The sequence below is a fragment of the Thamnophis sirtalis genome, unplaced genomic scaffold (assembly GCF_051295495.1).
Source record: "Thamnophis sirtalis isolate CommonGarterSnake01/CBP01778 unplaced genomic scaffold, rThaSir2_p1.2 scaffold_13, whole genome shotgun sequence".
Classification (NCBI taxonomy): domain Eukaryota; kingdom Metazoa; phylum Chordata; class Lepidosauria; order Squamata; family Natricidae; genus Thamnophis; species Thamnophis sirtalis.
In genome coordinates, this window is record NW_028261393.1 from 33,308,829 (window position 1) to 33,430,724 (window position 121,896).

General features: G+C 42.7%; 2 protein-coding genes and 1 pseudogene across 3 annotated transcripts; all 3 read left to right on the top strand.

The window, feature by feature from the left end:
• Positions 1-27,410: 27,410 nt before the first annotated feature.
• On the top strand, positions 27,411-113,534 carry AMER1 (APC membrane recruitment protein 1). 2 transcript variants are annotated; one of them, XM_087727247.1, is made up of 6 exons: positions 27,411-27,494; positions 45,473-49,198; positions 50,229-50,400; positions 52,351-52,584; positions 111,524-111,755; positions 112,286-113,534. In XM_087727247.1, the coding sequence occupies exon 2, from the start codon at positions 45,542-45,544 to the stop codon at positions 48,800-48,802; it is 3,261 nt and encodes a 1,086-aa protein (XP_087583373.1). In that variant the 5' UTR covers positions 27,411-27,494; positions 45,473-45,541; the 3' UTR covers positions 48,803-49,198; positions 50,229-50,400; positions 52,351-52,584; positions 111,524-111,755; positions 112,286-113,534. The 2 variants fall into 2 exon arrangements, with proteins under 2 accessions (XP_087583373.1, XP_087583372.1); XM_087727246.1 differs by having other exon boundaries at positions 45,473-50,400.
• Positions 78,577-79,660, top strand: LOC148043131 (uncharacterized protein F54H12.2-like). Its single transcript, XM_087728062.1, has 2 exons — positions 78,577-78,809; positions 78,934-79,660. Exons 1-2 carry the CDS (start codon positions 78,577-78,579, stop codon positions 79,658-79,660), a joined length of 960 nt encoding a protein of 319 aa, XP_087584188.1.
• LOC148043132 (uncharacterized) lies at positions 111,792-113,534 on the top strand (annotated as a pseudogene).
• Positions 113,535-121,896: the final 8,362 nt, after the last annotated feature.

A 121,896-nucleotide genomic window follows, 5' to 3' on the forward strand; every position in this document is an offset into this window, starting at 1 on the left:
CTTTTACTACTGACAGTTCCAGCTGCCTCTTCCAAAATGGCAAAAACTGACAGCTCTCCTTGAGGCCAACCCCTACCGATCCATTCAATAACTCGAAATAAAATAGGATCAGTTTTAGACTGGCCTGCTATATCAGAAGCGGAGAGTGGTAATTCTAGGTCCTCTATTAAAAACACTGCTCATGCAGTGGAGCCGGATCTTGAGCTTTCTGAGGCAATGGGCATCGACTTAAGGCATCAGCATGCCCTATGTGTTTTCCCGGTCTATATTCCAGCTGGCAACTGTATGCCGCAAGGAATTCAGTCCATCGAGACGTACAAGGTGAAAGAATTGTAGGAGTTGGATTATCTCCTGCAATTATGCCAAGCAACGGTTTATGGTCAGTTTGTAATATAAAAGAATGACCATATAGATAGTGGTGGAACCTTTTGATTCCAGCCACCACTGCCAGCACTTCTTTGTCCAATTGGCTGCAATTTCTTTCCGCCTTGGACAATGAATGAGAGAATTACGCTATTGGAGCCTCACTGCCATTTGGGCAGCGATGGCTGAGTACAGTCCCTATGCCATATGGAGAAGCATCCATAGCTAATATTAGAGGTAGTGCTTCATTGTATTGAATGAAGACAGCGGACGACATCAGGAGCTATTTTACAGCTGCAAACGCTTGTTCCCCGTGACTGCCCCATTTCCAGTTTGCTGACGCATCTAACAGTCAATGTAAAGGTTCTGTTATGGAAGTCTTATGGGGTAAAAACATAGCATAAAAATTTAATAGACCCCCCAAAAAGCTTGTAACTCCATCTTATTGTTTGGAGCTGGAGCTTTCTTAATAGCTTCTACTTTTGAAGGGGCTGGTGAAAACCTCAAGCATCAATATGAAACCTGAGGAAATCTACCAACTCCACACTAATATGACACTTAGTTTTCTTCCATTTCAGACCTGCCTTTCGGAAATGGAGGAAAACTGTTCTAAGTTTATTGAGTAGCTCCCCCTGACTGTGCTGCGATGAGCACATCGGCAAAATATGGTAACACTCCAGGTAACCCATGGAGCAGCCGTTCCATGATGCTCTGGAAAATGCCGGGAGCCAGGCAGACTCCCAATTGGAGTCTACGGCAATGGAATGCTCCCTGATGTGTGATGATCATTTTGGCATCTGCCGTTGCATCGTCCACTGGTAATTGTTGATAAGCTTGAGCTAGGTCAAGCTTAGCAAAGAGGCGTCCATGACCTAATGAGTGCAATAGGTGTTGCACTACAAGTACTGGATAAGGATGAGCTTGCAATCCTGTATTAATTGTTGATTTATAATCCGTGCAGATCCTTATGGATCCATCTCATTTAATTGATATTATGATAGGAGTCTCCCACTTCGCATAATCTACAGGTTCTAATGTTCCTTGCCTAATTAACTTATCTAGCTCTGCATCCACCTTTTCTTGGAGCGTGAAAGGGACTCTCCTAGCTTTAAGGCTAATGGGTGCTACATTGGGGCCTAAATTAAAAGAAATTGGTGTTCCATTATATTTACCCAATTCATTGCTAAAAACGTCCTCGAACTCCCATGTCAGATCTTCAAAACCGGCAGCAATTTCTATAGAGTGAATTCCTGAAATAGAGAACCCCAATGCCTCGAACCAATATAAACCCAATAATGAAGCCAGCGGTCCCTCTACAACTATTAACTGTAGTGTGCCCTTAAATTTGCCATGCTCAACTTGAAATTGCCCGCTACCCACAATTAGAATAGACCTTTTTTGATAATCTTTTAGAATGCAGCTAGTTGGGTCTAACTCTGCTCTAGAAATTGTGGGCAGGATTCTTTTGAGGCTGTCCCAGGAAATAATGGATCTCGCCGACCCCGTGTCGATCTTCATTTTACAAGGAGATCCCTCAATTAAAACAGTGGTAAACATCTTCTGGCTGCTGCCTTTTCCTTCAGAGGCTGTGTTGACAGTTTCTTCTTCCTCGCTGTCGCAGTAGATGGTGTTGCAGGTCTCCTTAGCGTGGGCTGATTGTCTTTGTGCCACTCTATTCACAGGATGACCAACATCTGTGGCAGGCAGGATGGCACGGCAGACATAGGCTAAGTGACCCACAACACTGGCAGATGGCTGATTTAAACCAGCAATTGGACCACAGATGCTTCCCTCCACAACTCAGGCAGCTTGCCTGAGAAGCATTCATGGCTGGCTTCCATCTGCCACCCGCTGCTAACTTGATACGTGCTACTTCATCAATTGTTTGAGGTTCATCGGCTTCCTCAGCAGATTGCTGATTAACTGTGGCTGCTGCTGAGATCAGCATGTGGGAAGCTTGATATTTTTGAATTATAGCAGCGGACTGGGCTGCTTGCTCAGCCGCTCAAGCGTCATCTAAAGCAATGGCTAAAGTTAGCTCTGTTTTAGCTAGCAGGCGGCGCTGAAGCCTTAAATCCCTGCTGCCATAAACCAGTTGCTCCAGTAACGCCTTATCAAGATCTGGGAACTCACATTAAATCACAGCTTGTCTGAGAGCTACCATGAATTGACTGATAGTCTCATTTTCTTTTTGAACACACCGGCAAAATGCAAAACATCTAGCGCAGTGTTTCCCAAACTTTTGACATATGTGTACCCCTTCTATAATTTTCGTAACGCTGAGTACCCCTCATAAAAAACGCTGAGTACCCCTCATAACTACATAAAAAAATTTAGTTAATGATTTTCACGCTTTCATCCAGAACTTTCTGTAGATCAGTGGGCATCTTATGTGTTGCCAAAGCCTCTCTGTGTATGCAACAATGTGTGGATATGACATTTGGAGCAACATTTTGAATTCTTGCAACGAGTCCTTTATTAATTCCGACCATACTTTTTGCTCCATCTGTGCTTATTCCAACACATCTATTCCAATCAATTTTGTTCTCTTGCATAAATGTATTCATAACATTAAAGATATATTCTCCTGTTGTGATATTCCCACGTAATCCCCACCAAACTCCGGTGTAATGTGTACCCCCACCAAACTCTTCCCGTACCCCTGGGGGTACGCGTACCACACTTTGGGAAACACTGGTCTAGCGAAACGGGATGGTGCTGGTGCGTAGTGTCCTTTTAGCTTGGCCACTAGGACTTCCCAAGGCACTGTACATATGGAGGCAGGAACTGCCAATGCCAGGGCCATTGAGAACATCTCTGGGCCACATAAATTCAAAAAATAACGTCTCTTTCCTTCTGTGGTTATCCCCGTCAAGCCATGGGCGATAAGGAAACATTTGAAATGCTGAATAAATGCCTCCCACAACTCTCTCTCGGGCATAAAAGCGGCAAATGGAGGTATAGCCGTCATGCTGCAGATTGTTATCAGACGTTATTTCTGTACTAGCAGTACTCTCGGAATCCCACCTCCTCGTCACCAGTGAAAAGTATTCTCCTGAAGTAATGCCAGGAGACAATGTAACTATAACCTTTTATTAATGTAGCTGACAATGAACAAAGCAACGAACTTAACTGACAGCCTTTTATATGCAAGCTGTCAAACTGTTAACCAATAGGAAGCCTGCACCTGCGCCAGAGTCAACGAATTACTTTTGCCCATTGATTTTCAAGTCTTTCTTGAGACCTCAGGATGTAGCAGAATATAAAGATGTAATATCATTGGATGATTTCAGGATGATGTAATAAAATGTCATAATATAAATTTGCTTCAAATTTAATATGCCTTATGTTGAAAGGATGTAATAATAGCTAGGCTTAATGGATGTTTAATAATTATAACAATTTGTATACATGTATATTAGATTGATGATACTAATAATGGGGAAAAACATGGAATTGAAAGTTATTAGAGAATGTTATCAATGCTAAAATGATAGAATGACTTACAATAGGAGGAAGCATAATAACAATGTATACAAAGATATCTTGATTGTCAATATGTGAATTTTGATAAAATTCAAGTGATGACTATGGAAAGGACACAGAAAGACCTTGTAACCAATCGACACACTGTGTGTAGTTGAAGAGGCTTTTATGTTATAAGTGTTGTGTGTTTGTGTTTGTCTGAAAATAACATATTTTTTTTTAAAAGAAAGAACTCAACCATTCAAACACAGCCTAGAAAGTTGCCCCTGCATGGCCCCATGGGAGTCTGACAACCAATCAGAATACATTTCTTACACAGGAACAGGAAAAAGGGAGGTGGGGCTGAACAGAGGACAAAAAGCCCAGCAAGGCCCTTTCTCAGCCCTCCTCTTCTTCCTCACCCAACATTGAAGCATGTGATCCCCCTTTTCTGTTCAGGAGCTCAAGCCATGTGATCCTGTCCACCATTAAACCATCTTCCCAAGCAGCCTCCACGTGTCCAGTGTCTTTTTCCCCACTTGGAGCTGAACCCAGAAGGACATTTCTTCCAACAATTGGCACCCAAAGATGGGACTCCAAGCTAACCTAACCAATGGATATGGCCCAGGTAAGCCTCCCATGCCGGCATTGACCCCATTGAGTCTGTGGGTGGGTTTTCCCAGACCTTAGCCATTTGGAACTAGCTTTTAAAGGGGTTTTGAGTTTGAGCTCAAAGGCTGCCTGGAAAGAAAGTGAGTACCTCTAAATTTTAATTCTCTAAAATTTCATTTTAAGCATGGCAAAGCATGGGAAATGTGTATATGCCTGCATATGTGTGATCCTTCTCCCAATCACGCTGGATCTTGGTTCCTCTGTGTGTTTTGCCAAGAGAGCCTGGAAAGTATCAGGGTCAGGCCAGAGCATAGGACCTTCTGTTAGGGAAAGGAGAGAGTGTGTGAAAATGGATAAAAGTGAATTATAATTTGTTGTTATTGTTTTTGCTTTTGTCCTGTGAAAGCAAAAAAAGCAAAGGCCCATTGTGGGTGGAAAAGAGTAGAGGTGCGTGGTACTAACTGCAGAGGGCAGAGGTCTTCATGGATTACCTTTTTGATCCGCAAAACCCAGGTGATTCCCTGAGAGGAGGGGCTGAATACTTTGTGGGGGGAATCAAAGTCCTTCCCAGAATCTTTTTTTTCTAAAACGTATGGTGGGTGGTCACCTGGTTAGGCCAAAGTGAGCCCTACATGTAAAGGGACATGGGAAGCATTAGCTCGTTGGTGGCCAGAAGTGCCCTCAGCGATTTCCTTAGATGCCAGGATTTTGGCTGACATGAGTAAAAAGAGAGCAAGGAAATTGTGTGGCAAATGGGCTTTGTTGAGGGATGATACAGGAAAACTAATTTGGCTACATAAAGGTACTTAAAGGAAAAGGGAAAATGTTGGGGTTTGTTTGTCTCTCTGTCTTCTATGCAACCACATAGTTTGTTTGTTAAGATTTGTGCCTTCCCTAATTTAACAGATTTGTGCTGGGAATGAGTAAGGTGTGTAAACCTGAAAGTTATCTTCCCCCACCTCTTATTTTCTCCTTTTCCTTGTGTATATGTATGTCTAAGTCTTTGTGCACCCTCGAGATAATTGTAACTATAAAATGTCTCCAATCCAAAAGACGAGAATTTTAAAGTGTTCAAAGAAATAAAAGAGTAAACTGGCAGAAATTGCCTTTGCCCCATTTGTCGGGCCCAGAAAACTAAGTGAAGGAGGAGGGGAGCCTTTACTTTGTGTTTGTTTGGCCAACAAAAACAGAGTAAAGAGAAGTATTCTTTCTTCCTTCCCTCTCTGTATCTTAAAGTAACAACCCAGGAAATGTTTTAAGTTCATTTACAAGAAAAGTCTCATCCTTGCATTTATTATGTGTTTAAATGATTTTACCTGTTCATATTTTTCCTGAAACATTTGAATCCAGACCCCATTTCTCATCTGTGATATCCCCATAATGTTACCAGTTTATCTGTTTAGTAACTGATGGTTTTTTTTCAAACACTGCCTGCAAGCTATCTACCCCCCATGACCCCCACACCTCTAATCCTCCAACAATGCCTTTTCTGTGGGGGAGGGGAACTTGTTCTCATGTCTTTCAGTCCTGCACAGATGAACAGAGCACATGGATCCAGATACCTCCAGAGGTGACCTTCCATAAGCCTCCATTTAAGTCTCATTATTGGCTCATTGTGACTTGGATGTGTTCTCAAACTTCTATGGGTCTCAATGTATTCTCAAACCTTCCATTCTCAAATGTGAATGGAACTTGAAGGCCCCATTTTCCCTCAAGGTAGCCACACCTGGCTTCCCATACAGCTGAACCCCTTTGAGGTTTGGCAGGCCTTCAACATGATGGACTGGAGAAACTGGTGTAGGCCACAGACGATGTCAAAGAGCGCTCCCAGTGAATTTGGACTGGTAACATGGGCTTGGCCGAATGCCAGCAGATCCTGAATCCATTCGGTCCTGAATGCCAAAGAGGCTTGAATTAGGTAGTGGGGAAGATTGTACTCTATGAGGTAAGTAGATAATTTTTTTTCTTTTTGGGGGGGGAGAAGGGGGAATGTTACCTTGTGTGTGCATGTATGAGACGAAGGAAATTCCTACTATTTGTAGGATTCCAGGGATGTGTAGTGACTAGAGGCAGGGGAGGCAGGGCCTCACCAGTCTCATAAGGAAAAGGAAAGAATTTTAAAGAACTTTTTAAAAATAATTAAAAAGGCCAAGGTAGTTGCTACCAGCCAGACTCCAAGTCGCAATGACTTTGAGTCTGCTTAGTGTTAACTGTAGGGGGAGGAGAACTATGGGCCTCCTTTGCATAAGGAATTTTTCGCCTTTTAAGAGTTAAGCAAGGGTTAAAAAGCGAAAAATTTCATATGCAAAGGAGGCATGTGATTCTCCCACCTCCTGATCTGGGAGCAGTGAATCATGCCTTGCAGTTGAGTACGCTTATGTTGGGCAGGAGGAGTCAGTTCTTTGAGCAAACTTCAGGCTCGAGGGACCGCCTTGCCTCCTGCCACTCGGTTAATTTTTTTGCAAAGGAGCCGGCGCTCCTGGAGGCTTCGGTCAGAGCAACAGCCGTGACTGCGGTGGGCTTTGACTCAGCTGGCTGGGTTTAGGATTCTACCACCCCGGACTGGGCGGAAGGGGAGAGAGACTCTAGGGGCTGAAAACACGGCATCCTTCCCACTGCCCGAGCGGAAGGTAAGTGGAGTGCTGGCCGGAGGGAACGGCGTGCTGCCTTTTGGCCCTCAGGCACGTATCAAGATAGACCTCGATCTCGACCAGGCAAACCGCAAGGGGCAGGGAGGGAGGGAGGAGCTGCCTGCCTGCCTGCATGGACTGCAAAAGCAAGAAACTGGTATGACTGAGGGCGGCCAAAGGTGCACGCCTAGGTTTTTTGGGTGCGCTCAGTGTGTGTGTGTGTGTGTGTGAGGGAATGAGTGGGTATGTAAGTGAGTGAGTGTGGGAGGAGAGCCCAGAGTGGAAGTCACCCACCTACCCTCCTCCCTGCCCCCGCCCCACGCAGCTGGAGGGCCATGCTAGGGAAGAGGCCACACTTCCCAAACTTCCTGCCCCTCTCGCTCGGCCAACGGGTGTAAAGAGCTGCTGCTGCAACCGCTGCCAAGTGAGGGCTTTCTCAGCCAGGGGACTGCAGGAGCCGCCGCAGCCGCTCCTCGGGGAGGACCTGAGTGCTCGCCCTCTTCTCCCTCACGGAGCATGTGCGCACTGGCCGGCGAGATGAGTGGGCCTCCACTTCAGGGCCCTGGTGGCAGGACTTTAAAGTCCTGACCCAGTCCCACTCTATGGCGGACACGGTGCTGGGGCTTCGGCGGGGCTTTCGTGCTTGCCTCACCAGCCATGAAGCTCACCGCACGTCTCTGTAGGATTCCATAGTATTTCTACTATGCTTTTTACCTGAGTAAAAACCCTCTGCACATCTATCTGGCCAACCTACTCTATTAGTCCTAAGGTAGAAACCTGGCCTCCAGGAGGCAGTTTTGATTTAGATTTTGTTAACAAATTTGCTGATTTTATGGCCACCATCACAGGAACTGAGGAGGAGCTCTACCTGAGTTACTTCTCCAATCTCCTTTGTTGCCCAGATATTCAGAAAGTGTGTGGGCTAACTCCCAGACCCTCTTCTAAAATTTGTCCCCTTGTCACTTTCAAAAAAGGGGAGGGGAAAGCTTCCCAAGGTGACTGAGGAGTCCATAGAGATCCATTAAAAAAGCTGTTGCAGCAGTAATAGTTCTCTTTAAAAAGAAAAGTAGAGCTCAAGAGCACCACCCAATGCAAACGATGTGTTAATGAAGGTCTCCATACATCTTGATCTTTAAAAATATGCCAGCACTTGCTAGGAGATCTAAGATAGATATAGAAAAGTTTGGATCTTTAAAAAATCAGCCAGCACCTGCTGGGAGATCAAAACTAGAAAGAGGAGACACTGAACATCCCAGAGCAGAGACCAGTATTAACAATCTAGTGCTTAAGGAGATAGAACAATGGGTGTAACTTTGAGCAAAAGAAAATTTAGCAGTAAAAAATAAAATAAAATAAAAAGGTAAAGCCTGACTGAATGAAAAGACCTAGGTAATTGGACTTGATTAATTTGATGTAATTTCTGTTAAAACTCTTAGATGTGCATCTACACTAATAGCATGTAGAATTGAATGGCATTGAATTGATTGTGATATGTTTGACCAGCTGGCAAAATAAGTAAGCTTCTCAGCTTGGGCTTGAAGCTGTCAGGAACGGGAGAGTAGTTAGGATTTAAACTGCTGAGTTTTCCCACTACTTTGAGAATGAGCCACAGGTTCCACAAGTAAAGAAAATTGAAGATTTTAAGGGACAGAATCTCCCCCAGGTCTGAAAATGTTCCATTGTGGTTGTGCATGTACATATATCTGTATAATCACTTCCAGACCTGGAGGGAAGTTGAGATCCTTTAATAATAGAAATTGGAGCTCATTGGCTTATGTACAGCTCCCTGAAATAATTGTAATAATTGTTTTACATGAAGAAAGAATGAAATGGGATTTTTGTATGTGAAATTAATTTATACAAGCAGTCTGATTGCAGTGCAAATGTTAGTATATTGATGGTAAACATTGGTGAGAATCAGTGTGGGTTGCAGGGAGTGCCCTGGTATGGGCGCCAGCCTGGAACACTGGATACTGTTCCGGTATGGTGCTCCGGAGGGCCCACCTGCCCGCCTGAGCTCCTTACCAATCTTTTAAGTCTTCTGCGCTTCCACGCATGTGCACGGAGCGTACAGCGCCTGTGCGACACTCCGCTGAGTAGCTGGAGTGTCAAGGAGGTGCTAATACGCATGCGTGCACTATGCGCATCCATATGGATGCCGCCGGGCCTGTTCCAACAGTACCAGTTGGAATGGGATCCGGAAACACCCCCCATCTCTCTCATTGTGTGTAATTTAAACAAAATACTAAATAGCATGGATTGCACACTGGCTAAACTCAATTTGGCCTCACTAAAATAAGAACTAGGGCAGGTTCAAGAACCATCCCTTGGAAATGGGCAGCCTGCAGTTATTTAAAAGATAAAATCATGGCTGTGAAGAATTTTGGGACTTCTGTGTGCTTGTAACCTGTCTGGAAGCTCACAGAAAGTGATATCAAACATCTGAAAATAATTGGCATGGAAAATTGGACACTATAAATTTCTTTCCAAAACTTTTGCCCTGCCTGCTAGACCTTCATGGTTGAAAGCTCTCCTTTTGGGAGCCACTTCTGCTTCCAGCCTTCTGCTGCCTCGCTCAATGCCTTCTGTTTGCATCAGGAAAAAAATTAAATCTCCTTGACCTGACCAATTTTAATTTTTTGCCAAGAACGTGGGTGTCCCACTCGCGTTTTTTTTTAAAGTAGAGATTGTAGAAAGCAGTAAGACTTATATACCGCTTCATAGGGCTTTCAGCCCTCTCTAAGCAGTTTACGGAGTCAGCATATCGCCCCCACAGTCTGGGTCCTCATTTTACCCACCTCGGAAGGATGGAAGGCTGAGTCAACCTTGAGCCGGTGAGATTTGAACAGCCGAACTGCAGAACTGCAGTCAGCTGAAGTAGCCTGCAGTGCTGCATTTAACCACTGCGCCACCTCTTAAAGGCTCTTAAAGTTATCACCCAGCCCTCTCCCAGAAAAATGAAATATCCTAGGAAATATTGAAAAGGCAGAATATATATTTCCCTGGATGTGAAAAGGGAGAAACATGTTTTAAAGACAGAGTAGCTCCCTGCAGCTTCCTGCTCCCCCCTTTGTCAATGAGCCATTAAAACCTGAGCTAGTGTAAGTGTAAAGGTAATATCAGCTTTTCACAGAAACTCACCACATGGCATTTGAGAACTAAAGCAAACTTGGGATTCAAAACACAGCCTAAAGAGTTGCCCCTGCACGGCCCAATGGGAGTCTGACAACCAAGCAGAATACATTTCTTACACAGGAACAGGAAACAGAGAGGTGGGGCTGAGCAGAGTATAAAAAGCCCAGCAAGCCCCTTCCTCGGCCCTCCTCTTCTTCCTCACCCAACATTAAAGCATGTGGTCCCCCTTTTCTGTTCAGGACTCAAGCCATGTGTTTCTGTCCACCATTAACCATCTTTCCCAGCAGCCTCCATGTCTCCAGTGTCTTTTTCCCCACTTGGAGCTGAACCCAGAAGGGTTCTTTCAACAATCTTATATTCTTCTTTTTTTCATTTTCATTTTTACAATATATACATCTATAAACAATCTTTCCATCTCTATTGCTTTCTAAATATATGCCATCTCTTTTCACTGTGTGTTCCTTATGCAATGATTTTACATCTCTTTTCGAGCCAGTTATACCATCTATTCCCTATCTTGTAGTACTCTGTTCCCTCTCTATCTCTTAGTTCCATCGTTAGTTTGTCCATTTCTGAGCATTCTAGGATTCTTTTTTTTTTTAATGATTTCTGCATTTGAGGGAATGGTTTTTTGTTTCCAACTTTGGGCAAATGAGATTCTGGCAGCAGTGATTATATGAAGCATTATATATTGTATATTCTTACTAATATATTTTTTTAATTATTCCTAGAAGAAATAGCTCAGGATTAATGTCAATTTTTTGTTCTATTATTTCTTCTAACCATTTTTGAATTTGTATTCAGAATTCTTTGACTTTCGGACACGTCCATCACATATGATAAAATGTCCTCTGTTGGTAGTTACATTTCCAACAGTTTGGAGATCTATTTGGGAACATTTTGGCCAATCTCACCGGGGGTAAATGCCACCTATAAAACATTTTGTAGATGTTTTCCTTATAGGATGCCGATATCGTTAATTTATTATTTTCCCCATAATTTTTCTCAGTGCTCCAATTCAATATTGTACCTGATGTTTTTAGCTCAAATTATTATTGTTTCCTTTATGGTTTCCTCCTCCATTTTGATTTTTAAGAGACAATTATATGTTTTTGTAATCATTTTTTCTTCTGTTCCTGTTACTATTTTGTTGTTAATTCTTGTTGTTCGTTTTGAAATCCATACTGTTCTAAATCCTTTTTGTATCTTGCTTGAATTTGTAGGTACAGCCACCAGTCTAATTCAATTCCCTATAATTTTAACTCCTGATTTGTTTTAAGTTTTCCTTGCCCATCCAATAACTCCTTATATGTCAATATCCTATTCAAATCTATTACATTGGGGTAGATAATTGCTTCCATGGTTGATATCCATCTGGGAATTTTTGTGTAGAAGTTTTTTTTTTTTCATCTATATTTCTAGTAAGGGCCGTTACCTGATGCCTCTGGAAATATTTACGGGCTTTACTCTTTCCCTCCCAGATAAAAATCACGCTAGCCCAGCTGTAAATCATGGCCCTCTATCATCAATATTCTTTTATTTTGAAGTACTATTCTTTGAGCCATGTTACTGCTGCTACCTGGTAGTAAAGCTCCCAATCTGGGAGGCCAAATCCTCCTTTGATTCTAGAATCTGGTAATAATTTTAATTTTATCCTAGCTTTTTTCCCAGCCAAATAAATTTTAAAATTATTTTATTTAGTTCCACAAAAAACAAAAAAAAAGACTTCCCTAATTTTACTGGTACAGTTTGGAATAGAAATAATTTTTTTGGTAGGATATTCATTTTTATGATCACAATTCTTCCAATCAGTAATAATTGTAATTTAGCCCAATTTTTCAAATCCTTTCATATTTGTTTTAATAATTTTGAATAATCTTCTTTTTAAAAATAATTTTTTAATTTTTAATTTAAAACAAATACAACATCCTTCTGTACATGCTATAGACAGTGTATCAGTTGGTTACAAAGACTTTTGTGCATCTCTTCCACAGTCAACAAACATAATTCATATTAACTTAAGTATTTTAACTCAACTATTCATACATGTCACCATCATCATATCTCCATTTTCATTTGACTATAATTGTTTAAGTGTCCTTCATCATAAAATATACCAAAATTTAATAGATAACCACATACTGGCGTTTCAATTACTATTTCTAAAATCCTCCACTAACACTACATCCTTATGTCCTATTCTAGTTAAACATCCATAATATTTAGTAACAAAGTTTTCTAATCCTCCTTTCCAAATCACTATTTAAAGTTTATATCCAGTTTCCTTATGATACCCATATCTATATATACGTTGTTATTCTTATCCCTCTTTTACTTGACTATAGCCTATATCATAACATTTCTCCCCTAACAATCCAAACTTTAACTGTATCTAACTTAGTTCTATTATTATTATTATTATTATTATTATTATTATTATTATTATACAATTGTATCACAGCGGCCAGTTGTTTCGCCGGATTTGGCATTGGTTACTAGTCGGGCCCCACCCAGGGGCCTGGGACGTCGTAACGTATTTTCGTAATATGCGTGCAGATCCAAGCAGTGCGGCTTTTTGCATTTGACTGACGGTGATTTTGTCAATTTTTAACTGTTTTAAATGTAATTCCAGTGCTTTTGGAATAGCACCCAGTGTGCCAATTACCACTGGAATTATCACTGCTGGTTTGTGCCATAGTCGTTGAATTTTGATTTTTAAGTCCTGGTATCTTGCGATTTTTTCATGTTCCTTCTCGGCGACCCTGCTATCACCTGGTATTGCGATGTCTATGATTGTGACCTTATTTTTCTCAACCAGTGTGATGTCTGGTGTATTATGCGCCAGTATTTTGTTGGTTTGTATACGGAAATCCCACAAGATCTTGACCATCTGATTTTCGGTGACTTTTTCAGGCTGATGTTCCCACCAGTTTGTTGCTGTTTTAATATTATAATTTTTGCACAAATTCCAATGGATCATTTGTGCTACTGAATTGTGCCGCAATTTATAATCAGTCTGCGCGATTTTTTTACAGCAGCTGAGTATGTGATCAACAGTTTCATCAGCTTCTTTGCAAAGTCTGCATTTGGCATCATCAGAGGATTTTTCGATTTTGGCCTTAATGGCATTTGTGCGGATAGCTTGTTCTTGGGCAGCCAGGATTAGTGACTCTGTTTCTTTAATGTACCTGTTGTTAACCATAACCAAGTTTGTTTACTGTCCACTTTATCTTTTATTTTTTCCAGAAATTGGCCATGCAGTGCTTTGTTCTGCCAACTCTCCATTCTTGATTTTATCACATATTTTCTGTATTCTTGTTTCGTCTGTTGGGCCTTCAGTAGATTTTTGTTCTTTACTTCGATTAATAGATGTTCTTGACTTTCTTTTAAATAATCAGCCAGTGCATGTTTTTCTTCTTCAACTGTTTGCTTCACTTGTAATAATCCTCTGCCACCTGATTTTCGGGGCAGATATAGTCTATCAGTATCACCACGTGGATGTAAACTGTAGTGCATTGTCATTAGTTTCCTGGTTTTTCGGTCCAAAATGTCCAAATCAGCTTGTGTCCAGTTAACTATACCAGCTGTGTATCTTATAACTGGTATTGCCCAGGTATTTATGCCCTTGATTGTATTTCCACCATTCAATTTAGATTTCAAAATTTTCCTAACTCTGTTGGTGTACTCTCGCCTGACAATAGCTTTTACTTCTCCATGCTTGATGTTATCCAACTGCAGAATGCCTAAGTATTTGTAGGCTTCATTTTCGTTGCATTTAATTAGTTGGCCATTGGGCATTTCAATTCCCTCACATGCAGTGATTTTGCCTCTTTTTATGGATACAGTGGCGCATTTTTCCATGCCAAACTGCATTGAAATATCGGTGCTGAATACTCGGACTGTGTTTGTCAATGATTGGATTTCTATTTCTGACTTTCCATAGAGTTTCAAATCATCCATATATAGTAAATGCGAAATTTTTTCAGCTTCTTTGGCTGTTTGGTAGCCTAATTTCATTTTTTTTAAGATTACTGATAGTGGGATCATTGCGATGATGAAGAGAAGAGGTGAAAGTGAATCACCCTGGAAAATTCCTCGCTTGATATTAACCATTCCGTAGATCTCATTCCCTACTGCCATCTCAGTTCTCCATTGTTTCATCGCCTTTTCAGTAAAGGATGTAATATTTTTGCTAATGCCAGTTGTTTCTAAGCATTTTATGATCCAACTATGTGGCAGTGAGTCAAATGCCTTTTTGTAATCAATCCAGACCATATTCAAGTTCGTTTTTCTGTTCTTACAATTTTCTAATATCATTTTATCAATTAGAAGCTGATCTTTTGTGCCCCTGCTCCTTCTTTTGTTGCCTTTTTGCTCTACTGGCAAGATGTTGTTTGTTTCCAAATAACCCATCATGTTATCTGCAATAATGCCTGTGAGTAATTTGAAGGTTGTTGGCAAGCATGTTATTGGTCTGTAGTTTTCAGGTGTTGTTCCTTTAATTGCATCTTTCTGAATCAAGTATGTTTTTCCAGTTGTCAACCATTCATCAATTTGGCCCTTTTGTAAAATTTCATTCAGTTGCCTGGCCAATATTGCATGTAAACTGGTCAGATATTTGAGCCAGAAACCATGTAATTGGTCCTTTCCAGGTGATGTCCAATTCTTTACCTTTTTAACTCGATTTTTGACCATCTCAGTTGTTATTTCTAATACTTGCATTTGTTTGTTGCCAATGCTTTTCTCAAAGTCATGTATCCACTTTGCTTCCTTGTTGTAGTCCTTTGCATTTTCCCACAATTCTTTCCAGAATTCAACTGTGGCCTGCTTTTCTGGTTTTTCACTTTTGGTGTCACCATTCACATTAAGACTTTGATAAAAACGCCGTTGGTCTGATCGAAATTGCTGATTTTGTTTATTATTATATTATTATTATTGTTGTTGTTGTTGTACAATTGTATCACAGCGGCCAGTTGTTTCGCCGGATTTGGCATTGGTTACTAGTCGGGCCCCACCCAGGGGCCTAGGACGTCGTAACGTATTTTCGTAATATGCGTGCAGATCCAAGCAGTGCGGCTTTTTGCATTTGACTGATGGTGATTTTGTCAATTTTTAACTGTTTTAAATGTAATTCCAGTGCTTTTGGAATAGCACCCAGTGTGCCAATTACCACTGGAATTACCACTGCTGGTTTGTGCCATAGTCGTTGAATTTCGATTTTTAAGTCCTGGTATCTTGCGATTTTTTCATGTTCCTTCTCGGCGACCCTGCTATCACCTGGTATTGCGATGTCTATGATTGTGACCTTATTTTTCTCAACCAGTGTGATGTCTGGTATATTATTATTATTATTATTATTATTATTATTATTATTATTATTATTATTATCTTCCTTTCATGGGTACGGTTCAATATTCATATCCAATTATACTCATTGTATACATTTTAAGATTATCAGTTATTTATTTAAGCTATATCTATTGTCAATAAATTTCACTAAGCTTAACTAGTTTTAAATTATATTCCTCCATCTATCAACCTGTATCTTTCTAATAGCAAGAGTCTGGTATCTTCTGCCATTTGTGGTGCCAGTACTCTAATCATCTTCTTGATCAACTTTGTATAGACTCCTCTTAGCAACTCCTTGCTTATAAGATCTCTCATATAATCTTGATGCCCTCTTTCTGTTTCCTTATTCATCTTATCTTGATTGTCAGCAGTGTTATGAATGCTTTTGCTAATAGAATTTCTCTCTTTAAATCCATAGATTCTTTGGTTTTTTTCTTTTTCTGTATCTTGCCCTCTGGACTAATTTCCTCTCCATTTATTTCCTCTTTCAGTATTCCATTCTTTCCATTTTCAGAGACAAGCCAATCACCATAAATATCAGCAGTTTAATCTCTTTATATTCATTTTCCACTTCATTTTTTTGAGTTTTAACCACCACATTTTGCATTTGATAGACATCCTCAATTTCTTCATCATATTTTGCTGTTATATGCTCTAAGTCTTCCAGTTTCTTCTCTATTCTTTCATATGTATTTGATAATTTCTGTATTTCTGAAACTATCTTTTGCAAACGAGATTTCTGTTTTCTTTTGAAATTGTGCCATTCTCTCAGCTAACAAACACAGCTGCTCTAGCTTGGAAGGTTAATAAAATTAAAACATATTCACTTTTTTCTGATTAAAGATATACTTCACTGTGTGCTTCCCTTCTTATCACTCTCTGTAGCCAAGCAATGAAACCTTGTAGTGCCAAGTCAAAACAATCAGTGGGAAAAAAGTGTTCCATTTTCAGTACACAAATTCCAATACACAAACCCTCCAGCCTCCGAGCAGCAGTTATACCATTGCAAATCTAATTTCCTTTTGTATCTTTTTTGTATTTCAAGTTAGAAAAAAGAGCCCAATCTTTAAATGATTTAGAAAAATACCCAGAGCAATGAAACAGGAAAACTTTAGTCCATAGGTTACAGAGAACAATAAAAGAAAAAATAGAAGAAAACGTAATCCATTCGTTTCAAAAGGCTTGCATAAATTCCTCCCATGAAGATAGCATTTAAAAAGTAAGATAACCACTGTCCAAAACCATTCCAAATTTAATTCTGCCACTTGATTCTTCTGTTCTCTCATTTAGATTAATTTTAAGTTTTTTATAGGCAGTCTCTTTTTAAAACAGTAAAAGTTCCTCACCAGCTGGAAACATTTTCTCTTTCTGTATCCTTCCGTTTTGGAGCCGCCCCGACTTTGTCAGCCTGGGCTGGATTTTTTGTCACTGGCTTGAAGAACTTCTCTTGCCTCTATCAGGGACTTTGCGATGTCCCTGAGGTTAGCAAGACGTATTCTTCCTGTTCACCGTCTCTTCAGGACGGTTTAGCTCCGATTGGACCACCCAGCAGCAAAAGTATTGGCTGAGGTCTCGGAGCATCGAGCATATCGTCGCGATATTGGATCCTCCTCAATAATTGTTTTCTTTTATGGTAGAACATTTAGCCATTAGCCAAGATATTAGCCAAGATTCCAAGATATTTTACCTTTTTAACTATTTGCATTCCCAACACTCCAATTCCTCATTTTGCCTTTGTGTTAAGATTTTTAGTAATTATCTTTGTTATATTTTTATTTATTTTTAAGCCTGCAACTTTACCAAATTCCTCTACTTCTTGAATTAATATTTTCCCTGTTTCAAGGGGGTCTTCTATTATAAAAACCATGTCATCCGCGAATGCTGAGTTTTGTATTCTTTTTTTAATTTTTAACCCTTTTATTTCCTCTTTTTCCCTAATCTGTGTTAGTGAAACCTCCAATGAGAGGATAAATAGGAGATAGTGGGCATCCTTGTCTGACCCCTTTATTTATAGTGACTTTGTCTATTAGATCTCCATTCACCATTATTTTAGCCGTCTGTTTTGAATATATTGCCTTAATTATTCTAATAAATCTTTCTCCAAATTTCATAATAGCTAATTGTGTAATAACAAACTGCCAATTTAAATTATCAAAAGCTTTTTGCGCGTATACCAATACTAATGCTAATTATTTTTCTGGATGTGCTTCCTAGTATTCTAATACATTCATTACGATTCTTGTATTATTTCTTAATTGTCTCTTGGGTAGGAATCCGTTTTGATCTGAATGAATAATTTTATTTAATATTTTTTAAGTCTTTCCGCAATGATCGTCATAAATATTTTATAGTCAACATTTAGCAGTGAGATTGGCCTATAGTAGCGATGGCGAAACTTTTTTGGCTCATGTGCCAAAAGTGGGGGGAAGTGACTTGCGGTTTGCTCATAGGGTCATTTTTCATCCTCCGGATCCTTCAGGGATGCCTCCAGAGGGCTTAAACCGGCTCTACGAGCAAACCGGAACAACTTCCGGTTGCTCATAGGACTGTTTTTTAATGCTCTGGAGGCTTCAGGGCAGCTCCTGAAGCCTCCAGAGGGCCTCCAGGGGGGCAGGAGAGACTGTTTTCGCCCTCCCCAGGCTTCTATAAAGCCTCTGGAGCCAGGGAGGGAGAAAAATGGCCTCAAAAAAAGGCTAAAATTAACTGGCCAGCGCACGCATGTGTGCTGGCCAGCTAACAGGGCAATGTCTCACATGTCCTAAGAAACGGCTCCGTGTGCAACCTGCGCCTATAGTTTTGTATCAATTGATCGTCTGTTTCTTCTTTCGGAATTAATGTTATAAATGCCTGTCCATGAACATGGCATTTTTGCTTGTTCTAATACTTCATTGTACAATTCTAACATGATTTCCTCAAAGGTTTCTTGAAATTTTTTATCCGCTGAGGGTTTCTTGCGTAGTTCTTGAGTGTCAGTATTATTTCCAGGATTCTGCCTATCTTGAAAGCAGCCAGATCATTCCTTGTAGGACTATCAGTTGGCTTAGTGCGTCTTCCATATGTCTTTCTCACACTCTTCCACTCCCTCTTAGGTCTCTTTCTTTATTTCTCTCTCTCTCTTTCTTTCTTTTCTTCCCCCCTCTCTTTCTCTCCTCTCCTCTCTTTTGTTTCCTGTGGAAATCAGATGAGTTTTATCAGGGATGAGAGCAATGCAAATGAAAACAGACTTGGGATTTGTTACCATGGCAAGCAGAAAAATTTATCAGTGGGAGAAGGGATGCGTGGGGTAGCTCAAGGAAAGTGGGAAAAGTGCCTTCCTTGTAACCTCAACCGGATGTCCTCCAGCTCTGCACTCTCCTTAAAGGATGAGCCTATTTCTGAACTGTCCCATCACAAGGCAGAGAATTTCAATGCACTAAAAACTATAGGTCTCTAAACTTAGCAACTTTTAAAATTGTGCTAATGTGCTATGTATAATTCTGGGAGTTGAAGTCCACAGGTCTTAAAGTCTTAACATTACAAAGTTTGGAGAGCCCTGCACTCTGCAAATAGTGATTGTGTAGCAAGGAAGAAATGCTGTAAAGGAAAACAGCAGAGAAATATTGTATTAATAGTCTCAGTGTGCTCCTAATCTGTAGTGTGAACCTGATTCTGAAGCCCCAGGAACACTAGCAACCTGAGTAGGTTTTGCATCAAAAACCAGTAACACTTTTCTTCTGCCTAGTGAAATCTTGCACATGAATGCCTCTCAACTCCATCTTGCCAACTCACAAACTTAAATTTACAACCAAGGGGAGAGTAAGAGAAATTGATGGGGTCATTGGTGCTAGCTTGTCAGTGCTCAATCCTGTCCAGACAGATTTATTTATCTTCTAAGGAAGTGGTGTCAATCCTGGCAATTCCAAGTCTTCTGGACTTGAAGTCCACACAACTTAGAATTGCCAAAGTTGAGAAACACTAAGTTAAGGCATTAAATAAATATTACAAAAATGCAATAATGATCTTCAAAGATGTTGTTCACTTTCCCTCTATTCAACCCTCCAAATTATCAAACCTGGCCAAATGTTGTGGAAGATTTTCATAAAATACTTGAGCAGTCAGCAAATGCTTTCTACTCTTACAAGATAGATCTCATTTTTGTGAGCTCATCTGCAAGTGTGTTGATCCTCACCTTGTCTGATCCACTCACTGTTTTTGAAGTTGGATGAAAACGCCAACTTTCATTAATGAGATTAGGAACCGAAGAATAACTACTTGAGATAAAAACGGTGGTATCTCCAGGGGCTTGACTAAGACGGCAACCACGATGATATGAGGGTTGACTCAGCCTTCCATCCTTTCGAGGTGGGTGAGCACCTGAATTTTTTTTAGCCATAATTGCCATCAGAGCAGATGTTGGGAGGGGGGCAAGGAGGAAAAGGGTCCCGAGGTGGCCGCAGTGGTTAAATGCAGCACTGCAGGCTACTTCAGCTGATTGCAGTTCTGCAGTTCGGCTGTTCAAATCTCACCAGCTCAAGGTTGACTCAGCCTTCCATCCTTCCGAGGTGGGTAAAATGAGGACCCGGATTGTTGTTGGGGGCAATATGCTGACTCTGTAAACCGCTTAGAGAGGGCTGAAAGCCCCATGAAGCGGTATATAAGTCTAACTGCTATTGCTATTGCTATGATATGATTAAAGCTCTACCCTTTTTTTGCTGCTGCATGCTCATCAACAAGCTACATCTAATCCTTGACATATGACCACAACTGAGCCCAAAATTTCCATGGCAAAGCAAGGCAGTTGTTAAGTGCCTCCTTTTACAACCTTTTCCCAGAGTTGTTATGTGAATCACTGCAGTTAAGTGAACAGTGAAGTTATTAAGCAAATCTGGCTTCCCCCATTGACTTTGCTCATCAAAAGCCAGCTGGGAAGGTTGCAAACAGTGATCACATGATCCCGGGATACTGCAACCCACATGAATATATTCCAGTTGCCAAGTGCCCAAAGTTTGATAATGACTCTGGGGATGCTGTAATGGCCATAAATGTGTTTACAAGTCACTTTTTTCAGTGCTGTTGTAACTTTGAAGGTCACTAAATGAATGGTAGTAAGTCGAGGATTATCTGTATTTTAAAAAATGATAAAGGAGACAAGGATCACCTAAGGAAAGAGAGCTATGAACCAAGTCTTCAAGATCAAATACAACTTCTCCATTTTGTTTTTCAGCAATAGCTGTCAGAGGAGATGCAAAGAAGAAACTGAAAAACTGGGACAGTATGCCGTATTCTGTGGTTTAGCAAGTTGTGTGAATGAACCTCCCCGTTAAAAATGTTATTCCTTGATACCTTTCTTATACATTGCTTGTACAATACTGTAACTAATGAAGGAGAAATTGTTTATGCTTCCAGGAATCAAAGGCCATTTCCTTGCTCTCGTGTGCTTTCCGATCAAATCAAAACTTATATTACAGATTAGTCTAAATAAGATTCATTGTCAAATCTACAAAATATAATACATAAAATGGAACAATTGCTGCACTACTTGGCTATTTTCAAGGTGCCAGTTTTACAAGCTGAGAAAAGAAACTTTGCAATTGTGTGAATTCCCTTAAGATCCTTAAAACTCATTTGATCGATGGCCTTAATCAAATTTCTATCTGTCTTAAATATTGAATAAAGCAGATCGATGTTGGGAATCGCAATTGATAAAGTTAGTAGGGATGATTATTTTGTTGTAAATCTTACTAGCAAAACTAGAAGCGTCTGGGTGGGTGGGCGGAGCCTCCCGCCCCCACCACTACCAGTTCGCCCAATCCGGAGCGAACAGGCAGAAACCCACCTCTGATTCATAGGTACAGATTTCAATTTAGTTATTCATTACTTAACTCGGGTTTGGAGCTGCTACACTTCCTGGGACAACCTGAAAAACAAAATACAAATACAGTAATCGAGATAAAAATAAACATTAAGAAAATACAAATAGTCAGATAAATAGAAACACAAAAAGAAAATATATAGTACACTAAGTAAAAATAAACATAAAAATACAGTAAGATAAACATAAAAATACAAATACAGTAACATAAATAAAAATACCAGAATGGCAATGCAGGTAGTCCTCATAACAGTTCATTTAGTCACCGTTTGAAATTATAGCAGCCCTGGAAAAAAGTGACTTGACTGTTTTTCACACTTAGGACAGTTGCAGCATCCCCATGGTCATGTATGTGGTCAAAATTCAGACTATTGTCAACTGGCTCGAATTTATGATGGTCATAGTGTCCTGGGGTCATGTGATCCCCTTTTGTGACTTCTGACAAAGTCAATGGGAGAGCCAGATTCACTTAACAACCGTTTTGTTTAGTGTTGAATACTGGCTTGCGGGCGGAGCCGGTTCAATGTCTTCCCTGATTGGCCGAGACACTCGACGCCCCATTGGCTCATTGCTCAAACCCGGGGGTATAAATGTTTGGCGCGAACCACGCCAGGTTAATCATAGTTTACTCTGCTAGAATAAAGGTTGCTGTTTTACTACCTTCTTGTCGCGTCCTCCTCCTTCCGCTCCAAGATGCAAAACTGGCGACGAGGATGGGATGAGATTCCCGTGACCACAGAGAAGAACAAACCAGCTTGCCTCCGCGTTTGAATCATACCTTTCAGGTTAGGAACGCCGGCAGCGAACAAAAATCTTCTCTGTTTCTTCTTTCCTTTCCCTGGCTTTTTGCATCAGAATGGCAACAGCGCTTCCTCCTTTCGCGCCGTTTGGGTCTGCGGGAGAATCCTGGGACGGCTTCATGGAGCGTTTTGAATGCTATTTAATCGCGTCAAAGAACAGGGCACAGACTGACGAGGAGAAGTGCAGCTTTTTCCTGTCTTGCTGCGAGCCCTCTATGTTTGCTTCTGCGAGAGCCCTGGCCGCTCCGAGGCCAGCTTACAAACTTGGGTGGGACGAGCTAATGTCCAGGTTGAGGGACCATTACGCCCCCTCACCTTCTTTGATTGCTCGTCGGTTTACTTTTCGCCGCCGAGTGCAGAAGCCCAGCGAATCTATTAGTCAGTTTCTCGAGGCATTGCGCACAGTGGCCGCCCAATGCGATTTTGCAGACCTAGAGGAGAATCTTGTGGAGCAGTTTGTATGCGGGGTCCGCGACGTACAATTGCGCAGCCGTATGTTCCGGAACCACAAGATTACTTTGGCGCAAGCTGTGGAGACTGCGCGAGCAGCAGAACTTTCTGAACAATCCACGGCCGACATGGAACGCCTTCAGTTGAAACCTTTCACGCAAACCGCTGCGGGGCCTTCCAATCAGACGAACCTCGTTGACGACCTCTCCCCCACGGAAGACGAGGAGGAGGAAACCGTCGGACAGATGAGGACGCAGCCGAAGCAGAGGCCACACCAGCAACCATCGACGTCCGTTCAGCCAGCTTCAAACATGCCTTGCCGTGGATGCGGCGGACGCCACAGCCGCGTATCTTGCCCGTTTCGTTCCGCTGTCTGCCGCCGTTGCCGAGGAGAAGGACACCTCGCCAAGGTTTGCCGGGCTCTCTTGCCAGCCCCATCGTTCATGCAGCCCAGCAACCAGCGTCAGACGTTGCGACGCCGCCAACAACCACGTCCAGCAAGGCGAGCTGAGGACTGCTATTCAACCCACCAGCTCCCTAGTGCTAAGCGTGTAGTCTATCAGGCTTCCCACGTCCCTGACGGCGGTCGCAAAATTAGCACCGTCGTTCGTCTTGAAGGTCAGCCTTGCCGAATGGAGGTGGACTCCGGGTCTTCCCGTTCCCTTTTATCTTGGGCTTTGTTTTCCCGCCTTTGCCCTAGGGTTCCTCAGAGTAAATTGCGCCCTGCCGGGGTCTCCCTCTTAGATTACCAGGGAAATGGGATTCCCACGGCAGGAATATTCCACATCCGGGTGGAATACGGAGATTTTAAAGGGAAACTTCCAGTTTTAATTGTTAAGGATAACCTGCCCGCTCTTCTGGGGTTAGATTGGTTCCCCGTTTTGGGCCTCACTATAGAAGGGGTGCATAGGGTAGTTCCCCGTGCCGTAGATAGCGTTTTGGATGAGTTCGCAGATGTGTTCGATGGGAAATTAGGTTGTTATAAGGGCACCCCCATTTCCCTTTGCCTCAATCCCCAGGTCGCGCCTATTAGGCTGAAGGCACGTAGGGTTCCTTTTGCATTGAGAGCAAAGGTAGATGCTGAATTGGATAAGCTTATAGAGCAGGGGGTAATAGAGCCCGTAGATCATGCCCTTTGGGAAACCCCTATAGTCCTCCCGGTCAAACCCGACGGATCGGTGAGGATATGTGCCGACTATAAGTCGACCATCAACTTGGCCCTGCAGGCAAATCCATATCCTGTTCCTGTAGTGCAACATCTACTTCACTCTTTGGGGCAAGGCCGCATTTTCGCCAAGCTGGATATGGCACAGGCCTATCAGCAGCTTCCCGTAGACGATGATGCGGCTACAGCCCAGACCATTGTTACCCATCGCGGGGCTTTCCGTTGCCGCCGCCTCCAATTCGGCGTTTCGGTTGCCCCAGGGATATTTCAGAGCCTCATGGAGCGGTTGCTCCATGGGATCCCAGGCGTCGTTCCTTATTTTGACGACGTCCTGGTTGCAGCCCCTAGCCACCTGGAACTCCTAAAAACACTGCGGGAGGTTCTTACACGTTTTAGGGAGGCTGGATTGAAGTTAAAGCGCAGCAAGTGCGAAATTGCTGTTCCCCAAGTAGAGTTTTTGGGATTCCTTATTGATGCACAGGGCATCCACCCCACTCCCTCGAAAGTTGCGGCCATAAAAAACGCTCCTGCACCCACCTCGAGGGCGGAATTGCAGGCGTTCCTGGGGCTTTTAAACTTTTATGCCCCTTTTATTCCCCACAAGGCGTCGTTAGCTGAACCGTTACATCGATTGCTTGACCGGTCAGCGGCCTGGAAATGGGGTAGCCGTGAAGCGCAGGCGTTCGCGGCTATAAAGGACATTTTAACCTCGTCAGCAGTCCTAATTCAATATAGCGACAGGATGCCCCTAGTTTTAACGTGTGACGCCTCTCCCTATGGCATAGGGGCGGTCCTGAGCCATGTCCTCCCGAACGGCTCAGAGGCTCCTATAGCTTTCTACTCCCGGACGCTCTCGTCAACGGAGCGAAATTATAGCCAAATTGACAAAGAAGCTCTAGCTGCAGTGTCCGGTATTAAGCGTTTTCATGACTACCTTTACGGTAGGAATTTCACCCTTGTTACGGATCACAAGCCGCTTTTAGGCCTATTGGCGGGCGATAAGCCAACCCCCCCCATTTTGTCTCCCCGCATGACACGTTGGACTGAGTTTTTAGCGGCGTATTCATATGCGCTGGTATACCGTCCGGGTAAGCAGCTAGGGCACGCAGACGCCCTGAGTCGTTGCCCTTTGCCACAGACGGACACAGCCCTCGTGCCTTCTCTCTCCATTTTGTCTATTGCTGAATCCGATCTCCCCGTTTCAGCCGCGGATGTTGCAGCTTGCACAAAGGCTGACCCCATTTTGTCCCAAGTAGCTTCATGGGTGTTGAGGGGGTGGCCCGAAAAAAAGGTAGCGGAAGAATTTCGACCGTTTAAGGCACGACAAGCCGAACTTGCCCTTCACGGGGGTTGCCTTGTTTGGGGGGATAGGGTAGTGATCCCTAAAGTTCTACGGGCACGAATCCTGCCCGCGCTCCATAAAAATCACCCAGGTATAGCGCGAATGAAAGCTTTAGCCCGTAGTTATGTGTGGTGGCCCTTGTTAGACTCGGAAATCGCAGATTATGTAGGTCGATGTAGAATATGCCAAAATTCTAGGCCGAATCCCCCCACAGCCGCCCCTCGTGAGTGGGAAATTCCTAGAGGCCCATGGTCCCGTTTACACATTGATTTTGCCGGTCCCTTTCACGGCCGAAATTTTATGATAGTGGTTGATGCTTACTCTAAGTGGGTGGAGTTGGTAATCATGACCTCCACTACGGCAGAGAGTACCGTGAGGGCTCTTCGTAAGATGTTCGCCACACACGGGCTACCAGATGTGATAGTTTCAGACAACGGGCCCCAGTTTACTTCCACGACGTTCCAAGAATTTTTGGCAGAGCAAGGGATTAGACACGCGGCCACAGCCCCGTATCATCCAGCTAGTAACGGTAGGGCGGAGCGCGCAGTTCGCTCAGCTAAAGAAGCTTTGGGCCGCATGGACCAGGGTGACTGGCAGGAGAGAGTGGCGGCCTATCTCTTGAGCCAGCACTCTACACCCTGTCCAACAACTAATAAAAGTCCTGCGGAGCTCTTGATGGGTAGGAGATTGCGAACTCCCCTAGATAGGCTCCATCCACTTTATGCAGGGGATTTACCGAGCAACTTGGGGGCCCTTCCGTCCCATACGTTTAAGTTAGGGGATCCCGTTTGGGCTCGTTCCTTTTCAGGGGATCCACGGTGGGTTCCCGCAACAATCACAGCTTTGACTGGCCCCTGTTCCTTCAGGGCCGGTCTGGCCGACGGAACGCAATGGAGGCGCCACCTGGACCAGTTAAGGCGCCGCCTCCCTGCGGAAATAGACGGCCCGGGCCCCCCAGACATTCGCCCTCAGCGCGAGCTACCCTTGATGACCTTATCCCCAACGGACTGCCTTTCCTCGGGGAACGGGGGACAAGCCGATACGAACTTTCCGGACAGACGTGCCTCATTTGGCCATTCTTTCCCTCAAAGCCTTTATCGAGACTCTGACCATATATTCCAACCAGATTGTACGGGTCCATCGTCGGATACTCCGGCTGTTGCGGAGATACCATCTCAGACAATTGGAGCGCCATCTCTCGGGGCCGCATCACAGGATCACCGTTCCGCCACAGACTCGCCTCTGTTGGCGATTCCCCCCCCGACGACAGCTGTCGGGGAGCTACGAAGGTCGGGACGAGAGCGGCACCGTCCCACCTATCTACAGGACTATGTTTGCCCTTCGTGAGGGTACTTGACTAGGGGGGGAGGGGTGTTGAATACTGGCTTGCGGGCGGAGCCGGTTCAATGTCTTCCCTGATTGGCCGAGACACTCGACGCCCCATTGGCTCATTGCTCAAACCCGGGGGTATAAATGTTTGGCGCGAACCACGCCAGGTTAATCATAGTTTACTCTGCTAGAATAAAGGTTGCTGTTTTACTACCTTCTTGTCGCGTCCTCCTCCTTCCGCTCCAAGATGCAAAATTTAGCAATAGAACTTTTGGGCTGAATTGTGGTCGTATGTTGAGGACTACCTATACAGTACTAAATGGCCATCCAACTCTCCTCACATCTGTCAACCACCTCTAAAGGGGGGTGGGGGTGCCCCCCTTTAAGTGGCTTGTCTTTCTTCCTTACAGCCCCCCCCCCCTTCACTGCACGTGGCTTTTGTGGAGTTTTCCTTGAAGTTCTATTTGAATTCCTTCATTCGGATTGGGGTCGGACCCCGTCCCATGTCAAGTTGGGCGTTCGCTTTGCCTTTCTCCCCGGCGACCTTTCCCGGAAAATTATCGTATCCTTCGGAACTCCCTGCCACTTGAAACGCCACCGGCCCTGCTGCTCCAGGCAGAGACGCGGACAGTGCCGGCGAAGGCGCAACGCACCAGGCCGGCAGGGCAGGAGGCCATCCATTGTCCGCCACTCCCCCACCCCCTCGGCCAGGCCGGCTCGGAGGCAGCCGCGGGGCCCCGACAGAGGGCGGGCGAGGCCGAGGGAGGCGCCCGTCAGGCTGCCACAGCCGCGCCTTCCCGGGAAGGTAGAGGCGGCGGAGACCCGCCCACCCACCTCCGCATTGGCCAGCCCTATCTGCCGATCACGCGGCCCCGCCTTTGGCCGGGAGTAATCCCCCTCCTCCCCCTGCCGCCGCTCCTGGGCGCCGGGAGAGCCGGGAGGCGGCGGGCTACTTCCTTCCCGGCGCGGCATATGCAGTCCCGGCAGAGCGTGGGCAGCGGCGGTGAGTGGCTACAGCGGTGAATTCCGCTGCCTTCGCCCCCTCCCTTCCCCGCCGCCCCTCCTTCGCAAGGCGCGGGTCTGGCCTCCCGGTCGCCCCTCCCGCCTTTTGTGTGGTCTCCCGGGGGCTCCGCGGGTGCTGGCGGGGGGGAGGGAGGGAAGCGCAGTTGGGACGGGGGCAGAATTGCTTGCGACCCTCCCGGCTCTTCCCCGCTTTCTCCCGCCCGGCCGCTGCCCAGTTTTCCTGTAGGCCAGACACGTTGCCGGTGCAGCTGCGGGCGTCGGTGCTGCCCCTCCCCCCGGCAGCGCTGAGCTCCGGGAAGCCCCCTGATTTGTGGGGAGGGGCAGGCTGGTCTGCAGGAGGCTTCCCCCAGGCGCTTGAATGAGGGGTCGGGCTGCAGGTGCATGCAGCTTTACTGGAGGAAAAGTGCACGTGTGCGCGCTTGCACGCGGGGAGGTCAAGTTCAGCGATTCACCTGTTCGGATTCACCTTGGCTCGCCATTGTCCAGGCGTCGCCCCTTATATGGCTACTGCAAATTTGAATTCTCTGTTTTGTATCTGTTTCTCTTTCTGGCAGTCTACCGTCTGTCTCCCTCCCCTATCATACTAATATAGAGAATATCTTAATATTAAGTAATCAATTTCCAACCAAAATGATTGTCATATTAACTATTACGTGGATACAAAATATTCCAGACCTTTTTTTTTTCCTTATGTAGTCTTCAATTTTGGTTGAAAAGTTAAAAACAAATTAGGCTTGCAATATTGACATCTTTTAAAAAACGTTCGACCTTGACAGAACGTTTATTTTTTCTTCTTTTCAATACTTCTAGCTTTCTAAATAATAAAGTCCTTCATTTAAAATCTTGAGGATCTAAATGAAATCTGGGTTGAAATGATAAGATCTATTCTTTCATTTATAACATGGCAGTAAAAGGATTTTTTAAAAAAGAAGAAAAAAGCAGGTTGCTGATCAGGACTGGGGAGGGGCTTTGGGGAGCCACCACCCATCAGGATCTGTTTCTCAGGGCTGGTTTTGAGAGGGGCTCCTGGACAATGCTTTGGGTCACCTTGCCTTGATATTCAGGGGTGGAGTAGAAACTGAGCAGGCCAGCCTCCCAGAGAGTTTGGACAGTTTTCTTCTGTTTGGCTGAGGCAGTGGCCATATTTGTATGAAGTTTGTTTTGTTTTTAAAAAAAATTAAAGCTACAGATTATGACCAGCATTTCTGTTGCTAAGCAAGGAGTTGCTACGTGAGTTGAGTCCAATTTTACACTCTTTTTTTGCTACAGTTGTGAAGTGAATCATTGCAGTTGTTAAATGAAGCATGTGGTCGTTAAACGAATTAGACTTCCTCCATTGACTTTGTCAGAATCTGGTTGGGGAGGTTGCAAGTGGTTACACACGACCCTGGCACATGAAGGCTGTGAAGAGATGCTCTCTGAGGGAAACAGGTGGCTAAGGAATGCCAATGCAACATGTAAACAAACTTGGGCCAGTTGCCAAGCTCCTGAATTTTGATCCCGTGACCATGGGGATGCTGTGAGGGTCACAAGTGTAAGAACTGGTCATAGGTCACTTTTTTTCAATCAATCTTTATTGATTAGCCCTTGGGCCATGTCAAAACATCAAGTTCCAGAGACAAAAACTACAGTTTAAAATGAGATTGAAACACACCACAATTTAAAATGTAAATGGAATAAAATACAATTTAAAATATCATCAGAATAGAATGCAATAATTTAAGATACAAATTAAATATGCTTAAATTATATTAAAATGTCACCCCTACGTCTACCCTGTCAAGTGGTCTTTCCTACCACATTCTGCTGCACCAACTTTGTCCTTATTTCCATCAATTTTACAGTAAATTTGGCAATCCATCTCACCAACTGCAAATTAGTACCTAACAAACAATGTTGCAAAAAGCGCTCTTTAGACTTAGGGGTACTGGTATAAAAGATCCTACCCAACTGGTGTTCCCTCAAATCTGAGTACAGGGGGCAATCAAAAATTACGTGGGATATTGTTTCGACTTCCCCTGTCCCACATAAACAGACTCTTTCGCTTGCAGGGATCCCCTTATACCTGCCCCAAAGCATGTTTGTTTGAAGTTGGTCCAATCTCAATTTGGAAAAAAATCTCTTTATGACGGAAGATAAAGGCGAAGTTAAATATTTTTCTATTTTAAAAATTTCTTTGTTTACTGATAACCAGGGGCAAACTTTTGCTGCTGTCACTTGTGCAATGTCTGTGCCAATCGCATGTACCAGGGGACACTGCCAAGATTCTATAGCAATAGCAATAGCAGTTAGACTTATATACCGCTTCATAGGGCTTTCAGCCCTCTCTAAGCGGTTTACAGAGTCAGCATATTGCCCCCAACAACAATCCGGGTCCTCATTTTACCCACCTCGGAAGGATGGAAGGCTGAGTCAACCTTGAGCCGGTGAGATTAGAACCGCTGAACTGCAGATAACAGTCAGCTGAAGTGGCCTGCAGTACCTCACCCTAACCACTGCGCCACCTCGGCTCCTCAAGTTCTCCTCAAGAACTTATTTTGAGGGATTTCCAACCCAGGCAACTTAACTAACCCCCATATTTCTGCCCCATAGGTAAATTACTGGTTCAACTTTCGCCTGAAAGACCTTTAACACTGGGGTTAATGAAGATGGAGTTTTCTCTAAGATAGGTTTATTTAATTGGGCTGTCCGAGCCAGGGCCTTCTGAGCTCTGGCTTTTACATGTTTGTTTGTTCCATTTACCATTTGTCTGGAATACTATCCCTAAATAGGTAAATGACTGGACTTGTTCTATTCTTCTGCCATTTAAAACCCACCTCCTCATCTTTTGTTGCCTGCTAAATATCATTACCTTTGATTTCTCTACATTAATTATCAAGCAATTCTTTATACAATATGCTGCCAACCTCCCGAGTGATCTTCATAGCCCCACCTGTGAGGCCGACATCAAAATTATATAATCAGCATATAACAAGCAATTTACCTGTCTTGTTCCTATACTAGGCCCATGGAGTGATACGTCTTCCAAACATTTTGGCAAGTTGTTTAAGTATAAATTGAAAAGTGTTGGAGCTAAAATGCAACCTTGTCTTACGCCCTTATTTATTGGGATTACATTTGTTACCGATCCTGTCCTGTTCACTCGAACTTTAACCTGGGTTTCCATGTATAACAATCTAATTAAATATAGCAATTTCCTTTCTATTCCCATGGCCTCTAATTTATTCCATAAAATTTGTCTATTAATTGTATCAAAAGCAGCCTTCATGTCTGTAAATGCCACATACAGTGGTTTTTTTACAAAACTTAAACTTTGTTATTAGATGGGTCCAATACAAAACAATTGTCCATAGTAGATTTTCCGCTCCTGAAGCATGTCTGTTCTTCAGCTAGAATGTTATCTCTCTTTATCCAATCTTCTAATTTATGAAGCAAATACTTAGCATAAATTTTTGCTGAAATATTGATTAGACTAATTAACCGGAAATTATCTGGGTTATCTCTAGAGCCCTTTTTATGTAAGGGAATAATTATTGATGTGTGCCAACTAGCAGGAATTTGCCCTGTTCTATTAATAAAAGTAAAGAGACCCGCCAGGACAGGCGCCCACCAGGTTATGTTTTCTTTAAATAACGATGCCGGGAGCACATCCTGTCCTGGAGCTTTGTTTGACTTCAGGGAAGCGATTAAACGCCTTACCTCCATGATTGACACTTCTTACCCCACTGGGGTAAGGCTTCATATCCCTGTTTCAGGCTCAGAGAAGATATCACGTCATCAGAAGTTTCCGCTACTGCTGGAGTGGCCAAATGCCTTCCCCAACTTACTGCAGCAATATTTGGGTCACACATTGATTTTCTATTTGTAATGATTTTTGAGACCCCCAACCAGAAGAGTGTGGGTGAGGCCAGCTTTGCTGCCTGTTCTAAGCCAGCCCATAAATTATCAATATAAGAGGCCTTTTTCTTCTTCAATAGCTGCTTATATTTCTGCCTCATGGTGATATACTCCTTCTGTAATTCCATGTTTGGGCTGATTAAGTATCTCCTAAGTGATTTCCTGAGCTGTTTTCTCCTTTCCTTGCAGTCGTTATCACATGTTGAGTGACTATAATCAAACTGGCTCTTTGGCTTGGTAGTCATGAAAAAATGCTTCAATTTATGGCATATTTCCGCAAAATAGACTAAAAGCTCTTGTTCATCTGTACTATTTGAGCATATAAGCGCTAGGGTTTCCATATATGGTGAATTCAAAAATTCTGTCCCTACTTTCCAATCAACCCTCTTCCATGATAGCCTTCTCTCCTGGGCTGTTTCCAAGTTGTGGCCTATTTGTTGAATTATTTGATTTCTTTTCCTTAAATCAGAAGGAAATACCAGGACACCTCAATCGGAAGATGATCACTTTCTGGCCTTGGTAACATCAAGACCGAAGTAGCCCCTGAGACTAAGCTGTGAGAAACACAAAAGTAATCGATAGAGCTACATGCCTTGGGACCAAAAAAGGTTATGGGGTACCTTCTAATCTCTTGAGTACTGGCCTACAATTTGAAGGTTACAGTTGTATACCATAGTTAGAAATTTCCCCATCTTTATTCTTTTTCCTATCTTGGGAGTCCCATGATTGTTGGTTGCGTATATAACCATCTGGAATTGTACCGTTTTCAACAAAAGGCTCCAACGAGGGGCCAACACGGTCATTAAAATCTCCTGCCCAAATTAGAGGTGTTTTTATAAAAAAAATTTTCGTATATCTAATATCTCTACCTCCAGTGCCTCTCACAGGTCGCCCATTGCTGGGTTAACATACACATTTATGAATACTATTGACTTCCCTCCATATGCCAAATGGATTGCTTGAGAAAATAAAGGGCCAGAGTCCGAGCATATCTCGTTTCCCTTCCATCCTAATTCGGCTTTTACCAAAATGCACAACCCTCCTGAGGCTCTTCCCTTTATAGCTACCCTCTTTGCTGGAAGCTGCCAAATATTAAACCCAGGGAGCTCAATAGGGGCCTCGTCACCACTAACCCAAGTCTCCTGTAAGGCTTACCTGATACCTGTTTAGAAATTTAATAAAGTCATCCATACACCAACTTCCATCCTTCCATCCTGCCACGTTCCATGAGAGGAAGCATATGTCACTTCTTTCAGCACTGTTGGACTTAGAACAGTCACTAAATGAATGGTCGTAAGTTGAGGACTACCAGCACTGGATTGTACGTATCAGAGAAGGCTGAACAGCAAGGCCGAGTGAACTTATGTAGAGGCTTCATTTTGGGAAGAGACTGTGTGTGTGTGTGTGTGTGTGTGTGTGTGTGTGTGTGTGTGTGTGTGTGTGTGTGTGTATTGCTCTGGATTGTACTGATAGGATCCCACAAGGTGGAAACTTTCAAACTTTTCATAACTCTGTTAATCAGATTAAATCTTTTGGGTCAGGCAGTTGAAAAAATGCAGTAGAATAAATCAGATTTCAGTTTTGCCCTGGCCTCATCCAGTCCCATTCCCATTGAAAAACCCATTGTAACCTGTTGCTTCTCCAAATTACACACGTCTGACTTGGATTGTCAAACACTTGCCATGCTTCTGTCTTTCCTTCTTTGGTGCATCTCTGGAGTGACACAATGGGGCTCTTGACCAGAGAGAGCTTTGGGACTATACAAGCAGTCCTTTATTTACGACCATAATTGAGCCCAAAATTTATGTTGTTAAGTGAGACGTTTGTTAAGTGAGTTTTGCCCCTTTTTATGACCTTTCTTGCCACAGATATTAAGTGAACCCCTGCCATTATTAAGTTAGTAACACAGTTGCTAAGTGAATCTGGTTCCTCTATTGATTTTGCTTATCAGAAGGTTACAAAAGGGGATCACGTGACCCCAGGACAGGGCAACCGTCATAAATATGAACAGTTGCCAAGCATCTGAATTTTGACCACCTGACCATGGGGAGGCTGCAAGGGGTGCAAGTGTGAAAAACAGTTGTCGGTCACTTTTTTTGAGTGGCATTGTAACTTAGAACAATCACTAAATAAACTGTTGTAAGTTGAGGATTACTTGTACTTTTACAACAAATCCTTGATTTATGACCACAGTTGAGACCACACGTTTTGTTGCTATGCAAAAAGTTATTAAGTATGTTGTGCAAGATTTTATGAACTTTTTTACCACAGTTGTTAAATGAATCACTGCAGTTGTTAAGTGAATCACCTGGTTGTTGAGGGATTCTGGGCTCTTCATTGACTTTGCTTGCCAGAAAGATCACAAAAAGTCACCTTGGACGCTGCAACTTTCCTAAATACATGCCAATTGCCAAGTGCCTGGTTTCCGATCACATGACCATAGGGATGAGGACCAGTCATAAGTCACTTCTTTTTGCAAATAGCAAATTCAAATGATCACTAAGTGAATGGTAGTAAGTTAAGGACTGTTTTTCTTTAATTATAATGACTTTCTGTCCCAACAATTGTTTGATACATACATTTATACATTTTTTTTAAAAAAATGCAGTGTGTTAGATGAATCTTTTATCTTCATGGAATTAATATATGTTCTGGGCTGACAGTATTTCCTTATCTACTATAGGTAGCCCTCAACTTACAACAGTTTATTTAGTGACTGTTCGAAGTTACAGCAGCACTGGAAAAAAGTGACCATTTTTATAGTTACAACCTTTGCATCACGTGATCAGAATTCAAATGCTTGGCAACTGACTCATATTTATGACGGTTGCAGCAACCCAGGGTCATGTGATAAATTTTTGTGACCACCTAACAAGTAAAGTCCATTGGGAAGCCTGATTCATTTAACAACCATGTTACTGACTTAACACCTGCAGTGATTCACTTAACAAATGTGGCAAGAAAAGTTGTAAAATGGGATTCAGTTAACTCAGTTAACAATTGTCTCAGCCATAGAAATTTTGGTCTTAACTCAAGGACTATCTGTAGTGCCACTGTCACAATCCTTGTGGCCACATCTCTCATGGCTCAGCCATTGCAAAGCATTGTAATACTTGTGGAATTTTTCCCCTTGTAACATGAGCCTGTTAAGATAAGAGGCTACATTTGTTCAACTAGATTTTGTTGTCTTTGGTGCTTCCTGGTGATAAAGTGGGAAAAACACACACTGAGACAGGCACGCACAGAGATAACAAATCACAATAAGCCCTTGTTCATGTTTTAAAGCCGGGCCAATTTATCATAACATGATCTCTCATGGACTGGATTCCCATGATCAGCTGTGTGCCATTCTGTCAGCAGTTGGCAGATGCAACATATTCATGAGTGCCAAGACAGAAGAATGTAAACAAAGGGGTCAGATGTCAGTTAAATACAACCAACAGGGCAATCATTGTTTGTTAAACTGAGGCTGGAATGTAGGCAAAGAAGTTGAGAAATTATCCACAACTGTAGCAAAGGATGACGGATTTTGGAGACATGCATACATATCTTTATTTTTATTTATTATAGCAATAGCACTTAGACTTATATACCACTTCACAGTGCTTTACACCCCTCTCTAAGCAATTTACAGAGTCAGCATATTGCCCCCAACAATTTGGGTCCTCATTTTACCCACCTCAGAAGGATGGAAGGCTGAGTCAACCTTGAGCTTGGTGGGATTCAATTTGCCAAACTGCTGGCAGCTGGTGATAAGCAGAAGTAGCCTGCAGTACTGCACTGTACTGTTTTATACACACACATACACACCATTGATTTGAGATTTGCATTGGACTGCAAATCTTGATGCATTTTAGATCATATATGTTTTCAGTTTAAGTCTTTTTAATCTTTACTGAGTTATTTGCACCCTGCAGTTGATTTATTGTGCTTTTAAAGTATGAAATAGAGTGCTCTGGGTTGTCTACAGATAAATGAAAACATAAATCCAAAGCAATATAACAATTATAATATGGGGTAAGAAAACTAAACTGCACAATAATAAAGACAGCCCAGTGAAATCAAGAGAAAGATTAAAAGCAACACAATGTAAAGAAACATGATAAAAACAGCTGCAACATAATACAGAGCCCAAAATGTTTAACAAATATTCTTGTAGATGATACAATGAAATCTTATTTATTTATTTATTAAGTTGACCACCATAAGCCAGCGAATTAGAAAAATAGTTTAAAAAGATTAACTGAATAACAGTGGCATAAGAAATTACTGTAAAAAGCAAAAAAGCAGAAAATAAAGGGGTAATAATCGAAGAAATAATCATAGTAAAAAAATTGCAGATCCAAGTATTTTTAAAAATTTTCAACTTCCCTAGGGTTTCTAGGAAAAGCACAGTTTCTTTGACTAGCTTTATTAAATTTAAAAAAAGCTAATGATCAAAAAAGCTAATGATCAAGAAAGAAATAGTAAAGAGGAGAGAAGAGAAAGAAAAAATAGGAAATAGAAGGTCAGTAAAATAAAAAATAAAAGGAAACAAAGTTACATAAAAAGTGACTTCTGACTCCTTTTACAACAGATAGAAATAAAACTTACAAAATAACAGAGTTGGGAGGGACCTTGTAGGTCTTCTAGTCCAACTCTTGCTCAAGCAGGAGATCTATACCATTTTAGACAAGTGGCTCCCTAGTCTCTTAGAATAGAGTAACAGAGTTGGTAGGGATCTTGGAGGTCTTCTAGTCCAACCCTCTGCCTAGGCAGGAAACCCTACAAAAAGGGCTCTTCTTTAAAAGCCTGCTGTGTTGGAGCCTGCATCACAATTTCTAGAGACAAGTTGTTCCACTGATTCTCACTGATGGGAAATTTCTCTTTATTTCTCGGTACCTTCTGTCCTTGATTAGTGAGTAGTATTGGTGAATGGTGTTATTGTAGGGAAAATAGGAGGAGGAAGGTGTGTTCTGTATGTTTGCTACCTTGAATTGTGAAGCTTATCAACTTATAAACCTTATCTTTTGACCTGCAGCAGGATAATGATGCAAGATGAAAATACCTTTTTGCACATCAACAATCTTGTTATCAGGGATCCTATTCCCATTTTTTAAAAAATCAAGATGCACCTTCTATAATTTGACCTTTATGTCAACATTTGACATTGGCCAAGTCAAGAAATAAGCACCGCCTGGATTCCATGCCAATTTATTCTTGTAGGACATCATACCGGTAACAGCATCCTGAAAGTTTGTCCAAGTTTCTCTTTGTCCCAACATATGTTTCATTGCTTCTTGTCTTGCCTTCTGGTGCTTTGGAAAATAGGTTGACCCACCCCCTTCTCTCTGTGACAGACCCTCAAATATTAGACTTGGGACTTCAATGAGGATGCTTGAGAGACCAGTAAAAGATCCCACCTTCTCTGCTCATCCTATTACCTCCTTCCCCATCTTTTAGTTAGGGTTGTATATCATTTTTTTTTATTTAGATCCTATTATGTATAGATTTTATAAACATTTATCTTTTTAATATTGTAAACTGCCCAAAGTTACTGTGTGGTAAGATGGACAGTCAATAAATTTAATAAAATAATATAAATTAATAATATTGCTATTATGTCACCTCTAGTCCTTCTCTTCATTAGTCTAGATATACCCGATTCCTGTAACTGTTTATCCTCCAAACCCCTCCTTTGTTGCTCTTCTCTGCAATCTTTCCAGAGTTTCAACATTGTTTGTGTACAGTGGTGTCTAAGAATTTGACCCAATATTCCAAGTGTGGCCTCACCAGTGCAATATAAAGCTGTGCTATCACGCTGTGGAGTGAGGCATTAGCTCCATTGTTTGGTGGAATCTAAATCAAATACTCTGTTTAATCTCTGCCCTAGCTTTATTTTATTGTAGCATAAAGCCCTCTATTGCTGTTTTTCCTTCCAAGTGAAGGGAAATCTTTCAGCCAAGATGAACTAGGGTCAGGACTCACCCTCAAAAGCTTGTTTCAGCCAATATTTTGGCTAGTGGAGTCTCATATTTGCTTTCAGTGTAGCTGTGCTCCAGAGAAACTCATTTACTGCTGGAGAGGTAGGAAGATAACCAAAATTTGAACTGCTTGCTGTTAATGTGGATGTCACTTTGAAGGTGCAAAATGGTTGATTGGTCAACAGCAGGCTAACCATCTTGGCTTTTTACAATTCAGTTGCAGCTTTTATGGAATTTTAATTCTTTTTCTATTTTTTTATTTTTAAACAAACAAAACAAACAGACATAGACGCACACAATACATAAAAATCACCCTCCAGTTACATACAGTATGTCGATTGGTTATAAAGCTTTGTGCTTCCTCACAATAGTCCCCACTTGCAATTTACACAAATTCTCCTATCATCAATCCTATATATATATATATAGTCAAATGGTGGGAGAATTAAACAAGCAAAAGAAATCCAACAATATTGTGTGTCCCTTAGCCCACCCTTTCTGAGCACCTCTAGTCATAATATTCAGGTGGGAGACAAGTATAGGTAAAACACTGGAAAGGAGAAGAACTTGAAACCCAAGTGGAAGGGCCTGTATACTGTGGTTAGGTGTTCTCCACTTGCAGTAAGAGTGTTGGAATCCAAGTGTTGGATTCACTAGACTTGAGTTAAACCAGCTGCTGATGAGTCTTGGGAGGCAGACCAGGACGAAGCCCGTCCTTTAGTGGAACGCTTGAAGAAGCGCCCCCTATAACTGTCCTACTGGCAATGGGCAGACTACATACGGGGCAGAAGAGGCCTTACTGGCATAACCCCTGGAAGCTGACGTCTTTACATATGGCTGAAGATTTGGAGGAGGGAGACAACTTTCCAATTGTTAGATGTAACTCTGTCAGGGGATGGATAGTCGAGCATACATAGCCATAACTGCATTGTCTGTTGCTTTAGTGAGTGTGCTTGACCTTATTGTGATTTACTGTGTTGGATATTCATTCTACTGGAATTGCTCCCTCCCCAGAAAGGCAGGTACTGAGTCAAAAATCATTGATTGTGACAGGGAGCATTACGAAATCCCTGGAGACACTTATGTTTGAGGAAACCTGGGAGTGGGATTTCTGTAGTGCTATATTAGTCCTAGGACTGTGGACATTGTATGTTGCAAACAAGAGGTGGTTTTGTGGAACACCTAAGACTGAAATTGCCTTTTCCCAAGTCACATATAACTCTAACCTTCTTCCTGACATGGTGATTTTGTAGATTAAGGGAATTGTGATTGGGTAGATTCTGTGTAAAGGACAATTATGAGTTTTTTGTGGCTTTGGCTCTTATTGGCAAAGGGCCTGTTGAGTGATAGCATCCTGCACAGTAGTTCCCAGTGTTGTGAGAATGCCCGAATTACCCCCCCCCCTTGCCCTTGAGGGAGGATCCAGGGATGTTGAAAACCCCAAGGATCAGGGAAAGATCAAGGCATAGAGTGTAGAGGCTTTGGGACAGGTCCGCTCCCACCAAAGACACATTATTGATTGGTGGGATCAATATCCTGGACCTAAGCCAGCCCCAAGTCCTGTAGACAAATGCCTGACAATCCCATTAAAAAGTGAGATAGAACAAAGGGAGAATGGGCCCCTGCAACAATTGAGAAAAGGGAACTACATGTTAAAAATATTGGAATTGGGTCAAACCCTAATTAATCAGACTGATCCTGACGTAGGTCAAAAATGCTGGTTGTGCTTGTCTGCTGGACCCTTCATCCTACAATGCTATTCCAGTTGAGCCAGATCTTTGGGCAAAAACCAGGGCTATAATAGTCCTTCTGAAAGGTGGTAGATTGAGAACCAAGACGGCAGGAGCCAAATTGCAAGATGACTTTTATAGTGCACTCAAAAAGCTGGGGATGAGTCACCTACTCATTGTTGGCCCCATATCTGTGGGTGTGGAAATACTAGGGTCACCCTCCTTGTGTGTCAAGCTGTATCAGGAACCTGGCATTGCTCTGGGGTCACTGTCAGAAGAACAATGTCCATCCGAAATGTATCTTGCCCCTAGAAATACACTTGTGGACATAAAATTAACCCACACTATGTCTCCATCTGCCCATAACCTCTTCCAACAGAAGGCCACCTTCTTGCTTCTGCCCCCCCCACCTCGTTTTTAACCATTGGGAGGGGAATTTGATTACTGAAAAAATGCCCAAGGCCATTTCGGCCACCTTGATTCCCAACTTGGCTCTCGATTCAATACACCGCAGGATTTTGTGTTCATTTTCCCCCTGGAAACACCAGTTCCCACTATCTTTTTGAAGGTCCAGTCCCCAGGGATAAGCAAGAGGAGCCTAACCAAGAAGCTCCATTACAACCACTAACTAGTAAAAGAACCTCCGAGCCCGTGCCTTTTCCATGGACATAGGTGTGTGTGTAGGAGAAAATGGAGTCTTCTTCTGAGGGAAAAATGTATATTTATGCTTACCTAGCAATTGGACTGGAACATGCACCCTGGGTACTAGAGAAGGTGCCTTAATAGATTTAAGTTTGATATATGTTTTACTTGTCTTTTACTTCTTACTGCTATGTATCATTATCCTGAACTGATTGTATTATATGTTTGCATTGTTAATATGTACTGCTGAAATATTAATTTTGCCATTTGCTATGCCAAATGTTATAATAAGGCACTATAAGAGGCAAGACTCAATTGTAGCTAAAAATAGAGTCTTGAAGGGGGGACTAAGGCAGGACATAAAGTGAGATTTGAGTGAACATGAAATGGGGTCAGACTATAAGATCTCCTGGGGTGGCTCGTCTATCTCATCTGTCCCTTCTATCTTGTTATACATTTACTGAGTCTTGAAATAAAACAGGAAACTTGAACTCAGGAAATTCAAATGTCAAACCACAATACCTGTTGTAAGTAAACCAAGTCAGTTGGAGGTCTCGCTTGCGAGTCAGTCATATAGCTTAACCACAAAAGCCAGTATGTAACTAGTGCTTCCTGCATGCCAACTGCAGCCTAGACATGAAAGGGAAATACGGTATAATCTGCTTCTTTGCTTAGAAATAAGGAACTTAGCCAATAGAAATGCTTTAACATATTTCCGTGTTGGAGGTCTTCTAGTCCAACACCCTATTCAAGCAGATGACTCTATCTCATTTCAGACAAATGGCTGTTTAGTCTCTTCTTCAAAACCTCCAGGTTGGAGCACCCTTACCTTCTGAAAGCAAGTTGTTCCATTAAGTTTCTCCTTAATTCCAGATTGGATCACCCCTTGATAAAGTTCCACCCATTGCTTCTTCTCCTGCCTTCTGGTGCTTGCGAGAATAGGTTGATCCCCTCTTCTTTCTGGCAGCCCTTTAAATATTGGAACACGGCTATCATCTCACCCCTAGTCCCTTTTTCCATTAAATTGGCCTTTTAAGTTGGATGTTATGGTTAGAGAGAAACTTGGACAGGCTTTCAGGGTGTTCTTAAGATGTTCTACAAGAGTAAATTGGCATGGAATCCATGCGGTGCCTATTTCTTGACTTAGCCTATCTCAAAGGGTTGACAAATACTTACATAAAGGTCGAATTATGAAAGGTCCACCTTAATTCTTTTAAGAGTGGGAATGGGATCCTTCATGTTGAGATTCTTGAATGTTGATGTGCAAAAAGGTGTTTTCATCTTGCATCATTATCCTGCTGCAGGTCAAAAGATAAGGTTTATAAGTATGACTTGAAATGCTTATGTAGAATGAATAGATGGAACAAGTGATACAGAGTTAGGGGGGATGGAAAAACTGACTTTTAATTAAAGAGAAGGATTGATTTAGTTTTGTTTCTATTGAAAATAACTTCTGGACTTTTTTCTTGAAACAGAAAAAAAATGAAAGTTTGATTTTAGGTTTTGATGAGTAGATTGATTTTGTTATTGTAAAAAAGGCTTGAAATGTTGAAGCTTCCAATTTCCTCTGCAGCAAAGGATAAGATGGTTATTTCTTACCTATTACAAAAAGGCTCCCTTTTCTATTATCTGATATTTTCTAATCAGAAAAATCACAAATCAGACTTTCATGTTTTTTGGCTTATTTATGTTTTTTTTATATCCCATCTTTGTTAATTTTATGAATAACTCAAGGTGGTGAACATATCTAATGCGCCTTCCTTCTCCTAGTTTCGCCACAACAGTCTGTGAGGTGGGTTGAGAGAAGGACTGGCCCAAGGTGGTTTTCATGGCTAAGGCCAGACTTGAACTTACCATCTCCTAGTTTCATGCAAAATGCCCATAAAGGGATTCCAGTCAGCCATAAATGTAAATGTTGACTTTTCTCCAATCATAGATGTTGATTTCTCCTACTCTGCAATTTCTGTCTTCTTCTTCAGCAACTATTGCTCCATTGTAGGCAGTACCAAAGCTGTTCATTTTTGAGCATATAACAATCTCTGCAGTTGTCTTGCATAAAATCAATATTCCATGACTTTTCCCCCAACTATTTGGCCATCAATTGCCAGAACATTCTGGCTAGGGAATTCTGGGAGTTGAAGTCCACCCATCTTAATGTTGCCAAGGTTGAAACTTTTGTAAAGTATCAAGACTTGAAATGAGAGGTCTGGCTATAGGGAGGATTGAACTAATGGATAGGGATTCATTATCAGATCTTGCTTGGTTTAGTCTTCTGCCACCAAATCTTCAAGGATGTTCCAATCATTATTAGCTTGAATGCCCCAAAGGTGTTTTTTCAAGAGACAACTGGACTTCATTTTTTTTGAAGACATTTCGCTTCTCATCCAAGAAGTTTCTTCAACTCTGAGAGAAACAAGAAAGTCCAGTTGCCTCTTGAAAAATAATCTTTGGAGAACTATGACCTGGATGGCTGAGAATCTCCATAGACTATTAGCTTGAATAAAAACTTGGGAGGCAAGGGAAAAGTGTTGATTAGCAAGATATTTCCTGCTCCATATTTCAGTTTCGGTGGCTAATGCCACGGAACTCCAAACAGTAGGTTTAATAAGTGGTCATGCAAATTGAAGAACATTAGAACATGACCATCTTTCTTGAAGAGAGAAAGAGGAGTACCCCTTTAATTCTATAGATTCCTCTTTCCAGTTTCTGGCAATTTCACATTTTCTAATTAGGGAAATAAAGGCAAAATTCCTTTGCTTAGCAGACCAGACAGGTGTGTTCAGTAGAGGAACTGAATAATGTGTGATGCAAATGCGAGTCCATGATAGATACCGTCAGGGGTATCTATCTTAATGGACCAACATGATCTGTTAAGTTCTGGGCAGGTTGCTCAGGCTGGCTTGGATTAGGGGCTCTTCCATGCAGGAAGAAAGTGTTGACTGAGTCTCTTGTAGGAAGTCCCCACTTGATCAGGCTGGATTCTGCTTCTGGGCAGCTAGGTCTGTTTGATGATACATTCTTTAAATTGGTGATTTATTGAGAATTAGTATGGCAGTGCATCATCTGTGCTGATAGACAGAGCTAGTTATATTCAGTGGACTGGGAGGAGAGCAGAAGGGATATGTTTTTGAGATAATTTTTTAGTGAATTCCAGGAATTAAAGGAGAGTATGTTAACAGCAGCTTGGCTGAAGCTGTACAGATTAAAGCAGAATTGTCATGCAGATTTAGTTGAGCTTCTTATAAATGCTCTAATCTTTGTTTCATAGCAGGTTATGTCCTCCATAGTGATTACATAAAGGAATTCTCTCCCAAAATTCTTCTGGGTCTGGGAAATCACTTGGCCTTTAGAGGGTTAATATTTCTTAGTTAAATCTTGATTGAAGTGACCCAAGGTTATTGCTTACTCTGCCTATCTTTGTGGTTAGTTCCACTAAGTTTTTGCCAAATGCTGTGATTAAATATTAATAGCTCCAGTTGGGAATTAGGCTGTTGGTTTCAGCTAGGAGTTTAGAGCTCAATCCAACAGCCTAACTGAGATTTAAATTAGGCAGTTATGACTTAAGGGTCAGTTGAGGGAGAAAACATGCCAAAGCTATGGGCTGGAAAGATTTGATCAGGTTCCCAGATTTTTCTCATTTTAACTATGGGTAGTCCTCCACTTACATCCATTCATTTAGTGACCGAAGTTATAATGGCACTGAAAAGATGACTTATGATGATTTTCCACACTTCCGACCATTGCAGCATTGCATGATTAAAATCTGGGTGCTTGGCAACTGCCCTGTATACACCACGAGGGTTGCAATGTCCCAAGGTCACGGGATCCCTTTTGCGACCTTTTCAGTCATTGGGGAAGCCTTTCCAGCGTTACTACCTTGACAACTGCAGTGATTCACTTAACAACCATGTGAAGAAAGGTAATAAAATGGGGCAAAAGCTACTTTGCTTAAAAGTGAAAATTTGGAGTTCAGTTGTGGTTGTATGTCTAGGACTACCTGCCTCACAGAGGTGGTTGTGGTCTTGAAATTCTCCCTATTTTCAGGGCAGCTAGGAAGCAGCTACGTTGTCACTGGATGGATTTGAGATCTGGAGGTAGAAGGAATTGGCCAAAGAGAAAAGGGTTGTGTCACAGAGAAATCCCATCAATGTGTCTCTGTGTGGGTGTGTTAAGAAGGCATTTTCTATAATAAGCATTTTTGGGCTAATATGTATTACATGTTGTATAGAGGAATCAATTAGTATATGTGAAAAAAATAATAATGTGTAAGCCTTCTAGGATAAGAATTGGGAAGTTAAGAGTTTGGAGTTCCATTTCCTCTTTTACAAAGAGCTGGAAGAAATCTTAAAGCCTTAGTAGATGCTATTTTGATTTTTGCCAGAACAAAATAGTTGGCAGAAGTGAATAGTTATTGTCCACCCATCTGAGGTTACCTGCCTTTGCCTCTATCTGTCTACAGGTTACATAGATTACATAGATTACATAGATTGAATTACTGAAGATGAAAAATTATACCACTGGACTGCTGAGCTTCATAAATACCTTAAATGAGCCTTAAAGGCCATAAGTATGATATTCCTGTTTTGTGATTGATCGGTGTAACATCAAAGCAGTACAAATATGAGATCAGTCATTTCATTTTTTATTGTTAAGGTGTTCAGAAACATAAGCACTCCCTAATCCATGGATGGGCAATTATAGCATCTTTCCAATCTGTGGACTTCAACTCCCAAAATTCCTGAGTCAAGTCTATAGGTCATAAAGTTGCCATAGTTGCACACCCCTGCCCTAATCCATGAAAAGTCAATAATAGGACTAGTTGTGCAGCTGTCAATGTGGGGGGGAAAAGTTCAGGTAGTTCTTGACTTACAACCACAATTGAGCCCAAAATTTCTGTTAAGTGAATTTTGCCCCATTTTACAGCCTTGCTTGCCCACAGTTGTTAAGTGAATCACTGCTGTTAACTTAGTAACATGATTGGGAAATGAATCTGGCTTCCACATTGACTTTGTTCGCCAGGTCACAGAAGGTGATCACATGACCCCAGGATAGTGCAATCATCATAAATATGAACCAGTTGCCAAGCATCTGAATTTTGATCACGTGACCAAGGGGAGGCTGCAACAGTTGTGTGAAAAACAGTCCCAAGTCACTTTTTTTCAGTGTCATTGTAACTTTGAACAGTTACTAAATGAATTGTTGCAAGTCGAGGAAAACCTAGAGTGTCAGACTTAACAGAAAGATTCTATTAATCTAGGGTTACAATAAAATAGAATTCGTTTTATTCATATTTCTGCCTGGTCTGTCTATTAAGGTTGACATCAATCTTGCAAGTCTGAACGTACTTTTCTCCTTCTGTCCCCTTTGCAGCCCCAAAACTAGTGAGGGTCTCTTCTCTTGCCCACCCACACTCCTGCTGTGGGCTCAGCTGCCTTTGATGTAACCATTTTCCGGTTGCATTTCTTTGCCTGGTCTCCCAAGGTTATTCCAACATACCATTGCAGGATCTTCTAAAGCGGAAGTTCTCAACCTCTAAGATGCGTGGACTTCAACTCCTAGCATGCCCCAGCCACAACACTGGCTGAGGAGTTCTGGGAGTTGAAGTTCATGGGTCTTTAAGCAGGCACAGTTGAGAAACCCCTTTCTAAATAATTGCCAATTTTCAGTACACTGTCTTGATGCTCTTTCTCTTTTCTTCCCCATTCTCTTTTTTCTTTTTCTTTTAGAATTCCCATGATGCTTCGGTCAAAAGACACGAAAGAGGAAGTAGCCATGAGATTGTTGGTCTTCACTTGATGATGCAAGGCAGAATGGCTGCTGTAGAAGCTGCAGACATCCTTCAGAATCCCAGGGCTAAGTCTCTCTTGGCCAAAGACAGAAAAGAGTCCCAAGAGGAAAATGGGGCAGCTAGCCACCTCTCCAAACCCTGTGATGCTTCCTTCGCTGGGGCAGAGCCGAATTTGCAACAGGCACCAGCCAGCAAGCTGAAGAAGACAGCCTTTAAATTCTTTGGGGGAAAGAGAAGCATTTGCACCCTACCAAGCTTTTTTGGGGGGAAGAATAAAAGCCAAGCCAAGGGAGCCTCCAAAAAGGGTCTCAGCAAGAGCAAGACTCATGATGGCATCAGTGATGTGGCGCATGAAGAGGCCACTTCTGGATGCCTCAGGAGTTCCTCAGACGGAGGGCCAGACTTTCCTCCTGCCCAGCTGCTGCCAAGTTCTCAGAGCTCTCTTTTGGGAACTGAGCTCAGAGTTGGCTTCACCCAGAGCTCAAACTTTCTGTCCAGCAACTCTGAAGGCTTTGAAAAGAAGCTGACCGGAGAGAAGTCCTTGTTCCTCCCCAGATCCAAAAAGGGGCTGAAGGGGCTTTTCAACAGCATTCGCCGTCATCGGAAGAACAAAGTTGCTGAACCTGAGAAGACAGAGCTGCAAGAATGGGCTCTCAGGGACACCGGGACCAAAGAACAGACACATGGAAGTGGACTGGGTAGGAGTCTGCAAAGTGGAACTGTGATGCCAGAATGTGTGGAGAATTTCTCTGCCGATGCTGTGCCTCAAATTGCCAACCATAATGAGACAGGAGAGATGGACTGCTTGGCCTCATGCCCAGTGAGGTCCATTGGTGAGGCAGCTAGAGGACCTGCGTCTCTTGAAGGATTTCGAGATGGACAGCCAAACCTGAAAGATGTCTGTGCTGACTCTGCCTATGGTGACCTCCCTGATGCTTTTGAACCAGAGTTCCTGGAGAAGAACCCTCCTTGCCTACCATCCAGGGAACAACTTAGCCTGATGTTTGGGGAGGTGACGTCCCTTAAAAGCTTTGACTCTTTCACCGGTTGTGGAGATATCATTGCAGAACCGGATATTGATAGCATCACAGAGAGCTCGACTTCTGTGGAACGCAGCCGGGATGCTACCAAGAGGACCTCTTGTTTGGTTACTTACCAAGGTGGAGGGGAGGAAATGGCCCTGCCGGAGGATTTAGAAGAGTACCTCCAGCAGATGTGGGCAGGAGCCATCAAAGGAGATGTAGCCTCTGAAGCACATCTGCCAGAGCTCATAACCAAATGTGACCTTCAGGGTATGGATGGTGCCAAGCAGGAAGTTAATCTATACACTGAAGGAACAAGGAATGATATAGACCTTCTGACACCACATAGTGATCAACAAGAATCTGCTCCCAATAGTGATGAGGGCTACTACGATTCTACCACCCCAGGTCCTGAAGATGAAGCTATTGATGGTTTAGATGAAATAAAAAAGGACCGCCTTCCGAGGGACAGCTACAGTGGGGATGCTCTTTATGAGTTCTATGAACCAGATGATGCATTGATGAGCCCATCTCATGGAGATGGATCCTGGTTTGATGGGAAACTGTCTCCTTCAAAGATATTTGACCAGTTTTTGGACTTTGCTCTCCTTGATGAGAAGGACTTGATCTGGCTGATGGATCAGAAAAGTGAAGTGATGGAAACAGAAGAGCAGAGGCTGGCAACTCTCCAGAAACAGCTGCTTTTTGGGGAGATGCAAAGAGAGCCAGCCCTGAAACACCTCCAGGAGCTTAGAAGAGACCAACATCTGAGACCAGGGCAGTTGTCTGAATGTAAAATGCAAACAACCCACTTAGTTGGGAAGAGCTCGAGTTGCCTTGGTTGTGAGCAAATGAATTTTTGTGCTTTGAACAAAAGTCTAAGTGGTGGAAAGAAGCTAGCAGAAAACCAAGACTGGGAAGATGATCTCCACAAGCAGCTCTATCCAGAAAAGCTTTGTGATAGCAACAGCACCACTAAAGCACACAATAGTTGCCTTCTTCAGCCATTAGAGAATTGTTCAGAGTTGGGCTCCAGCGATGAACATCCGGTGCTTGATTCCCGTGCTTTGGCTTCACGAAACTCTGTGACCTTCCCTCTCTACAGAGTGCATGGCCACCACGGCTGCTCTCCAAAAGCTAACTTTCAGGAGCCCTGCCAGGAACGCAACGAAGAACCAGAACAAGCTGTCAACTTCTCACAAGCCTTGGTGGAATTCACCAGCAATGGGACTCTTTTCTCCAGCCTGTCTGAAAGTCTTAGAAGCTCTGATTCAGGCTCTGAGTTTACTCAGAACCTTCCTGACCTGCCCACAATGGTGACTTTTGATATTGTCGATGTGGAACAAGAAGGGGAAGGGGAATGCGAGGAGCATCTGCAGATGAACACGGATGAGGATATGACCGCATCCTTTGAGGCTTTCAGGGACACTTATGACTCCAAAGCACCCTTTGCTGAATGTGATGAGCGAATGTTTCCTGAGTATCCTCAGATCTCTTTCCACTGGGGAGCTGCCAGCCTTCCTCGGCATCTTCGGCTTCAGGAACTGAATGCACCTCTGCTGGAGCCTCTGTCCATCTGCAGGAGAAGCCGATCCCTTGATACTGAAAGTCTGGAGTTTGAGCTGGCAAGCTTGCAGCTATTCAAGAAAAGTTTTAGGCCATTTGAGCTCTGTAGCGGTTCCAAAAAGGATCCTGGTCCTCTTGGGTTGGACAATGGCCAGGAAGGTGTGCCACATTCTCCAGGAGAAAGAGAAGAAGCTATTGGTGGCCTCTCATGGCCAGGACGGTTGAATGTACCACATGGCAAGGCGGAAATTTCCTTGCAAGAAACAAAAACAGGAGAGACTAGTTGGCATACACTCCCCTCTCAAAGTCCTTGGGGAATATTGGAGCACTCTGACAAGGCTCCACCTTTGGCTCACCTGGGTCAGAATTCCACCAAGGAACCAGCTGGACACCTTCATGCAGATGGAAGCAACCATCCAGTCCTTCCAGCATTGAGACCACTGACCAGGCCCTCCACTCTGTTTCTGCAAGCGCCTGTGATGTCACCAGAGGGCTCTACTCCTCAGAGGCCTGGTGGGGACAGTCTGTCTAAAAAACATGCTTGGGTCCTCCCTTTGGAAAAGAAAGAGCTAGACTTGCCTTTGAGCTTTAATTTCCCTTGCTCCTCTGACAAGCCATCAATGTATAAGCCTAGGGATGTGGCTCAGGGAACATCTCAGCTTCACACCGAGCAGTGCTGAGAACCACCCATAGGGGCTGAACATTGGGAAAACTCTAGACCCAGAACATTTGGGAAGCACTTCCTGCCAGCTAGTTAGTCTATGAACTTAGCTAGCTAAATAGCTTTTGTGAATAGGGCTCCAGCTGAATTGGAGTGAGCTTTTCTTCCGGTAGGCTGTGAGAATACAGAAAATACTGCAAATACTGTTGACTTTGGTTTGAAGCTAGGAGAACTCGGTGAAATGTTGATGTTTCTCCTTAAACAGACCCTGTTGATCTACAAAATGATATGGAGAGAACAGGGACACTCAGAAGTTGAGATGGGAATAAAGTCCTGGATTATTTCCAATTGCACCATCATGGGAAGAGAAGCAGAAATAATTTCCAAAAGTCAACGAGCTGGCCAAAGTTAGAAGGTATATTTAGAAGGAGCAAAAAGCTCAAGGACCTGCCAAAATGAGAGGTTTGCTTATGGTGAAACTTGTTAACTCCTAGTTTTTGAGGGCACATGTGCTGGGAAGGCAACCTGCTAAGCTGCTTTTATTCCAAAAGGTGCCTGTAGAAGAGAGGGCAAATAGAGAAGTACTGGCATGGTTACCTTTTATGTCTCAGAACCTCCTCCAGAGGGGGTGGGGCCAATTTTCTCCTTTTTTTTAGTTGGGAGGGAAGTTGAGGGATAGAATTAGTGCCTTAAGCTTACCACCCATTTTATATCCTCCCAACGGGTCTTGACCTGGGCCATGGTTGGAATGTGGCCTTTGACAAATGGCACAAGGTCTTGGATAGCCTTCAGTCAACAGAAGTCTGGCACTTGTGATATATAGGATTGTGGCTGTGCAGCATATCTTAAGTGTGTTTACTTGTTTCAGCAGCATTTCCCAACCTTGGCAAATTGAAGGTGAGTGGATTTCAATTCCCAGAATTCTCAGCAATGGCTATGCTGGCTATGGAATTGTGGGAGTTGAAGTCCATATACCTAGAAATGGCCCAGGTTTGGAAGCCCTGAATTAGGGGGGCGTGCTGCTCAATTCAGTTGGGCTTTCTATAGTTTTAAAGGGAGGGGCAGAAAACTATCCCAACTTGTTGCTTGTCAATGAGGAGATTCGTTTGCAGTAGATGGGCTGGGTAAAATAGCAAGGAGTTGGCTGTCAGTTAAATTAGGGTAAGATGTGATTAGAGGGGAGATGGCCAAAAAAGGCTCTGAAATAGGTAATCTAGAAGGATCTTACTTGGGGGTATATTACTTTTAAGAAGCCATGCATACAATTAAAAAGTTAAAAACACTTCTTGATACTGAAACAAAGTAATGTCAATGCAGTGGTGGTCTTGCAATATCTGAAAGAGCATATTTTAAAAGGAGCAGGGACCCCAATACATGCAAAACTGCCCTTATTTAAAGTAATGGGATTCTGTTTTGTTTTGTTTTTTATTATGGTTAAATTTTAGAGCTGTGCAACGTTTCCAGTTTGATTCCAGAAAGGAGTCTTGCCTTGCTTGTAAGTGTTGGTTCCTGTGTGTTTGTGAACCCTGTCCCTAGCACTTTCAAGACGCTGTGGCATTTTCCAGGATCAGCTGGCCATTGCAGAAAGAAACCATCCGATCTAGAGAAAGGATGCAGGTGCTTTAATGAGTTACATCCAGACACTCTGTGTGTGTGTGTGTGTGTGTGTGTGTGTGTGTGTGTGTGTGTGTGTTTGTGTTCCGAAGTTTATTATTTGGAATCAGGTTTAAAGTGCTGCCGGGCAGAATATCTGTTGAAATCAATTTTCTAGGGTGCCTAGAATGCTTGGTAGATATATCTGTGGAATGAGGGGTTCTTGGTTCTCTGTGAACTTGGTCGTCTTTTTGCAGACCTTTCATTACCCAAACTAGGTAATGTTATCAGTGCTACTGATGATGTTACCTAGTTTGGGTAATGAAAGGTCTACAGGAAAAGCTCAGAAAACATCAAGGAATATTTGAGCTACAAATATTCTCCTTTATTGATAATTACAAAATTTGTGCAGGAGAACTTCAGGGAGACTCAGCTCTAGCAATCCAGCAACACTTTTCCCATGGTTGCCCCAGCGGTATTCAGAATTCGCAACTGAGGCAAACTTTGAGAGTCTGATTGCTAATACTTCCGAATCCTTTTGGCACAAGAATCGATGGGCCTGCTGGCAGAGCAAGAGTCTCACTGCTGCATGAGGATGAAGAAGCTGACAAGCTCTCTGTGATTATCACCCATTCTTCATTGGGCTGCCGGAAAGCTCTAGAGCCCGGATCCCTGAAATTTGGTGGTGAAATTTTACTTTTGAAAGAAATGGGAATGAAAAATAAAACCCTTGTGATTAACTTATATTAATCTGGGTGTATCATTTAAGTTCTCCCTCTAAACAGGGGCTAGAATATTTGAGGCTATCCTCTTCTGGAGGCTGCTCTTGAAAAGAAGCAAACGGGGCTCTTGGCCATAAAAAGGCTGCTTCCATTTGTGGCAAGTCAAGGATTTCCCATTGAGGAGTAGCCATCCCTGGCGAAAGAAAAGCTGGAAATTGGGTAATAAAATAGGGGCAAAGCTACTACAGGTAGTCCTTGACTTATGACCACAATTCAGCCCAAATTTCTGCTGCTGAACAAGACAACTGTTAAGTGAGGTTTGCTTCATTTTTACGACCTTGCACAGTTGTGAAGTGAATCACTGCAGTCATTAAGTTAGTAACATGGTTTTTAATCTGCGAATCTGGTTTTTCCGTTTACTTTGCTTGTCAGAAAGTTGCAAAAGGTGACCACATGATCCCGGGACACTGCAACTGTCATAAATGTGAGTCAGTTGCCAAGTGGCTGAATTTTGATCACATGACCATGGGGATGTTGCAACAGTTGTAAATGGGGAAAACAGATAGGTCACTTTTTTCAGTGTAACTGTAACTTCAGACGGTCACTAAATAAATGGTTGTAAGTCGAGGACTACCAGCAGAGGGGAAAAGTATGAAGTCCTGAAGTCTATTGAATAAAAATAAAATAAAGGACAGACTTTCAGTGTTTGATAAAAACAGTTAAATTGGGCAGAAAGATTCTATTTCAGTCTTAATAATAACACAGTTGGAAGCAATCTTGAGGTCTTCTAGTCCAACCCCCTGTTCAAGCAAGAGACCCTATACCATTTCAGACAAGTGGCTGTCCAATCCCTGCTTGAAAGCCTCCAGGGAGATTTTCCTGCCATGTTATTTTTTTTGAGGCGTGGGTGAGTGGTGTGTGAACTTGGAAATTACATAAAGGCATCTTGGAAGCCCTACCTTCCCATCTCCGATGTTTGGGAACAGGTTTTCCATCTGATCTCCATTTCCTCAGACTCTTCTGGTCTTGGACTCTGCTACTAACCGTCAATTTGCCATCTCCTTCAAAGTGGGGATTCTTCTCAGGATTCCAATTTGGGTAGTGAATGGGAAGATTTGCTTGAAAATCCCTAAAACCTCCCTCCATTTGGTAGCACATCGAGCAGGCTGAGTGTGACTGAGGCCAACAATAGCCTGTTTGTTAACACCACCCATCTAAAAATATCTAAGATGGCTTTCCTTCTGATTCATAGACCAACGTCCCCTGTTGCTCTTAGCCAACATGACCCTTGGCCAATGTTTGAATCCCGTATCCCTGACTGCAAGTCTGGGCGATTCCAAGGCAAATGGCTGCTCACTGGACTTGGGCCATCAGCATAGATCCTCCAAATGTTGCCTACCTGGGATTTCTGAAATGGAATGGAAAGATCTGTTGAAGGGACCTCTGTTTTCAATTGCAACAAACAACGATGCTGCCGATAGGATTGGTAAAGTTCACTGTGTAAATTGTCTTATTCATGGATTGATGCTTTTGGTTCTGTTGGGTTTGGCGTGGCGTGCACATCACTTTTTCTTCCTTTTGAAAATATCACCAAATACATCTTGTGGAATTGTTAAATGGCGTAAACACTTCTCCTTTTTTTATTTGGTTGTTTGTTTGGGGAAAAGGGGTTTATCATAGGTGTTCAAAGAATAAGAATAAGAATGTTTGTCTACAAATATGTATTTGTTAGCCTCTGGGTTGTGGATATTTATAGAAATGCTTTTTTTCCCTAAAGAAAACCAATGTTATAATATACTAGGGTGCACAAGACTTTGACTTTGCATCTGACCTCATTCTAAAGGGGTTTCTGATTTTGGTGTTGTGACCTCTTTGAAAAAAATGTGAATTGTCACAAGGAAATGTTGGCTGAATTGTGAGGATGGGCAGGCACGAAAGGTAGAATATCGATGGGCCTAGTGCGGCCTAGTGAGAGGCCTTGAGCCTAGGTCTCCCCACAGGCTTCAGGCCCTGGTCTCAGGGGGCACTTTGGAGGCCGATTCCTGCTCCTTTCGTCGGACACGTGAGTGGGGCATGGACGAGGGAGCGGAGATTCCCCAGGGGCAGGGGGCAGGCCCAACTGGGAGTGAGGAGGCCTTGGATCAGGAGGTGGGGGGGGGCTCCCCCTCAGAGATCCCTTTCTTCGAGGCGCCCCTCCAGTTCTGTCTCTAGGGATGAGGCAGCTCGCCATAGGGCGCTAGAAAAGACCTTTGCCAGGGCAGAAAGGCAGGCCCAGTCCTCCAAGCCTTTATCTAGGGACAGATCCAGGTCCCCTCTTAGGCCCATTTCAGAAAGGTCACCCCTTAGGGGTTTTAGCCCGGCTTCTTCAGGCAGCTCCCCTGGTAGGTCGCGGGCCTTCTCCAGGAGGGGGCGTTCTCCATCCCCCATAGATGATCCTCTGGAGGGCACGTCCAGAGGCCCCTCTTCCCCCCAAAGGTTGGCCCCTCAGGGCCCTGCTTCCACTTATGGGGATGTGGAGGATCTGGATAATCTCCCTGAAGGGATTAAAAGGCTTATTTCTGCAGCCATCACTCGGGGCATTGCCCAGCGGGACAAAGGCTCCCTTTACTCTAGGCATGGGGGGCTGAACAGGGCTCAGTTTCGGGCTTCCTCCCCTTCCATGATCAGTGAGACTTCCTTCCTGGGGGGGGGGGAGTTACCCCAGGAGATGGGATTCTCAAATGATGAGAATACCACTGTTTCGGAGGAACCTTCTTCCAAGGTCCTATTTATGCCCGCATTGTTTAAAGTTCTCTTGGATAAGGCGAGGCACACCACCAAGGTCGGAACTGGGGATCCTTCTGTGTCCCCCCCAAGGGATCCCGACATGGTCATGTTCTCTGCCACGGCCACCAACAAGGAAGAGATCCCTGCCCCTCCCTTGTTCCTAGAGGTTCTGACCGACCAGTGGGCTAAACCTTCCAATTTTTCTTTTCCAGGCAGTACTGACCGTCGGCATTATAACGTGGAGCAAACCTTTGCTCAGGCCATTCAGCTCCCGACGGTTGACACCCCTGTGGCCGCATTGGTGTCCTCCTCCCCTGTTGTGTCGGGCGATGCGGCAGATAAGATGAAGCCGGAGGATAAGCGCGCAGAGCTTACTTTGCGGAAGAACTTCAACGCCACAGCGTGGGCCATTAAGGCGGCGGCCTCAGCTTCCTACTTTAATCGTGCGACGGTCATGTGGCTCAAGAAGCTGCAGGAACGCATTCCCATACAGGAAGACCGGATCCATCAGGATCTGGTCAAGATTCTGGCAGCGTGTCAGTTCTCAGCTGACGCGACCTTGGATACGGTCAAGTTTGCTTCTAGCGCCCTGGCCACCTCGGTCACCTCCCGTAGGCTCCTGTGGTTGCGCCATTGGCAAATGGACAACAAGGCGAAGTGGGATTTGGCGGCTGCCCCCTTCAAAGGGCCCGATCTCTTCAGGGAGGCCCTTACTCGCATCCTAGTGGAGGATAAGGACAAAAAGAAGGTCCTCCCCTCCACGGCTAAGAAGGCCAAGAACAAGTCACGTCCCTTCCGTAGGCAACGGTATAGGGCACCCAGCTACGGCTATAACCAGCGCTTCTCTTCTTTCTCTTCAGACAGGCAGTTCTTGGGGCAGCCCTTCCAGGACCGGAGCCGATTCCAGGGCCAGGCTCGGCGGCCCTTTCGTGGGGGAGGCGGCCGTCCCTTCCACAGGGGGAAGTGACTCGAACCCGAGTCATCCCATCGGCGGCCGCCTCGCTCTTTATGCGGACCGGTGGGACGACATCACGTCGGACGCCTGGGTCCGGGCCACGGTTCGTTACGGGCTCAGGTTAGAATTTCTCTCCACTCCTCCAAATCTCTTTCGGTTGTTCCCTCCGTCCCGGAGTCGAGAGCGCCGCCGCCTGATGAGTCAGGCGATCGCCCACCTCCTCGAAATCCAAGCGGTGGAGGCAGTTCCTGCAGGGGAACGGGGCCTGGGCCACTACTCAAATCTTTTCGTGGTCCCGAAGAGCACGGGGGGTTGGAGAGCAATTCTAGACCTCAAGCGCCTGAACAGGTTTCTGGTCTACAGGCGGTTCAAAATGTCATCGCTCAAGTCCATTCTTCAGGGCATCAGAAAAAGCGATTTCCTGGCCTCCGTGGATCTCACGGAGGCCTATCTTCATATTCCCATCCTGCCCGCTCATCGCCGGTTCTTGAGGTTCTCCCACGGGTCCCACCATTACCAGTACAGGGCTCTTCCCTTCAGCCTGGCCTCGGCCCCGCGGACCTTCACAAAGATCCTGGCGGCTCTGGCGGCCCATCTGCGAGCGGTCCCGGTCCGCCTCTAATGTTATTTAGACGATGTCTTGCTCCAGGCGGGCTCCCTGACTCAGGCCGTTTCAGATCTTCGGCTTACCATTCGGAGCCTCCAGGCCCTGGGCTTCTCGGTAAACTTCGAAAAGAGCCATCTCACTCCTTCCACTCGCATTCTGCATCTGGGGACAGTCATAGATTCCAAGATGGGGGAGGTGCGTCTGTCTCGGGAGAGGCAGGTAAGCCTTCGTCGTCTGGCAGAGTGCATTCACACAAAGAGCTCCGTTTCCATCCTCTCTCTGTCGCAGTTATTAGGCAAGATGGTCTCTTGCATAGGGATTGTGCCGTGGGACAGGCTCCACTTTCGGCCCCTTCAATGGGAACTTATCCCCTATCAGAGGGGACGAATGAGCAATTCACTTCGGACTCTCCGCATCTCGGCGGGAGTCCGTGCGTCCCTGGCGTGGTGGCTCTCCCCAGCCATCCAGCGGGGGTGTTTGTTCTGGGAGCCGAGCAGGGTGACCGTCACCACGGACGCGAGTCTGTTCGGGTGGGGGGCCCTGGTGGGCTCTCGGATGGCGCAGGGCAGATGGACGGCCACGGACCTCCGCCACAACATCAATTGGCTGGAGCTGAAGGCCGCGCGTCTGGCCCTGAGTCACTTTCGCTCCTCGGTGACAGGGAGCCACGTTCTCCTCCTGACAATGTGGCCACCAAGGCGCACATCAATCGTCAGGGCGGGACCCACTCGAGAGCTCTCTGGCTGGAGGCTCTGCGATTGGGGTCATGGGCGGAGAAACACCTGCAATCTCTGGTGGTGGAACACATCTCGGGACTCTCCAACGTCCAGGCGGACTGGCTCAGTCAAGCGACTCTGGACAACGGCGAGTGGCAACTCCACCCATCGCTGTTCCGGGAGATCTGTCATCGGTTCGGGTCCCCCCAGGTGGATCTGTTTGCGTCTCCCGAGAACACCCAACTCCCGCGTTTCTTCACCCGTTTCCAGTCCAGCTCGGCGGAGGGCACAGATGCCCTCAGGAGCCGGTGGCCCCCGGGCCTTCTCTATGCCTTTCCCCCCATTCCACTCATCCTGGGGACCGTCAGGAAGGTGGTGACGGAAGGGGCCTTGGTCATTCTGGTGGCCCTGTTTTGGCCCAGGAGGCCCTGGTTCGCGAACCTGGTTCAGCTGTCGGTGACTCCCCCGTGGAGGATTCCGCAGGGGGAGGTGGTCTTACTACAGGGGGCCCTGATTCACCCAGAGCCTCAGTGGCTCCAGCTGACCGTGTGGCTCTTGAACGGCGGCTTCTGAGGGGGGCTCATCTATCTTCCGGAGTCATTCGCACCATCGAGGCGGCCCGATGTTCCTCGACGACCCGCATTTATAACTCCACCTGGGCGGCCTTCGTCCGCTGGTGCTCCTCCAGGGGCATCTCTCCCGACAGAGCCACCATTCCCAACGTCTTGGATTTCCTTCAGAAGGGCCTGGAGGACGGGCTCTCGCAAAACACTTTACGACGCCAAGTGGCGGCTCTGTCCTTGGTCTTGGGGGGGCGGGGTCTTCTTCTCTTTCCCAGTCTCCCCTGGTCAAGCTGTTCCTCAAGGGGACGGCAAATCTCAGGCCTCCCCCCGTCCATAGATTCCCCACGTGGGACCTTCCTCTAGTCCTCAAGGCCTTAACGGGAGCTCCGTTTGAACCTCTCTGCTCGGTGCACTTGCGCTTCTTATCACTGAAGGTGGTCTTCCTGGTGGCCACCACTTCCGCCCGGCGTATATCCGAGCTGGGCGCCCTGTCCTCTAAGGACGACCTCTGTCATTTTCACCAGGACAGAGTGGTCCTTCGCCTTGACCCGGCCTTTGTTCCCAAAGTAAATACCCCCTTTCACAGGGCTCAGGAGATCGTCCTGCCCGACTTCTGCCCGGGCCCGTCCAATGACAGGGAGCGACTTTGGCATCGACTGGATGTCCGCCGTGCCCTGCGGATCTACCTCCGGCGGACCAAGGATTTCCGCAAGTCGGAGGCCTTGTTTGTCTCCTTCTTACCTGGAGCTCTGGGTTCGAGGGTGTCCTTGGCTACCATCGGCCGTTGGCTGCGTCAGGCCATCTCAGAGGCCTACGTGGCCTCAGGGCAGCCAATTCCATCGGGCATCACGGCGCACTCTACCAGGAGCGCGGCGACCTCGGCAGTGTGGGCCACGAGGGCCCCGTTTGAAGACATCTGCCGGGCGGCTACCTGGGCCTCTCCAACTTCATTCATCCGGCACTATCGTCTGGATGCTTTCGCGTCTGCGGACGCGTCTTTCGGTCGTAGGGTCCTACAGGGGGTGGCGGCTGAGGCTCCCCTTGGGCCCTAGAGTTTCTGTTCTCCCTCCCTGGGACTTTAGCTTGGGTATGTCCCACGTGTGACCATTCCCTCCTCCCACTCTGGAAAAAGGATGTTGGTCTTACCTGAACGTCTATTTTCTGATGGGAGGAGGGAATGGTCACAACCCGCCCTGAATTCTGTCAGTTGGGGCCAAGGGGAGGGCCCGGGGGTGTTTTCCCGGGGTTTGTTGTGTGGTTGTTTTCTTGTTTTTCGGTTGTACAGTTCGTGTTCGAGAATCTGGGCTAGGAGTGGTCAGGCACCAGTATTTATAGCTTTCCTCTCAGTCTTGGACCAATCAGGCTGTGATAAAACCCACGTGTGACCATTCCCTCCTCCCATCAGAAAATAGACGTTCAGGTAAGACCAACGTCCTTTCTCATCTTACGATCTGTCTTGTAGTCTTGGTTGGACTTGATCGGACATTTTTGGCTTCAAGGCTCAAGAAATAGAGAAGATGAAGATGGCAATTTCCATAGCACCAAATGTTACACAGGAGATATTGTTCTGTCAATTGTGGCGAAAATGCTATGTCTTTGATGGCTCCTTTGTATTAAAATATGTATTTGTTGCATGTAGAAAAACAAAGTTCTTTTTTTTTTTTCAAATATATTTTATTCATTTTCACATTCCATTTTACAGTCACTTATATACTGGATATTTGCTATAAGAAAAGAAATAGAACAAGATAAAAAAGAAAACACAACTCATCATTCACAACCCCACCTGACACTTCCATCCTCCATACACCCCATCTTCCCCCTCCAACTTTCCTTTCCTCCCTCTAACACTCCCCTCCTACTTCCCTTTCCCCTCAAACCTTCCTTCTCCCCTTACTCCCAACACGCCCTCCTTACATTCCCCTTACTCCTTCCTTACTCCTCCCTCTTCTTTCCCTCTACCTCCCCCCTTGGTGTATTCCTTTATTCAACTGTTGTTTATTAATATAGTATAATAAAAAATAAAATAAACCAAGGAAAAAAATATAAAGAAAGAAAAGGAAAAAAAAAGAACAACCGTATACAAGTGCATTCTTTTTCTTATTGAGACTATATTAACACCCACCCACCCACCCCCCCTAAATCCCCATCCCTAATCCTCCCGACTTCCCAGGGCCCACACCTGGCACTGCCCTCTGTCTAAAGTATCTTATGATCGTATGGATTAAAAATAAAAGTAATATATTAAAAAAAATAGATAAAAAGAAAATACAAATTATATAAAGGAAAAGAAAGGAAAAGAAAAAGAAAAGAAAAAAAGAAAAAAAAAAGAACTCTTTGTATTAAGCTCAGCCCCCCATCTTTATTTATGTTTAAATAGTGTAAATCATTCTATATGTATTTTATTCTCGTCTCTTGCTTCTTTGTTATTTGCCCCAACCTCCTGTAGACTCTCCAGATTCCGCATGCATTTTACCCTCATCCCTTGCTTCTCTGATATTTACCACTATCAAATGTAGTTTACAATCTAGCTCAAAATAATTTCACCAAGCTTTGCCTTCTAATAAAAATTAAGTAACATGAATCATTCCACATATTCAAATAATACTTTCAACAAGAATCAGTTTACCTTCTATTTTAAAATAATCTCAACAAACTTTCTCTTCTAGCAGGGTTTAAACAGCGTAAATCATTCTGCATACATTTTACAAATATACATTCAGCATCATCTTTGTTTATGTTTAAATAGTGTAAATCATTCTATATGTATTTTATTCTCGTCTCTTGCTTCTTTGTTATTTACCCCAGCCTCCTGTAGACTCTCCAGATTCCGCATGCATTTTACCCTCATCCCTTGCTTCTCTGATATTTACCACTATCAAATTTATGCAGACATTAATTTACAATCTAGCTCAAAATAATTTCACCAAGCTTTCCCTTCTAATAAAAATTAAGTAGCATGGATCATTCCACATATTCAAATAATACTTTCAACAAGAATCAGTTTACCTTCTATTTTGAAATAATCTCATCAAACTTTCCCTTCTAACAGGGTTTAAACAGCGTAAATCATTCTGCATACATTTTACAAATATACATTCAGCATCACCCCACCAATATCCGATTCCGCTTTTTCTACCGGAGAGAAGTCGCAAACCCCCATTCAATCCACAACTTTGACGAATATTTTAGAATGTCTAAGTCCTCGATCTCCGCTTTTCTGCTTCTCCGAGGGAGGGAGAGCTACCCCCTCCATCTTGCAATGGAATGTCTAATAGGAAAAGATTGTAGTCTAAAGACTGAGTGCCTTGCAAATTGTTGGATCTAGACAAAGTTAAACCAGACAAATATTTTGAAGCCATAGCTAAATCCTCGATCTCCGCTCTTCTGCTTCTCCGGAAGGGGGAGAGCTACACCCTCCATCTTGCAGCCATGTAATCTGCTGCTTGCCTTCTCCTTCGGCTTGTCTTTCCTCTTTTCCAAGTGAGTCAGGAAGTCCCGCCTTCAAAGTCTTGCAATAGAAATCTCAAGCCTCCGAAACAGAATTGAGACGAAGTCTTTGATTCTCAAATGTGACCGTAATGCCGGCTGGGGCCTCCCATTTATATTGAATCTGATGATTTCTAAGCTCTTTAGTTAAGAAAGTATAGTCACTTCTTGCCTTTAACATCTGGAATGGCACCTCTTTGAAGACAATCAAATTCTGGCCGTCAACTCGCAAACTATTATTGTAAAACTTTTGCATGATCGCGTTTCTGGATTCTTTTGTGGAGAAATATATAATTATGTCCCTCGGGAGCTGTCGCTGTTCCGCTACCAACGAATTCTGGCGATAGATTTTCCGAATCTGCCAATCAAAATTAAGTCCCGGGCTTCCCACCGCATGGCTGAAGGCTTCAACAAAGGTCTGTTTCAGATTCTCTCGCTCCTTTTCGCGGAATCCTCTGACTCTTATTGCAAATGCCTTCTTGTTAAAATCCATCATAACGAGCTGTTCTTGAGTATCTCTAATTTTTTGTTGTAAAGTTTGAATATTAGTTGTCAAATTAGAATTAGCCTCCTCCAAACTTTCCAATTTATTCTCTATTTCAGCGGTATAATCCGACAGGGCAGACACGGCTACAAACGTATTCGCCTTCATTTGGGCAATTTTAGACTTTAAATTACCATATAGCTCCAATACAAATTCTTTAATTTCTTGTTTAAAATCATTAAGTATTTGAAAGAAAAATTCCTGTGTTAAGAATTCTCCAGTAGAGGGCGTAGGAGACAAGGGCTGCGGTTCTTTAAGTTGATTCATAGATTCTTTAGGCACATTCGTAGAGAGACGCTTCGATTTTGACCTGGGTGCCATTATAAATAAACAAATAAACAGCGCTTTCGCTCCCCTCTGTTTCCAAAAAGAAGATTATTTTGTTAAGGAGCAGTCTGCAGGAAGGTAAAGCCGGCTAAGTACATCCCCTATCAGTCACCAACGGAGAGAAATCGCCATTTTGAAGTCCGTTTAAACAAAGAAGCCTCTAGGACGAAGAGGCTGCTTTTTAAGATAGTAATAAAAGCATAAATCTCACAGGGGTGGGACCCGCCCGTATTAATCCTAGCTTCAAACAACTTTGCTTTGTCCTGGGGGGGGGGGGTCGCCTGTCTAGGGCTGCAAAAAAAAGGCAGCTGAGAAGAACTGGCTGGAGATAAAGGCTCCGCTTACGCTGGATCTAATCTCTGTCCACAGCCAAAAAAAAAGAGAAAGGCTGTGAATTACGAATAGACCCTAGCACACAGAGCTGCTCCCTGCCCCTTTCTAGCCAAAAAGGGGTGATATCTATGATCTTATTTAGATATACAGACCAGATCTCTGAGAGGAGCTCGGATGAGCCCTCCTCGGCGACAGGCTCCTCCCCCAGGAAGCCGAAAAACAAAGTTCTTTGAGGTAGCCAGATAAGTAGCACAAGTACAAGCACCAGCTGCCCCTATATTGTAAGATTACATTAACAGAATCTTGCACATCTGAAAGTACAGGCAGTCCTCGACTTACAACCACAATTGAATCCAAATATTCTGTTGCTAAGTGAGACATTTGTTAAGTGAATTTTGCCCCATTTTCTGCCACCATTATTAAGTGAATCACTGCAGTTGTTACATTATTAACATGGTTGTAAAGTGAATCTAACTTCCCAATGACATTGCTTGTCAGAAGGTCGCAAAAGGGGATCACATGACCCCGGAACACTGCAACGGTAAAAAATATGAATCAGATGTCACGCGTCTGAATTTTGATCACATGACCATGAGGATGCTACAATGGTTGTGTGTACAGCGGTTATGTCACATTTTTCAGTGCTGCTGTAGCTTTGAATGGTCACTAAACAAACTTGTAAGTCAAGGACTACCTGTATTAACCCCCTCCTTTTATTCTCCGGAAACTAGGGAGGGTTCCTTCTAAGATGTTTTCCATGTCCCTTTTCCTTTCATGGACTGAGCTGCAACTCTTCTTGCTGTCTCCCAAGGTCATTCTGACATACCAATACAATATCAGGAGGAGGAATGAAGGAAATGAAGAAGAGCTTCTTCACTATAAAGGGGACTTAAAAGTCTACAAACATACCCCAACATTCCCTGTTGCCATCTAAAATGGTTCAGCTCAGGATTATGACCACCTGGTTTTTGGTAATACATTGAAATGAAAGGACGCAGGTCACAAAATCTGAGGCTTGCCCTGCTTTCTAATTTCTGGGGTGGTTGTTCATTTTTCTGAGAAGGGTTGGTTGACCAATGCAACTGGCCCATGCAAGGAGCTTCTTCAGATGAGAAGTGAAACCTCTTCAAGGAAAAACAAAGTCCAGTTGCCTCTTGAAAATCATGACCTGGATGACTGAGAATCTCCATAGATCCATTTAATGAGCCAGTTGCATCCATTCCTGGATCAGGAAGCATTTCAGACAGCCCCTCCTGCCCATGGCACCTCACAAATGGAGTACAACCATACGGTTTACATGTGGCTGCTCTTGAAGACCCCTTGGAAGCTACAACCGGTTCAGAAGGTGGTGGTGGTGGTGGTGCTGGCAATAATGGGAAGTGCCATAATCAGGTCATCTGATACCACTGTTCAATGAGCTCCACTACTTATCAGTTAGCTTCCAAGTACAGGTCATCCTCAACTTACAACCACAATTGAGTCCAAAATTTCTGTTAAGACATCTGTTAAGTGAATTTTATGACCATTCTTAGCTCAGCTTTTTTTTTTGTTTTTTTTTTGATGCACAAGTGCATTTATTCCATGCTTTATGTGCAAATTATTATTATTATATTTTTTTACAAATATTTACTTCCCTCCCCCCCTCCCCCCAAGCCCCCCCAACCTCCCCCCCCCCGACTTCCCAGAACCAATACAGGTGGCGCAGTGGTTAAATGCAGCACTGCAGGCTACTCCAGCTGACTATAGTTCTACAGTTCGGCTGTTCAAATCTCACCGGCTCAGGGTTGACTCAGCCTTCCATCCTTCCGAGGTGGGTAAAATGAGGACCCGGATTGTTGTTGGGGGCAATATGCTGACTCTGTAAACCGCTTAGAGAGGGCTGAAAGCCCTATGAAGCGGTATATAAGTCTAACTGCTATTGCTATTGCTATAAATCTTTAACAAAAACATTCTAAAATAAGCTTAAAAAGAAAAAAAGTTAATAACATCTTTCACTTAAGCTTTAACTCCTCCTTGCTAGGCTAGCTCTAAACAATTTATATCATTCCTGGTTTCTTTAGTTATAAGCTATCTGAAATTTCTTAGTCCCGTATTTGTTTTGAGTATAATCAATCCATCTTTTCCACTCCAGTTTATATCTTTCGTTTGAATGGTCCTTAAGATATGCAGATATTTTAGCCATCTCAGCTAGGTTTGTTACTTTCAATGTCCATTCTTGAATAGTAGGTGAATCTTCCTTCTTCCAGAATTGCGCCACCAACAGTCTAGCTGCGGTTATTAAGTGCAAAATCAGGTTAATCTCTACAACTGTACAATCAGTAATTATACCTAACAAAAAAAATGAGGGTTAAACTTTATCCTTTTTTAAACAACATTTTGCATAATCCACCATATTTTTATCCAAAATGCTTTAACTTTTTTGCAAGTCCATCATATATGAAAGTAGGTAGCATCAGCACAATCACATCTCCAGCATTTAGGTTGTAAGTTCGGATACATAGAAGCCAGTTTTTTAGGATCTAAATGCCATCTATAAAACATCTTATAAAAGTTTTCTCTCAAATTTGGTGCTTTTACATTTCTTACCCAAATCTTTTCCCATGTATCCAACATTATTGGTTCTTCAAAATTTTGAGCCCACTTTATCATACAGTCTTTAACTAGTTCTGTTTCCGAATCCATTTCTATTAATACATTAGATAATCTCTTTATATGCATTGGGCTTTGATCTCTAATTTGTTTGATCTTAGCTCAGTTGTTAAGTGAATCACTGCCATTGGTAAGATAGTAACCCGGTTGTTAAGTGAACCTGGCTTCCCCATTGACTTTGGTTGTCAGAAGGCCACAATATGTGATCTAGGGACACTAACCATCATAAATATGAACCAGTTGCCAAGCACCCAGATTTTGATCACATGATCCTGGGGATGCTGCAAAGGTCATAAGTGAGAAAAATGATATTTTCGGTGCCATTGTAACTTTGAACGGTCACTAAATGAACTGTTGTAAGTCAAGGACTATCTGTATAATTCAAGATGCTGGTTACCATCTAAAAAACCCTTTGTGGCATTCGATGTGGTCATTTGAGGAACCACCTAGCTCTGATCATTTCTGCTTACCTGGTAAGATTGAGCAGAGTAGATGTACTCCAGGTCCCACTGATTAAACAATGCCCTCTGCCAAGATCCAGGAAGCAGGCCTTACCTATCACAGTACCAGTTCTCTGGAATAAGATCCCCCATAGAAATCCATGGGGCTTCCCCCTTGATAATGTTCAGAAACCCTTTGAATCTCTTGCTCTTCTCCCAGGCTTTGGGATAGGATAGCAGTTGAGCTCCATGGGACAGCCATGACATGGATCAGGGGTCTCCAAATTTGGCACTTTAAGACTTGTGGACTTCTACTCCCAGAATTCCTCAGGTACCATACTGGAGTTGCCAAATTTGGAGACGCCTGAGCTGAATGATTAAAAATCCCCACAGACAACCCCATGGAATGTTTTGACTCTACCAATAGACTCTTCTGGACCTATACAGGCTGTATTTGTTATCATTGTTTCCTTCTTTTTAAGCATCAGCTGGTCAAAACCTATTGGGGTAGACTAGCCTCTAAATCATAAATTAAAAGAAATCAACCTAGTTGCATATTTGAAGAAAAGATGATGGTTGCTACTTCTATGTGTGCAGTGAAAAGCAGGGATAACATATTAATAATGGATTGTAGACATCAGTGGACTTAAAATTGGTATCTGCCTTCATTTATCTTGTCCTCCAGGTATCATATCCTTGAAAAGCTCACTTTGATTTCTTTCTCTTGGAGAATCTCTGGCTGGCTTTCAAATGGGGATAGGCAGCCCTGTTTACTGAAATGATTAGGCTTCCAGGGGAATTTATAAGCAGCGTCTGATGACCTATTTGCAGAGGGGGGCGGGATTGGACTTGAATTGTTATTATTCCTTGTATTCTTTTAACAACTTGGTGCACTGACACATCAGTGCCTGCTATTTTAATGCCTGCTGTTTAAAAAAAAGAAAACTAAATATCCTATTGCTGGACTTTAGTGATTTGGCCTCAGATTTTGGCAGAGTGATGTTCAGGAATTGTGGGTTGTGCCACAAATTGGCTAGGGTGTGGTGCCACAGTAGTGAGAATGCAGTATTGCAGGCTAATTCTGCTGACTGCCAGGAGTTCGATCCTGAAAGACTGACTACAGGACTACCTGTATATCTCCTTTTTGGTTGTAAATACATAAATCAAGTAAACCTAAAGGACTCTGTAATCCACTTGAGCACAGAAGGACAGTTCATCATCTACATTTTAAAACTTTTCAGTCTTAACATATTTATGATTGTATATTGCAAATAGTTGGAAAATCAAAGAACTATGGCTAAGTATGTATTTTGCAAAACCATATAGAGAAAAAGTAATACTTGAGTATTTGGAGGGACCAGAATTGATCTCTTGCTTCATTTTGAGAGCTATTTGAGACTTAACATTGAACAGAGACGTTCCTAGATCATATTTTGCTGGATATTAGGAGATATTGTTCTACTTTGTCCTGCTCTAGAGAAGGAGCTGCAAATGTGGATTTTCCATTGATTTGTTTCTTGTGCTTCTTTTTCTATATACAGGCAGCTAATTATGGTCACACTGTACAGTTGCAAGAAAAAGTATGTGAACCCCTTGGGATTACGTGGAGTTTTGCATGAATTGGTCATAAAATGTGCTCTGAACTTCATCTAAGTCACAACAATAGAAAAACACAGTCTGCTGAACGTAATACTACACAAACATTAGATGTTGCTATGGTTTAATTGAACATAACATGTAAACATTCACAGTGCAGGGAGGAAAAAGTATGTGAACCGTTGGACTTAATAACTGCAGACCCTCCTTTGGCAGCAATAACCTCAACCAAACATTTCCTGTAGTTGCAGATCAGACCTGCACAACGATCTGGAGTAATTTTGGACCACTCCTCTTCACAAAACTCTTTCAGTGTAGCAATATTCTGGGGGTGTCTGGTGTGAATCGCTCTCTTAAGGTCATGCCACAGCATTTCAATCGGGTTGAGGTCAGAACTCTGACTGGGCCACTCCAGAAGGCGTATTCTGTGCTGTTGGAGCCATTTTTTTTGTTGAATTACTTGTATGCTTTGGGTCATTGTCCTGTTGCATCACCCATCCTCTGCGGAGCTTCAGTTGGCGGACAGATGGTTGTACGTTTTCCTGCAAAATGTCTTGATAAACCCTGGAATTCATTGTCCAATCAATGACAACAATCCGTCCAGGCCCTGAACCAGCAAAGTAGCCTCAAACCATGATGCTCCCTCCGCCATGTTTTACAGTGGGGATGAGGTTTCGATGTTGGTGTGCTGTGCCTTTTTTCTCCACACATAGTGTTGTGTGATTTTCCCAAACAACTCAATTTTGGTTTCATCTGTCCACAGTATATTTTGCCAGTAGTGCTGTGGAACATCCAGGTGCTCTTTTGCAAACTTCAAACGTGCTGCAATATTTTTTTCGACAGCAATGGCTTCCTCCGTGGTGTCCTCCCATGTACTCCATTCTTGTTTAATGTTTTCCTTATTGTAGATGTGTCAACAAAAATGTTAGCATGTCCCAGAGATTTCTGTAGGTCTTTAGCTGACACTCTAGGATTCTTCTTTACCTCATGAAGCATCCTGCGCTGTGCTCTTGTGCTCATTTTTACAATATGACCACGCCTAGGGAGAGTAGCAACAGTGCTAAACTTTCTTCATTTGTAGACAGTCTGTCTTACCATGGACACATGAACATCAAAGCTTTTGGAGATATTTTTGTAACCCTTTCCAGCTTTATGCAAGTCAACAATTCTTGATCGTAGGTCTTCTGAGAGCTCTTTTCTGCGAGGCATGGTTCACATCAGACAGTGCTTCTTGGAACCAGTAAACCCAAAACAGGTGTGTGTTTTTAAAGGACAGGACAGCTGTCAGCAACACATCCAGTATCATCACACTAATTGGAGTCAAGGTTGGCTCACTCCTGGCTCCAATTAGCTCTTGGAGAAGTCATTAGGCTAGGGGTTCACATACTTTTTCCTCCCTGCACTGTGAATGTTTACATGTTATGTTCAATTAAATCATGGCAACATCTAATGTTTGTGTATTATTATTTTCAGCAGACTGTGTTTTTCTATTGTTGTGACTTAGATGACATTCAGAGCACATTTTATGACCAATTCATGCAAAACTCCATGTAATCCCAAGGGGTTCACATACTTTTTCTTGCAACTGTATATACATGAGTTGAGCGGGATCAGGAAAATGATGATATCAAGCAGTATTTCTCAAGCCTGGCAACTTGAAGATGTGTGAACTTTAACTTCCAGAATTCCCCAGCTAGCATGGCTGTGGAATTCTGGGAGTTGAAGTCCACAGAAGTTGCTAAAGTTGAGAAATAATGATATAGAGAGAACTTCTATAAGCAATCTTTTCTCAAACAACCTTCTACCATCCTAAGAAATCTAGGATCTGATGCTGATCAATGTGGTGAAATAATCTCACTGACTGTTGTAGAAGTTTGAAATCATTCATGCTAAAATTGCAAAGTATATGTAATCACTGCCAAATGTAAAATTGTTTCACACGGGTTTAATATAAATGAAACTTCTCTTGTTTCTCATTCCATCTTTTGATTGTTCCTCAATTTGTTTTGGTTTAGGTTTCATGAATGTTTTTTTTAAAAATATATTGCTATTGCTAAAAAAATCTTCATTGGACTGTTCTTACACAGTTTTCAAGATATTTTGCAATGAATATTCTTGCTAAAGGCTAATGAATAAATTTGAGGTTTTTTTTTTAAAAAAAGAGGTTGCTCTTTTCATTGCTGACTTTTTAAAATAGATTGTAACAATGAAAAGCCTTTGATGATATCGTATTTATAAGTTCTACCAAAAATTACATCTGGGAATTAAGCCAAAATGCATTTAAAATGCAGGTGGAATGCTTGAAGGCATGTCTCATCTGTATGCATGTCTCAGGATGTTAGGGTTCATATCCTGATTTATAAACCTTCCTGCAACACTTGTTGAGATGTGAAATCTACATGAATCTAAGCTGTGAAAAGGTTGGGTAAAGTAAAGACTTAAATAAAGACAAAGGCGACCCTTTGAGAGCTGTATGCAATGACATTTCATTTTAATGTATGCTGATTAGTGTACATTCAAAATGACAATAAACTTATTCTGAGTTCTAAGTTTAAAGTTAAGATCCTTGAACTCTCCTTTCTCCTTCATGGTATTTGGCCTACCCCCCCATGCTGCCAATGTTGACAAGATGGAAATTAAAACCTGGCAGAGAATGGGGAGTAAGTGTCTTTATAATGATGGCTTACATTTTTCATGAACTCAGTCAGTTGACAAAGAGGAGAAATTTCCTGAAAGTGAGAAAAATCAATCAATGGAACAGCTTGACTCCAGAAGTTGTAGGTGCTCCATCACTGCAGCTTTGCAAGAAAAGTTCGGACAACCAGTTTTCTGGAATGGCATAAGGGCTCATGCCTTGGGCAGGGGGTTAGACTAGAAGACCTCCAGGGACTCTTCCAATTCTGCTTTTCTATATTCAACCAACTCCATGGTTAAGCAATTCACGGATTACTGAGATATGTGAACCTCGGCTTAAAAATACATACACCCACACAGAAATTAAAACATTTAAAACTGGTCTTAGGAGTAGGAAAAACATGAAGGAGCTTTTAGTGGTTTAGTAAAGATTCTTCAACATGAGAATAAACCCAAAATAACCCTGTTTTGATTGTGTTTGGAATAAGATGGAACAAAGAACATTTTTTGAAACCTTGCTATACCTATCTCTTAACATCGCTTGTCTCAAAGGGGTGACAGTCAATCTTGATGGATGTTATGAAAATGGATACCCAAACACAGGGAGACCCCCCCCAGACAGGGGAAATGTGCATTACAAAGCTATCTATTATATGTCCAGGGTTTGACACTCTCCATAAGGGGTTTCATATGGTTCCTCTGTCACTTGGCATATGTGGGCTTCACATTTGAAGGAAGACAATTTTCATGATGGCCCCTGTATGTCTCTGGGGTCCATTTGAGATTAAATGGATGGCAAAGACTCTTTCCCTGCTGGGTCTAAACCTGATTTAATTCTGCCTCTAATATTTACAGCTGGTCAACCTTGTAATCTCATTCAGCCTAAACCATAATTATTCATTCATTCTTCCCATCTTTTTTTCCTGGATGGCCCCCATCTACTCAAATTGAATTAGATCTAATTAAATCATGCTGGAAGATGGATCATGTGTCCCTGAGGCAGGTCCCTCAAGACATGGGAACTGTGGCCTCTCGCCCCATGGAGCGCCCCCCCTTTCCCCCTCTGGTCTTTGAGTCAAGCATATTTTGATGAACAAGAGCTTCTTCACCAGTTCGTTGGGAAAGTATTTGACTGCAAATTGGGTTTGTCCTCATGATTTCTGGGTCCTACAGTTTTTTCTTCCCCCTATTTTTTTTTCTTCCTAAAAAAAGAATCTAAGAAACCAGTTATTCAAGAGATAGATATCTGGAAATCCTCAAGATAATAAACACTGTGGTTTTCTCCATCTAGACATGGGAAGCAAGTTAACTTTGCAAATAATAGGATCATTTTGGTGGGGTTTTTTGTGTGAGGTTGCATGAGGAAACAAATACTTTAAAAACGGAATATCCTCCTCCCCCACACCTATGATTTTCCCACCACACAATCAGTGAAAAATCCAGACTGCTTTGAGTCAGCTGGCTTTATAACTAATACAACTTTTGGGTTGTTTCACAATGAAAGGATGAGATTGCTCAGCTGAAAATCTTACAACATTGACCTTTTTGCTTTTCCCTGCTGGGAAGGTGGGTACACACAATGTTGGAAAATTGAAATAGCTACATAGACGCTGCTGAGGCCCAATTAACTCATGATGGATGTTCTTTGGGAGTAATTTAGTTTTGCTTAAGTTGGCAGTAGGCAAGCTGACATCAGCTTTACTCCCTTTTTAAAAAATTACAAAACCAAAAAAAGAAAAGATGGTGAGGAAGGTTCATGCTTTCTTTGTTATCACCACAATGATTTTATTTAGTAAGAGGATTTCTCCCTATCTGTTGGCTGTGGTCAAGGAACACAAAGCAGCTGATTACATTAAAAGAAAAGCAAATAACCCCCTTAAAAAACCCCTTTAAAAAGTTTGTCCCCCAAGTCTGTCAGTGATTGGAAACCAGGGACGTTGCAACCAAAGAACCTAAAAAAAAGGAATGGATTGTTAAATTTGTCTTTCTAAACAGGCACTTTTTAAATATGTTGGAATCTTTCCCCCCAGGATTCAAAGCATAATTGTTAGCTTTATGTATCAGAAGATCTCTATTTTGCTTCAAATTAAGCAACCTATCACTAGTACACTTGTATTAGTAATGCTGTCTAAAGTCTTATTAAAGCCACACCTAGAATATTGCAGAGGTCATCACACTATAAAAAAAATATTGAGACTCTAGAAAGAGTGCAGAGAAGAGCAACGAAGAAGATGAGGGGACTAGAGGCTGAAACATGAAGAACAGTTGCAGGAACTAGGCCTGGTTAGTTTAGTGAAGAGAAGGAATAGGGATGACCTGATAGCAGTGCTCTAATACTTGAAGGACTGCCCCAAAGAAGAGTGGGGCAACCTATTTTCCAAAGCACCTGAGGCCAGACAAAGAACAATGGATAAAACGTGATCAAGGAAAGAAGCAACCAGGAGTTAAGAACTTTCCAACAGCAAGGACAATTATAGCAGTGGAACTGCTTGATTTCATAAATTGTGGCTGCTCCATCACTGGAGGCTTTTATGAAGAAAGACAGCCACTTGTCTTAAATTGTATAGGGTCTCCTGCTTGAGCAGGGGGTTGGACTAGATGACCTACAAGGTCCCTTCCAATTCTGTTATTCTAAGTCTCTTCAATCACTTAGGCAAAGTGTGAATGTGTGTCAGAGTGCACATGCTGAATATAAACAAACAAAGACGTGTATTCTTTTACATGTCCTAACATGTTTTTGCTTTTTCATCTCAAGCTCCCCAGCATTGTGAAAGTGGTCAGCAAGGAAGGGTGTACAAGTAGTCCTCAACTTACAACAGTTTGTTTAGTGACCGTGGAAGTTACAATGGCACTGGCGTTCCTGTGGTGATGTCACTTCAGAGCGGGCGAAGGAATGGTGGCTCCACTAGCTTTGCTCGAGTTTCTGTGGTGAAGATCCTGAAAAAGGATGAAGTTGAACCTGGAGGGATCAACAGGAGAGAGGGGGAGCTCAGGTGACAGAGGAGGCAAGCAACTTCCCTACCGGATGAGAAAAACCCCTTAGAATCACTGGAGAATCAACGTCCATGGCCAATTCCGAGTCATGACAGCCGCATATGAGGGAGAGAAGATAGCAACACGGCAGCATTGGTGAGAACATTTAAAACAACTAAAACGGTATAAACTTTACTAAAAACACTTTGAGCTAGAATTTCAAAGCTTTGAATCGAGCTGGATACAGCTCAATATCGGCGGCTATAAGAAGGGAGGAAAAGCACACAATTTCCTGTAGCAATAGAATGACTTGGAGTGACTTGAGAACAGAATGGAATAAGGAGGATGGAGGGGACAACTGTTGGAGCGATTTGGACAATAAACAGAAATTGGAGCCAGGCGAGACAGTGACAACAGTGAAGACGGTGAGAGAAGTATTTTGGATTACTTGAGAGAAAGTTAGATGTAGAACAGCAAAAGATCAGACTTTTGACAAGAAAAGCCTATACAAAAGAAGAGCAACACCGCCATCTAGTGGGGAGAGAAATAAGAACTGAGTAACAAAACTGGATAATCTGGCTGATACAATCTGCTGAAAAATTGACAAGAGCAATTTTGTGGTCTCTGAAATTGGATTAAAAAAATTGAAAGAGAACATTGAAAGAAGAAATATAAATGTAACCTGAACTGTGGTGAGATGAAATATTGATGAATTGTATTGCACCATATTGTATTTGGAAGAGAGAGTGTAGATGATATATGAACTATTGGTGATACTTATTAACGTTATAAATAGATGACATAATTTTATATAAGAATTAAAATTAAGGATTTATTAGTCTAAACATTGCATATTTTGAGACTATAAAGTAAAAAAAATAGTAATATAGTGTTTAAGTGGGAGTGATAGCAGCTATTAAAGAGATATAAGATTACATACTGAATCAAATCAAGAATGTGTTAGGTTAAATATATTGAAAATTGCGTGAATATTGTGTGGATTGACTTGCATACAAACTCAAATATATAGAAATTAAGTTGTTAGATTGAAAGATTGAATTGTATTGAATTGAATTGAACTGTGCATGGAAGAAGGAAAGTCCAAAGATTGAAGGGGCTAGTAAGAGGGTGGAAATAAGTAGTGGGTGGAGAGAAGTATATGTTATTGTGGGGAAAAAATGTAAGGAAATGAAAATCAAAAATGACAAGTACAACAACAACAATTAGTAAAATTAACAGGAAGGCAGCATCCAATCCGGCCTCAGCAACATCCTCACCCTCAAATCAGCGCACAATTGAGAGCACACTGGGTCTAGAGAGAGTGAGCTCAACAATGAACCTTCAGTATGCAAGATGCATTAGCAATGATACAAGAAACAATGTTGAAAACACAAGAAACAATTACAAAAAATCACGAAGAAACTCGGAATAACCATGAAGAAATTAAACTAGAAATGAGAGAAATGAAAAGCGAGATTAGAAGAATAGATGATAAAATAGGGAAAATACAAAGTGAAATAACAAAAAATGAACCAAAAATTCAAAAAGTAGAAACAAAGGTAGAAAAAAACGGAGAAGAAAATGGAAATGGTAGATGAGAAGCTGACCACATTAAACAGAATTAGGGGGAAAATAGTCTTCTTAGAAATGGAAAAAGCTGGCTTTGCATTTTCAAAATATAGTAGAAGAAAAGGAGAAGGATTTAGGGGGAACAATTACAGAGATTGTAGTGAACATATTACAAAAAACTAAACAAGAAATGAGAAGGGATATAGATGAGGTTACCGAATACACACAAATTACACCAGGAGACACAAGCTCCCAAAAGAAATCCACGTACGCTTCACTAGAAAATCGGTAAGGAATGAAGTATATAAGAAAGTGAGAGAAGAACAAATAACATATAAAGGAAGAGAGAGACACATCCTGAGACAAATCCCGAAAATAGTGAGAGACCAGAGAAGGCAATATCAGTTCCTTATACAACAATTAATAAGGTACAACGTAATGTTTAGATGGCTTACACCAGAGGGAGTGATAATTACCTGGCAAGAAAAAAGATATAAAATAGACACAGTTGAGAAAGCTCATGAGTTCTTTGAACACCACTTCACCGATAAGGAAGAACAAGAAAGTAGAAAGGAACCAGAGAGTAGAAGCCAAGAAGAACAGTCAGTTGAAAACAGGGAAAGAGAAAGAGAAGAAAGAAAAAAACAGGAAAAAGAACAAATAGAATAAGAGGGTAGTAGAATAGGAATAGAGACAAGAAACTCAAGGAGACTAAGGGCAGCACACAAGTAACACAATGGAACAAGAAATTAAGCTACTCTCATTAAATATAAATGGACTTAACTCACTGGAAAAGAGAAGGCAAATTTTCACTAGATTACAAAAAATGAATATGGACATAGTGTGCCTTCAAGAGGTACATATCAAAAGCCAATATAACAAGCTACTGGAATATCCAACATTAGGGAAATTATTTACAACACTAGCACAAAAAAAAGAGGAATTGCAATATATATTAGTAGATATAGTTCATACCTTTTTTAATGAAAATTATCAGTACTTTTGATCAGTGATGTCATCAAAGTAAACAAACCCACGTACTGATTACATCACCAGATCATGCCCCTAAGCAGAAGTGACGTGCACAGCCCCCACCCTCCGGATGTGACGTGCATAGCCCTCCTCCCCGGCTGGGATGTGCATAATTGACCCCCCGTGGTGTAGGATTCACAAGATCATAACCTACCCGGATATGTTGTATTGTCCTAAGCCCATCATGATGAGTAGCCCTAACAGATAAGGTGGTGTGCAATATTCTGGCCCTATTTTTTCAGATAAGACGTGTTGAAACTTATCCCATCAAAGATGCCAAGACTCTGTGTACATGATTAGTTTAACCTTAGATTATTTCTATGGACATTCAAGGAGGGAGTGGGGTTGTGAAATAAAAAATGTTTTTTATTTGTAATCAATCTCCTAAGGGCTGCATTTAAACCCACTTTTTTCCCTAGAAGGTATTTATTTCTAGGCAATGTTAGTTTTAATTTTTGTTGAGACATGGGGTCTGCATTTAACCATTTTTTCTCTAAAAGGTATTTATTTCTAGGTAGATTGAAGCCCACCAACAGGAAAAGACAAGGAATATTAACAGGAATTAAAATGTTCACAATAGGCAACCCTGCCAGGTTGCATGCAGGGGATAAGCCTGTTCATGCATGCCTGGGACATGTACGGACATGCCTTTCCTGCCCACCCACCCCACTCCTCTGTGATTCTGGGCACGCCAAGAGACATGTGTGGGACATGTCCAGACATGCCTTACCTACCCACCCACCCCACTCCCCTGTGATTCTGGACATGCGCAAGACACACTTGTCATTACAAGAGCTGGTTAGTTTTCCTTAATTTCAGTAGTCTCTTGAAGATGGCAACCTCAGATGGAGATTTGTTTGATATAAATTTGACCCCCAAACCTCCCAAGCATGGGCGTAGAATAAGAAAAAGACCTGGCTTCATTGAAGAGAATGAACATATAAAGCCTTGTTATTGCAGGTTCTGCAAAATATCAAATGGTAAGTCAATGTAAAAATTAAGAAAACAGTATCTTGATTAGTTGAAACACCCCAATCTAATTCTACCTTATTTCCTGTTTTAGAAACAGTGGAACCTCAAAATGCCTCATGCCGCAAGTTCTGAAAGCGTGTGTTATTAAAATAATACATCATTGTTTAATGGGATGTTTAAAATCAGAAGATAATGTGGATGGAAACAGTGAAACAGAACTTATTAACAGCTTATGTATTTGGCTTTGTATGCGGCATGTTCTCTGGGTCATCATCAGTATTACTGACAAAGTGAATAAATGATATTTCACCCGGGATACACTTGACGATCTCAAGACATTCATACAGTGTATCGAGAAGAGTCATAAACCGCTGTCATTAATGTCAAAGATGGAAGCTGAATTGCCATTGGCTCTGAAGAAGGTCATATGCCAGAATGTAACAGAAATTAATTACAAGAAACTGTTAAAGCTATGAAATTTATAATAAAATGTGCTTTACAAAACACATGAAAGGTGTATTATGTTTTTTTTCTTTTGCTGACCCTTCTCTTTAAACTTGTCAGCTGTTAAACAGATACAGTTTAATTAAAGCTCGTGATATTCATTCGGGATTTCCTATGCTGGTTGGGGGGGCCTGGCCAGTGTTTGCAAAAGGTGTGAAGAACTCATCAACTCTGATGTGATTAATTGGCAACATTAGCTTCTATTCAAATGCATCTTCCAGGTAGGCATGGAAGACAGTTTTTGCAAAAGGTGTGAAGAACTCCCCTTTTCTGATGTGATTAATTTGTGACGTCACTAGGGTGTATAAAAGTAGGAGCCGATACATGTCTAGTCATGTTTACTGGTTTCTGGCATAACCATACCTTTGGAGCAATTTGAACTGCTAAGAAGACCCCTATTTAGAATGGAATCTACTATTGTAAGTAATTTTATGCCTAATTTTAAAACACTTAGATGCAAAATGGTTTTTATAGAGTTCTTATCTCCCTACTTGCTTATTTGTTTGATTGAATTTTTTTTTCACTATTATGAATTGACAGACTCAGAATGTTTGATGGGGGCTACAATTGTAAGTAGAGTTATGGCTATTTTTTTTTTAAACACTGACCCCTGTTAGATGTAAAAAGTGTTTATAACATTCTTGCTTGTTTGTTTGACTGTTTGGTTTTTTTCACTAGAATGAATTGACAGACTTAGAATGTTTGAGGGCATATGAAGGTATTTATCTTTCATACTTTCATATATTTAGATTCTTATAAACATTCTGCAACAATTCTGACTATTGGGGCGGGGGTTTCTTTTCCTCCAGAATGGGAGGACGATCAGGCATTCATTGATCTCTCTATTCCTGTAGAACCCCAGGGGTCCCAGCATAACATAACCCCTCAGCCATCCACAAGCCACACAACACGAATGCTGTTAGGAGGTATAATACCTAGCATTTTATCCAACTATAACTCTATTAGTATTATTTTTTAGAAACTAAATGTGTGTGTGTGTGTGTGTGTGGGCGTGCGCGCGCGTGCGTGTGTTTATGTGTGTTGTCATTACTTTATTAGGAATGTTGGTGATAACTTTTTGTTTCTTTGCTTGTTTGTTTAATCAGAGCCGTCCTGCAAAAATGCATGGCGCTCACACATAGTGAAACTAAAGCAGCAGTTATAGAGAGGTTTAATAGAACCCTAAAAAACAAACTCTGGAGATATTTCACAGCTAGAAATACCCATCGCTATGTGGACATTTTGGCAGACACTCTTCAGGGATACAATAGCACTTACCATCGTAGCATTGGGACTGCTCCTGAAGCCGTAAATTTGTCTAACGAAAGGGATGTGTGGCTGAGACTTTATGGGGTATGTTTAAAAAGTAAAAGAAAGGAAAAATGTCTTAAGGCGGGAGATCGTGTCAGGGTACCTAGACTTAAGGAGAAGTTTGAAAAGGGCTATCAGCAAACCTATACAGATGAGATATTCATCTTCAAAGAACTGGGGACAAGGGGGGAAAGAGTGATGTATAGATTAAATGATTACGCAGGTCACCCGGTAGAGGGAGCTTTTTACTTTGAGGAGCTCCAAAAGATTCCAGCTGACCAACAGCGTATATACAGAATAGAGAAAATTATCTAAAAAAGAAGGCGGGGGAGATACAGAGAGTTTCTAGTCAAATGGAATAGCTGGCCAGAGAAGTTCAACAGTTGGGTTAACGCTACTGAAGTACATCTTTGAAATGTCAGATTTTTACATCACCCCAGCAATGCATCAGCAGCAATTTTTCTCCAGAACAAAAATTCTAATTTTACTATTCAATTAGCGAGATCGTTGGATCTTTCAGGGCCATGGGAAGTAGGTCTAGCAGAGATACAGTATCTACATAGTTGGCATACATTAACTTCTGGATATTTTGAAATTGCTAACGAGAGAAAGAAATGGCATTTTTCTTTGAGAAGCGGGTACTATAATAGCATCCGACTACTGTTAGAAAATATGAACAAACTTATATCAAATGCCAAGGATGGACCTAAGACAACCCTACATTATGATTCAGTGGGTTGAAAAATTAATCTTAAAGGAGATGAACCTCATACCATTCTAGTTAGTGGAGAACTTCTGTTAGGTATGTTCCCTGGATTCAGCACCTTATATGTTTACACAGACATTGTAGAGCTCCAGATAGTAGGTGACTTCTATGTGCCATTACTACGCTGTGTACCTGTGCAGGGACAAGACAATGATTTCATAACTATGACCTATGACAGTCCACATTATGTGCCAGTCAGCAAACATCATACGTTACTATAGAAATCAAAACCGACCAGGACAAAAATGTGCATTTTCATCACGGGAATGTGATTGTCAAGCTTCATTTTAGGTCTCGGAAAAGTGAAGGATGGTTGTAAACAAGGAGCATGGGAGACCTCAAGACTATGTGGCTTACTACAGGGCACAAATTGCGGGAGGCCTTCCAGGCTTCCCAGGAGCCCCCATTATGTATGGGACCTGTTTAAGAGGGTTGTTCCATGGACTTTTTCGAAAAACAATGCCTTTTTTGAGGCGAGGATTAGAAATCATAAAACCGCATGTGAAATCTGCTGCCAAAAACATCGCCAGAGATGTTGCGGGGCATCTTGTAACCTGTATCGTTGAGAACGGGCAGGATGGATCAGGGCTGGCCATAGCCAGGAAGAATTATGCATCGGGCCCGCCTATTCCGTTTAAAAAGAGAAGACTTGTAAAAAAGCCCCGTCATACCAAGAGGAAACGTGCACAGAAGTGGAAACCCTGTGACAAGGAAGACATATTCTAATACATTATGTCATTTATTCATTCTGCTTCAGAGGAATGTGTTAAATCTGAACTGGATCTTTTTCAACTGGCGCCTACACAGACCAGTATTGAAAACAGTACCTATATCGAGATCCCCCCTTTATCAGCGCTAATGCCCAACGGACCCCTGGAATTTTTCATCATGGGGCATGGTGAGCATTACATGGATTTAAACAACACCCTCCTGTATGTGAGTTGCAAGATTGTAAAAGCGGACAGGTCAGATATTGATGATGGGGCAAGAGTGGGCCTTGCCAACTACCCCATAGCATCTGTTTAACCAGCTGGATGTTACCTTGGGAGTTTGACTCATTACCCAGAGCCATCATTGCTATTCGTATAGGGTCGTAATTGAACTGATTCTCAACTTTGGTGGTGATGCGTTGGGCACCCAATTTACTTCTGGGGGATTTTACAAAGATGGCTCGGATCTCATGGAGAATACTCTACTGACAGCGGCTGGGAACTCTGGTTTCAAAGTGAGAGCGAGACACATGGCCGATGGTCATAAATGGGACCTGCTTGGGCCTCTGCATAGCGATCTATTTTTTCAAGACAGACTGCTAATTAATGGCATAGATGTGAAAGTCAAACTCACAAGAAGCAGAAATGAATTTTGCGTGATGAAGGATGGCAATGAGAATTGCAAAGTGCAACTCCTGGCGGCTTCTCTCTTTGTAAAACATGTTCAAGTAGCCCCGGGAGTGCGCCTTGGCCATGCAGAAGCTTTACTCACCTCCAATGCCAAATACCCCATTGATCGAGTGGGAATGAAGGTTTATAGCATTCCCGCAGGTAGTCTTGTGTGTAATCAGGAAAATCTATTTCTGGGCCAACTGCCTAAACAATTAGTGATTGGGTTTGTGGACAATGCAGCTTTTAGTGGGGATTATAAAAGAAATCCATTCAATTTTCAACACTGCAATGTCAATTTTTGCGCCCTGCACTGTGATGGCGAACAGATCCCCGCAAAGTCTCTTCAGCCCGATTATGAGTATGGTCTTTTTGTGAGAGAGTACATGCAGATGGTGCAAGCAACAGGCAAAGGCATGAAAGACAGACGATGTTAATCAGCCGGGAACAGATTAACCGAGAGTATACTTTGTATTGTTTTGACTTGAGTCCTGATCAGGGATGCTCTGAGCACTATTCATTGATCAGGAACGGTAACCTCAGAGCTGAAATTATATTTGCACAGCCCCTCCCCAATACCGTTAACATGATACTCTATGCAATCTTTGAAAACCTTATTGAAATAAGTCGCACAAGGAACGTACTTTTTGATTATATGTGAGTATGAATACACAGCAGCTCCTCCACTTGTTCTCTGGAAATACTGCCTTTCTAGGGATCCAGCCTTGTGACCTGTTACCCCAGAGACAGATCTCCAAAAGACTTTTTGGATTAATGGTAAATACCTATCCTCACACTCTTCCTGGCGAGTACTGGCTGGCCCTCTACTTTCCATCTCCAGGATATGGTGAATTTTTTTATTCTTATGGAAGACCTCCGGATAGCCATGACTTTCCTGGCACCATAGTGATGTTTTTTTTAGAGCAGCAAGCTGAGAAGTACACATTTCACCAACGCCAATTGCAACACCCCAGTGCTGTGACCTATGGACAACACTGCATTTTTTCTACTGAACCGTACTAAAGGAGTGACCTATGAAAATATTTTAAAGATGTACTCCAATGCAGATATTTAAAATGATCAAATGGTAAAGCTGTTTGTAAAAACTATAAAGGTGGGGAGGGGGCTTGGACCCTGTAACCCTCACCAGTGCATGCAGGCATGCATGCCTTACTGTAAAATAAAGAAAAAGACTTAAATGTTTTTACGTGTATCACTGTGTTTTTATTCTTTTTAAAAATTGAGCCAGTCACCAAACCTGAGCTGACTTCTAGGTTTTATTGTCCAAGGGCTAGTGGGTGTGCCTGTAAACATAGCCTTCTGAGCCCCAAAAGGTGCTGTCATAACAGAGTCGCGGTTAGCATCAGTTTCATCCTTAACAACCAGAGAATCTTTCAACTTTTCTATTTGCTCTTTAACAGCAGTAGACCCCAACACAGAAGTTGGAACATTCATTTCAGCCATAGCACTCATAAAATCATCCCATCCTTTAGGTTTCCGCTTCTCAGTAGGGGCTCGGTGTTGCGAGGCGCCTTTCACCAAGCCTAAAATATTAGTACCAGGAATAGATGCACCTTTGTATAAAAAGGTACCGTGATCATCCCAGGTTGTGACATCCTGGTGTTGTTTCATTTTGTTCAGCAAAAGTTCTGCATTTTTCCTATAACAAGCTCTTACACCGCTTAGGATATCATTGATAGCTGTGGTCTGTGAAGTTGGTTGTGGTGGCTGTTCTGGTAATGTTGGAAGTGGCTGAGGCTCTCCCAGTGGATAAATGAGATTCAGTTTGTCCTTTTCAGACTCATTTTGCCTGGTCAGTCTTAAGATACTTCTGCAGTACAGAATTGTAGAGCTTAATCTTGTCATCCTCACTCAAATCATGCCTCTGAAGTATGTTGCGCATCTCATCATCCAGCCGGTTAGTGGCTGTAGCCCCCATAGTAGGGGTCCTGCCCTGTAGCTGCTTCATCTGATGACGTGACACCAGATACATTTTCTCGGCATGGTCCATGGTTTACCCTGCTAACAGGCTGGTCAACAGAGGAATAGCATCCCCTAGTAAGGGACCTATAAAACCACCCGACTGAAGTATGATCTGTTTCTTCTTTTTGAGTGAAACCTTTCTATCACTCAGCTTTTTAATGACACCCTTCTTACTCTTTAGAGACCGGAATTGTGAAGGTTTCAGAGGAAGATTTCCTTTTAGGGTGTTCAGTGCTATTTCTGCTATTGACCCCACCAGGTCATTATTAGCATTGCATAAGATGGCTTTTCTCTGTCTTGGTCTAGACTTTACTAAGATTTTTTAAAGCCCCCAATTTCTACGAAACCTCTCTGACATCTTAAATGAACTAGTGCTAAGGTAACCGGGCTACAACTTTTTACTCTTCTTTTTCATTGTGTAAACAGTAGCCAATAAGGGGGGGAAGAGTCCTGTTCTTAGCCTATAGGATTCTGGAGTGGTGGCTGACAAATCTACTAATAGATACCTGTGTGGTTTGTGAGTGGCATCTTGGAATACTTCTAAAAAATACTTTGTGTTAGTGGGATACATCTGCCTGGCCAGTGTGACAATTTGCATTTGATCATGGGAGCTTCTGAATAAAACCAAATATTTGGAATTCAGAGCTATTGTCCTCATTTTCTTACCTTGAAAAAACAGGTTTTGTAGTATGAGAATAATGCTCAGGTTTCTGTGACGAACGTACTGTGTAAAAGCCTTCTCTATTTGGTCGCTGTCACCGGCAGATGCCATGAGATCATCTATCACAGAGTTATTTGATTTGGCGGAAACAAAACATCATCTTCAAAAGAAGACGGAAGACCTTCCATAAACTTAATATAAGGGAATTTATTAAGCAGTTCTTTGTACAGAGGTTGCCAACAGCTGTAAAACCATACAATATTTTGAGGACTTTGAGACAATACCCCATCGCCATGTTCTAACATCTGTTTGACAAAAAAAGATTTGCAGAATTGGACGGTCCACTTATAATACGGGAAAAAAGGTGTACAAATTGTGCAATGTTTTCCATAATCCTTAATAACTGTAAGGCAGTGTACAGTAATCCTCACTCTTTTTTTTCCCCGGAGAGATAACCCTTTTATTCCCTTGCATTAAAACCAGGGTAGACTCTCGTACAGTCCTAAAATTTCACACATGCATTATTCCACATGGACTGTGGTCCATGAATCTTGCACAATAGTACATTTATTTATCATGAAAATATCACATGGTTCCTAATTACAGACTCTCTTTAATTCTTCTGACTTCCTACTGAGTATATCTTTCCCCTTAGGCATTCTTGCCTTCTCTCTTATTCTGCTATCACTTTCAGTTGTCTTCAAGCCTCCAGGAGGCAGGAGGTAAGCATTTTGGCTGGGGGAAGGACCTCCCTTTTCGATCTCCTCAGGCCGATCTCAGAGGCTTGCCGCGCCTTTTAAAACGGCGCAAGCAGCGGCAGGAAGGCTCCAGGAGCCTGTTTTCCCCTCATGATTCCATTTTATTGTTTTCTTGCGAGTTTTCTTCGCTTTTTCAAGTCCCTCACTCATAGGAACTGCCGTGGAGGTGCACGCGCGATCGCCCAAAGGCTGGGACGATCACCGCATGGCCCTTTCAATTCCCTCATGGCGCGGTGGCCATTTTAGGCATGAATTATGCCGTTTAGGCCCAGCTGCAGGCTGCGCAGCCACGCTACAGCAGGGACCATTGAGAGGCAGTAGGCCAGCAAGGGGTGGGGCCCTCTGGCCTTTGCCTCTCCTCTGTCAATGTGCATTTTTCGCCATCCCTGGGCGAGCGGAGCTGGTGCCTTGGTCTAATCAAAGGCCATCGCCCGGCCTTGGGAGGCCTATTGTAATCCTAGCCTTTCTCAAAGGCCCAAGCCTCCCCTCATCCCTGCTAGGCCAGTCTATCACTGACTATAGGCCTGATGACAAAAAACCTCCAGTTCAGGCACCTTTCTGACTTCTCTTATCTATTATGTTATGTTTGGCATTTGCATGTGTCCTGATTAATGACAACCTCTCTCTTGTCCTTTGTTACAGAGCAGCCTACCATCTACTGCAGCTCTCCCTCATTCGGCCTGCGCTTGCTTGCTTGTGCAAACTTGGCATGGATAAATCGGGACCTCTGTCCAGTAGACCGGGACCCTCCCAGGGCCTGGATCAGGTTCCTTCTTTGTCTTTGGGCGGGGGGGGGGGGGGCTAGTGGAGACAGGGTTCCCTTCAAGACCCCTCCCCTCAAAACTCCATCTGCTGCTGAAGCTAGGGACGCTGCAAGGCGTCAACGGGCGCTTGACAAGCAATTTGAAAAGGCCCGTCGCCAAGCGGCTAAGGAGACTCCCTCCGGGGATTCCTTTGTCCTGCCACTTCCCAGAAGGGATTTGACAGCCCTTATGGCAGAAGAGGTTGACTCTCAAAACATGTCTCTGGACCGGTCCTTTTCTGAGCCTCCTTCCCCAGCTAATTCTTGGTTCCCTGAACAAGAACCAGCCGAGGAAGCTGTTCCCCCAGAGGATCCACCTTCCCAGGGGGAGGAACCCTTGGGTGCTGATGGTGACTCGGACCAGGATCCCGAGCTGTCCCCTAGGATGCAGGCGATAGTGGAACATGCCATAGCGAAGGGCATAGCTGATGCCATGCGGGCACGGGATAAGCAGGTGGCCCCTTCGGTTCCCCAGGCTCAGGATGGCCCTCCCCCGGCCAAGCGGGTGCGTCATCCATCCCTGGAATCAGGGATGATTCAGTTGTTAGCGAGGCCTCGGCCTTGGAGGCAGCGGATCCCATAGAGCAGGGTCTGTCCGAGGATGAGGACCTCTCCCCAGACACTCCTTCTTTCTCCAGCCTATTCAAGCCCAGCTTGTTTAAGTCAGTCCTCCGCAAAGTGAAGGCCACCACCATGGTAGGCATTAAGCCAAAGCCCACTCCAACTCAGACTAATTCGGCCCCAGTAAACCCGAATGCGGTCATGTTTGACGCCCCAACTTCCCTGCAAGAGTTGGTTCCCGTTCCGGGGTTGTTCCTGGACCTTATCCAGCGTCAGCGGGTTCAGCCAGCCACCTTGTCCTCACCTAGCGGGGTGGACAGGAAACTGTACACAATGGAGCCGGTCCTGGAAGATCTCTTGGCTCTTCCGGCCGTAGATCCTCCCATTACGGCCCTTACTTCTAATGCCTCCCTGCCTGCGGACCTGTCTGAAGGCCTCAAGGCGGAGGACAGAAAGGCCGAGAAAGTCTGTCACAAGACTCACCTGGCGGCGGCCTAGGCCATTAGGGCCTCATCTTCCGCCTCTTTTTTCAGTAGGGCTGCTGTAATCTGGTCATGTGACATTGTAAGTAAGATTCCCGCAGGGGACACCCGGCTTCATCAGGACGTGACCAAGCTCATCGTGGCGTCGCAATATGCTGCGGCCCTTAACGCCACCAAATTCGCTTCTAGGGCTCTAGCCGCGAATGTCACCTCCCACCGTCTGCTCTGGCTCTGACATTGGCAAGCGGACCAGAAGCACAAATGGAAATTGGCTTCTGCCCCCTTCAAGGGGTCCAAATTATTTGGTGAGATTTTGGATTCCTTCCTTATCGAATCAAAGGATAAAAGAAAGATCCTTACCTCGACGTCCAAAAAACAGGACTGCAAGTCCATGCCCTATGCGAGGCGGCAGTCCTTTCGGCCCTCAGAGCCCTCCACGTCTACCTCTTTCTACCCCTCTAACAGAACCACTGGCAGCAAGGGGAGAGGGCTCAGGACAGGTCTTCCTTTCGAGACCGCGGAAGGCAGCAGTTTGGTTTCCATAAGTTCAATCGCGGAGGCACCTCCAACAGGCCCTTCCGGAAGTACAAGTGACTCCCCGAGTTCATCTCCAATCGGGGGTCGACTACAGCTGTTCGCCTCCCACTGGGCCCAGACGGCTCACGATGCCTGGGTCTTACAGGTGGTCAGGGAGGGTCTATCCCTAGAATTCCTATCCTCCCCTCCCAGAAACTTTATCAGGTGCCCCACTCCCTCATGTCCCACCAAGAGGGAACAGATGAACCAGGAGGTCCTCCACCTCTTGGAGATCAATGCCATCGAACAGGTACCCCCGGACCAGGAAGGGAGCGGGTTCTACTCCATTCTCTTCCTGGTCCCCAAGAACTCGGGGGGGGGGTGGAGGGCCATTTTGGACCTCAAGAACCTCAACAGGCATATTGCCTATCAGAGGTTCAAGATGCAGTCCCTTCAGTCCATCTTGGCGGGGATCCACCAGGGAGACCTCCTCACCTCCATAGATCTGCGGGAGGCTTACTTACACATCCCCATTCACCCCTGACACCGGAAGTTCCTGCGCTTCTTCAAATATATTTTATTCATTTTCACATTCCATTTTACAGTCACTTATATACTGGATATTTGCTATAAGAAAAGAAATAAAAGAAAAGAAAAAAGAAAACACAACTCATCATCATTCACAACCCCACCTGACACTTCCATCCTCCATACACCCCATCTTCCCCCTCCAACTTTCCTTTCCTCCTTCTAACACTCCCCTCCTACTTCCCTTTCCCCTCAAACCTTCCTTTCTCCCCTTGCTCCTAGCATTCCCCTTACGCCCTCCTTACATTCCCCTTACTCCTTCCTTACTCCTCCCTCTTCTTTCCCTCTACCTCTCCCCTTGGTGTGTTCCTTTATTCAACTGTTATTTATTAATATAATATGATAAAAAAAAATAAACCAAGGAAAAAAAAATAAAGAAAGAAAAGAAAAAAAAAGAAAGAACAACCGTATACAAGTGCATTCTTTTTCTTATTGAAACTATATTAACACCCACCCACCCACACCCCATAAATCCCCATCCCTAATCCCCCCGACTTCCCAGGGCCCACACCTGGCACTGCCCTCTGTCAAACCCCTTCTAAAGTATCTTATGATCGTATGAATTAAAAATAAAAGTAATATATAAAAAAAAATAGATAGAAAGAAAATACAAATTATAAAAAGGAAAAGAAAAAAAAAGAGAAAAAAAGAAAAAAAGAACTCTTTGTATTAAGCTCAGCCCCCCATCTTTATTTATGTTTAAATAGTATAAATCATTCTATATGTATTTTATTCTCGTCTCTTGCTTCTTTGTTATTTACCCCAACCTCCTGTAGACTCTCCAGTTCATCTTCCTTAACCTTATATTCAGATAAACATTTATACAAATTTGTGCAGACATCAGTTTACAATCTAGCTCAAAATAATCTCACCAAACTTTCCCTTCTAGTAAAATTTAAGCAGCGTGGATCATTCCACATATTCAAATATTACTTTACACAAGAATCAGTTTGCATTCTATCTTAAAATAATCTCATCAAACTTTCCCTTCTAATAGGATTTAAACAACGTAAATCATTCCGCATGCATTTTACCCTCGTCCCTTGCTTCTCTGATATTTACCACTATTTCCCATAATCCCTCCAAATAATCTTTCTTAACCTTATTTTCAAACAGTAATTCACACAAGAGTCAAAATTTATACAAATTTGTGCAGACATCAGTTTACAATCTAGCTCAAAATAATCTCACCAAACTTTCCCTTCTAGTAAAATTTAAGCAGCGTGGATCAAATATTACTTTACACAAAAATCAGTTTGCATTCTATCTTAAAATGATCTCATCAAGCTTTCCCTTCTAATAGGATTTAAACAACGTAAATCATTCCGCATGCATTTTACCCTCATCCCTTGCTTCTCTGATATTTACCACTATCAAATTTATGCAGACATCAGTTTACAATCTAGCTCAAAATAATCTCACCAAACTTTCCCTTCTAATAAAAATTAAGCAGCATGGATCATTCCACATATTCAAATAATACTTTACACAAGAATCAGTTTACCTTCTATTTTAAAATAATCTCATCAAACTTTCCCTTCTAATAGGATTTAAACAGCGTAAATCATTCCGCATGCATTTTACCCTCGTCCCTTGCTTCTCTGATGTTTACCACTATTTCCCATAGTCCCTCCAAATAATCTTCTTAACCTTATTTTCAAGTAATAATTCACGCAAGAGTCAGTTTACCTTTTAACTCGAAATACTCTGGTCAGGCTTTCGCTCCCCCTCCACCTATCCCGCGTTACCCGGCTCCCTCCTCCCAAGCTAAAGTTCAGTAAGGTTACCATCTCCACTCTCTTCACTTTAGAGTCCTGGACAGTTTAAATTAAAGTTCAGACATACAAGTCCCGTAAATATACATTCAGCATCACCCCACCAATATCCAATTCCGCTTTTTCTACCGGAGAGAGGTCGCAAACCCCCATTCAATCCACAACTTTGACGAATATTTTGGAATGTCTAAATCCTCGATCTCCGCTTTTCTGCTTCTCCGAGAGGGGGAGAGCTACCCCCTCCATCTTGCAGCCATGTGGTCTGCTGCTTGCCTTCTCCTTCGGCTTGTCTTTCCTCTTTTCCAAGTGAATCAGGAAGTCCCGCCTTCAAAGTCTTGTAGTAGAAATCTCGAGCCTCCGAAACAGAATTGAGACGAAATCTTTGATTCTCAAGTGTGACCGTAATGCCGGCTGGGGCCTCCCATTTATATTGAATCTGGTGATTTCTAAGCTCTTTAGTTAAGAAAGTATAGTCTCTTCTTGCTTTTAACATCTGGGATGGTATTTCTTTGAAGACAATCAAATCCTGCCCATCAACTCGCAACCTGTTATTGTAGAACTTTTGCATGATCGCATTTCTGGATTCTTTTGTGGAGAAATATATAATTATGTCCCTCGGGAGCTGTCGCTGTTCCGCTACCAACGAATTCTGGCGATAGATTTTCCGAATCTGCCAATCAAAATTAAGTCCCGGGCTTCCCACCGCATGGCTGAAGGCTTCAACAAAGGTCTGTTTCAGATTCTCTCGCTCCTTTTCGCGCAATCCTCTGACTCTTATTGCAAATGCCTTCTTGTTAAAGTTTATCATAACGAGCTGTTCTTGAATATCTCTAATTTTTTGTTGTAATGTTTGGATATTAGTAGTCAAATTAGAGTTAGCCTCCTCCAAACTTTCCAATTTATTCTCCATTTCAGCGGTATAATCTGTCAGAGTAGACACGGCTGCAAACGTATTCACCTCCATTTGGGCAATCTTAAACTTTAAATTATCATATAGCTCCAATACAAATTCTTTAATTTCCTGTTTAAAATCATTAAGCATTTGGAAGAAAAATTCCTGTGTTAAGAATTCTCCAGTAGAGGGCGTAGGAGACAAGGGCAGCGATTTCATAGTAGATTCTTTAAGGACATTCGTAGAGAAACGCTTCGGTTTTGATCTGGGAGCCATTATAAATAGACAAATAAACAGCGCTCTCGCTCCCCTCTGTTTCCAAAAAAAAAGTTATTTTGTTTGTAGATTTTAGATAGTTAATAAGGGGTGGTCTGCAGGAAGGTAAAGCCAGCTAAGTACGTCCCCTATCAATCACCAACGGAGAGAAATCGCCATTTTGAAGTGCGTTTAAACAAAGAAGCCTCTAGGACAAATGAGGCTGGTGTTTAAGATAGTAATAAAAGCAAAAATCTCTCAGGGGTGGGACCCGCTCGTATTAATCATAGCTTCAAACAACTTTGCTTTGTCCTGAGGGGGGAGTCACCTGTCTAGGGCTGCAAAAAAAGCAGCTGAGAAGAACTGGCTGGAGATAAGAGCTCAGCTTACGCTGGATCTAATCTCCGTCCACAGCCAAAAAAAAAGAAAAAGGCTGTGAACTACGAATAGACCCTAGCCACCGAGCTACTCCCTGCCCCTTTCTAGCCAAAAAGGGGTGATATCTATGATCTTATTTAGATATACAGACCAGATCTCTGAGAGGAGCTCCGTTGAGCCCTCTTCGGCGACAGGCTCCGCCCCCGCTGTCTTCCTGCGCTTCTTTTATGCAGGCCGCCACTTCCAATACAGGGCCCTTCCATTCGGCCTGTCCTCGGCCCCCAGGACCTTCACCAAGGTTCTGGCGGTAGTGGCGGCCCATCTCCACTGCAGGCCCATAAGTCTCCAATACTACCTGGACGACATCATCATCCAGTCGTCATCCAGGCGGCAGGCATTGCGGATCTCCAGATAACCATGAGGACCCTCAGGCATCACGGGTTCTCCCTGAATCTCGAAAAAAGTCACCTTACCCCCACCACCAAGATCAATCACTTGGGGGCGGTGATAGACACCATTTCCTGCAGGGTGTTCCTCTCCCAAGACAGGTTAGAGGCCCTCAGGTCCATGACCTTCTCAGTACGGCAAGCAAGGCAGGTTCCGATTGTCCTCCTCTCATGGCTGTTGGGGAAGATGATCTCCTGTCTGTCGATTGTCGCTTGGGCACGTCTCCACTCCAGAGCCCTGCAGTGGCTGCTCCTACCTCATCAGAGGGCCAACAGAAGCAATTCACCGAGACTAATTCCAGTACCTCCGTCAGTCAAGAGGTCCCTCCGGTGGTGGACATCTCCAGCTCTGACCAAAGGACACCTGTTCAAGGAGCCCAACCGACTGGTCATCACCACCGACGCCAGTCTCGCAGGTTGGGGTGCGCACATGGATCATCTTGTGGTCCAAGGCAGGTGGTCCCCAGCGGAGTCACGTTGCAGCATCAACCTTCTGGAGCTGCGAGCTGTGAGGTTGGCCCTCCGTCATTTTCACTATCACATTCGGCACCGTCATGTCCTATTGATGACGGACAACGTCGCCACGAAGGCGCACATCAACCGCCAGGGTGGCACCAAGTCCAAAAGACTGATGGCGGAGGCGGAAGCCTTGTGACTCTGGGCAGAGCGGCACCTGGAATCGATCCGCTCCGACCACATCTCCGGCGTGGACAACACCCAGGCGGACTGGCTGAACAGGACCACCATTGACTCCGCGGAATGGCAGCTGGATCCTGCTCTGTTTCAACAACTGCCCTGCAGGTTTGGTCTTCCGCTGGTAGACCTGCTTGTGACGAAAGCCAACACGCACCTTCCGCACTTCTTCTCCTGCTTCCATTGTCCGGAAGCGGAAGGAACGGACGCTCTTCGCTGCAGCTGGCCTCGCGGCCTCCTCTATGCATTTCCTCCTCTTTCACTCCTTCCCTGTCTTCTAATCAAGATCATAGAAGAAGGGGCAGAAGTGCTACTCGTGGCGCCCCATTGGCCCCGGAGGTCGTGGTTCGCCGACTTGGTCAGCCTGTCGGTGTCCCTGCTGTGGCAGATTCCCCCGGAACAGGTCTCCCTCAGCCAAGGGGCCATTGTCCATCCGGAGCCCCAGTGGCTGCAGCTGGCCGTTTGGCACCTGAGGGGGACCTGCTAAGGGCTGAGGGTCTGTCAGACAACATCGTCCACACCATTCAAGCGGCTCAGCGTCCGTCGACGACTAGAATTTACGACTCTACTTGGGCTACCTTTGCCCAGTGGTGTGAGGACTCAGGACTCGATCCTGTCACTGCTCCAGTGGCAAGGGTGCTGGACTTTCTACAGGGGGGCCTTGGAAGGGGCCTTGCTCCGGCCACGCTTCGTCGCCAGGTGGCGACCTTGTCTACCGTTTGGGCCGGCGACCCTTTTCTCCCTCTCAACAAGGTTCCCAGGGTGCGCTGCTTCCTCAAGAGCGCCTCTAACATCCAGCCTCCCACGGTCCACCGTTACCTGACATGGCAACTTTCTGTGGCGCTACAGGCCCTCACGGGTCCACCGTTTGAGCCTCTCCAGACGGCTTCTCTCAAGCACCTTTCACTAAAGACTTCCTTTCTTATCGCCATCACCTCTGCCCGTCGGATCTCGGAGCTGGCGGCTCTGTCTATGCACCAGGACTTATGCGTCATTCATTCTGACAGGGTTGTTTTGCAGCTTGATCCGACCTTTCTCCATAGTGAGGGGGGAGGAGTATCCAGAATGGGTTGACCTTGTCTTCTCATGATTGGATGAGTCAGATAAGCTCTTTGGGCAATGCCCCCTGGCCAGCAGGACTTCCCTTATTTTGACTCATCCCACTCAATGGAAAGGATACACCACTCTGGACCTCCAGTAATTTACAAAGGATTAAGGAAAATAAACTTGGACCCGGCGAATCCTGCCTCCCTATATCGCACACAGCCTCCTCCTGCAAGGACTGGACTGCCACAAGCCCCCTGGGGCGGCACGCTGCCCTGGCCACTGAGTGAGACGGAGTCACTCAGTGAGGACTCTTGCCGGGCAAGCAGGAGAACCGGGCACACATGCCTCCTAGAGGCAGCCCGTTGCCGCAGAGGCTTCTCAGGAGCAGAAGCGCTCCTCCGCTCCCCTCAGGGGTTGAGCCACGAGGGTTGTTAAAATGCCCTGGAAAACCTGTGCTGGCAGCTATCACCAGTGGACAAGGTGAGAGCCGGAAAGGCTCAGAAAGACCTGCGGGAGGCAGGGGGAGGCGAGCGGCAGCCACATGGCAAGCCTGCAAGGCAAAAGCCATTTCCAGGTGCTCCAGCAAAGAGGAGCCTTTTGAATTTGGAGCCGGGGGCCATCTTGAAACCACGTGGTCCAAGATGGTGGCCCCCAGCAGCTCAGGAGGCAGGAGCCCAGCTCTCAGCCCTCCAGCAACACCACCACTTGAGGAGCCCTTAAAAAGGTGAGAGACCATCGCAGAGGCATTAGCCAAGAGCGAGGGAGGCAGCAAAGGGCCAAAAGGAGGCCTATCAAGGAGTTAAAGAGGCAGGCAGTGGATCAATCCCCCCCCCCAAGCCTACTTCCTTGATGAATCACAGAGGCGGCTGCCACAAGGCTTGCAGGAAGAACCTCCCCCCCGCCTCTGTACCTTTTCTGACTGCCAAGTAACAGGAGAAGGCTTTCCCCTTAAGAACATTCTCCTTTAAGTAGGAGAGGGGGGGTAAGAAGGTCCTCCGAAGGAAACACAGTTAATGGCCAGCAGCTCTCAGTAGCAAAGCTGTGTTTTTTGGTGGCTAATTCTTGCTTCCCCCTTAAGAACTCGCTCCTTTAATTAGGAGACAGAGGGGGAGGGGCAAGAGGCTGACTAGCTCAGTAGCAAAAGCTATGTTTTTTGGTGGCTAATTCTTAAGGGCGGGGCTATGGTATTTGCCCCGCAGAGCCATTTGGGAAGAGGGGGGGGTGACCCAAGCCGGCAGCCCCTGCAGCCTGGAAAAACACAGCAGGGGGGGAGAGGAGTAATCAGCCCGGCTGCTAAACGCTGCAGCTCCCAATGGAGCCTCCAATCAGGTTAGAGATTACCCCCGAAGACCTTCCAAGGATGGGGGTGACTAGGCAAACGGCTAATGCAATGCAATACAATACTATGCAATACAATAGCAGAGTGGGAAGGAACCTGCAGGTCTTCTAGCCCAATCCCCTGCCCAGGCAGGATATCCTATACCATTTCAGACAAATGGCTATCCAACAGCTTCTTAAAAACTTCCACTGTTGAGGCATTCACAACGTCTGGAGGCAGGTTGTTCCACTGATTAATTGTTCTAACTGTCAGGAAATTTCTCCTCAGTTCTAAGTTGCTTCTCTCCTTGATTAGTTTCCACCCATTGCTTCTTGTTCTGCACTCAAGTGCCTTGGAGGATAGTCGGGTGGCCTCTTCTCTGTGGCAACCCCAGAGATATTGGAACACTGCTATCACGTCTCCCCTAGTCCTTCCTTCCAGTAAACTAGACCTACCCAGTTCCTGCAACCGTTCTTCATAGGCTTTAGTCTCCAGTCCCCTGATCCCCTCTGTTGCTCTTCTCTGCACTCTCCCTAGAGTCTCCACATCCCTTCTACATCATGGTGACCAAACGGAATGCAGAATTCCAAGTGTGGCCTCCCAAGACCTTATAAAGTGGGATTAACACTTCATGGGAGCTTGATTCTATTCCTCTGTTTATGCAGCCAAAAACTGTGTTGGTCTTCTGGCAGCTGTTGCACACTGCTGACTCATATTAAAGGGTTGTCCACTAGGACTCCAAGATCCCCTTCACAGTCACTACTGTGGAGCAAGGTATTCGGTACCTGTGCACTTCACCTTCGTTGCCTAAAGGTAGAACCCTACTTCATTGAATCTCATTTTCCTAAGCAGTGCCCAATGTTCAAGGGTATCAAGATCCTTCTGTATCTTTAGCTTGTATTCTGGAGTGTTGGCTATTCCTGCCAGTTTGGGGTCATCTGCAAACCTGATGAGTCCCCCCCCCCCCGATCAACATTTAACAAACAGAGAGCTAACCGTCATATCGGCTCCTTCTTATGACCGCTTGAGATAACAGCAGTTCTTAAAGAAACAGTACTACTATCATGGCATATATTTGCTAACCCAACTGTTAGTTTACACACCTAACACCCACATTCAAATCACTGATGAAGTTGTTGAAGAGTACTGGGCTCAACACAGAGCCTTGGGGGACTCACTGCATTTTTCCCTCCATGAAGAGGCAGTTCCATTGAGGAGTACAGGTGTGTGCGGTTGGTCAACCAGTTACCAAGCCTTCTGGTGTGACTATGTCTAACCCACATTCTTCTACTTTATCTAGTAGTAGGTTATGGTCTACCTTATCAGGACTTGCTGAAGTCCAAGTTAACTATATCAATGGCATTTCTATGGTCCACTAGGGTTGTCACCGTATCTAAGAAGGCAATATGGCTGGTCTGGCATGATCTGTTTTTGACAAACCCATGTTGGCTTGGGCTCTTGAGCTGTTTTTCTCCCTTTCTGAAGGGGGGAATCACATCAGCAATTCTATAGTGGTTCTCCGGTACTCCAGGATCTCTGATAGATATAGTTTCAGTTGTTTGGAGATCTCGTCCGCCAGTTCCTTCAGATCCCTGGGGTGTAACCCACCAGGTCCTGGGAATTGGACTTTGCCTAAGATAGACAGGCTACCACTTCTTCCCTATCTCATCTTGGGTTCCTAATCTGAATTTTGGGGTGCTGTTCTTGATAGGTTGGATTGTTTATCCCTTCGGGTAAAGACAGATGCCAAGCACGAGTTAAATAGCTCTGCTTTACCCCTGCTGCTTGTCACCTTCGGGCCACTTTCTGCCAGCAAGGGACCAATCGTTTCCTTAATCTTTCTTGGTTTTATCAGGCGGGAAGATGCCCCCTTTTGTATTTTATTTTATTATTATTATTATTATTATTGTTGTGGTTCTTGTTGTTATTATTTTACCTTTGTGGCAGGCCTTTCTTTATTGTGAGCCTTAGCTTCCCTCACTTCATCTTTACACGCACTCTAGTGGCTGCCCATTAAACTCCGTTGGTGTTTACATTCAGAATATCTCTGCGCTAATCCTAGCCATAGAATCATAGCACCCTTATGGCCGGGGGGAAAAGGGTCAGACAGGCTGGTCCCCATGCCAGAACCCACCACAAACTCAGAATGGGATGTCCGACTATGAGAGATTGCAGAAGCACCTCAGATAGCCTATGAATTTAGACAACATTCGCTGAGGGCAGAACATATAGCAGGGGTGGGGAACATAGGAGCCGACTGGCTCAGCCAGACCAAGGGGACAATTTGGAGTGGAAGCTGCAGCCAGCAATCTTCAAGGAGCTGGTGGAGTGCTTTGGACGCCCGGAGGTCGACTTATTCGCCACGCCCCTCAACACTCAGCTCCTGGGGTTCTTCTCCAGGTACCAGACATGGGGGGGGCAGAAGGGGCAGACGATCTGCGAAGCCCCTGGCCCAGGGGTTGTCGGTATGCCTTCCGCCCTTACCCCTGATCCCCAGAGTCATATGGGAAACCCTTTGGGAGGGGGCGGAAGGAGTTCTGTTGTCGCCTCACGGGCCCCGGAGGCTGTGGTTGCAGATCTCCAGTCGCTTTCAGCGGAGAGGCCATGGAGAATCCCCCAGGAGGGGATATCCCTTAACCAGGGGTCGCTGGAGCACCCAGACCTTCAATGGCTTCAGCTGACCACTTAGCTCTTGAGCGGAGCATCCTGGGGAAAGACCTCTTCCCCCCAGGGTGATGCAGACTATCCTGACTGCCCGCACACCCTCCACAGAGCGTATCTACGGCTCCATGTGGCGGGCCACTGCCTCATGATGTAATTCCCTGGGGCACAATCCTAGCCAGGCCTCAGTGCCTCAGATTCTGGACCTCCTCCAGGCAGGCCGGGACAGAGGGTTAGCTTCTAACACAATTAGGAGACAGGTTTCAGCCACCTCGCCAGTTCTCCTGCATGGCAGGAACCAGAGCTTGACTCACCATCCTATGGTCAGGCAATTCCTCAAGGGGGCTTCCAACCCCAAACCGCACACAGCGTTCAGGTACCATTCCTGGGACTTACACAGGGTAGGGGACGCTCCAATAGGCACTCCATTTGAGCCTTTATGAACAGTTTCCCTTAAGTTCCTGATTCTCACGGTGGCCTTTCTGGTGGCCATCTCCTCCGCCAGGCAGATATACAAACCGCAAGCTCTGTCCACCAGGGAGGATCTCTGCTTCTTCCACCAAGACAGAGTGGGGTTACGTCCTTCATCCCCAGGGTGGGCCCCTGCTTCCATCAAACCCAGGAACTGATTTGCCCAACTTCTGCCCAGACTCTTCCCACCTGTTGGGAAAGAAGTGGCACACTCTGGGCATAAGGAGGGCTCTGAGGATTACCTCAGGAGAACCAGGCCAAACAGGAAATCCGAAGCTCTGTTTGTCTCCTTCCAAATAGGGGCCTGGGTAACAGGGTGACTTCCACCACAATAGGCAGGTGGTTGCGAACCTGCGTTGCCACTGCATACCAATCGCAGGGCTTACAGACACCAATCATATCACAGCTCACTCCACGCGGAGCGCAGCCACGTCCAGGGCCCGGGCCACGCAGACAGCCCTGGCCGGAATCTGCAGGGCAGCCACATGGACTTTCCCCTCTCCCTTTGCTAGGAACTATAAACTGGACTCTTTTGCCTCAGCAGAAGCCTCTTTAGACGCAGGGTGTTGCAGGCGGTTCACAGGGCGGGGCCCACACCTCAACTGGCATGAGCGGGGGACATGGGGCCTCATGGATCTCCCTCCCTAGGGACGTGCAGGCTTTGGTACGTCCCATTCTGGATACTCCTCCCCCCTCACTATGGAGAAAGGGCGTTGGTACTTACCTGATATGCCTCTTCTCATAGTGGGGGGAGGAGTATCCAGTCCCTCCCTGACTATGTTTGTACAACTAAGTTTTATGTTCATTGTTTTATGAAGTTATATAAATTTTGATGTTGAAGACGATGAAAGCTAAGAACTGAGTTAAGAGTCTGGAGTGAATGGTGCAACGAGTCGGATGGAGCTCTTCGTCAAATATGGGAAGTCCTGCTGGCCAGGGGGCGTTGCCCAAAGAGCTTATCTGACTCATCCAATCATGAGAGAACAAGGTAAACCCATTCTGGATACTCTTCCCCCCACTATGAGAAGAGGCGTATCAGGTAAGTACCAACGCCCTTTCTCACCAAGGTCAACTCCTGGTACCACAGGGCGCAGGAGGTTGTCTTGCCGAACTTTTGCCCACGTCCTTCCCATCTGAGTGAGCGCAAGTGGCACAAACTTGACGTGCGACGAGCACTGAAAATCTACGTCCATCGCACCTCCAATTTCCGGAAGTCCAAGGCTCTATTTATATCCTTCCAGCCCGGATCGCTGGGAAAGAAGGTCTCTTTGTCCATGATTGGCAGATGGCTCAGAGCCTGTATCGCATCTGCGTACGAACTTCAGTCGAGAGCGGTGCCCCTTCGAATAACGGCTCACTCAACGCGCAGTGCGGCGACTTCTGCAGCTTTGGCCACGCAAGCTCCGATCGAAGAGATCTGCAGGGCAGCCGCATGGTCTACATTGTCTCCGTTCATTGGACACTATAAGCTAGACACGTTTGCTTCAGCTGAGGCGGCCTTTGGCAGGCGGGTGCTACAGGCAGTGACTTCTTCTGTCGTACCCTGTGACTCTGTTTCTGCCCGCCCAGATGGACATTAACTTGGGTATGTCCCACAGCTTGGACTTTCTAAGCAGTGTGCAGGAGAACGACCATTGGTCTTACCTGAGGGGTCCTTCTCTGCACACTGCAGGAGAGTCCAACCCACCCTGGTCTGTCCGGGGTTACAGATCGTCGTGTCAACACAATTCCATTCTACAGTTGTCTTCAGCTGCATCTCCACGGCCAAAGTGTCTCAAATTTCTGGGGATTAGGAACGCCTGGAGGCGTGGCCAAGGAAAAGTCTTTTCCTCAGTTCCAGGGCAACCAGACTGAAATAACCCACAGCTTGGACTCTCCCGCAGTGTGCAGAGAAGGACCTGGTATATTCCCTTGTTAGATTGTATAAAGTACTCTCCAATTTGCATCTTTTGCATTATTTTCATTAGAAATTGCCAGTTCACTCAATCAAATGCTTTCTCCGCATCCAGAAATATAAGCGCTGCGGGGACTTGGTTATTCTTTTCCAGATACTCCAATACATTAACAATTTGTCTTACATTACTTCTCATTTGTCTCCCTTGTATAAAACCAGTTTGATCATTGTGAATCAGTTGCTGTATAGCTAACATCAACCTGTTTGCTAATATTTTGGCAAAAATTTTGTAATCTGTGTTGAGTAATAATACAGGCCTATAATTTTTTGGCTGGCTGAGATCTTGATCTTCTTTGGGAATCAAGGATATAAAAGCTGTTCTCCAAGATGGAGGTACCTTTCCTTCCATTTGGATTATGTTAAATAATTCCTTAAGGGGTTCTACCATTTCTAATTATAAATTTATATAGTAAACGGCTGTCAAACCATCTGTACCAGGTGCTTTCCCAGCTTTTAACTGTTTAATTACCTGGAGGATTTCCTCCGAAGTTATTGGTTGGTTCAATCTCTCCCTTTGCTCATCTTTAACTATAGGTATTTTTTCTTTCTCAAAGTATCTATCTATATCTAAGCCTTGTATTTTATCACCAGTGTACAATCCTGTGTAAAATTCTAAGAAGGACTTTTGGATCATATCTTGTTGATGAACTTCTTTACCTTTATAGTATATTTTTTGTATGGTACAAGATTTTTGTTTTTTCCTTGTCATATATGCTAACCATCTGCCTGGTTTGTTTGCATTGCAAAAGGTATTATGTTTAGCATATAACAAATTCATAGCCACCTGATCTGACATCAACATATTAAATTGTGCTCATAATAAGATAATTGCCTCTTTTGTCTTCTTGTCACCTGGGTTGGATATTAACTCCTGCTCTTTCTTCTTTATTTCTTCCTCTGGTTCCTTTCTTTTTTTCCCCTGTCTACGTCTATGTAGCTTATTTAAATTTATTAGGACTCCTCTCATATACGCTTTGCTTGCATCCCAAACCATTTCCATAGATGTATCCTTGTTCATATTAAAAACAAAATATTCTCTCAGCAATTTTTTACATTCATTGACATTTTTCTCATATCTAAATAAATTTTCATTTAACCTCCAACACCTTCTAGATTCTTTCCCATATTCCAATTCCATCCAGACTGGGTTATGATCTGTTAAGGCTCTGGAACATATCTTCGTCTTCTTTACCTTAGAAAGCAAATCATTTGTAATTAGTATAAAATCAATCCTAGGAAAAGATTGATGTCTATCAGAAAAAAATGTAAAGTCCTGTTCTTTAGCATTCCTTTCTCGCCAAATATCTCTTAGCTCCAAATCATCCATCATATCGAAAAAAGACTTTCGCATGTGTTTGAATATTTTGCAAAAGACCCTTCTTATCTTTCTTGGTATCCAAAACTCCATTCCAATCACCCATTAATATGTAGGATCTGTAGTCCCATTGTATTACCTTGGTATGGAGCATCTTGTAGAATTTTTCTTGTTGATGATTAGGAGCATATACTCCCATCACTCTTTAATAACCTTTTATTATACACTACTTTTAGAGTTTTTCGGAGGACCCTCATTTCTAGGGTCCACTGTTTCTTAATCCTGACAATTCCCAACTGTTCTACCCTGATCTCTTTTTTTCTCTCTGCATCACACAGACAATAATCACCTACCAAATCTTTCAAACTGTCAAAGTTAACTTTACTGCTATTACCACAATTTAACGTGATTCCCTTCACTTTTACCACCACTTCACTGTTGGAGAAAGCATAAGCATACATTTTGGGGCTGGCCGCAACAAACTCTGTTATCGTAGTGTTTGGTGGATTTCGCTTGTCAGTTGTCCTAAATAATCACCCAAAGGGGGTGTTCACGCCCCCTCTCTACTTACAAAGATGACTGAATAGAGGAGAGGAGAGGAACAGAGGAGAGCCTTCTCTGTGGCTGCTCCGACTCTCTGGAACCAGCTACCCCCGGAGATCCGGACCATACCCACTCTCATGGCCTTCAGTAAAGCTGTAAAAACTTGGCTGTTCTTGAAGGCCTGGGGCTGTTGACCTCACTGTTGAGGTCCAGCCCCGATTAGAATGAATGTATGAGGGTGTTGCTGTTTTTAAACTGTTTTCTTTTATTGTTATGTGTGTTTTTTTCTTATATTTTTTGTAAGCCACCCGGAGTCCTTCAGAATTAGGCGGTATATAAATATATTTCATAAAATAAATAAATAATAAATAAAATAAAATAATCAGATCAGAGTTTATGAGTTCTTCACACCTTTTGCAAACACTGGCCAGCCCCCACCCCCAACCAGCATAGGAAATCCTGAATGAATAATATCACATGAGCTTTAATTAAATTGTATCTCTGTTTAACAGCTGACAAGTTTAAACAGAAGGGTCAGCAAAAGAAAAAAACATAATACATCTTTCATGTGTTTTGTAAAGCACATTTTATTATAAATTTCATAGCTTTAACAGTTTCTTGTAATTAATTTCTGTTACATTCTGGCATATGATCCTCTTCAGAGCCAATGGCAATTCAGCTTCAATCTTTAACATTAATGACAGCAGTGTCAGCACCTCTTCATTGGATAATCAGGAAAGAAAACCACAAGACTCCATTGATAGAAATCAAGTGTACTTTTACTAATTATAAATGAACAGAAGCGTAACAAAGCGAAGTCTGATTATTTAGGCGCGAAAGCAAATGATATATTGTATAACCCATTCCCCACCCCTTGGCATCCCATGCACAGTCCAATCATAATTCTCCCAAGTGTCAGGTGTGAGATAACTTCGAAAGGCATCACCAAGATGGAATGTCGGTGCCGTTGGCCTTGGCGGGAAACCTCCTCCGCATGCGCAGTAAGATGGGCAGTAGAAACTCCAGAATCTTCCTCCAGCACAACAATCAGTCCCCTTCCAAATACCATGCCCTACCTCCCCGTTTCAATGGCAGCCGAAGTAGCAGCAAAGCAGAGGCTGACAAGCGGTTTATGACTCTTCTCGATACACTGTATGAATGTCTTGGGATCGTCAAGTATATCCCGGGTAAAATATAATTTATTCACTTTGTCAGTAATACTGATGATAACCCAGAGAACATGCCGCATAGAAAGCCGAATACATAAGCTGTTAATAAGTTCTGTTTCACTGTTTCCATCCACATTATCTTCTGATTTTAAACATCCCATTAAACAATGATGTATTATTTTAATAACACATGCAGGAGTTCATGGCTTCCATGACATGGAGTTGACCCAGGTAATTCAGGGTCCAACTCATACAGCGGGTCACACGCTCGACCTCGTGTTTCTCTCGGGACAGTGGAGTCATGATCTGGAACTGAAGGGCATTGAGATCTCGCCCTTGTCATGGTCAGATCACTTCCTACTGAGGCTTGATTTTCAGAAACTACTTCCTCACTGCAGGGAGGAGGAACCGATTAGGTGATTCTGCCCCAGGTGCCTGATGGACCCTTTGGGATTTCAGACGGCGCTTGGAGAGATACCTGACTCCCTTGCCCACAATCCGGCAGAGTCCTTGGTTGCTGCTTGGAATACAGCAGCGGCCGAGGCTCTGGACCAGATCGTGCCTTTGCTGCCTCTCCGCGGCAGTGGATCCAGGAGGGCCCCTTGGTTTACTGAGGAACTCCGGGAGATGATGCGCCAATAGAGATCCCTAGAACGACATTGGAGGGCTAGTAACTCTGAATCTGACCGAACAGAACTAAGAGCCTTCATTAGGACTTATTTAGTGGCGATACGGGCGGATTTCTTGGAGCGAGTTCCAGCTTGTCGCTCCTGAGGAAGTGGACAAGGCCATGGGAGCGGTGAGTGCCTCCACCTGCTTACTGGACCCATGTCCCTCCTGGCTGGTCTCAACCAGCAGGGAGGTGACACGAGGCTGGCTCCAGAGGATTGTTAACACCTCTCTTCAGGAGGGATCTTTCCCGCACCCTCTGAAGGATCCGGTGGTAAGACCCCTCCTTAAGAAGCCTTCCCTGGACCCAGCTATCCTTAATAACTATCGTCCAGTCTCCAACCTCCCTTTTGTAAGGAAGGTTGTTGAGAAGGTGGTGGCCTTTCAACTCTGACGGACCTTGGATGAAGCGGATTATCTGGATCCCTTTCAGTCGGGTTTCAGGCCTGGTTACTGCACTGAAATTGCTTTGGTCGCACTGACCGATTATCTCTGGCGGGCCAGGGATACAGGATATTCCTCTATCCTGGTGCTTCTTGACCTCTCAGCGGCCTTCGATACCATCGACCATGGTATCCGTCTGCGATGGTTACGGGAGGTGGGAGTGGGAGGCACCGTTTTACGGTGGTTCTCCTCCTACCTCTCGGACAGGTCGCAGTCGGTGTTGGTCGGAGGACAGAGGTCGACCCCTAGGCCCCTCAAATATGGGGTACCACAAGGCTCATTCCTGTCCCCCCTCCTATTTAATAGCTACATGAAGCCACTGGGTGAGATCATACACCGGCACTGGATTAAATATCATCAATATGCGGATGATACCCAACTGTATCTGTCTGTCCCGTGCCAACTCAGCGAAGCAGTGGAAGTGATGTGCCAGTGCCTGGAGGCTTTCAGGGTCTGGATGGGAGCGAACAAGCTTGCACTCAATCCAGACAAGACCGAGTGGCTATTGATGCTGCCTCCCAAGGATAGTCCAGACATTCCATCCCTTAGCCTGGGGGGGTGAAATCTTACACCCCTCAGAGAGGGTCTGCAACTTGGGTGTCCTCCTGGATTCACAGCTGACATTAGAACACCACCTGTCGGCTGTGACCAGGGGGGCTTTTGCCCAGGTTCGCCTGGTGCACCAGTTGTGGCCCCATCTGGACCAGGAGCACTTCGAACGGTCACTCATGCCCTCGTCACCTCAAGGCTCGACTACTGTAATGCACTCTACATGGGGCTGCCCCTGAAAAGTGTTCGGAGACTACAGTTGGTCCAGAATGCAGCTGCGCGAGCGATATCGGGTGTACCTAGATACACCCATGTTACACCCATCCTCCGCGAGCTGCACTGGCTTCCTGTTGGTCTCCGAAGGCGCTTCAAGGTGCTAGTCATTACTTTTAAAGCCCTACATGGCTTAGGACCTGGATATCTGAGAGACTGCCTCCTGCCACATACCTCCCAAAGACCAATAAGATCTCACAGGTTGGGCCTTTTCCGGGTGCTGTCGACTGGACAATGCTGGCTGGCAGCCCCCCGGGGGAGAGCCTTCTCTGTAGCTGCTCCGGCCCTGTGGAACGATCTAGTTTAGTTTAGTTTTTAGTTCACTTTATTTGTATGCCGCCCTTTTCCCTGTGGGGGACTCAGGGCGGCTCACAGTTCAAAAGGGGTGGGGGAAGGACAAACAATTTACAACATAAAAACATCTACCCGTAGAGATCCGGACCCTTCCCACTCTCTCGGCCTTCCGAAAAGCCACGAAAACCTGGCTGTTCCGGCAGGCCTGGGGCTGTTGACCAAGGTCCAGCCCCACTTAAACGGAATGTTTGGTGTGTTTTTTAAATTGTATCTCTTCTTTATTTTAACTTTTACTTTTATTAATGTTTCTGTAAGCCACCCAGAGTCCTACGGGATTGGGCGGCATATAAATTTCTTAAATTGCCAATTGCCAAAAATTTCTGAACTTGCGGCATGAGGCATTTTGAGGCTCCACTGTTTCTAAAACAGGAAATAAGGTAGAATTGGATTGGGGTGTCTCAACTAATCGTGGCACGACAAAACCGCACTTGTTGACTTCCTGGGAGGAGCCTGCTGATGGTGGCAGCTTAAAAATTAGCTGTCCCCGAATTCCTGGTAACGTACCTGTTTAGATGATTATCCATCTGATGTCTTAACAGGTTTTCTTATCCTTCAGGCAAGAAGGGAAGAAGAATAGTTTTGCTGGCAAATGCCCTTCGATTTTTGCAGCTTTTGTGCCTGCAGAGAGAGGGGGGCCAGCCCAAAGCAGAACGGCATCCCTGCTGGGAACTTCAAACTGCCTTGTACTGTACAAAGTAGGTCTCCCCCACTCAGTTCAAAGCTTTGATTGATCTTATCACAAGCTGAATCCGTTTGCGTAGACATTAATTGTTTATCAAGATTTTAGCTTCTTTTTTCACAATAACTTCTTCTGAAAATCTATTTACTTAGAGGCTTTTAAAATGGCGCCGAGTAGGCTGGATTCTCCGGTAATAATGATTATTTCCTAAACTTCTTGTTAAATGTTACAGAACTCTAAAATTTCAAAGGAGCGTCCTTATCACTTGTTTTACAATCGGCCAGCAGAAGCTTTCTAATTAGTTTCACTTTTACAAGACTTCCATTCTCTCATTAATCTTGCTTATCTGGAATTTAAATGGTGATGAATCTGCTGAACTGTCTTGTTACAATGCTTACTTTCTGAAAGTTTTGCCAAGCCTCAAATTTCAAAGTAAAGGGAGAAATTCAGCGTCTTTACTTATAGCTGCATAGTCAGGCAGCAGAGTATTATTAATTGCTGGAACATAAATTTTGGAATGGCCTCAAAACCAAATCCTAATTTGAAACCGTTGCCCTCTATTCCCAGGGGCACATCCCCAGTGCCTGCCACTAGGTTGCAGCCTCCGCTCCCTATGCTGGGGATTTGTTAACAAAAGAATTCTTCTTGAATGAACTAAGTGTGGCTCTTAATGCGCAGACAATTAAAATGGAAGATAAACTTAGAGATCTTAAAGAGGAGATAAAACAGGAGATAAAACAGGAGAGAAAAGAGGAAATAAAAGAAATAAAAGAGGAAATTATAGGTGAAATAAAAGGACTTAAACAGGAGTTGTATGAGAAAATCGATGCCAGGGTTGTTAAAATTAAAGATGAAATGCTGAGGCTTGTAACTGTATTGACAGAACATGTTTCCGGAATTGAAGATAGTCTAGAGGATCTTAATGAGGCCAATACCAACTTGACATTGAAAACAGAGGCGGTGGAACAAAAAGTGGAAAATGCTGAAAAAGAAATTATTATGATACAGTATAGACAAATGGAGTTCGCATTAAGAGTAAGGGGGCTGCGTGAGGAGAAACAGGAGAACCTGAAACAGATTCTATCAGAAGCCTTTGACCGTTTGGTGGGAAGACCAGGGACCAACCTCGACTGGCAAATTGACAAAGTTTATCGCGTTAACTCTTGGGTGGCAAAGCAGAAGCAGCTTCCTCGAGACATCGTTATATACTTCACCACAAGAGAGCTTAGAAATATGGTACTACAAGAGTCTTATAACACTAAGCTTCAAATTGGCGGTCAAGACCTGATTGTTTTGAAAGAGATACCACCTCAAATGTTAAGAGCCAGGAGAGACTACGCTTTTTTAGTCAAAGAACTCAGAAATCGTCAGATACAGTATAGATGGGATGCACCATTTGGCATTATATTTACATTTGATAGGCAAAGATATCGCCTCAACTCTGTATGGAAAGCCCGAGATTTTTATCATAATATTTTGAAGGTTGGATATACTGCATCATCTGGACCTGGAGAAAGACCACAAGAAGGACAGGACAGACAGAAAACTACACAACCACCATATAAGATGGAGCATCTCTCTCTTCTAGAAGCACAAGGTGTTATGGAACAAAGACCTAGCCGCATGATTACTAGACGAATGGAGAAACAAGCTAAAAAGCAACAACATCAACAATCACCGGCCATCGATCAAGGAGCTACAATAACAAGTCTGGAAGAAGTGGGAGGAGCTAGGCCTAAGGTTAAACAGGCCATGCAGGAAGCTCTAAAAATACTTCAGCCAACCAAAGATGACAACTAAGATTTTAACATGGAATGTCAATGGACTGAATTCCCCACAGAAGAGAAAGAAAATATTTCACTATCTCAAACAGTTCAAGAATGACATAATTTGTTTGCAAGAAACTCATATCAAATCAACTGATCAAAAATATTTGATTAATTCAAAACTTGGTCAACATTTTGTAGCTTCTGCTATGGAAAAAAAGAATGGTATAGTTGTATACTTAAGAAAAGACATGAAAGCTGAATTAATTGAAGCAGATCCCTTCGGAAGATATATCGCTTTAGACCTAATCCTAGAAGGGAAAAGGACATTACTTTTGGGAATTTATGCCCCTAATCAACAGCAAGATGGATTCTATAGAAATCTTCATGCTAAATTAGTACAGTGGGACTATAGTTCCTGTATACTATTGGGTGATTGGAATGGAGTGGTAGACACTAAGAGAGATAAGAAGACTTCTCGCCCAAATACTAAGATGCGAGCAAAGTTACCCAAACCTTTTTTTGACATCATGGATGACTTTGAACTGAGAGATGTTTGGCGAGAAAGAAATGCAGAGGAACATGATTTCACTTTCTTCTCTGATAGGCATCAATCCCTTTCAAGGATTGATTTTATACTAACCACTAATGATTTGCTTTCTAGGGTCAAGAAGACAAAGATTGCGGCTAGGGTCCTTTCGGACCATAACCCAGTTTGGATGGAGTTGGGAAGGATAGTGCAGGCAAGAAGGTCTTGGAGATTGAATGAAAATTTATTTAGATATGAAAAGTATATTAATGATTGTAAAAAATTACTATCTGAATATTTTGTTTTGAATATGAATAAGGGTACATCTATGGAATTTGTATGGGATGCAAGCAAAGCGTATATGAGAGGAGTCTTGATGAATATAAATAAAACACACAGAAATAAGCAAGGGTTAAAACGAACGGAACTGGAAGAGGAAATTAAGAGAAAAGAGCTGGAGTTAACAATGAACCCAGACGATACAAAGGTTAAGGAAGCTATCACCATATTAAAATCTCAATTTGACATGTTGATCTCTGACCAGGTAGCTACTAATTTATTATATGCAAAACACAATACCTTTTGTAACGCAAACAAACCTGGCAGATGGTTAGCTTATCAGATTAGGAAAAAAAGGAAAACTCGAAATATATCTAAACTGATTTACAGAGGAAAGGAGGTGTTTCAACAGGAAGAGATTCAAAAGGTATTTCGGGAATTTTTTACAGAATTGTATAAAGGGGATAAAATTAATGGTCTAGTTATAGACAAATATTTAGATAAAGAGAAAATACCTTCAGTTAGAGAAGAGCACAGGCAAAAATTGAATCAACTAATAACCTTGGGGGAAATTTTGCAGGTAATTAAGCAATTAAAGTTAGGGAAAGCACCAGGCACAGATGGTTTGACAGCGGTTTACTATAAAAATTTACAGTTAGAAATGGTAGAACCTCTTAGAGAATTATTTAATAAGATTCAAACGGAAGGTAAAGTGCCTCCATCTTGGAAGACAGCGTTCATATCTTTGATACCCAAAGAAGACCAAGATACTACCCAACCAAAAAATTATAGACCTATCTCATTACTTAATGTAGATTATAAAATCTTTACTAAAATACTAGCAAATAGGTTAATGCTGGTTATTCAACAATTGATACACACTGACCAAACAGGTTTTATACAGGGGAGACAGATGAAAAGTAATGTCAGATTAATTATTAATGCATTAGAATATTTGGGAAAGAACAACCAGATCCCTGCTGCGTTCATATTCCTGGATGCTGAGAAGGCCTTTGATCGAGTTAATTGGCAATTTCTGTTGAAGATATTGCAAAAAATGCAGATAGGAGATAATTTTTTACAATCAGTTAAAGCAATATATCAACAGCAAACAGCACAAATCATAGTCAATGGAAGTTTAACAGACTCCTTTCAAATTGGAAAAGGTACAAGACAGGGCTGTCCCCGCTATTGTTTATTATAACTTTGGAAGTATTGTTGAATAAAATACGGGGCTTGGATGGTCTAAAAGGGATCAAGATTAGGCAGCAAGAGTACAGAGTGCGTGCTTTTGCAGATGATTTGGTCATAATATTGGAACAACCTCAGGAATCCAGTAGGGTTTTAATGAATATGATTAATCAATATGGTCAAGTATCTGGTTTTAAAATAAATTTAGGAAAAACCAAAATATTAGCTATAAATATAAATACTAAACAAAAGGAAGAACTAGGAGGGACGCTAGGATGTGAAGTGGTCAAAAAAGTTAAATATCTTGGAGTCAATATTTTAACCTCAAACGGGAAATTATATAAGCATAATTATGAACCACTTTGGCATAGTATACAGATAGAGATGAAAAAATGGGAGAAATTGCACTTATCTTTGCTGGGCAGGATAGCAGCAGTCAAAATGAACATTTTACCAAAAATTTTATTTCTCTTTCAAATGTTACCTATACTTAAAAAAGATGCTAATCTTTTAGAATGGCAGAAGGGTATCAACAAATTTGTATGGGCAGGCAAGAAGCCGAGGGTAAAGATGAAAATAATGCAAGATGCACGGGAGAGAGGAGGCTTGAAATTACCTAACCTAAAATTATTTTATGATGTAGTGGCGCTATCTGCAATTAGTGATTGGACTCATTTAACTAATGATAGAATATTGAATATCGAGGGATACGATCTGGTATATGGTTGGCATGCTTACTTGTTGTTCAACAAAAAATTGGATAGGAAGTTTAAAAGTCATATTTTAAGAAATGCTTTACTGCGGGTCTGGAAAAAATACCAATATAAATTAAATGACAAAATACCCATGTAGGCAATTCCTAGACATACAATTAAAAATATGAACATAGTACAAAAACAGGATAGAACTACCTATAGACAGCTTCTCATTTTGGAAAGGGGGGTACTACAACTAAAATCTTTGGAGGTATTAAAAGAGGAGAAGGTAGTTCAAACATGGTTCCAGTATGGGCAATTACAGGCCAGGTGGAAAATAGATCAAAAAATTGGTTTTATTCAAGCTGAAGATAATTTGTTTAAACAAATAAGAGATCAAGGCTTAATGCATATAAAGAGGATATACAATGTACTAATACAGATGGATTCGGAAACAGAATTAGTTAAAGATTGTATGATAAAGTGGGCTCAAAATATTGAAGAACCAATAATGTTGGATACATGGCAAAGAATATGGGTAACAAATGTGAAATGTACACAAGCTCAAAATCTGAGAGAAAATTTTTATAAGATGTTCTATAGATGGCATTTAGATCCTAAAAAACTGGCTTCTGTGTATCCGAATGTACAGCCTAAATGTTGGAGGTGTGGTTCTCTCGATGCTACATATTATCATATATGGTGGACCTGCCAAAAGGTTAAGGCATTCTGGATAAAAATATGGTGGATTATGCAAAATATCTTTAAAAGAAGGATAAAGTTTACTCCTCAGTTATTTTTACTAGGTATATGTACTGACTTTACAGTGGTAGAGACTAACTTGATTCTGCACCTGATAACGGCAGCAAGATTGTTGGTGGCGCAATACTGGAAGAAGGAAGATTTGCCTACAACTCAAGAATGGACATTGAAAGTCACAAATTTAGCCGAGATGGCTAAAATATCGGCATATCTTAAAGATCATTCAAATGAAAGATATAAACGAGACTGGAAAAAATGGATTGACTATATACAAAATAAATACGGGACCAAGAAACTACAGTTAGCCTATGCTTAAGATCAGAAATGATTTAAATTGTTTAAAGTTAGTTCAGTAAGAAGAAGTTAAGGTCAATGTAGAATGTCATTAATTTCTTTGTTTCTTTTTTCTCAATAGATTTTAGACTGTGTTTGTTAAAAATCCATACCGTGTACGGGTTCTGGGAAGTCGGGGGGGAAGGAGGAGGGGGGTTGGGGGGTGGAGGGAGGGAGGGACATTAAAAAAACGCGCTCGTCAAAATAGCGGTGATTAAACCACGTCACTAAAGCCGCGACATCATCACGGCGCGTCATCACCGCCGCGACAACAGCGCGGCGACAGAAGGGCGTTCTACATGCTTCGTTCTTTGCCTCTGTACCTCCAAAGGTAGCCCTCCTCCATCTGCTCCTGCTGCTCCAACAGGGGCGCCCTGCGTGGGGCTCAGCAATCCGGGGGGCGCAATGAACGTCTTGGGCAACAACATCTCCTTGGACGGGCGGCCCTAAACCTAACCCTAAACCTAGGCGATCGCAAGCGGGGCGGTGACGCGCAGCGGAGGCAGGCCGCCCTCTTCTTCCTCAACAACATCTCCTTGGACGGGCGGCTGTCGCCGCCGGGCAAGCCCGCTTCGCCGGTCCCGGGAGAGCCTCAGCCGCCGCCGCTGCTGCCGCATCTTACACTGACGCCGCCCGCCCTGCCTCTTCCTCCGGGGGAGGCGCGTTGCCGCCCCACTTGCGATCCCCTAGGTTTAGGGTTAGGTTTAGGGTTAGGTTTAGGGTGCTTCAGTAGGCGCGGATTTGCCCTCCGTGGTTATGTCATCCCGGTAGGGTCGTTTTTTTCTTAGCGCTTCAGACGGCGCGGATTTGCCTCCGCACTTATGTCGGCGTGGATAAGGGCTTCGCGGTTTTATGGTGGAACCCAACTAATCAAAATACTGTTTTCTTAATTTTTATATTGACTTACTATTTGATATTTTGCAGAACCTGCAATAACAAGGCTTTGTATGTTCATTCTCTTCAATGAAGCCAGGTCTTTTTCTTATTCTACGGCAATGCTTGGGAGGTTTGGGGGTCAAATTTATATCAAACAAATCTCCATCTGAGGTTGCCATCTTCAAGAGACTGCTGAAATTAAGGCAAACTAACCAGCTCTTGTAATGACAAGTGCGCCTTGCGCATGCCCAGAATCACAGGGGAGTGGGGTGGGCGGGCGGGTAAGGTATGTCCGGACATGTCCCACACATGTCTCTTGTGCATGCCCAGAATCACAGGGGAGTGGGGTGGGTGGGTGGGGTTGCCTATTGTGAACATTTTAATTCCTGTTAATATTCCTTGTCTTTTCCTGTTGGTGGGCTTCAATCTACCTAGAAATAAATACCTTTTAGAGAAAAAATGGTTAAATGCAGACCCCATGTCGCAACAAAAATTAAAACCAACATTGCCTTGAAATAAATACCTTCTAGGGAAAAAAGTGGGTTTAAATGCAGCTCTTTTCGTCATTAAAAATAAAAAGCGAGGAAATGTAGGGTTTTTACAGTGAATCATCTGGATGGTCCTTAGAACTGAGGTTACATGTGTAAGTACAAACTGCAGCAATCTGCAGCTAATCTTTGCTTGTCAGCTATTCTTTGCTTGCAGTGTGTTCCCAGGAATGAACAAGGACACGGGGTGATACAAAGTAAACCTATAACATTTTACTCATTTGAATGATAACACTTGATTCATTCAGTGTGTGAGAACAGGCACATTCTTACGAACACCAATGATGCAATGACTAACCAATTATTTTGCCTTGGAAACTTGTTAACCAATAATGATATAACACGTAGAGTAGGTGAGAACTAAGAAGCTGCAAACACTATAAAAATGATGTTTCATGATTAATAATTTTGCTGTTGATTCTGCTATCCATGAACTGCTTTGCTCAATAAACTTCTGTTGGTTCAGCTATCCGTGGGTGGATTACTTTCTTTCATCTTCAGCCTCGGGACCCTAAAATACTACATTTAGCACCCGAACAGGGACCCATATTTCATTCAGGCAAGGACAGACGCTTCGTCAGCCTTAAGGCTCCTCAATCTTATCTCATAAGATTTCTGTAAGTATGGGATCTTCTCTTTCTCAGGAACAAAGGAAGCATGTTAATGAGTTGTGTTATCTTCTTAAGAAGTCTGAATTATCTGTTTCACAAAAGGCTCTTTTTCGGCTGGTACGAGAAATTGCTTTAACTTGTTCATTCCTGGGAACACACTGCAAGCAAAGAATAGCTGATAAGCAAAGATTAGCTGCAGATTGCTGCAGTTTGTACTTACACGTGTAACCTCAGTTCTAAGGACCATCCAGATGATTCACTGTATAAACCCTACATTTCCTCGCTTTTTGTTTTGAACCATATTCATATTTAGGGTTTAAAGTTTTACAATCTTCTTCCATTCCTATCTTACCTGAACTTAAAGAGCAATAGATAGCTTCTAGGCCTGTGCACACAATCCACACTCTTTATGCATGTAATTACTTAACTTTTTTAGATTCCTTTTCAGACATTCCAGTCAAATTTCGTTTTCAGGATTCTGTTCCACGACCCCACGTTAGAAGTTGGTCATGGTTACGCTGCAATTGGGTGGTGGTTACGCTGCAATTGAAGATCTGCAAACAAAGCAAGCTGTGTGGATTCCAGGCCGGTGTGTTCGTCATTATCATGGAAAAACAAATGAAAGATCCAAGGATGCAACGTCCTCCAATCTTGCCTTGGAATCATATTGAGATCAACCTCAATTGAAAAAATCCTTTTTTCTCAGGTATTGTTTTTTCTTTTTCACTCTGGTTTCTACTAACTCTGAGAAAACTCCTGCTTTTCCTCTTAGTCCTAATCTTTGGATTCATCATGCTCAATATATGTTTTTGATTCATGGTCGTAATATAACTTTATATTATGAACCTCCTATGGCTCTTGGTCAAGTTGCTTTTATTCCTAATATAATTAATTATTCTGCTTTCATTGTTTCGCAACTTCAACATATTTCTTCTTCTTGATTATTCTCTACTCCTCCACATGAATTAAATTTAGTTAGATGGAATTATATTCGGATTAATCAATTTACTAGAGGCATATGTTTTTGTTGTTATGCTCATCATAATTGGCTTAATCAATGGTCTGATTACCCAAAAGCTAAACGTATTTTAGATAAAGTAGAGAATTATAGTTATTGTACTCAGAAATATTGGTTACGGGGTACTATTAAAACATCACAAGGTCATAACACTATACCTGATATGTATCCTGAAAATTTTCCTATTTTTCAAACTGACTCTTCTAATATTGGAACAGGTGGATCAATCTGTGCTGGATGGCAATTGAAAGATCCTACGATGTGGTTTTTCTTTGATAAATATGCAACTAACATACACCCTCAGAATTATCAATGTGCTGCCATTGGATATTTGTCTTTACCTGTTCAAGTAGGTGTTTCCGGAAGTTTATCAACTCAAAAAAGACGTGTAGCCTTGGGATCAAAATGTTCTGATGAAGTTATTATTGATACTCAATTTTCTTCATTGCCTACTTTTGGACGTGCATTAGTTGGAGCCACAACTGGAACTATTACTTTGGGATCATACCCAGGAATAATAGCTCAAGAAAATAGACATTCTATTTTGGGTCTCCTATGTCGATTGGAAAAATCTATTAATGCTACTGCTGCAATTATTAGAGATTTGCAAAATGAAATTGAAGAACTTAATCAAGATTTAATTCAACAACGTTTTGCTATAGACTATTTGCTAGCTCGTCAAGGTGGATTTTGTACCTTAGTTGGTCAACGTGCTTGCACTGCGCATTTTCATTCACTTAATAAAACTATTGAAGATGAATTCGCTAATTTACAAGCTTCTATAAAAAATAATGTACATGATGAATTTTCTCCTTATGCTTGGTTAACTAATTGGTTACCTGATAATTCTTGGTTAAAACAATTGTTTTTCTATGGTGTGAACATAATCGCATTACTTATACTTTGTTGTTGCTGTATGCAGTGTGTTCCTTCATTTTTTGCCATGTTTCGTAAGTCTCCTGCACCTACTTTGAATGTGATTCAAATGCATACTCTTGAAAAATCTTTTTTCGTCATTAAAAACAAAAAGCGAGGAAATGTAGGGTTTTTACAGTGAATCATCTGGATGGTCCTTAGAACTGAGGTTACACATGTAAGTACAAACTGCAGCAATCTGCAGCTAATCTTTGCTTGTCAGCTTTTCTTTGCTTGCAGTATGTTCCCAGGAATGAACAAGGACATGGGGTGATACAAAGTAAACCTATAACATTTTACTCATTTGAATGATAACACTTGATTCATTCAGTGTGTGAGAACATGCACATTTTCACGAACACCAATGATGTAATGACTAACCAATTATTGTGCCTTGGAGACTTGTTAACCAATAATGATATAACATGTAAAGTAGGTGAGAACTAAGAAGCTGCAAACACTATAAAAATGATGTTTCATGATTAATAATTTTGCTGTTGATTCTGCTATCCATGAACTGCTTTGCTCAATAAACTTCTGTTGGTTCAGCTATCCGTGGGTGGATTACTTTCTTTCATCTTCAGCCTCGGGACCCTAAAATACTACACCTTAGGAGATTGATTACAAATAAAAAACATTTTTTTATTTCACAATTCCCCTCGAATGTCCATAGAATTAATATAGGGTTAAACTAATCATGTACACAGAGTCTTGGCATCTTTCTTGATGGGGTAAGTTTCAACACGTCTTATCTGAAAAAATAGGGCTAGGATATTGCACAACACCTTATCTGTTAGGGCTATTCATCATGATGGGCTTAGGACAATACAACATATCCAGCTAGGTTATGATCTTGTGAGTTCTACACCATGGGGGGTCAGTTATGCACATCCCAGCTGGAGAGGAGGGCTATGCACGTCACATCCGGAGGGGTGGGGGCTGTGCACGTCACTTTCGCTTAGGGGCATGAACTGGTGACGTAATCAGCACGTGGGTTTGTTTACTTTGATGACGTCACTGATCAAAAGTACAGATAATTTTCATTAAAAAAAAGGTATGAGTTATATCTGCTTACAATAAAGAATGGATATAATGTATGCAGATGAAGAGGGGAGGATTTTAATTCTAGAAATAGAAACAGAACAAAGAAAAATTCTCCTCTCAGCTATATATGTCCCAAATTAAAACCAAAAAGAATTTTATAAGAAGATCCACCAAAAAATAACAGAAATAGAATGTGAAGAGATATGTCTAATTGGCGATTTCAATGCTATAACAGATATCAATGACTACAAGAGTAACAAAAGAAATAAGAAAAAAAAGAACACTACCAATTACCTTTTTCGAAATGGCGCAGGAACTGAGCCTGAAAGATGTATGGTGAGAAAGAACCATAGGAAACAATTTACATATTATTCAAATCCCCACAAATCATGGTCAAGGATAGATATGATTTGATCGACCCAGGAATTGAGAAGAGATACAGAAAAGATTTGAAATAATGACAAACACCTGGGCAGATCACAACCCCCAAAAAATAATATGGAAAGGATCCAAAAAGAAAAAGAGATGGACAATGAATCAAAGAATATTGAAAGATAAAGAATATATAAAAATGATAGAAAGGGAACTGAAACTTTTCTACAAAGTAAATAAGAAAGAAGAAACATCGTTACAAAACCTATGGGACACTACAAAAGCTTTTACTAGAGGGTTGACAATAGCATATTTGGCAAGGAAAAACAAGGAAAAGAGACAAAAACAAGAAACATTAGAGAAAGAACTTAAAAAACTAGAAAAAAGACCTGCAAGAAGCAAAAGTAAAGGAGAAAAAAGAACTGATAAAACACAAACTTCTCCTTATTAACTGTTAAAAGTCTATAAATAGTATCCCATTTAAAACCGAGGGGAGCAGAGACTTTGTTTGTTTGCTTGTTTGCTTGTGCGTTTTTTATAATGGCTCCCAAATCGAAGCAGTCTAAGCATTTCCTTAATAATACATCTCAAGAAATTGTTACAAAATCGCTGCCCTTGCCTCCCACGCCCTCTACTGGAGATCTCTTAATGCAAGAATTTCTTTTTGAAACCCTTAAAGAGTTCAGATAGGAAATTAAACAACTTTTATCGGACTTATATGATAAACTGGATGCCAAGATTGCTCAAACAAGGGAAGATATGATCAGAGTTATGACTGTTATGACAGACTATGTTTCTGAAATGGAGGACAAATTGGAACTTTTGGAAAAAGCTAATTCTAATTTGACATCTAAAATTCAAACGTTACAACAGGAAGTTGAAAATGCTCAAAAACAACTCGTTATGATAAATTACAATAAGACTGCGTTTGCAATAAGAGTCAGAGGATTGCGTGAAAAGGAACAGGAGAATTTGAAACAGACCTTTTTTGAGGCTTTCAGACGTTCGGTGGGAAGTCCGGGATTTAACTTTGATTGGCAGATTCAAAAAATTTATCGCCAGAACTCGTGTGTAGCAAAACAACGACAGCTTCCGAGGGACATAATTATATATTTCACCACAAGAGAATCCAGAAATGCGATAATACAGAAGTTCTACAATAACAGGCTGCGAATCGATGGACAGGACTTGATTGTTTTTAAAGAAATACCATCTCAAATATTAAGAGCAAGGAGAGACTACACTTTCTTAACTGAAAAACTCAGAGATTCTCAGATACAATATAAATGGGAAGTGCCATCTGGTATCACAGTCACATTTGAGAACGAAAAATATCGTCTCAATTCTGTTTGCGAAGCCCGAGATTTTTACTACAAAACTCTGAAGGCGGGACTTCCTGATTCACCCGGACTTGGAGAAAGACAAGGAGAAGGAGAAGATAAGCAGCGGGACACGTGGCTACAAGGCGGAGGGTGTTGCTTTCCCCTTCTGGAAGGGCAGAAGAGTAAAGAATAAAGATCCAGCTATGCCTTTAAAATACTTCTTAAATTTTTAATCTGAATAAAATTTCAGGACTCCTGTCTGGTATAAAATGACAAAGCTGTATACCGATGAAGAGATATTGAGACTGAAAGAAGCGGTGCTGAATTTGGACATATATTGTATGGGACTTATATAAGACTTGTTTGAATCTTAATTTAAACTGCGCATGATCTATTCTTTGGGGCGAGGAGAGCGGAGATCGTAGTTTTCTTGGATTGTGGTTTGGGATGAATGGAGTCGGGTGGCGTGGGGTAGATGGAAGGGTAGTGAAAGTTCAATTAGATTACCTTGATCCAGAATGTAAGCTGATTTTTGTATAAATTGTTATTTGAATACAAGGTTAAGAAAGATTATCTGGAGAGTCTACACGAGGGTGGAGTAAATATGAGAGGAGCAATGGATGAGGATAAAATATATATGCGGACACGGGTAAAGGCAGGATGGGAGGTATAAAATTTATATGCGGAAGCAGGTAAAGACATTGTTTAAGATTTTAAAAATAATGAGAAGCTGAGTTTAATGTTAGAGAGTATATTGACTTCTCTTTCTTGGGGGGGGTTTCCCCCCTTTTTTTCTTTTTATTATTCTTTTCTTTTTTGTTCTTTATTTTTTTTTATTATTATTATTTTGTAACTTCTAATCTATTTGGTTTCAATATACTCCAGACTTTGCTTGATAAAGAACGATGCTGGGAATGGGACCTGGGAAATCGGAAGGGGGTCAGGGAGGGGGGTTCAGGGGGTGGGGGGGGGAGGGTGGAAATATAGACTCAATTTTCAGAAAAATGAATGCACTTGGATACTGTTGCTTTTTTCCCTTTTTTTTCTTTTCTTCTTTCTTTTCCTTTTATTTTTCTTTTGTTTTAGTACAAAACAAATAGACCAATGAATACTAGAAATACACCGAAGCGAGGTGTAGAGGGAAAGAAGAGGGGGGAATTAAGAGGGAGTGAGAAGGGAATGTAAGGAGGGTGAGATGGTGGGAAGGGGAGAAAGGAATGGCTGAGGGGGAGGGGAAGTAGAAGAGGGGATTGTTGGAAGGGAGAAATGAAAGTTGGAGGGGTAGAAGGAAGGGTGTATGTAGGATAGAAGTGTTATGAGTTGTTTATTGCTTCTTTTTTTTAACTGCACAGTATTTAAGTGATTGTATAAAGGAAAATGAAAATGTAATAAAAGATTAATCTTGAAAAAAAACAAAACACAAATTTGTTGACACAAGAAGAGATGGCCCAAAAAATCAAATTTACAAAACAAAACTATTTTGAAAATGCGAATAAACCGGGAAGATGGTTAGCACACAAATTGAAAAAAGAAAAAGAAAAAAGAATAATACACCACTTACAAGATGAAAGAGGAACATACAATAGCGGAAAGAGGAAAAAAATATAGTACAGAAATTTTTCGAGAAATTATACAGCAAAGAAAACATATTACAAGACAACATCAAACAATACTTAAATAGAAGAAGGCGGGGCTTAGCAGTGAGAAGATGGAGTTTCAGGCTACTCCTGAAATTCCTCTATACCGAAGGATTTTTGGACGGGTTCTTTGAACCCCAGCTGTCCCGGAGACGACAGTGAAGGTGAGGAGAGACCCAGGACCTCAGAGATACCCGCAAATCTCTGGGGGGGGGTATTAACTCCTCGTGCCAATTCCTTTCTGGATTAGCTGCGTGCTAACTGAAACTGCAGGTTGCCCCTAAGAATGCTAGAAGTGATGTCATCTGGTAAGCTGATTTTATTATCCAAGAGAGACTGTTCGCGTTAAAAATTTAAGATAACTGAAACCAAAGAACAAGGAAATTTAGCGGCGACTTGGCTTTTTCTAATGGATTTATGGCTGGTGGTTACTTTACTTCTTAAATGCTTCAAGAAACTCCTCGACACCCTCCCCCCACTGAATCTCCTTAAGTGGATCATAAAATTTATTTTCTACTAATTAGCCTGTCACGATTCGACACTTTTATTACTTTACTACTCGGCTTTGTTTACAATCACAGCCTGTGAGAGACTAAGAAGTCTGTGGAAAAAAAAAAAGAGTTTGCAGTTTTTAACTGTGACACACATCATGGCGTCCCAAAATGCCTCTAAGATTTCATTTCAGAGACTTTTTTCTGCATGTAAAGGACTCTTTGATTCTTACCAAACACTGGAAAGAAAATTGGATCATTTGATTTTAAAATATGAAGCAAAAACTGAGATTGTTGAATGTTTAAATGCTCCTGAAATACAAACGGAAAATGTGAGAAATGGTGTCTGGTCTATCTCAGAGGAAGAAAGGAGGGGGGAAGCTATAAAGAAGACTCATTTAAAAAGACAGAGTGCAGGAGGAATGGAAAATCCACCCTTGAGAATTAAAGTTAATTTGGAAAATTTTACAAGCCCAGGACAACATTATTATTTCATCAATGGCATCCAGAGTTCAAAGGTGCCAAAATATCTCTGTCTGGATTTGATTATGAAAACATTTGGTAAACTTATCCAACGCGTGGCAATTGGCTGGAGAAGATCTTGCTATTGGAGAGACACTGGCTGATAGATGGAAAACGTAATTTAAAATCTAGCTAAATCTGATTACCTTAATGTGTAATAGATATAGCTGAATAATGACTGATATGGATAGTAATATATATAATTTGGAACTGGCTGATAGATTGAAGAATACAATTGAAAACTTGTTAAATCTAATTGCTTTTTCTTGTAACAGATATAGTTGAATAATAATTGATATTGATAGTAATGTATAAAATGTGGAGCTGATATGATAACTAACAATTGGAAGATTATACATAAAGAGTATTAACTATAATAATTATCACTATTAAAAAATTAAATAAAATACATACAATCAAATGTTAATCAATACTGGGAAAATGTTATGATATATGATATAATTAAATATTATGGATGTCCAGCTAAAATAGGATATGAGGATTTGATGATAATAGAGGATTTTACAAATAAGTAAATGAAATGTCAGCATGTGTTATGGATTAATTATGTAATGCATAGCTAAGGATGAGGGATGTTTAAATAACCATAGGTAATTAAAACTGGAGATATAATGATTTTGATATGGTAAATATTCGAGTTGAGATATTTGAATTAATATGAGTTAATGGAAGAGAAGCACCAAAGCATGTTGTAACCAGTTGATATACTTCTCTTTTTTTTTCTTATGATAGACACCTGTGTTCTGTTTTGTTTTCCTGCCTTGTCTTTTGTCGTTTTTGTCTTTTTTTGTATTATTTTTATTTTTTATTTTAATTTTTATTTTTTATCGGTCCTCTTTCTTTTCCTTTCTTTCTTTCTTTCTTTTTTTTTTTTTTGATTCCTTTCTCCCCCACTGGAGTGGGCAGAGATTGTTCAAGATTATTACGTTCATCAATATTCCTAAATAATAATTACAGTTAAATGAAAATGGATATATAATAATGCTTTAGTTAATATGAGTTATGTTGATTGACTGTGGAGGAGATGTACTAAAACTTATCTGTAATTGATTGATACATTTTCTACAGATGTAAAGAAAGATGTGTACCTGTTTTAAACTAAAATTAAAAAACATTTATTAAAAAAAAACAATACTTAAATAAAAAGAATCTACATTAAATTGAGGAAGAGAGAAGAGAAATGCTAAACAAAAAAATCACAATGATGGAATTAAAGGAAGCACTGAGGAGACAAAAAAATAATAAAACACCGGGCCGAGACAGTATACTTGTAGAATTTTGTAAAGCCACACAAGAGCAGATAGAAACAGTGATTTTAGATTTATTTAATGAAGCACTTATAGAAGTGAAACTACCAAAATCATGGAGGAAAGCATATATAACATTGATATCCAAAGAAGATTCAGACCATCAACAAATAAAAAATTACAGACCATTTTCTTTACTAAAGACTATAAAAACTTTACATCAATAATGGCAGAGCGAATTTAAAAAATATTAAATGAAATCATTCCCACAGATCAAAACGGCTTCTTACCAAAACTCCAGTTAAAAAATAATATGAGGATAATTATAAGCACACTAGAATACTCTGAAGAGAATCCAGGAAAACAAGTTGCACTGGTATTTTTAGACGCCCAAAAGGCCTTTGACAATTTAAATTGGCAGTTTGTTATCACAGTTAAAAATGATGAGATTTGGAGAAAAATTTATAAAGATAATAGACTCAATATATTCGGCCCAGACAGCAAAAGTAATAAATAGTGACACTACAAAAGAATTTAAAATTTGGAAAGGAGTGAGACAAGGATGTCCATTATCACCTTTATTATTTATATTAACACTGGAAGTTCTATTAATAGGAATTAGAAACAATCAAGAAATAAAGGGATTAAAAATTTTAAAAAGAGGAATATAAAACACAGGCATTTGCGGATGATATGGTATTCATATTAGAGGAACCATTAAAATCAGGAATTAAATTAATCCAAAAAAGGGAGGAATTTGGTAGGGTAGCGGGACTTAAAATTAATAAGAACAAAACAAAGTTCATTACGAAGAATTTCACCCAAAAACAAGAGCAAGAATTAGAGGAAAACGTGGGAATGCAGATAGTAAAAAAGGTAAAATATTTAGGAATTTGGCTACAGGGAAATGCTCAACAATTAAGGAAGACATTTATGATAAAATGATGCAGAAAATTAAGAAAGATTTGCAAAATTGGAGGAAACTACAAATATCACTAATGGGAAGAATTGCCATTGTTAAAATGAATATACTACCAAAAAATTATTTTTATTTCAAGTGGTACTGATTAGCCTAGGGAAAAACTTTTTCATAGATTTAAACAAATTAATTGCACAATTTATTTGGTCAAGAAAAAAACCACGAATTAAAATTGTTACAGGACAGTAGAGAAAAAAGAGAATTTGGATTTCCCGATTGGGAGCTTTATTATCAAGAAGCAGCTTTCACCTGGATAAGGGACTGGATCAATCTAAAACACAGAAGATTACTAACAATAGAAGGTTACAATTTGGAACTGGGTTGGCATGCCTTTATCTGGGATGAGAAAGACAAAACCCATAGTTATTTTCAAAAACATTTAATTAGAAAAGCTCTACTTCAAATATGGTTAAAAATCAAAATAAAACACTACAACAAAATCCCAATCTGGCTATCCACCATGGAAGCTTTGATGTATCTGAACGAATTGGACATAAAAACGACAATAAGATATGAAGACATATTAAATAACCAAGAAAGACTAAAAGCAAAGCAAAAATTGAAAGATGGAATAGACATAGGCTGGTGGCCCTATTTACAAATACAGGCAAGGTATAAAAAAGGCAGAGAAAGGGATGGATTTTATAAGGAGCCACAAGAACTGGATAAAATTCTACAGGGAACTGAAGAAAAATTGATTTAAAAAATATATCATTATTTATTGCATTTTAAAATAGAAGAAGAAACTGAAAGAAACAATGATAACATGGGCAACAAATTTTGGGTATACTATAGAATTGGCGAAATGGGAAAAAATTTAGGAAATAAATTACAGATTAACGATGGCAACGGCATATAGAGAGAATATGTACAAGATGTTCTACAGATGGCATCTCCCACCAGCGAGAACTGCGAAAATGTTCCCGGAGTGCTCACCTATCTGTTGGAAATGCAACCAATAACACGGAACGTACAACCATGTGGTGGACATGCGCATATGCAAAAAAATATTGGAAAAAAATAAAAGATTGGCTGGGGGAGATTACCACATACCAAATTGAACTAAAACTGGAATTATTTCTGTTAGGAATTATAAAAGGAAATTATGAAAAAAAAATTAGATACTTAATTCTACACATAATCATGGCAGCGAGAATTACATTTGCACAAAACTGGCAAAATAATTTCACACCAACAGAAAAAATGTAATAAAAAAATATTGGAATGTGCAGAGATGGATAGGCTCACGAAAGAATTAAAAGAGAAAGAAGATAGAAAT

Excerpts from the sequence above, each read along its gene's own strand:
- AMER1 (XM_087727246.1), top strand. The coding sequence starts at position 45,542 with ATGATGCAAGGCAGAATGGCTGCTGTAGAAGCTGCAGACATCCTTCAG.
- LOC148043131 (XM_087728062.1), top strand. The coding sequence starts at position 78,577 with ATGTCATTTATTCATTCTGCTTCAGAGGAATGTGTTAAATCTGAACTG. Across the intron at positions 78,810-78,933 it reads AAGATTGTAAAAGCGGACAG|GGTCGTAATTGAACTGATTC; the intron begins GTCAGATATTGA and ends CTATTCGTATAG.